This window comes from Haemaphysalis longicornis, unplaced genomic scaffold (assembly GCF_048455015.1).
Source record: "Haemaphysalis longicornis isolate Haplotype H1 unplaced genomic scaffold, Haemaphysalis longicornis Haplotype H1 scaffold_8, whole genome shotgun sequence".
NCBI classification, from domain to species: domain Eukaryota; kingdom Metazoa; phylum Arthropoda; class Arachnida; order Ixodida; family Ixodidae; genus Haemaphysalis; species Haemaphysalis longicornis.
This window is the reverse complement of record NW_027526445.1, coordinates 39344570-39488748: the sequence shown is the minus strand read 5'-3', so window position 1 is coordinate 39488748 and position 144179 is coordinate 39344570. Positions and strand designations below refer to the sequence as shown.

Below are 144179 nucleotides of genomic sequence, written 5' to 3'. Positions count from 1 at the left end.
TGACGTTGGCCCCGTGCACTGGCTTGGTTCGGCCGCTCCCCTCCGCGCAAAGCTAGGCTGGTGCCGATGAAGGCCGGCTTGCGTCCGCTTGCTGCCCTTGGCTGTGACCTGGTGATTTCTTCTGCGAAATCCTGCCGACTGCGCCAGTAAAGATTGATGATATTCGTTTCCATGAAGTCTGGTGTCAATCAGGAACCTAATCGCCTGGGCTCCAGGTAATTTGGCAGGAGCCTTACAGGGCGATGTTTTTCTAGGAGATGGTGACCGAATTGACGAAGTCGAGGCGTTTGTAGTTGATGACGGTAAACGAAGAGTTTGTATACAGCTATTTACGGTAGGATAACTGGGTGCATAAACGGAAAAACTTCAAACTCCAGCTATAAGCTAGCCCCAAGTGCGTACAAGTAACTCGAGCTTTCAACTCCGTCTAACTCTGCTATCCTCGGAGCGTACACAAACCGCTCGAGAAACGACGATCGGGACTTTGTTACCCGCGCTAGATCCGTCTGGTTGCCCGGTACACAGCTGTACCCTAAACTTCCGAGGCCATCCTGAAGTCTACCTCTCGCTTAGGGGGCTTAAAAATCCCAACCTAGCTTTATCGGTGGAGACTCCGTGTCTTGCAGCGAACCTGCCTAGCTGAGAGCTCCGACAAGAACGCTGTTTTACGGCCAAGTTCGGCCTTTTAACACCTCGGTATTACTCTCTCTCGGGCACGCCGCCCTAGCTTTCGTACACTCGTTAGAGAGAAAGCTGTTCACGTAGACAGCTATCACTCAGCCATCTACGGAATATTCAATAAGGCGCCACCACCTTCCGGTCAAAGGCCGGACCGCGGGCGAAAGGGCACGGGGCGGCTATAGGCCGTGCCGACTATGGCGCGTAATAATGGTGTCCCGTGGACCAGCCGCCGTTCCACGCGTTCAGAGTGCAGGGCCATCTGCATTCTTAAAAGGGGATTATCCCGGCGCGTTCCTCCGTCCAGACAAGCAGTCACCCGAACGCGCCACAGCAAATTGCGTCGACCACGGCGTAGTGTCGGCCGTGCTGTGCTACCAGACCGAGCGGAGGGGATGTTTCCTATCACACGCGTGGCCTGGGCGCCTGGGACCCCATCAGTTGAACTTCACACCAGCCAATCCAGGAGGCTCAAGTCCCAGCGTTGGCTGGTGCGCACGTACACGCTGCACGCAGTAACGTCACAGCCCGGCCCGAGCCGCAGCGCCAAATTCAGGCATTGGTGCACTCATGTCGTCATCCCCTTTGTATCCACCTTGGCGTGCTACACGCCGATCTACACATACATGCATGCACGAGACGTCACTGCGAGATGGGAGGGGTTGCCGCACACCACCGCCCATTATGCTGTGGGGAAGTGGTAGTCTGTGTAGCCTTTCAGCGGGTCCTCAGAGCGACCAGCCACCCATCCATACCTCTCCTGCAGAGCCACCACATCAGATTTGTAGTGTAGCAAGAACGGACTCAATTCCGCAGGATGGGAGCTGAGGTCATTGACGTTTTACTGCTGCACGGGGGACACCAGAGGCTGTGTACGGCAGCTCCTAGCCACGTTGTGGATCGTGATCCGGCCTTTCCTGTATGGCCAGGGCGCACAGAGGTCGGAGGCGGGGGTCGGCAGGCAGCAGCTCCCCCATGCTGCGAAGGACGAGTGCGAGATGCTCCTGCGGCTCTCGGAAATTCCATCGCCCTTCTTTTCGACATCCTGGAGCTGCGTCGCCGCTAGCCGATGCTTGGCGGCCACCTCTAGCTTCTGCTGCGCCCCGCGGGCCTGGCTGGTCTTGGTTCTCCCCGGGTACCTCTACATCGGTACGGGTGTGAAAAAAGGTGGTTGAGGCTGAGGAGTCGCTTGCAGGGCTGTTTGTACGATCCCGCGAGAGGCGGGTGCCTCGGCTCGCGCAAGGAAAACACACCTCGAGGAATGCATGCAAGCGGGTGGCTGAGTTTTCATGTTATCGCTAATTCTCACAATGAAGTCCCATTATTTCAGATCCCAGCGAGTTACCTCAACAGTATTATGAACCATACGGTCACAGTGAATAGCAGAATAGAATTATATCCTTCGTCCACTACTGTTACTTCAACTAAGACTTCTTATTTGTGTAAAAACAACTACATCTCAGCACATGAATTCGTAGGCGCTTGTAGCAAAATCAGGAAAGAATAGCCGCTGATTATTTTGCGTCATTCGTTAATGCAGTTCGAACTGTTAGTTTCTTACCCTGATTTTAAATTTTATCTAGCAGTTCTTCGACAGTGCCGTGAGACTATTCAAGTGAAAGCTTGCGCGTAGACATTTCCTTCCGATGCAGGAACAACTGAATATTTCTCCCAATATTGTCTATGCTTGAAGCCAATAAAAATCAAGCTCAATCCATCTCGTCACTCAAAATTAGGCTATATGAACTGCTCACGTTGAGGCCAGAAGTAGAAAACTGAAGGACGTCTTCCGTGGTTTTCAGGCGTCCTTCGGAGCATTGTCCAAAAAATACGGCTCTTAAGTGTCCGACGCGAAGGCGCGCGACGCTGGGGTGAATTCACTGAAAGAGCGTGTAGCCTTACTTAACGGCTGTGTATCATCGCAGCCTTCAATCATACAATGGCTGCAATCGGACCTCAATGACCCAGACCAGTACAGCAGGTCGTCGAATCTTGAAATACATGGCCTCCCCGCTCCCCCTGAGGAGAGCCTCAGCGTATTCCTGTCAGATACGAACCAACAACTCCATATTCCTTCATTTTCGCCGAATCAGGTATCCGGAATCTATATGCTTCTCAAGCGAAACAGGGGGCCTGCGCCAGTGCTGGTCAGGTTCAAAACCAAAGTTGGTGATGGCTGCTTCCTTTCTCGCTCTAAACTGCGTGCTTTGACACACAGCAACGAACTACCCCCTCTCTATTTCTCAGAAAACCTTACGAGATCAAACAGGCAGCTTTTCTAAAGCAAAGCAATTTTCCTTTGCCAGACGACAGTTCTTCGCGGCGTGTGGGACAATAAACTTCCAACGCGTTGGAAGCGGCAGCGGGAGTCGCGGTGAGGAGGGTTTCACTCACATATCACACTGTAGATTGCGCAGTGAATTTACACAGCGTTCCCCGCGCGGAATGGCTGGAGGCAGCCACTACCAGGACAAGCGAACAACGACAAAGAACACAAGAAGGTGAGCTATTCAAGCGCATTCTCGCGGAGCTCGTCGCAATCAGCCCTCGCGCCCCTTGCCCCATTTCCCGATATACTAAAGGAACTTGCTGCCATACGAGCAGAGATCATCCTACCCCCCAGGAAAAGGCCGCGTTTTGCACAGAAATTGCGTCTTTCCCCTCAATCAGTGCTCAATCAATAATCCCGCCCCCCTTCCGCCGAAACACAAGGCGACAACGGAAGACTCCTATTCCGCCCCTGGGATCCGTCGCCGATACGAACAAATAGATGCTCCATTTGAAGCTATCGAGGATTCTTGCAGGACGGCGTTGCTCGAGCAAAAAAATGACTATACCAATATCTGGCAAGCCCTCCAGACCAGTTTCTACACGCTGAATGGAAACATCCAAAAATGGTCACTGCAGTAAATAACTCAATTCCGTATGAACCCGTTGTCGCCTAGCAGTATGAAGAGACCTTTTATAACACAACATAGTCCCTAGCCGTTAGGCAGTAGAAATGGAAAGGCTATGAACAAATCTCAGCACCTTGCAAATGCATTCCCAAACGCCAGAGAAACCTCCGCACATCATAGCTTTCCAGGAAACTGGCACGAACATTAAACTACCTGGGTACAAAGCTTAGCTCGCATGACAACCAACTGGCAGTGCTAACTCAACAAAATACACCAGCCGGAAGGCTTGAATTCGATAGCGTTTGTATCGTTCGTGATTTTGTTGTTCTGTGCACCACTAAGCGCTCCGCAAACAGAGTCTACGTACTGAACGTATACAGCAGTCATAAGGTACACATCACACTTTTAATTTCTATTTTCCCTTGCTAATATAGAATCTCGAAGGCATATTTTCCCATGCTAATATAGAACCTCGAAGGTGGGTGTTGAAATCATGGGTGATTTCAACACCCACCCATACTGCATGGGGACACTCACACTGCACTTGGAAGGCCGCCCATTGTGGGATCAATTGCAAGCGCTTCGTCTTACTCTAAAAACGGATCCTTCGTCCCGACAGCGTAGGCAACATCGTCCACGATTCCACTCCTCACCTTACGTTCCCTTGTCACGTCACCAATGTTCATTGGCACTGCACCGACCGTTCACTTGGTAGTGACTATTATATCATTCAGATTGAGCTCACTCTAGCTCAGCTTATGAAGGCGAACCCCAAGGAGTCATTCATAACTGACTGGGATTAATTAGGGAGTATTCACCCGCAAGATGAGAATATCTCTCTTGAAGTAGATACTAATAACGCCCAAGACTGGGTACCAGTTACTGACGGACGCGCGTAACGTCAGCAAACAGGTGGATCCTGACGTTCCATCGGTCGCTGTGAACTCCCGTCTGCAACAATTGTGGGCAGCATAGAGAAGCATACAGCACCGGTGGAAAGCAAAAGAAGAACTATCGCAAATTTCGCCGCAGATTAGCAGAACTAGACAACAAAATCCACGATCATCATGACCGTGAACCCCGCAATCAGTGGGACAAGTATTTGAGCAAATGAGAGGGAACCTGGGCATGAAGAGAACATGGACCCTTTTTAAACACCTGCTTGAGCGCGGGCGTTCAAAAACAGAACATAATTGCCGCCTCTCCACGATCATCCACGTCTTCCCGGCATGAATGGAGAACTCCTGGACAAAATGCCTTCTCTATACGTATCTACAGGCCAAAAATAGCCCCTACCAGAATATAAAGGTCTCACCAATGAGAGTCTGGATATTACTTAGTCGGAGGTGCAGGGGGCTCTTCTCCAACTCAGACGCGGCTTGGCACCTGGGCCGTACTGTGTAACTAACGTAATGCTTCGCAACCTTGACGGTAGTTCCATTTCGGCTCTTACAGCATACTTTGTTTATTGCTGGAAGCAGGGAAACCGTGCCTCAAGATTGGAATCGCGCTAAAATCCCCGTCATCACCAAGCCCGGAAAGCCACTTTCCATCGAATATCTGCGGCCCGTTTCCCTACATCATGTTTGGGAAATGTCCTCGAACACGCCATCCTCACGTGTATCACAAAGACATGTAACAGACGTGCTTCCACATTCTATGATTGGCTTTTATCCCGGCTTATCCCCTCAGGATGTCCTCTTTCAGCTATCAATCGAAGTGATAACTCCCCCCAGTAGGTTCGATTCGGCGGCAATCTTGGCCTTGGAACTCACTAAAGCTTTTGATAGAGTTTCACGCAGTGCTATTCTGCCGGGACTAGAATGTGTAAACCCGGGACAACGCACATACAAATATGTTCGCAACTCTCTTACAGCACGCATGGCAATCCTCCAAATGAGGCACATCTTATCAGACACCTTGAAGTTGGCATCCATGGGTACGCCGCAAGGGGCTGTGTTATACCCCATGCTCTTTATTAGAGCCTTGCTAAATATCCCCACCGAATTACGGAAAGTTCCACGTCAGCGATTCAGTATGTGCGCCGATGACATCACCCTCTGGGTGACAGGTGGCAGTGATGTGAATATTGAAGAGACCCTGCAAAATGGTGCACATATTGTAGTGAAACAATCAGGAGTTAGCAGGCCTTACATGTTCCCAAAGCCAGTCCAAGCTTCTCGTCTTATCACCCAAAAGAGCAGCCCGTACAACGTCAGATATCTCCGTCGCAATTAGTGGTTATGCAGTCCCGGAAGTTCACACACTAAGAGTTGACGGGCTCCTCATACAAAAGCCTCGAACCAATACACGAAGTTAACTAAGCATTTCGCTCAAAGAATTGGTCTCATCAAAAGAATTGCCAATGTATGGTATGGGTTGTGTGAGAGTGAGAGATTGCGACTCATTCAGGCGTTCGTGATAAGCAGAATAAAATACACCCTCCCCTACTTTCATGCCAGTGCTGCTGAGTTACAGAAAATCAAATGCCTCATCAGAAATGCATGCAAAGCGGCACTTCAGATACCCCTGTACGTTTCCACTGCTAAATTAGACTGTCTGGGCATCCAGAATAATGCCGAGGAGCTTGTGAAGGCGCACCTGACAAGACAAATAACACGCTTATCCACTACCAAAACCGTTCTGCACATCTTACACCGAATCGGAATTCGTGCCCCTTTTTTACCCACTCATAAATCCCCCATTCATCGCGCTATTCACGCTCGACTTGTCCTCCGCCCTGTACCACGCAACATGCAGCCTATGTATCATGCGGATCACAAAATGCAACAAGCGTAGTCTTTTCAGCGACGACTGCCTATGAGACCGGATACCTTATACGTTTACGCGGCATAATGCCGCCAGCATGATCTTATGCTCTGGGCGTCGTGAATCGGGCAGATGACACCCCGTTATGCTCGCCTAACGTGCGCTTTGGCGGGGATGCTTCGGGGCCATTGATCCTGGGCAGACTAGCCTGCGTTCTGCTGTTACCTGCACATCCGGCTTTCAGTCGTTAACAGCAGCGCTGTCGCTCACCTCCGACAGCCTTCTAATGTGCCTTGCACCTATACGCTGTTCACCGTGACCTTTCGCAATGCGGCAAATCGCAGGGGGTCCTTAGTATCTGACCATGTACCACAGTATATTACAGGGTAAGGCTGGAATCAGGTACGTGGGCGTTGGCGTGGTTAGAAAGAAAACGTGGAGTGCGAATTTTCTTGTTTTGTTCACAGCGGATGTCGCTTAACTTTGCCAGTTTTTACACTCCCCGGTCAGTACGATTGCTAGTTAAACGACAGGAAGTTTTTACATTCCCCGGTCAGTACAATTGCTCGTCAAACGACAGCAACCAACACCATATAAGGCTTCGATATTTTCATATTTTGCGCCCCTCCCTACGCAAATTGTATCTCCTCGCATTGTGGTTTCGTCGGCGAAACACTTGCGATACCGCCTACGGGTGCAGGTCCTGAAGTACGTCTTGACTCACGTGAGTGTAACAAAATCGCTTTTCGAGGTAATCAACGTCGACAAGGTTCGGTAACGAGTATGACAGTTTCCATGTCTAAGAGGAAGATTTCCCTGTGGTAGTCATAACCTCTCCTGCACAGAGATGATGGTAATGGAAAAAAATACCGCTAAGCAGAAGCTGAATTTGTTGTCCTGAACTAAACCTTGCCAACATACAAATGAAATCCACTTACGTAGCTAAATCACACTGAAAACCGAAACGCCAATTGCTCCACATTCCGCTGTATTGTTCCCCGAAGGAAATGCAAAAGGGGAAATATTATCCGGAAACCTCGGACAAAAGTCGTGCACCCCTCGGTCTAACAACTTAGATGGTTGAACGCGAAGGTTTCTTGAGACGGATTTCTTAGGTGTTGTCTGAGTTTGAATTAGTTTAGATCATGTCGCACTGGAGCAATAGGATAGATGCCGGCTTCATAACACGAATAAACCAGGTTCGATTGCGGCCACTGAAGCGTTTTTTTTTATTTCACGTCCACAATATCATTCATGGTTATCGTCAGAGAATGTTGGTTTTCCTTCAGGGGGTTTTCGCGTTACAGACGCCATCAGTTAGAGATACAAATCTGCGCTTTGATATGTACAGAAATTTCACCTTTGCACTTACAAACAGATGTACGCGCTTGTCTGTAACCATTAACTTAATTGAGTTACTGCCGGCCAGCACTTACAATGCGAGTAGTGTATTTCCACGGGAAAGCAATTAGATGTTTCGGGAACACCCAGGTGCCGAAGTAGCTGTAAGCGAGAAAATTGCTTCAACCAAAGATGACACAGCTCCGCCATCAAACAGGCTTCACCGAGATTATGGCTATTCCTGTTTCTATTGCTGTCGTTCGAGGCGTGAGTGGCTAGCGCACAGCCCCGTGTATAGGACTTGTATTGTGGGAATACATGTATGGATAGATTACAAATTACAAAAATGTGCCGGATATAGCCGCTACATTTCTAAGTTTATAGAGACTCAATTCTCTGTTTTTGATGAGATGATATAGGCAGATATTGTAGACATGTAGGGCTGGTTGTTATGGTAGGTATATGCGCCAACGTTCATTTGGCATCTAGCTCATTGAGGCAATACTTTATTCCACTTTTCACCCTCTTTTCGTGTGTTTGCACGACCCCCCCCCACCCCCTTCACTCCCTGTGCATCCGTTGTTTTGCTACTGCAGGGTTTTGAGAAGACAGCTCGTAAAAAAATCTATGCGAAGCTCGTCAAACCATTCATATTCCTTGCCCTCCTCTATTTCCTCTTTTCCGTGCTGCTAGAGATACTTCACACCTTGATCGTTCACCCCTTTCCGTAAATTGGCAACAAGAAATCTCGCCGAAGATAAATGGGGTACTGTTCCAACAGGAAACGATGGAAAATCGTCGGGTGCTTCCCGTATGAGTAGAACTACGTTCTCCTAGTGACGAGTTTCGACTAACACAGGCGGTACACAGTTCGAGGTGTGAAGAAGGGGGAGGTTGGGCTATCCTACGCATTAAAACAATTTAATCAGTCTCCAAAGTTTGGCTTGAAGGACAGCTAAATGCTAGGTTCCTATCAGTTCCCCTTTATCTTTACACACACAGACACACAGACACACACACGAATATATATATATATATATATATATATATATATATATATATATATATATATATATATATATATATATATATATATATATATATATATATATATATAAAGCAAGTTCTCTTTGCTGAAACGTAGGCCACAATCGTGCTTTTACCTTGTTCGAAGTTTTTCTTCTCTTATATATATATATATATATATATATATATATAAGACAGAAATAATAATTGGCAGTCAAGAAGACCTCGGAAAGCAAAGGGGAGGATGTAGTAACTCAAGATAAAGAATTTGGTAAAATAAGAAAGTGGAGAAAAAATGCCCGCCACGTGGGATCCGAACCCGCGACCTCCAGAATACCGGTCTGGTGCGATAACCACTACGCTACCGGCGGGGCTACTTTAGCCTCCACTTTCTGGGGTATTTATGTTCAGGTGTTTATCTCTCCTGCGCTTGGGGGTGGTAGCCAGCGCCACTCGGACTACTCGGGGTGAAGGGGACCTTCTTTTTACCCCCGGGCCGTGACTCGAGCGTCTACGACATGTCGAGAGTGGTCGACCAGCGTTGAACCCTTTTAAGCTCCCTATGGCACCAAGACTGCCAGAACAGAGGCCCTCGCTCAGCATGTAGCGTATCAGAATAGGAAATGAGGGGCTCGTTGAAAATAAGACAGAAATAAAAATGGGCAGTCAAGAAGACCTCGGAAAGCAAAGGGGAGGATGTAGTAACTGAAGATAAAGAACTTGGAAAATAAGAAAGTGGAGAAAAAATGCCCGCCAGGTGGGATCCGAACCCACGACCTCCAGAATAACGGTCTGGTGCGATAACCACTACGCTTCCTGCGGGGCTACTTTAGCCTCCACTTTCTGGGGTATTTATGTTCAGGTGTTTTTCTTTCCTGCGCTTGGGGGTGGTAGCCAGCACCACTCGGACTACTCGGGGTGAAGGGGACCTTTTTTTTAACCCCCGGGCCGTGACTCGAGCGTCTACGACATGTCGAGAGTGGTCGACCAGCGTTGAACCCTCTTAAGCTCCCTATGACACCAAGACTGCAAGAACAGAGGCCCTCGCTAAGCATGTAGCGAATCAGAATAGGAAATGAGGGGTTCGTTGAAAATAAGATAGAAATAAGAATTCGCAGTCAAGAAGACCTCGGAAAGCAAAGGGGAGGATGTAGTAACTCAAGATAAAGAATTTGGAAAATAAGACAGTCGAGAAAAAATGCCCGCCAGGTGGGCATTTTTTCTCCACCGCCTTTTTTCTCCACGTCACATATATATATATATATATATATATATATATATATATATGTGACGTCCCGCAGATGGATGGTGCAGGGCAGTTGGCCGGAATGGGAGATTAGCCACCAAGAGAAGGTGCGGTGCGATAGTGGTGGACGAGGAAGAAGAAGTTGTTAATAAAGGTGTTGGTTCGACGGACGCCATGTCTCCTGCGTTACACTAGCCGACAGGATTTACCGTGCAACCCCGCATCATGACAACATCCAAGAAAGCCATCACCGTCCACAAGTACTCGGGAGCAAGCGACGATGTTCCCGTTGACAAGTGGCTCCGACTCTTAGAGGTGAAGACTGCGGCCGCTGCATGGACCGAGCGAGACAAGTTGTGCAATTTCTCCGATTACCTTGAAGGTGAGGCCTTCCGCTGGTACCTTACCGAGGTGTTTGACACTGGCACAGCTTTGGAGGACCTCGTTGCATGCATGACCGAACGTTTCGCAAGCGCCATTGCGGATCCATTCCGTCAGTTCATTCATTGCCGCCTGAAATCGGGCCGGAGCCTCAAGGAATATTACGATGAAAAAATGTGTCTGGGACGCCTTGCTGAACTAAAGGACGCGCACCTTATATCAGGGCTCATCGACGGCCTCCCTGCCGAAATCGAAATGGCTCTTGCTGGGCTTACTCCATCCACCCGAGCAGCGTGGCTTTCAGCTGCGCATAGAGTAGAGGCTGCTATGAACCGAGCTAAGTCGCACCGCGTTCCACCAGGTCGACACGGACAGATCAACGCACCGAGCGGCAATTCCCATCAGCGTCCGCCTAATACGCCGGGCTGAGCACCCATGTCCGAATGCAGGCATTGCGCCATGGCCGGCTTGCCACGACAGATGCACTGGCACAACGAATGCCCACGACACGCAAGCATTTCCGCCCTCGCTACCAACCAGGGAAACGAGGAGGGCGACCCAAAGCTATGTTAATTCACTTTGATGCACTATTAACGGGTACCCAGTCAGGGCTACTCTTGATACCGGAGCCACAATTACCTGTATCAGCGAAGCAGGGCTGACAACCCTTCGCCTGCAAATAATGAGAGATTCATGCATCACTGTAGATCAAGTAACATCATCTACCAAAACGTTGGGTCGCGTCAATCTAAAAGTACAAATCGGAAAAATCACCAAGGAAATAGAAGCGCACGTTCTGCAAGGAATGAAGAGCAATCTACTTCTTGGTTTGGACAGCGCCTGCCTCTTCAACTTGTTTCTAGACCTCGACACCCTGACCCTACGCCAAGGAAATATTGTCCTTCACTCTCAACGCCCACAAGTCCGTTACGCGGCTGACAAAAACGCTTGCGTACAGGAACCTCAAGCTTCCGATTTCGGCCACCTAAATGAAACTCAGAGGTCTGTACTTAAGCAGCTTCTCCGAAATACGAGGACATTTTTTCCAATTCACAAACTGACATTGGGTGTATCAGTAGCGAGATGCATCGCATTCCCGTCACAAACAACGTCCCCATCCGCAGGGCTCCCTATCGATGCTCAGAAGCCGATAGCGTCGAAATGGACAGACAAGTCAGCGACCTTCTCACGCAAGGCGTAATACGGCTGTCTACGTCTCCGTACGCTGCCCCGGCACTTCTGGCAGAGAAAAAGGGAGAAGGGCGCACACGTTTCTGCATAGATTACCGCAAGCTGAACGCAGTGACGGTGCCCGACTACCAACCCATCCCTCGCATTGACGACGTTCTAGACTCTCTCGGGAAATCGACGTACTTTTCAACATTACACATCAGATCGGATTACTGGCACGTCAAGATGCACCCGGAAGACATTCCGAAAACAGCCTTTGTGACACGTACCGGTCACTACGAATGCTTGTTATGCCTTTCGGTCTCCGGAACGCCCCAGTCACTTTTGAGCGGGCTGTCAAGTCCATCCTAGCAAAACACCGCCATGGACACCATCGAAGGTTTTGCGAACTACGGTTCTCCAAAAAGGTTCATTCACTTGGCCGTTGACCATGCCACTCGTTACGTGTGGGCTTTTGCGGACCGCAATGAGACCTGCGATGCGTACATTTCCTGCCTGAAGAGCATCTTCGTTGCTGGAAAGCCTCGGAAGTTCCTCTCCGACCGCGGAACAGGATTCACCGCAGGCAAAGTCAAGCAGTTCCTCAAACACAACAACATTCATCAGCTTTTCACAAGTTCTCAACGCCCGCAGTGTAATGGCCTAAACGAGCGCACTAATCAGTCCATAGTTACTCGCCTCCGCTGCAAAATCAACGACGAACCGCGAAAACCATGGACACGCCATCTTCCAGAGGTTGTCGATGAGTACAACAAGACACCTCATGAAGTCACCGGCTACCCACCATGTTTTCTCATGTATGGCACACCATCATACCCCTGCCTCCTCTCCAACCCTGCCGAAACCCTGCAAGAAGCTCGCGCAAACGCAGTCCGCAATTCCCTGGCGTATCACGAGAAGAATAAGCTCGTCTACGACAAGAAGTTTCTTCCGTCAGAGCTCCAGGTGGGAGACTGTGTGTTATACGAGACACCCTGGCATCCCAACCGCGCCAAACTCTGCGCGATAATGGAAGGGCCGTATACTGTCCTACGCAAGATCTCTGCGGTAAACTACGAGATCGACCGCAGCGTGGCTCCACTCGGTCGTCAGACTGACATTGTCCATGTGGGGACGCTAAAACGATATTATCCGCCCCTACACCGAACACACTCTCGGGGGGAGGGGGATGCGTGTGACGTCCCGCAGGTGGATGGTGCAGGGCGGTTGGCCGGAATGGGAGATTAGCCACCAAGAGAAGGTGCGGTACGATAGTGGTGGCCGAGGAAGAAGAAGTTGTTAATAAAGGTGTTGGTTCGACGGACGCCATGTCTCCGGCGTTACACACACATATATATATATATATGTACACATATATATATATATATATATATATATATATATATATATATATATATATATATAAATATATATATATATATATGTATATATATATGTGTATATATATTATATGTGTATATATATATATATATATATATATATATATATATATATATATATATATATATATATATATATACTTTTATAATGGTAGCGAATCTGAACAGGAAATGAGGGGCTGGTTGAATATATTGACTATAAATATATATTGTCCCGTACAACAAATACGCGTTTAGGGGTGTTTGTAAGCTTTACTAGAAGAAGCTAATAGAAGCAGCGGAGAAGAACGCCCTTGACCGCGAAGCACTCGAGCTGCAACAGTAAAAACACTGAGGATGATGCGTTCTGCCTAGCACCCGTTCGTCGTTGTCATCGCCATGGCTAGGATGTCACAAATTAAAGTGCGTTTACATGCTCGTGGGTCCGTGACAGTTTACCTCCATTCAAAAGAAAACATCACCCCCATGCTAAGGCGGAAAGGAGCGAAATTTTATTTGCTACGCGTCACGTCCTCGCAAAGAATGGCTTCATGCAGACTATGTGGACGACCTCGGGCCGATGACGATGGTGCATTGTGGAAACTCTGTCCGCCGGAGTAATTGCATATGTGACGTCGCTAAGTTGCTGTAGTAATCTGTTGGCCCGAAGTACCGCTTCATGAGCTTCTGGCATAGCCCTCTTCGTCTGATCGGGCTCCAAACCCACAGGTTGTCACCAGGGTGGAAAGCGGCCTGCCTGTGGCGTGCATTGTAAGCAGTAGCATCATGCCACTGTTGTTGCCTGATTTGATGTCTTGCGACCTGACGCGCCTCTTCGGCGCGCTGAGCGAACTCCTGCGCAGTCGGGTCCTCACCCCCACCGTTGTGTGGGAGCATGGGAACTAACATTGTGGTTGCCTCACTACCGTACACAAGAGCGAATCGCGTTATGCGCGTCGTTTCTTGCCTGGCTGTATTGTAGGCAAAAGTCTTCTATGGTGAATTTGGTCCCAACTCTTGTGTTGCTCATTGACGTACATGCTCAGCATGTCTGCAAGTGTTTTGTTTAACTTTTCGGTCAGTCCGTTTGTCTGCGGATGGTAAGTTGTCGATTTTCGGTGGGAAGTAGCGGTGAGGTTCATGACGTCGCGCACCAAATCTGTGTTGAATGCGGTACCCCAGCACTTAAACTGCATTTTGTTTGCATATCAAGATCACATGTATGAAGACCGACATGTTGACTCATAACCGAGCTTCCACATAATAGTTTAAAAAATACCACCGATTGCCTCCCGTCCCCTCCCTTGACTTGGTTTCGCGTGATAGATCTCTCTTCTTTCTTCTTTCTTTCTTCTTTTCCTCTCGCAAAAACACTCTTTGACTTCGGTCCAGTTTGTTTAGTTTTAATTGGCGTCACCCGTGATACGTATGTGGTACGGGTTGGGCTTTTATTTTATTTTATAGCCCTTTATTTTTTCTGTCTGTCTGTAATCACAATTGCCAGAGCTCCATGGCGAAAAACAATGTTTTTGATGAAAAAGTGGGCCACGTCGAGAGCTGTGCAACGCTGGAGGGCATTCGTTTCGGCGTATCATTGAAGATAGTCGGCGGCGACAAGTATCCACTTGTTGCCGGCTCGAGATGTAGGAAAGAGGCCGAAGAAGTCCACGCCGATTTGATGAAACGGTGTTTCTGGTATTTGGATAGGTTGACCTAACCCGCCTGGGTGTCCCGGTGGTGTTTTACGTCGCTGTCAGTCACGGCAGGTACGGATGTATTGCTTCATTCTGGACGGAAGTTTGGGTCAGTAGTTGCTCTCTTTATTTCGGGGCATCGTACGTGCATAACCGAAGTGACTAGTGGTTGGGTCATCATGACAGGCCTGTAGTATTTCTTGTCTAAGGGTCGCGGGAATAACGAGAAGAAAGTCTCTTCCATTCTGGGGGAAGGTTCGCTTGTAAAGGATGTTGTTTCTCAAGGAAAAGAACTGAAGTCCACGTATTAACAGCTTTGGCTGGTGCGTATTTCGCCCTTCTAGAAAATCTAAAAGTGGCTGCAACTCAACGTCTTCCCTTTGCTGATCGGACAAAGTTGTGGCGTCGATTGCACCAAAAAACGCCGTGTCATCATCATCTTCCGGTACAGGGCATTCAACTGGAGTTCGAGACATGCAGTCGGCGTCAGACTGTTGTTTCCCTGACTAAAGACAACCGTCATAATAAACTCCTGAAGTCGAAGGCTCCCGCGGCCTAGGAGACCAGTAGGGTTTTTCAAACCAGCCAACCAACAAAGGGAGTGGTGGTCGCTAACAACTCGAAATGGGCGACCGTAGAGGCACGGCCAGAATTTCAAGACCACCCACACAACAGCCAGGCATTCCTTCTCTGTAGCTGAATAGTTAGACTCCGTGCGGGACAGTGTCCGGCTTGCATAAGCCACAACTCTCTCCACGCCATCTTGACATTGAATTAGCACTGTTCCAAGGCCAACGTTGCTGGCATCGAAATGGATTGTGGTGGCCGCATCTTCTTTGAAATGGGCGAGCACAGGCGACACTTGTAAGCGACACTGACGGTTTTCGAAAGCAGCCTGGTGCTTAGTGGTGCAAACGAAGGCGACGTCATTGCTGGTGAGGCTTGTTAGCGGAGCCGCGATGTGGGAAAAGATTGGAATAATGCGCCGGTGATTGGAGCATAGGCTTAAAAATCCCCGTATGGCCTTTTTGTCGCCAGGCATCGAAAAGATAGACACGGCGGATACTTTGTCCGGATCGGGCTTGATGCCGGCACGGCTGACAACGTGGCAAAGAAGCGTTGTTCTTCGTACCCGAAATGACACTTTTCAGCTTTAAGTGTGAGGCCAGCTGCTCTTACGGCGCGAAGTATACAGGATAGTCGTTTCAGGTGTTCTGCAAAGGTGGACGAGAACACGATAACGTCGTCAAGGTATGCTAGGCACGTCTGCTACTTGAGACCGGAGAAAACAGTGTCCATCATTCGTAGGAATGTTGCCGCTGCCGAACACAAGTCGAAAGGTAGCACTTTAAATTCATAAAGTCCGTCTTGGCGTTATGTCTTAGCGTTCCCGTGATCGCGCTCATCCACCTCGAAATCCCAGTACCCGCTCTTTAGATCCTTCGACGACAAGTAACGGGCTAGGATGTAACAAATTAAAAGTTCGTTCACACGCGGGTGGGTATGTGACAATATATGTAACGCAGGAGACATGGCGTGCATCGGACCAACACTTTTATTGGCAACTTCTTCTCCCTCGTCCACGGCTATCGCCCCGCACCATAACCTGGTGGCTAAAGTCCTATTTCGGCCAACTCCACTGCACCTTCTATCTGTGGCACGTCACACTCTTCCTCCTCCACCCGAGAGAGTGTTCGGTATAGGGTCGGAAAATATCGTCTTAGCCTCTCCACACGAAGAATGTCTGTTTGACGACCGAGTGGAGCCACGATGCGGTCGATCTCACAGGTTATAGCCGAGATCTTGCGTAAAACAGTATGCGACCCTTCCAATATCGCAGAGAGATTTCCACGGTTGGGATGCCAGGGTGTCTCATATAAGACGACGACTCACACCTGGAGCTCTAATGGAAGAAACTTCTTGTCGTGAATTACCTTATTCTTCTCGTGATACCCCAGGGAAATGCGGACTGCATTTGCGCGAACGTCTTGCAGAGTTTCGGCAGTGTTGGAGAGGAGAAAGGGGTATGATGGCGTGCGACACATTAGAAAACATGGTGGGTAGCCCGTGACTTCACGAGGTGTCTTGTTGTACGCATCAACAACGTCAGGAAGAAGGGAGTCCATGGCTTTCGCGGTTCGTCATTGATTTAGCAGCGGATGCGAGTAACTATGGACTGATTAGTGTGCTCGTTTAGATGAGACCCGCCCTTCTTTACGGGACCAACGAGTGCGATGCAGAAGAGTGGCTTTCGACCTTCGAACGGGTGAGTGCCTACAATAATGGGATGAGACGATGAAGCTCAATAACGCCCGCTTCTATTTACGCTACTGACTGAGACTTGGTTTAAGAATAACGGATCTACCTTCCCTACTTGGCCAGACTTCATAGCTGAATTTACGAAAGTTTTCGAACTTCCGGCAGTTCACAAACTCCGGGCATAGCAACGGCTGCGCGCACGAGCGCAGCAGGCAGGTGAAACATTTTCCAGCTACATAGAGGACGTCGTCGACCTCTGCGGGTGTGCAAATCCAGCCATGACCGATAACGATAAGATCGAACACATTCTCAAGGGCATTGTAGACGATGCGTTTGAAATGCTGCTGAGCAAAAGTCCGCAGACTACTAGAGACGCCGTTAACTGGTGTCAGAGCTGTGACGAGCACCGCAAGCAGCTCATTTTCACCCGCTAACGGCCTTTGATAGAAGAACCGCAACATGGGTCGCTGTCGGCATTCGATGCTTCACCTGACCTCTCCCCTCTTCTACCTCACATGGAGCCGTTCGTGCGAGAAGAGATTTCGCGTCAGCTGTCCCTGCTTCCCTGCACTCCACAGCCCTCTTGCACTCCTCCTCAGGCTGTCCACGGGTGATCCGAGAGCATAGTGCCGAGACTATCCCTTGCGTACGCCAGCTGCCAGTTGTGCCTGCATCCATTCTTTCACAAGTGGCCGCCCCAGTCGCACCCCTACCGGGTCGCCTATTGAACCACATGTCGAAGCCCCGCTCACCAAAGTTTTTGTTGTCATAAAACCACTCCTAGCACCATTCCCATTTTTGTATGTCCCGCGGAGCAGCCAGCGGCGCCGTATCGTCGAACATCACCTCCGACCCGGTTTCCCTGGTGGACCCCCGAGAAAAGCCCAATCTGTTTCGCTTGTCGACTTCCTGGACTTATAGCACGTTTAACTCGCCGTCGACCCCAACCTCCCGTTGACGCCTACCAATTCCCAGACTATGGATTTCAACCACTTTTTGCTCCCACTACTTCTAGCGCAACCCGTCACTTCGTACTCAGCTGACCAGTCGACCTCGACGCCTTCAAGCCGCCGTTCGTTTTCTCCCCATCGCCGCTCAGTTTCCCCGAGGCGCCAATGTGTCAACCCCGAAGCTGTGGAAAGAAAGCGGCCGAAGTTACGGAGGCAAGAACTGCGCCCACGTCTAACTGCTGAAGTCCTCGGCTTTTGCCTGACAATGTGATTGACGTGGCCGTAGAAGGTGCTCCCGCATTCGCTCTTATCGATACTGGTGCCGCTGTGTCTGTAATACGCGAAAGTCTTTGTCGTTCCTTGAGAAAAGTCACTACTCCTCGCTGTGACCTCACTCTCCAGATCGCGCATTGTCAAAACGTAAACCATTGGCCAAGTCCACCGCCCAACTTACAATACAAGGAAACGTCTATATTATCCGGTTCATCGTTTTGCCTTCCTGTTCGCGCGATATCATCCTCGCTTGGGACTTTTTTCACGATATCACGCTATCATTCGGTCTGCTCGCGCTGAGGATTCACTTTTCCCATTTGACGACACCCCTATACCCGAACGTTCCGCCAAATTGACTCCTACCGATGATATCGAAATTCCGTCCAGAAACTCTGTGTTTGTTTCCGTGTCTTGTGACTGTCTGTCCGACGCCACCATTTTCTTTTCGCCATCGACACTCTTCAGCGCCCGCAAATATTTGCCTCTACCTTTTGCCGTCCTTGAAATTCGCTCTGATCTCGCTACAATACTTGTTTCAAACCCATTGTCATGCCGTGCCACATTAGTTCGCAGTGAATGTCTTGGCCACGTCAAGAGAGTTGAGCATCTTCTCATCGTCGACGTATCCGAGAATCCTGCATATCTGCACCTCGCCGCGCTTGGCCCTACTCTGAATTGTGACTCCGATGTGTTTTTACGTTCAATCGACGACTCTTTAGCTCCTGCGGCACGTGACCAGCTTCGGGCTCTTCTACAACGTTTCCAAGGTTCTTTTGGTGCCCAACGCGTCGATTTGGGCCGTACATCCAGTGTTTGGCACCATATTGTCACCTGTTCCCACGCACCCCTGAGACAGCTTCCATACGGTGTGTCGCCCACTGAGCGCCAAGTCATTGATGAGCACGTCGCGGACATACTCAACCGCGACGTCGTACTGCCTTCGAAGAGCCCCTGGGCCTTACCCGTAGAACGTGTGACGAAAACGACCGCTCAATTCGCTTCTGCGTGGACTACCGGGCCCTCAGCAAGACAGACGCAAATACGTATATCCGCTTCCTCGCATAGAAGACGCCCTCGATTGCTTGCAAGGAGCCGAGTTCTTCTCTTCATTGAATTTAAGGTCCGGCTTTTGGGAAGTCCCTATAAGAGAAGCGGATCGTCTAAAAACAGGCTCTGACACATCTGACGGGCTCTACGAATTCAACATCATGCCTTTTGGACTGTGCAATGCACCAGCGACCTTCGAAAGGATGATGGATAACATATCGCGCTGCCTAAAGTGAAAAACATGCTTGTGTTACTTAAATGACATAGTCGTGTTCTCCCTTGATTTTGCGACGCATGTTACCCCCCTCGAACAAGTGTTGAACTGCTTGCCACGGCGGGCCTGACGGTAAACTGCAAGAAATGCGGGTTTGCAGCTCCAAAACTTTATATTTTAGGCCACATGGTTTCAAAAGACGGTGTCCTTCCGGACCCAGCAAAACTTCGCGCCAAGGCGGAATTTCCAAAACCGACGACAATGAAATAACTTTGCAGCTTTTTCGGACTTTGCTCTTACTTCCGGCGCTTTGCTGCTGCAATTTCGCCACCATCATTGCCCCTTTGACGAAGCTCCTTGATGGTAACAACGAGATCGGCGATTGGTCGCCCGCCTGCGACAAAGACTTCGATATGTTTCGCCACCTTCTTATCTCGCCACCGGTACTACAACATTTTGATCCAAACGCTACCACGGAAATTCATACTGATTCCAGCGGTGCAAGCCTTTGCGCAGTACTTTCGAGGAGTTAGTTGTGGCTTAGGCCAGCCGTACCCTTACAAAAGCAGAAGTAAACTACTCCATGACCGAAAAGGAATGTTTAGCGATCGTTGGGCTATTATGATATTTCCCCCCTACCTCTACGGACGCCCATTCGACGTAGTGACGGACCACCACGCCTTTTGTTGGCTCTCTTCGCTAAAGAATTCCTCTGGCCGCCTCGTTCAGTGGGCTCTACGGCTGCAAGACCATGACATACGGGTTCTATACATGTCCGGCCGCAAGCACACAGACGCGGGCGCCCTTTCTCGGTCTCCTCTATCATCTGAAGCCGACGATTTATTTTCTGTGGAGGGCACTCTCGCCTTCTTGATATCACCGACACGGCCGGTGAACAGCACAAGGATCCGTTGATCGCTTCCAATTATATAATTTTTCTCACGACCGTCCCCAGTAGCCGCGCCCCGCTCTCTTCGCCGTCGAGCTGCCCATTTCGGTGTTCGTGATCAACTTCTCTAGCGCCGAAACTATTCGTCTGAAGGCCCAAAATGGCCCTTGTCATCGCTCGCCATTTACGCTTGCACATCTGCTCTTCCTTCCACGGTGACCCACACTGTGCCCACGGAAGTGTCCTGACGACATACCGAAGGCTTTGCCTTCGCTTTTACTGGCGAGGAATGTACTACTTCGACACGAATAATCTCCGTTCCTGTAACAACTGCCGGCGCCGTAAGTCTCCTCTGCAACCAACAACGAGCGAACTCCAGCCTCTGCCGTGCTGTGCGCGCCCCTTCGATAGGGTGGGCATCGACACGACCCCTACGGGCAGCTGCGGTGCAGTTCCAGAGAACACCGCTGGATTATCGTTGCGGTAGACCATCTCCGCGATACGCTGAGACAGCAGCCCCATCCGCCGCCACAGCGCGGGTAGTGGCATCCTTCCTTCTCCGTCGTTTCATCCTTCGACAAGGAGCGCCACGCAAGGTGCTGAGTGAAAGAGGGCGCGTCTTTTTATCTGAAGTTGTCAAAGCGCTCTTGGCCGAGTGCAACCTAGTTCATCGCACTATCACAGCGTACCACCCGCCAACCAACGGCCAACCGAACGCTTCAACCGCACTCTTAGAGACATGCTTTCTGTGTATATTTCATCAGGTCATTCGCACTGGGATAAGGTACTTCCGTTCATCATGTACGCGTACAATACCTCGACGCAGACGACTACCGAATTTTCACCTTTTTTTCTCCTCTACGGACGGCAGCCAACCAGCACGCTGAACACGGTACTTCCCTGACCCCTCCGAGTGCACACGAACATCCCATATTTGGCAGTTTGCTGAGGAATGCCGCCAGCTCGCTCGTTCATTTACTTTTAAACACCAGAAGCTACAGATATCTCGCCACTACGCGGCCAGTGCACCACGTGATTTCTCGCCGGGCTCCCTTGTTTGTCTTTGATTGCTATGTACCAGTCCAGGTCTCTCTCCTAAGCTTACGTCAAAATACCACGGTCCTTACCGTGTTATCAAAAGCCCTTCGCCAGTTAATTATGTCGTCGAGCCAGTTATGCCCTCATCGGATCTTTGACGCCGTGGCCGTGAGAATGCGCATGTGCAGCGACTCAAGCCTTATTATGATCCGCTGGTTCCGTCGTCACCATGAGTCGCCAGGATGGCTCTCTCTTCTCGCGGGGGGTGATTGTAGCGAAGAACATGGCCACAAAGAAGATGGACACTTTTCTACTGGCCATGTCCTAAGATAGCATAGCAGTTTGTTGACAGTCCTCCTAGAAGATTATGGTCTAAGCAGTGCTTTAGTGAGAAGGCGAAGTGTGTGCTCGCACAGCTCGGACCTCAGCCACGGTTTTGCTACGCTCCGTCGGACTTTGGTCTAGCTAGACGACGTGACGGTTGGCAAAAGCTGCGTTTCAATAAACTTCACCACAATATCACAATATATAAATATAAATATAAATATTGTAGTGCGAAAGACGAGCAAGTGGCGCGCAGCCACCATGCGAGCACTAACGAACAACTGATTTGCTACGCGGCCAACACAGTCAGCATTGTCCTTGTGATTGGCGTACGCCCGCTCAAGGGGATTGACCACCTGGTTTGTACAGACGACGACGAAGCAACAAGGTCAGCCACCGCAGCGGCATCGTCATCGGCATGAAGCTCGTGTAGTGCTCGAGACATTCTGCCGGCTGGGCCACCGATCCGTTTGCCCCTTCTGAGTGCACCTCGTTCCTTCCGGTGTCAAGGCAATAAACCCGCCTTACAATATCTATGTATCTATCTACGTATATATATATATATATATATATATATATATATATATATATATTGTAATGCAGAAGATTGGCAACGTTCACGGGAAGAATCAAGACCGTCACCAATCCCCTGCGGGAGATGTGCGCCACTTTATCGTCGTCGGTAGCAGAAGCCGAATATGGAAGCCGCACCGCCATCGCCTGGAGCGACGGGGTTCTCTCTCGCTCTGCTTCCTCCAAGCGTCGACTGTGCTCGGACTGTGCTCGGCCTGTGCCCTCCTTGTCTTTCACCTACACAGCAACCCTTGCCAATAAACCCGATTTCAAGTGGTGGAGGAGCCGGGGTCACGATCCAGTCCTGGAACTCCGGAGCCGAAAGCTGCCCGAAAGGATGACCAGCGAAGCCAACCAAACCGCTACGCCCTCGCCTCGGCCTGTGATGTGCTCTGTTGCTGTGCGTGAGCGAGACCCGCCAGACTTCAACGGCACTGACGAAAACGACGCGGAAGATTGGCTCGAAACCTTTGAGCGGGTGAGCGCGTACAACCGGTGGGACGATGTTTTCAAACTCACTTACGTGAGCTTCCCCCTGACCGGCGTCGCTGAGGTGTGGTTCAAGAATAACAAGAGCCGCCTTGAGACATGGGCTGAGTTTAAGGACGAATTCCTTGCGGTTTTCGGCCGTCCAGCTGTGCGCAAGCTTCAAGCAGAGCAGCGCTTGCGCTTACGAGCCCAGCAGGTCAGTGAAAACTTCACGAGTTACATTGAAGACGTCCTCGACCTGTGTCGGCGCGTCGACCCCTCTATGCAAGAAGCTGAAAAGATCAAGCACATCTTGAAAGGAATAGATGACGACGCCTTCCAAATGCTTTTGTCGAGGGACTTACGCACCGTGACCGAAGTCATTAACATGTGCCGAAGCTTCGATGAGTTACGGAGGCAACGGGCCCTCACTCGACGATCTCTTGTACAGAATGACTGTGTGTCAAGTTTGTCAGCGATGCACGCAGATCCTTCGTTGCTTTCGCAAATCAAAGACTTCGTGCGGGAGGAGGTGGCCCGTCAGTTGTCTCTTCTACCTGCCGCGGCAAAGCCTGTGTCGACGCTAGGACCTTCTCTCGAGCATGTGATCCGAGATCAAGTTGCCGAAGCACTTCCGCCTGGTCCGCACTACGTGCCGATTGCCGCGCCAGTCACATACGCCAACATCACCGCAAGACCATTGCCGCAGTCAACCCTGACGTACCAGCCGACGTTTCCGGTGCAACCTCGAGCTGTCCCAACTGTGCCTCCGCCTCCACGGTTTAATTCCCAGGCCGGTGGTCCATGGAGTACTCCGGATAATCGTCCTATTTGCTTTGCTTGTGGAGTACCTGGGCACGTCGCACGCTACTGCCGCCGCCGTCCGCCGTCATTATGGGACGCTACACATGCCGGTTTTCCGCCGTCGGCTCAAGCCCAGGTGCCACTTCGCTCCCCGACTGAACCTCGCTCTTCGGATCGCACCACATTTACTGACCGTCGTCCATCTTCCCCGCTCCGTCGCTCGCTTTCTCCGATGCGACGTCGTCCTGGTAACTAAGACACGGAAAACTAGTCGCCGCAGTTCCCGAGGCAAGAACTGCGCTGACGTCGAAAAGTACAAGGCCTCACCCTCGTTCGTCCCCTACTAATGTTATCGACGTTACCATAGAATATTTCGCACTGTCGCCCTGGTAGACACGGGAGCTGCTGTTTCCGTCATCAAAGCCGATGTATGCCGTTTATTGCACAAAGTCACGACGCCTCTTCAAGGACTGTCGCTCCGAACCGCAAGCGCGCACAACATTGAACCGATGGCCGTTTGCACGGCTAGAGTCGTTATTCAGGACGTGCTGTACTTCATTGAACTCATTGTGCTACCGGCGTGTTCCCACGACGTCATATTAGGGTGGGACTTCCTTTCGCGTCATAACGCAGTGATTGACTGTGCGCGCACAGAAGTTGAGTTTTCTTTCTGTGACGCACTATTTGATGACAGCAAAAGCGCCGCCACAACCAAACTTGTCATGGCAGCCGACACAGACGTCCGGCCCTATTCTTCTGTTTGTGTGCCCGTGCGCTGCGCATCCACGACTGACGCCACGGCGCTGGTTACGCCCTCTGACGTTTTTCTCCGCCGCAAATGTTTTCCCCTGCCGTCTGCCCTCCTTACTCTCAGCGCCGGAACGGGCAACATGTTTGTCACTAACGTGTCTTCGGCGCCGTGCGCCCTTCTGGAGGGTGAAACACTTGGCAGCTTGGAATACATAGATCCTGGTCGCGTGCTAGCCATTCCGGACCGCACTTCTCAGGTTCAGGTTGCCGGACTTGACCCATGTCCGCCTGGGGCGGAGCCTTCGACTGATGTTTTTCTTGCCTCTGTTGACGACGGTCTAGACCCTGCCCAGCAAGTCCAACTTTTGGCGCTGCTTCAACGATTTCAATCGTCATTCGACTTGGCCCAAAGCGAACTTGGCCGCACATCTACAGTCGAGCACTCCATCGACACTGGTACCCATGCCCCCCTCCGGCAGCGGCCTTATCGCGTTTCCCCAGCTGAGCGCCGCACCATCGAGCAGCATGTGGACGGCATGCTTCAGCGTGGAGTTGTTCGACCCTCAAGCAGCCCGTGGGCATCTCCTGTCGTGCTCGTCAAAAAAAAGGATGGATCCATTCGCTTCTGCGTGGACTACCGTCGCCTCAACAATATCACGCGCAAAGACGTCTATCCGCTTCCACGCGTTGATGACGCTCTGGACAGCTTGCAGGGGGCAGAGTTTTTCTCGTCTCTTGACTTGCGATCCGGATATTGGCAGGTACCTACGGCCGACGCTGATCGCTCGAAGACGGCATTTGTCACCCCTGATGGATTATATGAATTCAATGTTATGCCGTTCGGGCTGTGTAACGCCCCGGCAACATTCGAACGCATGATGGACAATATTCTGAGGGGACTCAAGTGGAAAATTTGCTTGTGCTACTTAGACGACATTGTCATTTTTTCTGCCGATTTTCCGACGCACCTTCAGCGCCTAGAACAGGTTTTAACCTGTTTTTCTCGAGCTGGACTCCAACTGAACCTAAAAAAGTGCCACTTCGCCGCGAGGAAGCTAACCATCTTGGGCCACGTCGTCACCAAGGACGGCGTTCTACCCGACCCAGCGAAGCTCCGTGCAGTGGCCGAGTTCCCGAAGCCCACTAATATAAAATCTCTTCGGAGCTTCATAGGCCTTTGCTCATACTTCCGACGTTTCATCCGCAACTTTGCCTCTATCATTGCGCCATTGACGAAACTCCTTGGTGGTGCCAGCGAGTTACCTGACTGGTCCCCAGCTTGCGACCACGCGTTTGAGACTCTGCGTTGTCTACTGACTTCTCCACCTGTACTCCGCCACTTCGATCCTACAGCGCCTACTGAAGTTCACACTGACGCCAGTGGAGTTGGCCTTGGGGCCGTGCTTTACCAACGAAGACCTGGTGTTGACGAATATGTCGTTGCCTATGCGAGCCGCACGTTGACGAAAGCTGAAGCGAATTATTCGGTAACCGAAAAGGAGTGCTTGGCCATCATCTGGGCGCTTGCTAAGTTTCGACCATATCTGTACGGCCGCCCATTTGATGTGGTCACTGACCACCACGCGCTTTGCTGGTTGGCGTCGTTAAAGGATCCGGCAGGTCGTCTTGCGCGATGGGCGCTTCGCCTACAAGAATACGACATCCGCGTCATATACAGGTCCGGTCAGAAGCATTCTGATGCCGACGCTCTGTCACGTTCACCAGTTTCTTCTGACCTTGCGAAGCCGTCCGGTGACCTGCTGGCCCTTTCGGTGACTGATATGGCAGCCGAGCAACGGAAGGATCCCTGGATCGCTTCCCTCATCAGCTGCCTATCCGATCCTTCCAGGGCCGCTACGACTCGGGCTCTGCGTAGGCAAGCATCACACTTTGCGGTACGCGATGGGCTGCTTTATCGCCGCAACTACCACGCCGACGGCCGCAAATGGTTACTTGTCATCCCTCAACATTTGCGATCCGATGTGTGCGCCTCTTTTCATTCCGATCCCACGTGCGGTCATGCCGGCCTGCTCAAAACCTATCAACGTTTGCGCATTCGTTACTTTTGGCGTGGGATGTACAGCTTTGTACTCAAATACGTTCGGTCCTGCCAAGACTGCCAACGACGAAAGGCGCCGGTGCCCCATCTGAGCGGTCCTTTGCAACCGCTGCCTTGCCCGGCCAAGCCTTTTGACCGTGTTGGCATTGACTTGTACGACCCATTACCTTGCACAGCCGCCGGAAACCGCTGGGCTATAGTGGCCATTGACCACTTAACACGGTATGCAGAGACCGCTGCTCTGCCAACTGCCACGGCACGTGACGTTGCCTCGTTTCTCTTGCATCGATTTATACTTCGTCACGGTGCCCCTAAAGAACTGCTCAGTGACCGGAGACGTGTCTTCCTGTCTGACGTCATTTCGGCGCTTCTTAAAGAATGCCATGTCATCCATCGCATGACCACAGCTTACCACCCGCAGACGAACGGTCTAACAGAGTGCTTTAACCGCACCCTTGGAGATATGTTGTCTAAGTACGTGGCGTCCGATCATAGAAATTGGGACCTGGTGCTTCCATACGTGACGTACGCCTATAACACCGCCACTCAAGCCACGACTGGGTTCTCTCCATTTTTCCTTTTATACGGGCGTGAGCCATCGTGTATGTTGGACACCATCCTGCCGTATCGTCCCGATCCATCTGAGTGTGCTCCGGTCTCGGAGGCCGCCAAGCGTGCAGAAGAATGCCGGCAACTTGCTCGTTCTTTTACCATGGAATAACAGGGCCGCCAAAAATCTCACACTGATGGCAAGCCCGTGCCAAGCTTCGTTCCTGATTCTCGTGTATGGCTCTGGGTACCCACTCGGACTCCTGGTCTCTCCTCGAAATTCCTCTCAAACTATCAAGGCCCTTACCGCGTCATCGAACAGACTTCCCCAGTCAATTATGTTGTCGAGCCCTTAACACCTTCCCAGTATCTCCGACGCCGTGGTCGGGAAACAGTGCATGTTGAACGTCTAAAACCCTATTACGATCCACCTGTTTCGCCAGCGCCTTGAGTCGTCAGGTTGGCTACCCTTTTCGCCCGGGGGTGATTGTAATGCAGAAGATTGGCAACGTTCACCGGAAGAATCAAGACCGTCACCAATCCCCTGCGGGAGATGTGCGCCACTTTATCGTCGTCGGTAGCAGAAGCCGAATATGGAAGCCGCACCGCCATCGCCTGGAGCGACGGGGTTCTCTCTCGCTCTGCTTCCTCCAAGCGTCGACTGTGCTCGGCCTGTGCCCTCCTTGTCTTTCGCCTACACAGCAACCCTTGCCAATAAACCCCATTTCAATATATATATATATATATATATATATATATATATATATATATATATATATATAGCGAGTCAGAATAGGAAATGAGGGGCTCGTTAAAAATAACACAGAAATAAGGGTTGGCAGTCAAGAAAACCTCGGAAAGCAAAGGTGAGGATGTGGTAGGTCATTGAAACAGATAAAAAATTCGGAAAGAAAGAAAAAAAGTGGAGAAAAAATGCCCGCCAGGTGGGATCAACGCTGATCGACCACTCTCGACATGTCGTAGACACTCGAGTCATGGCCCGGGTTTTATAAAGAAGGTCCCCTTTACCCCGAGTAGTCCGAGTGGCGCTGGCTACCACCCCCAAGCACAGAAAACAAAAATACCTAAACATAAATACCCCAGAAAGTGGAGGGGAAAATCGCCCCGCCGGTACCCTAGTGGTTATCGCACCAGACCGGTATTCTGGAGGTCGTTGGTTCCGATCCCACCTGGCGGGCATTTTTTCTCCACTTTCTTTCTTTCTTTCCAAATTCTTTATCTGTTTCAATGACCTACAACATCCTCCCCTTTGCTTTTGGAGGGTTTCTTGACTTCCAACTCTTATTTCTCTCCTATATATATAGTAATCCCTAGTTATAACGAAGTCAGCGGGATATTTAAAAATTTTGTAATAAGCGGTTTTTCAATATAAGCGTGCACTCGATAAAAGCTAAAGTAGTTGAGGTTTAATTGCGCGACAACTGCGAGGAAACAAAATACAATATATTTAGTGAAACAAAACTTTATTCGCGCGCAAAAAGGCAGTAGGCCTTGGCTGTTTCAAGTTCTAGCCATTCGCCAGCAACGCTTGCTCACACTGGCAGCAAGGTGGCGATTTGTTGACACCAAGGCGGGCGAGTGAAGTGACTGGAGTCTGAAAGCCTGGCAGACGAGAGAGAGATGAGGAGGAGAAGGCAGTGGCCATTTTTACACGGGAGGGGGGGGGCGAGCAGAATTGCAGGACGGTACCACTGGCCCGCTTCCTGCCGCTACCGCAGCCACCGTGGCACTGGACGGCCCATCAACGTCAAGCAACGGTGCGCTCCGGGGATGCTTTTTGTGTAGGCGCACCAGACACTCGTACAGGACTTGTTCAGCGCCACGTCCGCGTATGCGCTACAAAGGGACCCCCCCATCCCGTACCTGGGGTATGGGATTTCCACCGACGAGATAAAGCCGCTTCCTGAACGAATCGCCGCTGTGGTGAACTACCCCACGCCGTCCTGCCTAAAAGAAGTGCAATCATTTCTGTGAGTTGCCTCATACTACGGTAATTCATCCCTTGCTTTGCTTCTACCGCTTGCCCTCCTACGGACTCCGCGAGAAAAGATGCCAGATTTGTTAGGGGCGCTGCTCAAAAAGAGGCTTTCCAAGAGCTCAAAGAGCAGCTCACCCGTTGCCCAGTGCTAAGCCATTTTACGAAGACTGGTAGACTGAACTGCACGCCGATGCCAGCCTGGTTGGCCTCGGGGCTGTGCTCATGCAGCGGGATCCAACCGGCAAGGAGGACACCGTGGCGTTCGCTAGCCGTAAACTGTCCGACACCGAGCGGCAGTACCACTCGAATGATTTGGATTGTCTCGCCATTGTCTGGAGCGTCGATGACAAGTTCTTCATTACTTGTTCGGATGCGCGTTCACGATGGTGACAGACAATGCCGGAATGTGGTGGATGTTCAGCAAGCGCCATCTTGAGCACAAGTTCGCCGGATGTATTATTACTCTACAAGAGTACACGTACCACGTACGCCATCGCCCCGAGGCGCTGAAACAGTTTACTGACGCACTCTCACGTCACCCCACCGGTGAATGCACGCAGGCTCAACGTGAGGACAGTTGGGTCATATTTGCTCAGCAAGACGTTAGCAAAGCACAGCGTGACGATCCCGACCTAGCTGCCTTGATTGGCGCTTTGAGCAACTCATCAGGAAATCCCAACTTCGTTCTTTGCCACTGAACACTATATCACCGCGTGTTATCCAAAAATTGCAAACAGGAACACGACGTCATTGCAATCCCTGCGGCGTTGAGGGCTGATATTTTGCGCTCCGTAAACGACTCCCCCGTGGGCGGACGCATCCGGCAGCGCGCAACTCTCCGGAAAATACAAGAGAGCTTTTAGTGGCTGAGGGTGCAGCGCCAAATTCGCTCTTGTGTAGCCAGTTGCGAAGTTTGCCAGCGGTACGAGACAATCCCGGCAAGTCAGCAAGGCTTAGTCGGCCTTAATAATCCTCCTCAGGCAGTATTTGACACCGCTGGCATAAATTGTGAGGCCTTTGCCCACCACGGCTGACGGGAACCGCTATATCATTGTCGCCGTGGACTACCGTGGGAGTCAAGTGATCCCACTGAAATTGCATGTCGCCTCAAGTACAAACTTGTACCCTCTTTTGCTGCGCTGCAGAGGGCCCATCAGGTCACACGGCAGGACCTCCCAAGGCTTTCTGCTTACGATAGGCTGTAGCAAGACCGGCGCCTTACCGCATGGCGGTTTGCGCTCTTGGCAGACGTGGCATGTGCGTACGTACCTACATACTTGTGCCGTCATGCCGGACCAGGTTGCATACCGACAAACCTTCCGCCATGTTTTGGGGCCCTACCATGGCTGTGTGCGTCATAGTAGGGCAGAAACGCAGCACACCTGAGCTTCCGTGGGATAACGGCTTTAAAACAGTCAGTAATTTTAAATGCGGAGCATTTCTTAGGCTCGCCTGGTCCTCCGTCGTTGACAGCGGCGCCGTCCACACGCTCACTGCGCATGCGCAACTCTCCTCCTTACACCCACAGGTCCGCGATACTACACTATATAAAAAAGAAATAGTTAGCGGCGCCCGGTTTCGATCCCACGACTCTCTGGCCGCAACGGGAGGTACGTGGTGCTCTTCCCACTACGCTACAAACCCGGGACAGGAGCAAGTGCTACGAACGCGCCTTATGTCCTTGACTCATTCAAACTACGTCAAGAAGCTACTGATACAACGAAGCCACGCGAAGCTGAACGTCAACGGAAACGACGAACTGAAAACTTTAGAGGGGGATGCTGAATTTCCCGTGGGAAAGCTGTGGCGGGTAACGCCACGCGCCTTGCAGCTCACCCAGCCCCGTCCGAAGCGCCTCTGATGCTGATTGTGGCAGGATGCCCCTAGGGATTGGCCAACCAAAGAATCCATCACGAGATAGATTCGCGTTCAACCACCGTCGTCATCTTCCCGTAGGGGAACCGCCGAAGAAGAAGAAGAATGAGAAGACAAAGCTGCGAAGAGGAGGGCGTGTACATTGCTCTCAGCCGGTGCACCAATGTCAACAACCTTTATCTCACCAACGCTGACGGAGACTACCGATTCTACCACAGAGACAACATCGACCAACATCGACAAGAACATGATGAACGAGTTTCGGCGCCTCGAGAACCACCGCCTACTCACCGTAACACAACCGCACTTGCGTGCCTTTGCCACCGGTGTGGACCCGGACACGGAATTCCCTCGGGCCCAAGTAAAAACCAGATCACTCAACATAACGGCAACACAATGGAACCACACGGAACCGCCAGGATGCTTCGCATGCTCATCAGGTTTTCCCCACGGGAAGATGGTGTAATTTTTTGCCAGTCACGTATTTCAGCAGAGCTCCGACGGGGTCAAGCAGGTAACTCTCCAGCTCAATCGCAGCAATACCAGCTGCATTAGAGCTGGCGCCAGCCGCTAAACCCGCGGTTCACGGTGCCCGTCATTATCTGGGGTTCCATTTTCCTGAGGTTCCGTCTCTTCACTAAGACAGAGCATCACCTCCTAAGAAAACAGGTCCTACTGCTGAGCCTCGACTAGCTCTTCCGGACTGAACACAACCACCAGCGGAAGTCCTCCCCCGACGAGTTTCACGTGCGCTCAGCTTTCGAAACTTGGGTTTTCCCGCGTTGCGCGCTCTTCCCGCGACGAGAAGGGTCGCTGACCTTCAGCGTCCTCCGCGGCATCTCCGGCCGGTTGGAAGTAGTCCACCGGCGGCCGTGGCTGTGCGTCCGCAACGACATTCGTGGCACCTTTGCGGTAGCGAACTTCAATTTCGAAGCGTTTCAATGTCAAGGCCCATCGCGTGAGCCTCCCGCTGGGCTCAAGGAGCCGAGAGAGCCATGTAAGGGCCATGTGGTTGGTCTCGATTGTGAATTTGACCCCTCGACGTTCATCTCTAACCTTCGAAGTGAGTAAATTATGGCAAGACACTCCTTCTCGGTGACCGAGTGGTTTCACTCTGCCGGTGTCAGCGCACGCAAAAGCCACAAGTCGCCGTTGTTTTCCATTCACGTGGAGGAGCACTGCCCCTACGCCGAGATCACTCGGATCCGTTTGGATCAAGAACGGCCTGTTCAGATCCTGCAGTTTCAGCGATAAAGTATCTGCAACAGCTTTCGCTAGTTGGCGAAGGCTGCTTTCCTTTTCCTGTCCCTACTCCCAAGGGGCGGATTTCCTCAACAATGTTGTCAATGGTGCTTGCAGGCACACGGAAGCGGGGATAAACTGGCAGTAGTACCCTATCGTTCCTAGGAAGCGCGGAACTCCGGCGGCATCATTCGGCGTAGAAAACTCCAAAATCACCCGAAGTTTCTCGGGATCGGGGGACACCTGTCCGCGTTCGATCCGATAGCCAAGCAGGCTCACTTGAGCGCTGCATATTTGCACCTTGACAGGATTGATGGTTATGCAAGCCGCCCTGAGACTTCCCAGGACGCCTCGTAGGTGGCAGAGGTGCTCCTCGAAGGTATGGTAGAAGGCGACGATATCGTCCAAATAGGCGAGGACATTCTGTCACTTTGCCTCAACGAGCACCCGATCGATCAGGCGTTGCAATATGTTGGGATTTCCACACAAACCTAAGGGCATACGTACGAACTCGTACAGCCCCCGATTGCAAGTGAATGCTGTCTTGCATACATCGCCGGGACGCATTTCGACCTGAAGGTACCCCTTGCTGGTGTCCAAAACGGAGAACTATTTGGCGCCACCGAGATTTGCGACGATTTCGTCAGTGCTCGCGAATGGGTACGCATCATTTGTCGTGACCGCATTCAGCCGCCTATTGTCAACGCATAAATGCCAACTACCGTCAGTTAAACTTCAAAGAAGGTGGATTTGTCGCCCAATGTAGATGATCGCTGATCCGATGGAACGACGGCTCGCTGACTTGTTGGCCGACGGCACATCGCCGACGACGGCCTAGTCCAAGTAAACTCAAAATGTACAATATGTACACTTTATTTATATTACGCATTTACAACTCATGGCTCGTGATCGCAAACAAGAGGTCGGGCAAGGCCCGCGTCGAGCGGGAGCTCGCAGCTGTCCTCTCCTCTTTCTGTTCCCCAAAAACATCAAACACCTCGGTTTTACCAACAAAACCCCGCCCACACAAGAGACGTCAAAACTTGAGAGTGAGTATGGCTCATTATTAGCCAACACTAGGCCACTGATTGGCCACCGTGACAAACAAAGCTAGGTGGGTTCAAAATAGTCACGGGAACCACCTCTCTCACTCTCATACAGCAACCCAAAGGTAGTCCGCGAAACACAAATCCAGCAGAAATGAAAACCAACCAACTGAAAGCAGACCTAACTACGAAAATGGGCTCTCGGACGATACGTCTTAAACTATTGTCATACCCTGCACGCCTATATTTGTGCTCCGCGCCGCCAGAATTCATTTTCTTTCTTAACAAGTGGAGCGCCTAACAAAGCCTCGTCGTCGTCCCTATTGACGGATCCAGCCGGCAAGTCACCAGGCTCAGTCGTGTGACGAACGCAGCTTGGCCCAGTAACGTAGAGCAGTTCAACTGTCCCAGACTGAACTTCCGGTGACCTCTTCATATCCTTGACGCAACGTTTCACCCCTTGACTGCCCTTTAGCTCCCGTCCGTTTCGGGGATTCTCGTAAGCTAATCCTTCCTCGAAAGCTTACATCACTTTCAGACCGACGCGCTTGTATGCGTCGTCTCCGCGCCCGCTCGCTGGGTGGACACAAAAGCACGGGAAATAACAAAAACTTCCGTGGTTTCCCCCTTACGCCCCTCACGCCAAGTACGCTCGGCCGGCGTGACGCAAACACCATTCAGGTAAACAAGTTAGCCCCAGCGAGAGATAACTAGTTGCCCGGCGCTTTTAATTTTTGAGTGAGGCGCCTGAACTTAAAACCGTCTTTCTTTCGACCGAGAACCACTGGGAAGACCCAAGGGCTTGTCAAGCAACGGCTAATGCCTGCTTTCAGCAGTTCCTCCAGTACTTCGTCAGTTGCCTGCCTCTTGGCGGGGCTGACGGGCCGGGGATTGCATTTCCATGTTTGAGCATCGGCGGTGTCTATGCAGTGCTGCACCAACATGGTGTAACCCCCTTGCTCAGTGAATATCTCGCCGAAGTCACCTAACAACGACAAGACGTGGTCACGCTACGCTGCTGTCAGCTCGCTAGCGCTTGCTGGGAGCCCACGTAATTCCTCGCCCTGACTTCGGTTTGGAAAGTATTCAGCGCATGAGAAATCAACCCCTGCAGCAGCAACAATCGAGCTAGGAGGTTTCTGCGCGCGCCGGCTACCATCTGCGCCCGAAGCTTCTGGTTCCTGCGGCGAGGGGGGCGTTTCGGCGGCGCGCCCACACAGCGACCTCACTGCGGGCGGCGGCTCGGCGAACGGCTTTACGGTGTAAACGGGCCCTCCTGACAGCCTCCGTTGCCTCGACCATAAAATCACTGCACGTAAAATCTCTCCCCCGAATAACTCGCATCGTCAGTCCGGGCAAGTGAACGAAACGCATTCGCCGTATGCGCTGACTCCAACGCACGACGAGGCGTAGGTCACCGCCAGACGTAACTTCATCACACGCGAGCTAGAGCGGCAACTTCCGCACGCGCAGACAAACGGCTTTGCGCTCGAGATGGAAAATCACCTCGTCCCCTATCAGTGAAGTGTTTGCCAGGGTGGCCAGCAGTGCCTAAAAACTCCTCCCCGCAACTACGAGGTCGAGAAATGGCGCAGGCGCGCTGGTCGGAACTCCGACTCTGAATGCAGTGGGCGCGGGGATGTTTGCCTCTAGGCCGCGTTGATCAGCCGTCAGCGAATTCACCGGCGGCCCGCTGCGTTTCCCTACCCAGCTGGGCAGATTCGCATAATATGACCAACTCGGCCACATTTTAAACAGCGAACAGAATTCCGTGCCACTTTGTGCGCCGTTCGAGGCTTCTCCTGCACTCCACGGCCAGCTGGCCGCATCCGATTCTCCGGGGGCGAGTTTCTTTCGAGCGGGTGCAGACAACTGTGGTAGCACTGATCCCGTTTAGGGAAGCCCAATTGGGCACGCGTTCGCCGACCGATCACCTGACCGGTTTGTTTTGTGCTCTGCGCTCGGGGCTGGCATAACCTCCGGCCGTATCGCCTCCGCGTAGCGGAACCCATACGCGTAGGGGTCCAGCGCTCAGTCTCGGAGATTGGGCGAGCATTTCTCGCTGTCTGGGTATTAACCGAAAGACATCCTCGACTCGTCCGCTGCCCGTGACGCCGCGCCAAGCATAGCTTGTTTCTAGTGTGTCCACCGCAGATTGCGGTGGCCGATACATGCATGCGCAATTGCGGCTTGCACACGGCGAGCTTCGGCTGCCAGATCGTTCAGATCCCTGCACCTGCAGTTCCTGTAGTACAACACAAAGTTGGGGTGGCATCCTCTGACGACCCGATCGACTCGCTCCGAGTTCGGGGTATGTGGGTCGGCGTACTCGCAAAGCTCCTCATCGTACGGACATACTCGACCAGCAATTCGTCCAGGGCTTGGGTGCAAATTTCCAACTCTACGCATACGCAAAAGGTAGTCGACAGGTAGGACTTCTTCCCTAAACATGATTCGGAAGTAGTCAATCGTGCGCGCCGTATGGCCTATCATTCGATACCACCGGGCAGCATTGTGAACTGGGTTTGCGGACTGAACTGTCGGCGGCCCCACGTTCTCGCCGATGCGGGTCGCCTGCTCGTAACGGCTCAGAGCCAGCAGGAAAGCGTTGGTGCTCATTTGATCGCTGTAACTGCTATCCGTTGGCATCGGTAGTTGCACCCTGATAGCGGGTGAGCGCCTTGCCTGCAGCACTTGATGCATGGCGCTTGCGAGAGCGTTGGCGACGGAAGCTGCATGCACAGACATTCATTCGCTTACGGGCGCTTGTGTGCTAACTCGCACGAGAGGCACGCCGCAAGGGGTTTCGGCATCCGCGTAGGCCCGGCGCATGGAGGTTGAACGCGCGGCGTCATCTGGCGTAGGGTGCTCGCGGAATTCAGAACTTTCCGAAATTCTCGTTGCCACGCAAGCCGCACTAGCGGTTGCGTAGGGGCCGTGAGAAGGGGGACCCGAGCCCCTTCTGCGGCTGCGGAAAAAGCTGTGAATGCAGAGAATCGCGGGACTTCCCGGGCATGACCACTAATTTCGGCCAACAGGATCAAAGCCACCGACTCATAATCCTGTGCCATGTTCCTTCTCGGAGCTAGCGAAAGTAGAATTCTCTTGAAGACAAGTCCTACGTTCGGGTGCCTAAAATGTGGGGACCTTGGTTCTTACAGCTACCAAGCTCTACCCTCGAGACTCGAGCGCAAGGCTAGCTGAACTGAACGCCACCATGGACCGCCAACTTGGCGTAGCGGCAGTGAACCGCAAGGAACACACAAGGCACAGGAATCGCCAACTCCGACGTTTATTGCACTGCAATAAGGAACGTCGGGCACATCGCTCTACCACCGCCAAAACCACCTTGGTCAGGACGGGAGAGACAGGCGCGAGGGTGGACAAAGGAAGGGCAAAAAGGAGCAACACGTACGTACGGCCGCTCCCGATGATGGCTGGTGTCGAAAGAGGCCCTTCCTCCGTCGTTGGCCCCTGACCAGCCCGCCCGGAGCTTCCAGGCAAAACCGGTCCCGTCAGGAGGCGGCAGCGCCCCCACAGTCATCCTCCCGCGGCGGGGAAATGTGCGGTCGCAGGGAGAGAGAGAGAGGGAGCTTTTCTCTCTCGCCTCTGCGACGAGCCGAGAGGGATAGGAAAAATGGCGGACCTCCGTAATAATCACGCTCTCTTGCCGGAGTCCTGACGTTGGAGGGATGATTCGTAGCTCCGATTTGCTCGAGAAGCAAACCAAACGCGCGCCTTGTAGCTGTTCTAAGGCGTCCACGGCTATCTGCAGAGAGGATTCAATGTGCCCACAGCATCCACCCAGTACCCATAGCCTGATGTCGTACGCATAGATGGCGTGGCGGACCTCGCGTGTTGATTCAAGTCGTCTTACCACTCCACTCATGACCGGATTGAACAGCAGTGGTGATATCGCCGATCCTTGGGGGCACCCACACTTCCTAGTTTCCGCTCGTCTATGGTATGGTCTCCGGCTTGAATATGTGCTTTGCGCCCCAAGAGGATGTCGCGCACGTAGTTTTACGTACGCTCCCTCTTCAGCTGGGCGCTGATCTGGGAAAGGATGGCAGAGTGTTTCACCTTGTAAAATGAGCTCTGTAAGTCCAATCCCGCTATGGCTTGGTTGTCCCTTGTTCTGTTGTCAGTGACTACCGACTTGATCTGTAACATGGCGTCCTGTGTGGTTAATTTGCCTCTGAATCCGATCATCGAATGGGGGTACAGGTCGCCTCTTCCAAGTGCGCAGGCCATTAAGTGATAAGAACGCGCTAAAGCACCTTCCCCACGCACGGTGTTGGTAAATAGGTCACCGGTTCTCGATACGTGCGGGCTTGCCTGGTTTGGGTATCATTATCGTCTATGCTGTTTTCCAATTCTTGGTTACCTTGCCCTCCTTCCAGCACCTAGCTTCACTGCCCACTTCATGGAGCTACATGAATTCACGGAACGACAAGAAGAAGCGCGGCAACTAGCGTTCTTGCGAACGAGACGGCAACAGCTGTACGACTCCCACGCTACAACGTCCTCCGCCGAACTGCCGTTTACAAACTAGGCGACAGAGTCAGGGTATCGACTCGCGTCCGACGTCGACGACTCTGCGAAAAAATTCTTAAACAGGAATTTCGGACCATATCAAGTGCAATGTCACGTAACCGACGTAATGTTCGAAGCTGTCGACGATGGACTCGTGTCCCGGCGCTGCCGTATCTCCTTCCGTGACGTCGTTTATGTAGTGCGCATGCCTACTTCGATCGTATCGAACTCATTTTGGATGATGCCATAAGCGCATCTATTATTTTAGATAACACCGTGTGTGTCGGGACGATGCTGTTTTGAATGGGGGGGTGAAATGTCGCGTGGACTACGCGTTAAGCAGGGCAATCGCCTTTTTAAGGTGTGTACCGGTCAATGCGATTGGTACAATCTCTGAATCATGAGTACGTGCCATGTCTTCCGGACAACCGGGTAGCACGAAGGCGACAACGTGAGCGCGTGGCCAGGGGGCCGCGTGCTGGATTTTGTCAGTCATTTTCGCTGAGATCCGACAGGCTGTCCCGCCTCTCCGTTTTAGGCACCGCGCATGTTAAATCGGTGTAGCACCGTACAGGCGATTTTGCCTGCGTATACCGGGACGCAACAATACCTATACCACGAACAGGTTTGGTCTGGGTAACGCTATTTGGATGGAAGTATTGGTTCTTTCAACTTCGCAATTACAGTAGGCCGTGGTAAAATGTTTGAGCTAATACAATTTCATTAACACGAACTAATTAACAGCCAAACCTTTTCAAGTCTCCAGTGCTGATTCCACGTCTTTAGGTAAGAATGTTTCGCCGAAAAGCTAATTCGCGGTATGCCTAGTGCTTTGATTTTAAGTGCAACACTGGCCACTTTTTAAAACGCGATTACCAAAATTCCGTTTATGTGTTTGTAGTGCCTTAAGCCAACTTATGATGTATATAGTTGGAAATAATGAAATAAATTTCTGAATGAATATGCCGATTCTGAATGAAATTCTGAATGAATATGCCGTAACACCATAGAAGATTTATAGCGGTTGTTCGAGCTACGTGCCTCTTATTCTGTAGCGATAGCGTTTGCTTCTTCCTTTTTGTACCTGCTGCCCTTCGTTCGGGTTGCTCTAATGGCCCCATATTTGATTTCTTCTTGGTGGTTCATTTACCGTCACTTCGCGCTGCATTTGCAAGTGATTTTACTGTCTTTCCCTCACTCAGACGATACCACGTAGTGTCAGCGCCTCATTGCTGTCGTGAGTGACCACGTTTCAAAGCTCCTATTTTTGTAGATGGTTGGGAGCACACACCGCCGTATGCCTACCGGCTACTAAATTCGAAGAACCAATGTCGCGTGAAGGGCACGGTGATTATTCTATGTACTCTCGCGTTATAGTACCTGCAGTACCACAACCATCACATGGCTCTGAAGATGTGTGTCCTGTTGTACGACTGCTTCCTTTCATTATCTCCATATTTATTTTCCCTGTAAAACTTTTTCTTCTCTTCTTGATTCCCACCACTGAGGGGCAGAGCCAATCGTCCTTGCTAGCGCTATTGGCGTTATCCTGACTTGTCCCGGCGTACATCGCCAGTTATCAGGTCACAAAAGTGGTTAGATAGTATTCGACGACTTTCCTGTGTTCCTGTGGGTATACGTCAATACAAGTACCTTTCTTACGTTTTAGTGCGTTTTTGCTTTATCGCCCGCTCTCACTACCTCTCATCCTCAGTAATCATGAAAAGTTTGGAGGTACTTCTTGCTTCCACTTAATATTTTGGCGTTTTCTTTGCAAGCTTCATTGGTTGTGGTTGATGTTGCTTGTTTACAGGTATGGTTGCTTACAGAACCTCCAATGTTATTCTTCGGAGGAGTTGCTGAGCTTTAAATGCACTTTATTTTCTTGAAGCATTGCATGATGTTTACAGCTACAACATAGCCCATTAAGCACTGAAAACATGAACATAAAAAGAGGTATTATACTGTGTAAAGTAAACACCTACATTTTATTTCCGCATACTCTTTCTAGATTTTTGCGCGTCATCGGTGAAGAGCAAAGTGTGCGAAGGGCAAATAAGGAAACAGGTGTCATGGGCATGACTGCACCGGTCGTGCTCAGCCTCATTCTTGCAACAGTGGTGTGGTTGACTGTTCAATGTCTCAGAAGGCTGCTTTTCGGGCGTCCACTGCCGCCTGGAGCGCGCCTGCCACCGACGCCACCATCTAGTAGTTTCTGGGGACACAAAGAAGTCCAGTCCAACGACTTCTACAAAACCAAGGCCATGGAGTGGGCCAAAGAGTACGGGCCTGTATATAGGTACGTCGGACGGAATCACTATTTTCTGGTAAAGCAACCCGAGAAAGAGCAAACGCAATTTCAATAACAGTATTGTTGGGGTTCTTGAATTCTGTTGTGTCGTGAGCCGAAATGTGTGAGAAAAAGCTTCCAGACTATAAATGCTGTACACACTACTTAACAGTGGTGGAGGAACCAGCCTATTGCAGTTTGTTGTGGGATTGTGTGAACTGGATGGGGTACGGTTGAAAGGGCTAACACAAACCGCAGGTACTGCGACTAGTACGGTACATTCGCGCCCGCGTTCTTTGGGTTTCTGGAACCTCCTCTGGGTGGATAAATGTACGAACACTGCTACTTTCAAACAATGTATTCATTGAATAAATGTTTTCCGGTGATGACTAGCGTCATTTAGCACTTTGAAACATAGTTGATACCCAAATCAACGTTGCACATTCTTTTGCTGCAAAGGACTGATTTAAAACAAGAGCGTGTATAAAGAATGTAATGTCAAACATTGCGTACAATGCGACATTTGCGCCCTGAATGTCGGTATAAAACTGACAATCGGTTGACACACGAAATAACACCAGAAGGTGTAATACGCAGCCAAAGAAAACGTTACCTATTAGGACGATTTATTTATATGCTTACATTAGCTTTATGTCAAACCCAGTTATGTTTCTCAATACAACGTGAATGAAACCCTAATTAGATTGTGTAAAGCAGCTATTTCAATTTTTCCATGATTACATGTTCATTCCTATGTCGCCGTCTAAGCTAAACTACAAGAACATGTCCGTACAGCATCCACTGGTCTGAGCGGAAAGTAGTGTAAAACATCACTGTATAGAATTTTGTAGAAGTTGCACGTGGCATTCTGCGGTCAGTTAAACACCAGAGCTCACGTTTAGTGCATACTGGACAGTGACATTGGGAATACCTAAAAACGCAAGATAATTATGCAGTGAACCTTCTAAAGCATGCTCTCACTGAGTTATCAGTCCAGGTGTTTGTCGTCATTTAAAGATTTCCTCTGGAAAGCCCATGTAAAGAAGTTGTTTGTCTGTCCCTTTGTTGCTTTTTAGGCTGAAGTTAAACGGCTCGGATATAGTTGTTGTTAACGACTTCGAAAGCATCAGAAAGTTTCTAAACACGAAAGAATTTCTAGACCATGCCAGATGCCTTGGAACTGATCGTGATCATTTCATAGGTGAGTGCATTATATAAACCATTCCTTGCTGCACGGAGTGCACTAATAAAGGTGTAGCAGCTAATATGGATTACTACGACCCAGCGTGGGCGTAACAGAAAATTGAGTATGTTACCAAAAGTCAACAAGCAAAGTTGACACTGAGACAATTTGGAATTCACGAAATAATACTAGCCTTAATAAAAGCTACAGATGGATTAGATCTGAATGTTTCAGGAACTATAAAATATGTTAAGTGGGAATATGACAACAAAAGCTCCATGCGCACCGCTGTGAGTGGAAAATTATTTCCTCCTAATTGTTGAAGTAACCAGAGACAGAGAGAGAGAACAAACTTTATTTTCCGCAGGACCTAAGTACAGGTCCTAATTTCAAAGTTCAATTCACCGGATACACGTAGTACTCCAGAATGTCCGTGCGGATCCGGTCCTCGTGTTTGTAGAGAGCTTCCTGGGCAGCCTGGATGTTTACTGTCGGCGGGGGAGACAACCAGAGCTCCCAGGAGATGATGGAGGCGAGCGATGATTCAAGTGATGGCGGGGTGCAGTCCCAATAAGAATGAGGGATGGATGGGTAGGAAGAACAGGTAGGACAGGAACGATGACCAGGGCGCCGATAGATGCGGTGAAGAATGTGATGGGAGGGGAGTGAAGAGGTTTGAGCCTGCGGAATGAGGCACGCAGCCTCAGGAGTTAGACGGGAACTGGGGGGTGGGTACAGGGTACGTGATAGGCGTTGGGCGTGTAATTAGTAACGGGGGGAAGCGCGGTTTTGAGTACGAACCGTCGGCGGGTGGTACAAGGTTGGCCAGGACATGGGCGGACCCGGGAAAGGTACTCGGGTGAGCGCGTTTGCTAAGATGTTTCCGCACATGCCAGCGTGGCCAGGAACCCAAACCAGTGTCAAGCGGGGCCGAGTGTGTGGGTGAGTCTAATGGTGAGCGAAATTACGAAGGGCTGACTGACAGTCGGAGAAGATATATACTGGCGTGCTGGTAGGAACAGTAAGAGTAGCGTGCTCTATTGCAAGGGAAATGGCGTATTCTTCGAGAGAGGTCGAACCTGGTGGGGAAAGAAAGGAAAGCGTGGTAGTGTCTAAAGAAGGGAGTTGGAGAAATGAAGCCGTGCCCGTTGAGTTTGAGGGGATGTCGCTGGCGTGAGTAAAGTAAACGATGGAACCATGGGAGAGTAGAAAATTAATTCGTCTGGAGAGGGCCTGAACGCCCAGTGCACGACGAGCACGGTGTCGATCAGGGTTCATGTTGCGGGGCAAAGGCTCAACCCGTAAATTAGTGAAAGTCGCCCAAGGAGGGTGTTTCGGTGGTATGGGGGGTAGTTGCGAAGTGGGGTAGTTAAGTGTATTGAGAATAGCACGACCTTGGGCAGAAGTCTGCAGGCGTTCGAGTTGGGCATGGCGATTGCACGCAATGCGTTCTTCAAGAGTATTATATATCCCTAGTTCCAGAAGGGTGGCGCTGGGGGCGTAGGAGGGTACTCCCACAGCGATACGGTAAAGTGTGCGGAGGGAGGCCTCGAGGGACGAGAGCTGAGATGGCGATGGTTGCAAATACGGAATTGGTGTAGTATACGGGACATAACAAAAGCATCGATGATGCGGAGCAGGTGATGCTCGAGCAGTCCAGCTCTTCGGTTCGTGACCTGGCGGAGGAGACGGGATAGCTGAGTGATGTGATTGTGAAGTGTGTACAGAGTCGGTACAGAGCTGCCCGCATAATGTAAGGTGAGACCAAGAATCCGAAGGGTGTCAACATGCGGTATAAGGCTGCCAAAAATTTGTACCTGAGGAAGAAAGCGGTCCGGGGCTACTCCACGCTTGTTACTGACTAGGAGTAGAGCGCATTTTGAAGTCGAAATAGAGAGGCCGACAGACGGGACATAGCCTTGAATGACGACACACGCTTGCTTAAGAGTGTCCTCCAGTTGACCGGGACAGCCCTTGGTTGACCAGAGCGTGATGTCATCCGCGTATATAGAGTAGAAGAGAAGGGGGATGGCATCTAAGTGCAGGAAGCGAATCTAAAGCGATGTTAAAAAGGGTGGGTAACAAGATGGAGCCTTGGGGGGTACCAGCTGATAGATAGACCGGGGGGGGAAGTAGAGCCCGGGATAGAGAAAGAAGCGGTACGGTTAGAGAGGAACGAACGGATGTAGGTATACATGCGAAATCCGCAGTTAGTTTTGGCTAAGTTAGCGAGAATGGCAGTGTGCTGAACATTATCCAAGGCCTTATGAATGTCGAGAGCAAGGATGCCACGGAGCTGAGAGGAGCTACGAAAGCCGTAGACGTCATGGGAAATACGGAGGAGGGTATCCTGAGTGGATATGTAGTGGCGGAATCCAGTTTGGCTGAAAGAGAGGGCAGAGTTGTGAGAAAGGTGCCATTGAAGGCGCGTCGATGCCATACGCTCCAGCAATTTACCAACACAAGACGTAAGCGAGATAGGGCGAAGATTTGGAAGAGTGTGTGGTTTGCCTGGTTTCGGGATCAAAATAATTTTGGAATGTTTCCAATACGCCGGCAGTTCCCCACTGAGCCAGATGTGGTTAAAGAGAGCCAGGAGTTCTGAAAATGCGCTGTCGGGAAGGTTGCGGAGTAGTTTATAAGTTATTCTATCTTCCCCTGGCGTCGTATTGCGACGAAGGGTGTTGAGCGCCCGGTGCAGTTCTGTTACCGTAAAAGGCTGGTCAAGGGGGGACGGCGGGAAGTCTCGGCGTGGAAGCGCAGAAGCAGGAATGTGTGTACTAGTAGGGTACATGAGTAAGCGAAGGTCCTCTCCTAGTGTGTTAGGATGTTGCTTTGTCGAGAGGAGGATGCGGGGAACAGGGTGGACCGGTGAGGAAGGTTGAGTGAGCGAGCGGAGGAGGGACCAAGCCCGTTTGGTGTTCATGGCTGGATTGAGAGAGTCACAGAAATTCCACCAGTTCGAGCGAGCTAATTGGTCCGCGTAGGTCTGGGCTTCTTGTGTGAGGATGTTAATTCGGCGACGCAGGCGACGGTTGGCTTTGTTCCGGCGCCAGCGGCGAATGAGTGAGCGGCGCGCGTCCCAAAGGTGCACGAGGTGTGGGTCTATGAAAGGGGCATCGGCTGTCGGGGCAACATATTTCGTGTGCCGATCATGATTGCGCATGAGAGCACGAAGCCAAGCGTCGGGAGTAGATGGGTCAATGGTGGGGAGATCCGACAGGCGGAAACGATGCCAGTCGGTGAGAGCCACGCGTGATCCCGGAGGAGTTTGGGTCCGCATGAACGGTAAACGGATTTCAATAATGGAATGGTCGCTTCCGAGGCTTTCATGTAGGTGTGACCACGAAGGGCTGCCTGTGCCCTGGAAGAACGACAAGTCTGGGGAGGTGTCGCGTTCGACTGAGTTGCCGAGGCGGGTTGGGAAGGCGGGATCTTTCAGGAGACAAAAACGGCCCTGACTGATTGCAGTGGCGAAAGTTTGGCCCGTTGGGCTGGCCTTAGTGTACCCCCAAAGGGGGTGTGGGCAATTGAAGTCCCCCAACACCAGCGTAACCTGATCCTTGGGAGGGAAGCGGGCAAAATAGGGTGAAAGAGACGGTAGTGGCTTGTTTGGGCGATGATAGACGTTGAATATTTTGATGGTAAGAGCCGAATTTGCATCTGGTTTAATGAGGATGCCATGGGCATGGAAATGTGGGGTAGTGTAGGAAGTGAGGTCTACGGGGGTGTAGATGAGGCTTTTTGTAATAAGGGTGATGAGATTGAGGGTGGTGGGATTGTCAGCAACGCCTGTGTGATAGGTATCGTAGCCAGGAATTTGGGGGAGGTAGAAAGCTTCTTGAAAAAGAATCAAGTCCGGCTGAGGCATTTGTGATGAAAGGAGAGTTTTGAGAAAGGAGAGTTTGCGACGGAGACCTCGACAGTTTCACTGCCATATAATTGGAGGATGAGACAGCATTGTAATTGATCTTCGGTGTCCGAGGTGAAGGTAACGTCTCGGCAGCATGGTGGAGGGGGGCTGTTCTTGCTGGGTGTGGGGCGTTTTCGACGGGGCCGATGGTCAAGGGCCTCCTCGATGGTGGCGAGGCGGCGATCGAAATGCGAGAAAAGATTGACCATGAGGGCATAAAGCTCAGGGATTGTCTGGGGAGCGGTGGGTGGGAGCGGTAGGGTAGGAGAGGTGGAAGGACCAGGCGGGGCGAGAGCGTTACGATAGGTGAGGAATGATGTTATTGGCGTGGCAGGAGGATGTGCAGGGTCGGCAGATGCCCCGACGGAAGGCTGCTGGCTCACCTCCCCCTGTTGTGGTTGAGTATGACCTGGCAGGCGAAGTCGAACATGTTGGGATGTGGTGACGCGGCGATGAGATGATGGAGACCGGTTTTGGCAGTGGAACCGGGAGGCGTGTCGCTGCTGGGACTGGGGCCGTTTGCGATGTCGGGATTGGGAGCGTTGTCGTCTTCGGGACGAAGATCGGTGACGCCGGTCTTGAGGATCTGAGCTGGTCATGTCGAAGGCAGGTCTCTGGGAGCGGCGGTTAGCCAAGCGACGTTGGTAGGCGCGACGTTCCGATTGGGCGTCGGCATCCATGCGTGTAGGACACTTGGGCGACGTGCTGGCGTGAGCTCCCTGGCAGAGGTGGCACTTTGGAACGCAGTCGTGTTCCTGATCCGCTGCCAGGCCGGTGATATCCCGGGAGCAGGTTCGGCACAGCACGATTGATGGAGGCAAGGGACAGACGACCACTCGGTGGCCGATGTTGTGGCAGCGGGAGCAGAACTGGGCTTTTGGTTTTTGAGGGTAGCACCTGAATGAAGTGTGATGGTAAATCACGTATCGTGGGATGGTGGAGCCCGCGAATGTAATTAGGGCAGTTTCAGTGGTTGCCTTCTTTTCAATGACATGCTCTTCGGGATCGCTGAAACACTTGTGGTATTGTCAACTTCACCCATTGCAATCCCAGGGTAGATATTTTGGAGACATTTAAGGCAAAGTAGTAGTAGGTAAATTAGAAGACATTCTGCTTGTGTCTATGGTACTCCTAGTGCGTTGAAAGGTAAAATTCCTCCGTAACCATGCGTAGCTTGTGATATATATTTGTTGTATTTATTTTTATTTTTTCATGTTTAGAAAAATACAATGAATTCGCCTAAATGGCTTGTCTTTTGCAAAAAGGTAACGATCCTAAGAGAGGACTGTCTTGGTATAGCTGAACCGTGACTATAAAGGATATATAAAATACCGTGATCACCTATAACACTAGAATTTCAATGTTTTAACGATCTTGGCGGGAACTGTTTACAGTCCATGGACATACAAAATCTATTCATAAATGAATGAATGACTGAAGAAATGAATGAATTCAGAAGGAGAGGTCGAAAGCCTCGCGCGGAGAAAGACGAGTAAACGGAGGGGAATTAACGAGCGGGCGGAAGGGGTTCAGACAAAACGCGTGCCTGGTCCGCACACGAACCTCTTGACTTAAGTAATTTGCACTATACCGGAACGACAATCAAATGTGCATCGCGTCGTTAAAGTTTATTTCCCATCGCTCGAAGGCGCTATTCGTTCTTGAAGTTTCTTCATTTCAAGAAACTTGGAAATTAGAAAGACAGACTGGGAGGTAAGGGTTTTGACTTATCCAGGGATTCCATTATCAAAAAGCGCGAGATATTATCGGTCTTTGGAAGAGAGATGGAAGGCAAAGAAGGAAAGGATACTTCGGTGCGGCCCCTTTTGAGGGACCGATTAGGTTTGGGGGGAGTGGGGGGTCTAGAAAACGCCATATGATATAGTGGAAAGCAGGGAACGGGGGTACTTTCTTCGTCAGCCATACACTGATTGCTGAAGAGGTCCCGGAGCTCCCTGCCTGGTACACAGACAGGGAGCCCATCCGCCGGAGCTTGACCTGGGCTCCGACGGTGACCGTTTGTGGTTTCTAATACTCCACCTTAAAACACATCGCCACGGTTGGATCCAGCTTTTGTTTAGGGGCTCGGGGTCCGGGGTGTCACCAATACCGTCACCAAGATTGCTCAAAGTGGACCACAACAGCTCTTACCGCACAAGCATAATTAAAAGCTGTTTAAAGGAGCGGTGGTTCGAGGGAGTGGTCAGCAATATGCCGCACTCGCGCTACAGACTGAGGCGTTTTTGAGCACTCCTTCAGGTTGCAATAACCATAAAGCGGGAGAAACCACAGCAGCATTTATAGGTGCGCAGGAGTGAAACTGAGTGACATTAATAAAGGAAGTATCCAGGCCCGTGGCAATTAAAGTCACTCGTCCTAATAACAACGCGGAAAGCATCGTAGTAAATAATAACGCTGCGTGTTCGCCTAAACAACTCAGCGTCATTAGTGCCTGACAGCCCCTCCTCCTGCCTTACGATAGGTGTAGTATATCAAAAACATTGGGTGTCCAACTTAGCAACTTGGTGTCATTACTACCTGAAGGCAATTTCTCATGCCATACGAGAGGATCTTTCCACTCCACTACAACATCATTGCGCCTATTTTCATAAGATACGAAGCCGCAACACCTCAACACTAGAGTAATATTGGTATGCGATTTCCAAATAATGAAGCGCAAACACTCCATCTTGCATTCTGGTACGACGACCCTGTAATGAGAACAAGCTGAAATCGCCTTGTGTCTTGTATATCGGCTGATTAAGCATGCAGCGGGCACATATTTTGGAACTGATATTTTTACGGGGCGTGGTGGTCCATCCCCGTGGTTCAATGGCCCACCACCTACTGCGGAGAGAACACGGAAATATCTTGACGCGGGGTGCAGCCATCCATGGTTCACCTATGGCTGCATGTAAATAGCTCTTTGCGCATGTAAATATATCTCTTCTTCGCTACAAGATCGGTGTCATCTGCCGCCACGTTAAAATATATAACGCCAAAATACCGGAACTGTCTGCTCTATCGCGAGCCCCTGCCGACCATCCCTAGAAAGCAGTTTGACAACCGAAAATAAATTTACATCGACTGCGATCTACTTCCTCGTTCCTGGGCACCATTGTACCCTCCTGAATTCTTCTGTATATGTGGAATTATGCGAATATGAAATGCTTACCGTTGCTGTTACACCACTTGAATTAAAAATTCCCGTGTATATGCCCCTTTCGTTGCAAATTTCTACGCAAGACGATAGTCGACTGGCGCCCCTGGCAAGTTAATGGATCCCTTCTCTTTCCCGCTCACCTCTCATGGTGTTCCGCCCCCATGCTTAATGGCCAAAATGTTTCAGATTTTCGTGGTTAACAATACCCCTTCAGGTAACCTTTCGAGTGCAATTCAGAAAGCATTTTTGACATTTCTTATTAGTCTGAATAGCTGGGTTCAGGTCTGCTGAAAAGGAGGCGATGGCTGAAGACATGTGTAGTAACGGCAAGAGGGCATATGAGAGTTGAGGGGACGAGCGCGCGAAGGTCAATTTCGCGCTTGCGGCGGGCGCCGTAATGGCGTTGCACGGATCTGACATTCCGCCTACAACATCTCTGGATATTGCATCCTCGGTTAGATGACGAAACGTCATAACCACGGGTCCTCTGGCCGCATATCTGTGATGCCAGCACGCGCCACATTGTTGCTGTACATTACATCTGGAAGGTGCAACGCACATGCGGCCACAGATACCTTTGCGGGCTGTTAGAACATTCCTTGCCTGCGTGTGTCCTCTCTCCTGAGACCACCACATATGAGGGAGGAGTATAAACTGAAAAAGTCGGCGGGAGAATGGATGGCTTCACGATTGTTTTATTCGACAAGGGGGCTGCCCAATCATATCGCCTCGGTGGCGCCCATTTGTGGCAAAGTTATAAATTCAGGCGTACGACGGCCAGCAGCAGATGTGGGTGTAACCAGGGAGCCGCACTGCTCAGTGCATATAGAACATGTTGTGGTCTACGGCGTAAATGCGGAATGTAGATGTCCAAAGGGATAGTTCTTCGCTGCAACCAAAGTAAGTTAAACGATTAGACAGCATAGCTCTGTCTTCGTTTTATAAATGTATAACCTTTGTACGAATAAAGTAAACACAGTCTTTTCGTTGTCATGCCATCGTTGTCCTCTTCTCGTCTGGTCCTCTTCTTCTCATCACCGCCAACTTTAAGAGCGAGGACATGCTTCACAGAGGAAACAATCCCAATCATACTTGGCGACGATAACGTGTACGAAATAATCGGTGGCTGAAGGGTTTTCACTTCATTTTGATCCCTAATTTTACCCTGTATAACTTACTAAAAAGAAATTCTAGAGTGCATGTATAATATGTTGATCAACCCTATCACCTACTTTTGAGAAGGCAAGTAGACGAGGACGAGAAGTGGACAGGACACAGCGCAGAATAACAACAGGCGATTTGTGGCACGAAAATACTGAAATACATACTCCGTTGCACCAAAAGGAGAGGAAGGGGGTGGGGGAAGATACACATGGCGGAAAGGGGGTAGAGGAAAGATACACATCCATTTTTCGAGCCAACACGGCGCATCACGTTCACTAACCAGATAAAAAGGCGACTTCTGTGTCGGTTAGTATGACGGAAGGGCAGCTGACGCACACGTCTTTGTTGGAGAGGATTTCGTAGGCTTCAACTATCTCTCTCGTCAGTCGATTATTGCTTTTATGAATAATGGAGAATTTTTGCAGGTCAGGGTAGCAACCACATTCTTTACAGTGTGCGCCTAGATGTCCTTTATCTTCTTTCTTCACATTATTGCGATGCTCGCGTAATTTGTCATTTAGACATCGTACTGTTTGCCCTATTTACTTCTTCTTGCACTTATCTAATGGTATTGAATACACCACGCCTTCCTAGCGATCCACAAACTGCGTGCGATGCTTTGTGGTACAAGTATCGGTGAACACGGAGCACTCATTCACTTTTTTGAAAAGTTTTGATAGCTTTTTAGGGGCCGAGAAGAGCACGTTTACGTCAACGCGCTTCCCAATCTTTTTCAGATTATGTGAGATCGCGTGAAGGTAAGGGATAGTAGTGCATTTCTTTTTATCTGTATCTCTTGGAGCATCCTGCCTGCGTCGTTCATTCATCACCTGTTTCAAAACATTCCCGGCTACAGAAGTCTGTAAAAGCAACGGATATCCGGCGGCAGTAAGCCGAGCCGTCTGTCCTTCGAGGCTGGCTCCCATCAGGTGAACACACGATTTGTTAAGCGCATTTGACACACAGAGCTTTACGATTCCCCGCTTTACTAATTTAGAATGCTAAATTCTAAATTAGTTCTAAATTCTAAATTCTAAACAGAATGCTAAATTCTGAATTAGTAAAGCGGGGAATCGTAAAGCTCTGTGTGTCAAATGCGCTTAACAAATCATGTGTTCACCTGATGGGAGCAAGCCTCGAAGGACAGACGGCTCGGCTTACTGCCGCCGGATATCCGTTGTCTTTACAGACTTCTGTGGCCGAGAATGTTTTGAAACAGGTGATGAATGAACGACGCAGGCAGGATGCTCAAAGAGATACAGATAAAAGTAAATGCACCGCTATCCCTTACATTCACGCGATCTCACATAATCTGAAAAAGATTGGGAAGCGCGTTGACGTAAACGTGCTCTTCCCTGCCCCTAAAAGCTATCAAAACTTTGCAAAAAAGTGAATGAGTGCTCCGTGTTCACCAATACTTGCACCACAAAGTATCGCACGCAGTTTGTGGATTGCTCGGTAGGCGTGGTGTATTCAGTACCATTAGACAAGTGCAAGAAGAAGTAAATAGGGCAAACAGGACGATGTCTAAATGACAGATTACTCGAGCATCGCAATAATGTGAGGAAAGAAGATAAAGACATTTAGGCGCACACTGTAAAGAATGTGGTTGCTACCCTGACCTGCAAAAATGCTCCATAATTCAAAAAGAATCGTGCCAATCCACCCCGTGAATGTGGTTGGAAAGCAAAGCTGTAAACGGCACCCATAACGATTACAAATGCGACGTCACTTAAATTCACTCACATCGCTCTACAAATAGCAAAACCAGAGAGAAGCGAAATGCGCTTAACCACACCATTTATTACTTCAAAGAGATATTCTTGTTAAGGTTAAATCAATGCATGAAGCATGAGCGGTATTTGGTTGAGTTGTATTGGTGTAGCACAAGAGTGGAAACTTTTTTTCTAAAATTAAAGTAAGCTCCAACCCAGTGTTAGACGATCTGTCTTCTCCGTCTCTGCGCCGCGGACGGAGGCGACGAGATTTGCGGCAGAAAAGGAGGAGGAGGAAGAAATACATCTGTTCAGATTTCTGAACGGCCCAGAGTGCAGCCCTGGGGAGTGATTCCTTCTTCTGTGGGTCCCACATGCAGTCCGCGCGACCGGAGTTCTGTCCACCCGCTGAATCTGGGTAGCTAGAGATGGCCTGAACAGCAGGATCTCCCATTGCTCTTGTTGGGTAGTTGACGGAAAGAGAGGAGGGTGCTCAGGGCTAAAGTCGCACACATCGTTTACGGGGTGGAGTGTTCCTACTTTTAAACAAAATTTATTCAGCGTCGTGGCGATTCGGATACATTAAGTGAATTCGCGTAGGCTGTGGGAAGGAGCCCGGATTGTAGGAGCCGTAGGGTAGTTTATTGTTCTCTGGAAAGGTCAGGGTAAGGCGAAGGTACCGTCTGTCTCAGAAGGCGATAATGCTGGGTTATCTCCCTGAACGTGACAAGCGGGTGACTGTCCTCGTGCAGCTGCATAGCACAGGAGGTAAAAGCCCAGGCTTGTTGGGTGGGCGTATTTGTTGCCCTCCATTGAAGCGTGAGGGGTTTCCAGATGAGCTAAATGGAAGCGTTTGGGGAGTGGTTTGTTAGCACGCGCCGTGCAGGTCAGGACACCCAACCCTACTGGTAATTCCAGTAGGCTTGCTGGGAATCGATGACTACCCTCCGAACCCCTGGTTGAGCGAGAGCTAAGGTGATGGCTGCCTCTTCTGCTGCCGTCATTTCTTGGGTGCTAAGCGAGGTACACGCAAGGAGGTTGGTTCTGGAGGTAGCCACGATGATGGCGTATTGCTGCCCTCGATGTTTGGAGGCGTCTGTGTAGATAACTGCATGAGTGTAGATAACTAAAACACCACTGAGGGTGGTGTTTAGCGCTTGAGCTCGTGCTTTTCGGTGACCCTCGTCATGTGAGGGGTTCATATTTCTAAGCAAAGGGAGCATCTTTAGTTTTAGTCGACAAGTGTCTGGGAGTACGTCAAGCGGAGTGACATTCTGGCCTGCCCAGCCAATCTGATAAAGCATGTGGTTACCCATCGCAGTTCTGAGTCGGACCTTCTGGTTAGAAAGATGGCCTTCTATCAGCTCTTTCACCGTGTTGTGGAGCCCCGTGCTAAGCAGCCTCTGTGTGAACGCACTCATGAGAAGACCAATTGCGTGCTAGACCGCCTTTCTAATCATTATATAAAGCATCTCTATGTCTTCCTTGTCGAGAAGAAGCCAGGGGGTTGACGTAAGTAACTCTCGAGAGGATAAAAGCTTCAATTAATCGAAAGGTACCGGATTCCTTTAGGCCTCGCGTCTTGGTGGCAACTCGCCTGATCATGTGTATGATTTGATTAATGCTGTTTTTAGGCGCTGCAAGGAGACGTCACTATTCGTGTTAGCCTCGAGATGTAGGCCCAGGATCTTGATGCTGGGGCTTGTAGTGATAGCCTGGCCATCAAGGAGTATTTGAATGTATTCCTTGGTTTGGCGTGAGGGCGGACGACAAGGAGCTGTGATTGTTTACGTGAACACTGGAGGACACAGGCTTTAGCACATTGGCGTACTAGAGGTGAGATGCCATGCATTGGTGTGAGCTTCCTTTAATTTTTGTAACTCTTAGCACATGAGCAATGTGCGCACAGGGCCGCTAGACGGGCGTGAGTCGTCGCGTGACGCTTTCACGTGGCATTCAGCGAGAACGCGAGGGGTAAACCCATAGATGATCTTGGTGAGTACACCACCTGTCTTCCCAGTCTTCGCGTGCGGTCGCAGCTAAATCGGTAAGGCAACGGGCTCTCGCTTTGTTAGTCTATTAGTTCCAGGTTCGATTCCCGGCGGTGCCAGTAAATTCTTTTATTTGTTCACTGGAGTTTTCTGGTGACACCAACGGTCGCGAAAGAACCCTTGGGGGGTAGAGGTAAAAAGCTTTGCTTTAAAAGCAATAATTGACTGACGACAGAGATAGTTGAAGCCTACGAAATCCTCTCCATCAAAGACGTGTGCGTCAGCTGCCCTTCTGTCATGCTAACCGACAAAGAAACCGCCTTTTTATCTTGTTGTTGAACGTGATCCGCCGTGTTGGCTCGAAAAATGGATGTGTATCTTTCCTCAACCCCCTTTCCCCCATGTGTATCTTCCCCTACCCCCTTCCCCTCCTTTTGTTGCAACGGAGTATGTATTTAAGTAGTTTCGTGCAATAAATCGTCTGTTGTTAGTCTGCGCTGTGTCCTGTCCACTTCTCGTCCTCGTCTACTTGCGCTGCTCAAAAGAATGTCGTACCAACACGCCCAAGCTTAGTGATCTATAATATACCTTAGTGATCTATCATCTTATCTTAATTTCTTCGTTGAAAGCAACTTTTCAGCCTTTGTATGGACATGAATCATTCCCTTGCATCCGCCTATATATATCACAACCGCAATTTGTAGGGCCGCTTTACAAGGTATTCCTTCAACTTCAAGCTCTGCAGCTGTTAGCACCGAGTAAAATGCCCTTTTTATATTCCCCAACTGCTGTGTACAAGGGTATATTATATTCAACACATTTACTGGTACACTGGTAAGGTAATTGTTAAAATCTTTAATTCAAAAACCTTCCTCTAAACCGCTCTTCCTTCATATCTGTTCAATGACTAGAGGATCGCTTAGCGGGGAGAATGTAATTTTTTAAATGCCTCTATTTAGCAGGGAGTAACCTGAACGACTTGTTATTTACGGCTTCTAATTTTTTGCGTGTTATGCTCTCAGTTTTTGTTCTCACTGTGTGTTACCGATTCTAAGGAAATATTAGGATAACTTCACCATTAGTTTTACTACATTGTTTACAGCCGTAGAACAGGTCGGCTGTAGGTACGTTGTCACTTGTGTATACTTTTCGTAATCCCTTTGAGTGCAACTCGAATTTCATCTATAGGAAAACCTAACACCTACAACCATGGCGGAATTAAATGACAATGCCAATCACAATTGTTTATGCTTTAAAAAACTTATCCTTTTTCAAGTGATTCTTGATTTTTGCCCTCCTTTTTGGTAAGATGTCCCTTCCTTTGTTTGTCATTTTGGGGAACTCCACAAACTCCACTGGTTATTTGAAAATTGTTTACGCGATGCTGCTTTCTCTTCATATTTATTTTTTCGTTTGTTTGTCAGATTTTTACTACGACTACTGGCTACTTAATGCGTGCGTTAGGGAATTATCATACAGGAAAGCTATTTTTTCGTCGTCGTTCGCCAAGCCTGCCAATAAGTTCTCAATGTGCTCCACGGAGTGCTCAATGTGAGGTCGCAAATATTACAGCTATGATACTTCTGATTCAAGGCCTGATTTGTTCTTTCTGTAAGCGAAATGATTCGGTCTCAAAACGTTCTATCATCCTTCTTTTTTGTTTGTCGAATATATTCACTCTGAAACGGATACAAAGCGAGCCGGCACATCCCCGATGCTGTTTGGAAACTCTATTCGTTAATCATCGTACCGCACGCTCTCTTGTTAACTTTGCATTTTACCTCAAAACTGGGTGTGAGTTGTTGGATTTTCTCATTTGTAGTTAAAGAACCTCTGAAGGGCCCATATATTAAGCTCCATAGTTAACCGGGACACATGTATCTCCTGCAGGTTCTGCAGGTTTTTATGTAATGTATGACAGAGAAAAACGCTGATCGATGTTGTAAAGCAGGTTCGCATTTTCTGCACTTGGTCCTTACGAACGAGGCAGCTTGCCTCTAGTAAAGTTTGAAAAGTGCTCAGGAGAACGAGAAATACGCCCGGTGTAGTGAGCACAAGAAATCGCTCGTGATATACTCATTTCGTTCAAAGAAACCAAGCAAGCAAGAAGCCTCGTAGGCTGTAAACAATGTCGACTTTCTTCTTTTAAAGCTCTTTCGGAATATTTCACAAAAAATATCGTAGCCGTTGGAGCCTGCCGGTGCACGCTGCAGAAAAAGATACGTTGAAATGCAGGCACAAGAAAAGCAAAAATTTATTCAAGAACGCTGGACAGTTGCAGTTGTCCTAGATTGAAGGTAGAAAAACATGATCTAATCAAACGTGCTCCTATGCTACACACATTTTAAACCATTTAAATTCCTCGCGAAAACCGCACGGATAATGGAAGTACCACATGATAAATCATTCTCATGTTGAACGCAAATAACACATCGCTCATTGTAGCTGTGGTTGTATAGGCGTCCTGTCACGTTCACATATTTTTTAGGAAATGTACCAGTGCGTTCGAAGTGACCCGGGATAACGTGATACTGGGTTCTTGCCGTCAATTGTAAAAAGCTATATCCCCCTAATATTCTTAAGCCACATAGTGTCACAGAAGCAAACTTCACATCAAACGCGTTGTTTCGTTCCTGCTTTATAAACTTCATGCTTCTCACCACTCCTTTTTTTTTTTTTACAAAACGACTCCAAAAAAGTCCGCCTTCCCCATCCTACGGAACTGCACTCCAGTAGACCAAACATGTGTTATAATGTACAAGACGTTAACAAAGGCGCTTTTTATACTAATAAAAACTCAGCGACGCTGTAGTATTAACATGCAGATTCTTACGTTGCGTACCTAAGTGAGGACATCTATATTTTGCGTCACATTGTCGTTATTTTCAAAGGTACACGATTCTAAATCCGTGAACAATTTTGTCTCAGGTCTGGGAGGCCAAAATGGCAAACTATGGAGTGCCAACAAGAAGTTTTGCATGACCACGTTACGGAATTTGGGCTTTGCCAGGACTGCCACGGAAGATAAGATGATGGTGAGAATTGGCTTACCTGTGCATGGGACACTTTGGGAACACTGGTGATGGTTTCTGGAGAGGCCTAGAACCCTTAGCGCACATATTTCGGTTTTTTTCCAAACGGGTCGAGATGTTCAAGGTTGAAGGAATGGTGCAGCAGATGTTTCCAGAAGGTGGTTTGTTCAAGTGTGCACCGATAGCCTTCCCTTCAGTGTGTAAGGAAGATAGCTTTAGATCTTAAGATACATGGTTAAATCAGGAACCTCTATGCTACCTACATTGCCGTTAGTGTTTTACGATACTTCAAACAAAGTCTCCTGCTTAAAAACAGTTATGGTCCTCACGATGGGGGCTTAAAACCATTTCTAAATCACTCCTCTACATATGGTACCATACAAGGAGGCCGCGCAGCGCTATTTTATGACATATGCCTAATTATGAGTTGCAGAGTTCTAATAACTACTATACTTCCTCACTGGACAGTATCTGAACAAAACACGAACAAATTTTAAGAAAGTATATATGATCCAAAAGTACGTCGAGTAGGTGTTGCTGGCCAGAACCAAACATCAGGAGTAACGGGTATAGAGACCACTTGCAAGACTCGGCCTAAAAATGCGCCGAAACTAGGAAGCATCGGCAGCGTTGATACCACGGTCACACCACAGCGGGCAGTACATGATTCTGCAGTAACAACACAACCAGCTGCGGGAACGAAAGAGATGGCCATTGGCCACAGAAATTTGAAAATGTCGCAATGTAATCAGGCAAAGTACTAGCTTGGGAGGGGTGTACGCGGGTATATACTATGGCCCGACGTTATGCCTAAGGTCACACGTTGATGTTAAATCTGCAGCTTGACGTACCATTGCTACGTACGTACGTAGCATTGCTTGACGTACGTAGCATTGCTTGGCACGTTGTTAAGCTGTACAATAAGGCGGTCTGACTTGAGCCTGAACACAGGAAAAAGAAGAGCGACTGTGAGACGCTGTCGGCCATAAAAACAGAGGGAAGGAAAGAAGTGCGAAGGGAAAGACGGTAATAGTAAAAAGGTGGAAACATGGCATGGTAGGGTGTTGCATGTTTGGCCACATCATTCAGTTAGCAGCGCTAAACTCAACGGTAGAAAACGTAGCTACACTAAAGTGAGAGACACAACTCAGTGACATAACTCAAAAATCAGTGACGGTTACGCTTTCTCAAAACAAAAGAGAATCATAGGTGGTGCGCTGGTTTTTCAGCCATTTCTCTTTGCAGAAAATCTCGATTGATTGGTTTATTGATTGATTACCAGGGTTAAAGGGCGGGCGTTACAGATTCGATGAGGCGCGCCGTAGTGGAGGGCTCCGGATAAATTTTGACCATCTGGGGCTCTTGAACCTGCCCAATATCTCGAACATGCGGGCGTTTTCGCTTTTCGCCTCCATCAGAAAAGTGGTCGCCGTCGGCAGGAATCGAACCCGCGTCACTGCACGAGCCACCACCGTGCTGCGGCCATCGGGAGAGTTTGATAACGTGCATGTCTCTTTTTGCGGTTTTTAACGTTTCTCACAACGTAAGCGTTATATCGTATTCGTGAATAACTCGATAAAGCCTTCGCAAAGTATTTTCACTTTGAGGAATTACCGGAATGGTATTGAATTTCCCAGCATTTACAGGAAGTGGTAATGAAGCAGTTGTGGCATTTCGTGGAATTTAATGGAAGGCAATTGCACAAAAGTTGAATTGTTCGGAATGGAATGGGAATGAAATGTGGCTGCCCATCCAGCAACACAGTTTAACACGCGATTACAGGCTCATGCTCTTCTGATCACGCACATTCCTCGCATTCAATGGCTGGCTCTCGCCGGCTCCTAGTCTTGGGCATTTTCAATTTTTTTTTGACAGACTATTTTGTTTACATCAAAACACAAATGCTTAAAAAAGGGAGACGATGCTTTCGCTTTAAATCAAGCTACATCGATAACACAGGTCCCCGCTATGCGGCCCTGTAACCATCTCTCTAGGGCCACAAAAGAGCGGACTCGTATAATTACCCACCGCTTCTTCGGCGGGCCATTTTCTTTACATTTTTACGCGCTGCTGTATGCTACTGTGATCAGGCTTACAAAAGTCGGGTACACCAAACCAAATACGACGTTTGATGTTTAAATGAGTCTTTATTTTCACAACACTGCCCAATCATTCTGAACACCATGCAACGTAAATCGCGCTATGACTTACACCCTCATAAGTATTCACCTCTTTGAACGACATTTGGCTGGTACCAGGTTTGAAAGACGAGGTATGCATTAGGAGCACATCATTGTAAGGAATCTAGCAATATACTCACCTATATGCCTATAGTCGTTGCTTTGACGATACCATCGTCTGAATACTAATGAGCAGTGTAGGTCATGGTGAGCGCGGTAGTGCGTCTCTAATACACATTCCAACGAATAACGTACTGTGACGCTGCCCAAAAACACACACGTAAAATGACCTGGAATATGTTTTGAATCCATGACATTATGAAGCGGAGGTCGTGAGGGCTTCACTGCGACCTCATCGCTTGCCGTGAGCGGTGACTTGGAGCTAAACATTTTCTGCAGAGAGTGGTTGGCACGCAGTCGCGAGAACCCACACATTTTTTTTATTTATTTACTCTTGTACCCACAGCGCCTTTCAGGCATTACAAGGGGGGGGGGTTACAACACAGTTTTAACAGTGTGGTAGTCTGCAATAACAATGCATTGTAAGTACCGTAATGAAGAATACACCGTACACCGTACACTACACCGTACACTACAACAAACACCGGTATACATTCAAGAGCACTACGAAGCAAAAGTTGCGCATGTCAGTGTTAATGTATGGACCAACATAAATTCTTAGGTATCCAACACTGCACAAATATAATAGAACCATGTACAACGCGATTTCAAATGGCGGCTGCAAAAGCTTCGTTGTCTAATAGGCTAACTGTGGCAGCAGGCAGTCGATTCCACTCTGAAACTGTTTTGGGGAAAAAAGTGTTTTTAAAAAGATTAGTTCTGCAACTATATTCTCTAACCTTGAGTTAATGGTCTGTTCGTCTGGATATATAATGCGGCTGAAAAATGTACTGATTGCGGTCTAGTCCAGTGTGGCCATAAAATATATTGTGAAAGAACTTCAAGCGCAAACTTTGCCATCTTTTTCCTAAACTCCGGAGAATGACCCCACTTCATCGGTTATCATACTCCTACCATCCCGGATAACCGCAGTGGTGATGCACCTGGAAAAGCGACAGTATACATCGTTAGAAGTGTTCCTCAAACACCAATCAACCTTCAGAAATGGTGTAACCAACATCAGGAGGTGGTTGCGGTTTTGACACGCCCAGCCAAATGACCCCTCCTTCTTGTGTCCTTTTATGGAAGGCCAGGCAGAGCATGCCTTAACCTAGGTTGGCTCCACCACCTTAGGGCAACGTACCCAGGCACTCCCATACTCGTAGGAGGGGACTTTAACGCCCCACACACTGTGTCTGGATACGAGCACGACCCTAAAAGAGGAGTACAAGTTCACGACACATTCACGGACATGAACTTTTTCTGGCTTACCTCTACCGCACCTACCATCCCTTCAACTCGGTCTCATGCACCGGACCTTACGTGGTGGCTTGGCCCCGGGAACCCTTCCTGGAATCCGGAGCCAGATGCTTGGGGAAGCGACCATTCGCCAATTTTGGTTGGCCTGCACGCGAAAAAGTTGCAAAAGCTTCGTCGCCAGGTCAGAATTGTTCACTGGGACAAGGTCCGCTCTGATGAACGAGCTTTTTCGCTAACTGCGGAGAATCTCATTTCTACGCTGCAGTCCGTCCTCACAGACTGCACTATACATACAACAGTGAATGAGGATCAGCCGACGCCCGATATGCACCTCCTTAAACTCTGGGCAGAGCGCCGCCGAGCAGAGCTCCATGCTAATCGCCACCCGACGCAACTCTACGCTCGTGTCACGGCAAACCGTATCGCAGCACAAGCTCGACGCTACGAGAAGCAGGTGTCACGACGCCGGTGGAATGACTGGTGCGCTGGTCTTGGCTCTGGTACTGGAAACAAGGCCTTATGGCGGACCTTCCACGCCATGGAGCGGGGTGGCAGCGTGATGGATCCATCAGCTAGCATTCGCCTGGCTCTCAACATCAGCCCAGAGGAGTTTGCGGACAGAGCGGCCGTCAGTTTCTTTCCGAACTACCGACAACCTCCGGCCGCCCCTCCCTGTGTTGATGTATCGGACGTCTCGGGAATAACCGGCCCATTTACGATGGCCGAGCTCATCGCGGCCATTCAAGAATCCAAGGCGCGCTCTTCTCCAGGGTATGATGAAATCCCATATGAGCTGTTCAAGACCTTGGAGGGGGAGGCTTTGGAAGCACTACAATACTCATTGAATGATGTATGGACTAAAGGTGTCATTCCACCCGAGTGGAAACCCCAAGTGGAAATCCCAAAGCCAGGAAAACCTCCCACCGGTATTAGTGCACTTCGCCTGATTTCCTTCACACCTACAATATGCAAGATATTTGAACGAATAGTGGCCACTCGGTTATCCTGGTGGCTGGAGCACAATAGAAAATATCATCCCGCTCAGATCGGATTCAGACAGCACCTGGGTACCGAGGACGGCTTGTCTGTTCTGGCTGACGATATTTTGCATGTTTTACCTCACAGCCACCTTGTGCGAACTGTGGTGGCTACCGACATTGCCAAGGCTTATGACAACGTGAAACACGAAACAATACTTAGAAACATGGAGTTTTTGGGGGTTCGACTTCATGTCACCAAAGTGGTACACTCCTTCTTGGGCTCAAGGAAATTTTCAGTACGAGTGGACGGAACGCCTGTTGGCCTGTTCGAATCTAACCGTGGGGTACCGCAAGGTTCCGTGCTAGCGCCTCTACTGTTCAACATCGCGTTTGCACCATTGGCATGGAAGCTACAAGACATCCCTTGTGTGAAGTTTCTCACCTACGCTGACGATGTCACGCTGTGGTCTACAAACAAAGACCTCGGCTTGCAGTGTCGTCATCTGCAGCAAGCCCTGGATGTTTTCCATGCCTTTGCGCAATCAGCCGGCCTGGAAATTTCCGCTGAGAAGTCTGGCTATGTACAAGTGGCTCATAAGGCGGGGATGAAGTTAGCCTCGAAGGGTAACTGTCAACTTAAGATTGGTTCAGCCGCAATACCAGCCAAGGAAGAGCTGCGGGTGCTGGGACTTCAGATCCACCAGTCGGGTTCAGGTATCCATTGGCTCCGAAAGGCACGGAAAGACTCCTCGGCAACCTTGCACTTGATCCGCATGATTGCCACGCGGAGTTGAGGAGCCCGCACGGAGGTGGCTCGGCGACTTGTACGCGCTGTTTTACAGCCGCACTTACTCTACCAGGCGCAGTTTCACAGACTGACAGCACAACAATGGGCGAGGCTTGAGGGTATCAACAGAGAGGCCATGCGAACCATCACGGCACTTCCTCGTCTCACTCCGATTCCTATCTTACAGGAGCACGCTCAGCTCAATACAATCACGGAGCTTGTAAATCAGCGTGAAGAAGCAAGAAAGCTCAAGCGTTTTTACATACCTATGGTCGGAGCTCTCCGTTCGTATTTCTGTAAAGAGCCTCCCGTGACTTCAACCATAGACGACCTTCCACCATGGCGCTATACAGCAATAACAACCAAAAAGACAACGAAGCTTTGTCGCCGTGAACAGCCAGCGCGAACCTCACATACCACAGTTCCTGAAGGTTACTGTGTATTGTACACAGACGCAGCCCTTCTCCCGTACGGAGGACGGACCGCTTTCGTCAGTTCCACACACTCAACACTGAAAGGCTCGCGCTGTTATTCCCCCGACACGCCAGACCCGCTGCTACTGGAACTCCACGCTGTATATGACGCAATCAAAGCTGCAAGTGCCCTCCCTAACATTAAAGAGGCGCATATTTACACAGACTCGCTCAGTGCTGTGAAGCACCTAAAGCAAGTGAAAAAGACTCCCCTGATTTGCCAGCACATTCACAGCCTCCACATGACAGGACAGCTAATGGTACGCGTACTGGGTACAGGGGCACGGTAACAATTTTTTCAACCAATTAGCGGACAATCTTTCGCCCTCTCCGGCCCCACCTGAATCAGAATTCGCCCCTAGCCCTCTTCCTAGTGATCCACGCTCCCGCCTTTTAGCCATGAAATCTCTTCTGAGAAGGGACACACGTGCTCTAATTCCCCCGTGTGTCTGCTCCCTTCCCCCTAATCTTTCCCGGGTGGAGGAATTTTCTAAGGAGGCTTCGGGCTGGGGTGGCTCTCACACCTTCAGTCACCTGGACTTGGAGACCCGCCCCAGAAGACCCAGGAACATATCCCAAGTGTCCGGCTCCGGCGGCTGAAGCTGATGTCAATCATCTCTTGTGGACGTGCACAGGAACCAGAACAGCTCGGGACAGTGCGCTAAGAGTGGTTAGTCTTCGGTGGGATAAACCGGGGGACTTCAACCGGTGGGTGAACGAAGACCGCTACTGCCGGTCGCTGCTGAACTTTTTACATGAGACCGGACTCCATGCCTACCTTTAGACTTGTACAGGGTCATCAATTTACTGACTACCTGTGCTTTTGTACCCGGTATTTTTATTTTACCTAATGTCTTATCTTTTCTTTATATGCCGCATGGCAAAAATGCGAGTTAAAAAAAAAAGACTATTGTAGCCACTTATTAACAGCAGAGCTGTATAAGCCGTTACAAATGCGTCCATCGTAGACAGAAAACTCAGAGCGGACGTGAGGGCATACGTCACGGTGACTTCACGTGCACTATGTTCCCACAGTGGTTTTAGCAAAAACATGTCGAGTAGTCGTGACACCTTCCTCGCGGCTACTGCCCACCACTGTCTAGGCTTGTGCGTGGGCTTACGTCACATGAAGAGCTCCGCCATTGTCGTTTACGACGTGTAGCGACTGGCGTCCCAAGAGTCTGCCGCGCCGAAGACGGTGACGATGAAGCTTTGAGGCCATCCCTTCACAATCCACACGTGGACACGGTCACCGGACCAGTGGACGAAGGCGGGGAGGTATGCTTAGGCGAGGACGAGCTGCAAGCGGAATTTCGCTACGCGGCTGTGCCCTCGGAAGACGGCGATGAAAGGGATGACATCTTCTACTGAATAAATCACTGTACGCACTTTATTGGCCTTTGCATTAGAGTGCCTTTCAAAACAGCTTTGCGGCGCTGGGGTAGGGTTGATCCGTCTCTCTTGGGATGCGCTGTTTGTGCGGGGGGGAAACTAGGCTGCTGCTCCTCAGCTGAGTTAGGCCTAGCTGTGCTGTTTCTCAAGCCTGGCACAAATAGTGCAACCTGCACCAATTTTTTTCAATCACTAAGGGGCACCAAAACAGTGGTATGGTACCCGGAAATTTGCGTGTTATGGTGCGAGCGCAAACATTTCTCGATGTGATGAGTCCATTCGGGTGGCACCAGGTGTCCCGCATAGCTGAGTACCTTCATTGAGAAGCTGGCGATAACAGTATTTAGCAGTGTCTCGAAATGCTCTGGGGAATTCATGGAGAACGTGCGCTCGCACAGCCCTTGCGAACCACTTTCTCGGTAGCTGCATTTTTATTGCGCCAATTAGATCTGCACAACAGCTGACGGCCAGTTGCCAAACTTGAGGTGTTAGGCACCGTTTTATTTCTCGTCCATCGTGTCTACTTGGTTGGCGCTGTTGTATGCACTATCTTATTTTTTTTCTGATGGGAGAGGGCCAATTCACCATTGATCAATTCCCCACTTTGTTATTACACATGTTGCAAAGGCCACATACTTTCCGGGTTGAAAGGGTTGCGTTGATTCGGAAATATTCATTGAATCAGCTTTGGCAACGTTTTGCACAACCAAGGGTCCTTCTACGAATTCTCCCGTTAGTGAAAAATACCACGTTGACAAATTTCGTGGAGTGTGAGCGTTGTTTACTACTTTGCAGGTGGCGACCAGAGAGTGGCCTACGTATAGATTACTAGGACTTTGTCTTCATCTGTTCATTATCGCCAGCACTTTCTCATGCGCCTGCGCTTCCGCATCTTCACTTATGTACATAGTCACCGTCATGATGTGTGGGCATTTCTAGCGTTGGAATTTCTACAACAAACAGCGCACCCGACCTCTGTCTCTAAAGTTGTGGAAGGTGCGTCTTGGTGACGCCGTGTACCTCTCCGGTACCGCTCGTGCAGCTTCGTTCGGGTAGCCGTCTAGCGCCGCGCACCATGCCTACGAGGCTGGAGCCGGTCAACTCATCGGCAGGCGGAACGGCACATGTCGTGACGAGCTGCTAGGGCAATCTCCTGAATTTCACCAGCCTTAGCGGAGATGTCGAGGACCGGATGAATAGCTAGAGTGCCTTCAACCATTCGGATGACACTCAAAAGCTCCACAATGTCTCTTTTTCCCTCTCGGAAGTTCTCAAGACGTGGGTTTAAACAACCAAGCTTCAATCATTGACTGAGACTACTTCGACTTTGAGCTGTGCCAGATTTCCGTGTCTTCGGCAGCTCGTTGTAATTCTGCAAGAAAAAACTTGAGGGGAAAGCCATATACCTCATACATTGATGACGTTGCTGCTGTGTGCTCCGAGTGAACAAGGACATGTCGGAGGTAGATCACGTCCGTCACATCTTGACAGGGATCGGGCAGTTCGCGTTCACCGCCCTCGCCCTCCTAAACCTGACAACCGTTTTGTGGTGTGATGGCCACCTGTGAAAGATTGAACGACCTTCAGCCCTTTTTTCTTCAGCCGGTGATGCCCGCTCAGAATATTGGTGATGAAAACCTTCGCTCGCCTATAAAAACGGCATTTGATGAACAGGTTAACTACCACGGCGCTTCATGCGCACTGACCTGTTCCCAACTCACCAACACGTCCGGCATACGGTAAATTATAAAAAAAGAACGGGCGTCGATGACCGACCCGGGAACATCAGATCAAGCTGCTCCTTTGTCCGCCCCGTCGTACTTTGAAGCTGCTGAACGACCACCACCCGAGCCGCTGTACCGTTAACCTCTCGGTCCCAAACCGGGTATGTAGCCGCATACTATCGTTCTCTCGGGCCGCTCCTTTATACACAACATGGAAATCACCGCGTCCAGAGGGTCCGGCCAATCAACCGGTGTGTTTTTTTCGCGGAATGTGTGACCAAGTACTCTGGATTTGTCGTAGGCGCAAGCAGGGTGAACGTAGCAGTTATACCACTGGCTAACCTGGGTACCCTGAACGTTCCCGAAATCTCGAACACATGGGCGTTTTGGCGTTTCGCCTGTATCAGAAAACAGGCTGCCGCGGCCGCGAATCGCACCCGCGCCACTGCACGATGCCTCACCATGGTACTGCCATTGCACGAGTTTCACAACTAGTTTAACCACTTGACGACATCGGACCCCGTTAGAGCTATCGCCAGCGATCCTTTCAGTCTCCAACGCGTCGTCACCCCCAACTTCGGACAGATTCCGCTATTTTCTCCCGCAATTCTCTCGACCGACGCCGTTCGCCGGCCGCGTTTCGCCGTACACCCTCGCATCTCCGCCCTGTGCTGCACGGTACTAACTAAACCTTCGAAAACTAGGCCATGGAGCTTTTTTTGGGGGGAGGGGACTGCATCGATTGGTACTATAACAATTCTTTCAAAGCATCCACCACACCTGTTGCAGTATTGGTTGAGGGCATATCTGTTAAAACATTGGTGGACAATGGCGCCAGTATTGCGGTTATTAACGAATACCGTTGCACTCGAGTGCGCAAAGTTAAACCTCCGGACGACACGCTCCTTCTTTGCATGGCACCGAAAAGACCTCTATCCGGCCAATGGCACACTGTGAAATTCATGTTTCAATCGATGGACATGTAACCGCATTAAAAGTGTGTTGATGTCTCGGTGCCATTACATGCTTATTCTATGCTGGGATTTTGTCTCTTCTATGTCTGCTGCTGCATGCTGCCGCACGCCCGCAATCAGTCTAATGGACACTCGAAATTTGGTGCTTCCTGGATGTGAGGACCTTCCCCCAGTGGGTACCGAAGTAGCATTACCGAACACTACCGAACAGCAGGACCAGTTGTTGACGGAGACATGCTAGTTGTCCCTTCTCGCCGTCTTCTTTCCTGAGGGATCACCGTTCGTGGCTGCGTTGTCCGATTTTCTCAAGAACGTGCCCCAATCCCCGTACAGAACATCAGAGCTACATGTGTCCTTCGTCGGCAACGGTCTACTATTGCTCCTGGTTCGGTCACCGACATCACAATCCTCCCCACCAGCCCAGCTTCAGCCTCCACTTCACCTTCCCGAAAACAACCGCGCCTCGGTCTTCTTTCCAACTCACCATTACACCTGATCTTACATCTGCGCTGAGACTGGTGGTACTAGAAGTTTTAAACAAGAACCATGCTTCATTTGATACACATTACCAAATTTTCACTCAAACGACCGCTGCCACGCACCGTACTTGAACTGATGGTGATACCATTGTTCGCCGCCCGCCTGACACTGTCTTTTCTTCAGAAAGGAAAATCATCCAGGAAAATGCCGACATGTCAAAAGAACGTTAATCGGCCGTCTTCTCGTTCATGGTCTTTCCCAGTGGTATTTGTTGGGAAATAAAGGATGGCTCTATTCGCTTTTGCGTTGAATATTAGTCGCCTAACAAAATCACCCGTGTGGATGTATATCCGATGCCAGTTATCAATGACGCGCTCGACTGACTACAAGGAGCCAAAAATCCCTCCAGCCTAGACCCCTGTTCTGGGAATTGGCAGGTGTGAATGTGTGAGGCCTACCAAGCAAAGACAGCATTTGCGACTCCCTACGGCCTGTATTAATTCAGTGTTCTGCCGTGGGGGCTCTGCAACACTCCCGGAACTTTTGAGTGGATGATGGGCACTTTGCTCCCAGGACTCAAATAGAAAATTTGTTTCTATTACCTAGACGACCTTGTTGTCTTCTCGTTTACGCTTCATGAACACCTCGAGTGTCCTTATGAAGTCCTCAATTGTATGTGAAACGCTGGACTCAAGTTCAACTCGAAAAATGCCATTTCACGAGCAAAACAAGCAGTTGTAGGTCACATTGTTAACAAACATGGCATTCGGCCTGACCACGACACCATATCGGCTGTAGTCAACTTTCTACGGCCACTTCACGTGAAAAGTTTACGCAGGTTCCTTTCTCTCGAGTCGTACTTTAGGAGTTTTGTCCGAAATTTCGCTACAATTCCGCTTCCTCTCAACCAGCTCAACCAGCTCAACCGCTGAGAGACAGCATACCTTCTAAGCGCGGAAACTCCCCCTCCCGTCCTGCTTAGTTCTCGCCCTTTGTGACGAGACAAAGCCATCATTGTCCACACCGACGCAGGTGGGCATGGCTTTGGAGCCGTTCCACTTCAGAGAAATTCAGAGGGGAAAGAGGGCTGTTCCTTATGCAAGCGGTTCAATGACACCATCTGAGAGACATTACACGATCACTGAACAGGATTGCCTTGCTGTTCTTTGGGGAGTGCAGAAGTTTCCTCTATGCCAGCACGGCCGTCACTTAATGGTTGTAGCTGACCACCGTGCACTCTCCTGGTTTTTCTCTTTCAAATAGATGACCGGACGACTTAGACGTTGGATTTTGAGCTTCGAACCATTTTACTTTACAATAAAAAGTCAGGAAAGACTCCTATATACATATGCAGTGTGGCGATGCATGTTGACGTCTTCTTCGTTTCTAGCTGTTCCGAACCTCTCAACGACCACGCTTTCCGTGGCACCAGTCACCTTTTCTGACACCCTCCAAGTGCCAGATTTGCCATCGCTGCAACGGGCTGACACTTATTGTAGCCCTACCATTGACCATCTCACCGTACCTGTCTCGCCTCCAAACAGCCGCGCTCACCGTCAGCTACAAAATTTCCAGCTCTTGCAAGACGCACATTTCTGGCATACTTACCTGCCCACTGGCATCAAGCGGTTCCCGGTCATTCTACGTTCACTCTGCCGGTCTGTCCTTTATGCGCATCACGGTGCTGCAATCACTGGGCACCTTGGCTGGGAAAAGACATATGGCCGAATCCAGAGCCGCTACCCCTGGCCTGGCCTCCCGACGAGTGTTGCTGAATACGTTAGCTCCGGCTCGTCTTTCCAGCATCGCAAGCCCTCGACAACTCCACCTACCGGATTTCTGCAATCCGTTCCCTCTCCGCCTGCGTCCTTCGACAGCGATGCGATGGATTTTTAGGGTCCCTTGCCTTACAAACAAGAGGGCTAACGTTGGATTGTCACAGCCGCCGACCACTTGAATCGGTACGCAGGTACTGCGTAAATATTCTCCTGCACACCAATAGAAGTGATAGCCTTCTACCTGCATCACGTCATTTTCGATATGGGGTGTAACGCACCCTTTCTTACTGACCTTAAAGGGAGCTTCCTATCCAACGTCCTGGAAGAACGCCTGCAGGCTTCAGACGCTGTGCACAAAAAACGTCTTATGACCCTCACACGAAAGCTTCACCCGAAAGGTGTCATCGAACCCTCTCAACATAACCTCCATGTACATTGTACCTTGGAACCTTGGTAGATTGGCACCTAAGCCTGCCGTTTGTCACTTTCGAGTATAATACTGCAGTACAGCGCAGAACCGGATACTCATCGTTCTTCCTTATTTTTGGCTGCTCTCCATCCTGGACATTGGATTTACCTTTTTTCTCGGCCCTGTTTCGTATGGTGCTCTACCCCATGAACAGTACAGTTAAAGCCACAGACACTGCGAACAGATTGCACGTTCCCACACTGAAGATCACAAACAAGGCCGCAAAACCCGTTACGACTGCACCCATCGCCTCCTTCGTTTCAGTACAGTAGACCAAGTGCTCCTTTGGACTGTTATTCGTACTTTTGGTCTCTGGAAAACATTTCTTCATCGTTGTTTTTGGTCCATATGTAAATTCGAAGAAACTAGCCGGTAAGTTGAGGCGTCACTCTCGTGAATCCTCCCACTGTCCGCAGTCGGCGTGGCGTCGAAATGGTCGACGTGTCGGCACTAAAGCGCTTCAAGCGTAGTAACCCAGACTGATTTGCATCCACTAGGCCGCTTCTGCGTACAGCGAGAAATACGTGTAAGGGCTGTTTACTGTTTGCAAGTGGAGACGAGCGAATAGGCTATGAACAGGTTACTAGCGCTTCGTCTTCATCTGTACCTCTTACTCCTGCGTTTCCTCACCTTCACTACCGCAGATAACCATCACAATGGTGTATGGGCCATTCTAGCGTTATCGGACCGCTCTCTCAGGAGTGCCATTGGAGTGGTCCCTCTCTTGGGTCCCACATATCCGTAGCCTCAGTTGAAACCTGCACTTATTTATGCCCATTCTCCGGATATTGACACGCAAAACATGGGCTGCTCCCTGCCTACACTCTTGCGACTTTATAATGCACTTTTTCTCGGCCTTCTGCGGTGCGCCTCCCAGCCATGATCGGTTTGTTTAAGACAAATTCAGGGGTGCTAGAGAGTACCCAGGCTCAAGTTCTACGCATCTGCTTGGCCCTACTAAGGTGCACATCTGTGAATGGATCTTTAAGCGAAGCAAGGTTTACGCCAGCCGAGACATTCCAAGCTAAACAGTTCCTTCGCACCAGCCTCCATCGCGTAACCCAGTGCGGTCACCTTCACGAGGGAAAAGGTGACTTCCTATCATGTGCGGACTTACCGACCAATCTTAAACGCCTAAGCTAGGCTGTCTTTCTGCCATCCAAGTTTTCATCGTGGGATGTTTGCGTCATTATACCAGGTATACGCAAAAAGTATCTCTGCCTGAGCCAGCTTTGCTGTACTTCCAGCTGAAGCACATCAGTTCAGGTTATCTTCTCCGCGTTTAGGTTCATGCAGATGCCTCCGTGAAGTCTGAGTTGACAGCTATTAGAATGAGGATGCCGTCGGTGGGAGAAAAAGTAAAAGAGAAATTCAGCCACAAGACGTCATTTGCCATCACTGATTTAACTGCTAATAGGGCGGCACTTCTTCACATCAGCAACAGCCCCGCTCGACAGAGGGTTACCTTCATCGACTCCCGGCATCCCTTACAAGCAGTGATGATGCCATCACACTTCTGCAGCCAACTTGTGCGTGAACTAAACGTATTACACACTTGGACTACGAGACGGGCACCGCATCACGCTTCAGGGGCTGCCAGTTCATTCCGGTATCCTGGAGAACGTCGTCTCTGACACAGCTGCGAAAGAGGTGCACAATGTGCCGGTGTCTGTTGGAACCCTGTATGACAAAGAAGACGGACATACGGCACTTTCTGCACTGGGATCGAAGCTGCAGCTGCCGGCTTGACAAGACCTTCTTAGGATAGCCTTCCTTCTGCATGCGATTGACCCTCAGTGCAATTTCCAGTTTCCACGAGGTCTACCACACCAAAGTCAGGGTGTCCTTCATCGACTGCACGTGAACGTTGCCTTCACTCGTAGTTTTATTTTTAAGATAGGCTGCGGGGACTCGCCATTTTGCTCGGTGGGCTCAGGGAAAGAAGACATACGGCGTGTCTTGTGCGATTTCTTGTAGCATGCAATTCAACGAGAAACAATGAAAATAGCTCTTGTGCGACTGCTACGCGCAAATACTTCCTTGGTCTGCGGTAAAATCACGCTGACGCGCCGCAAGGGACAAAGTCTGATACAACTTTCTCGTCTGATTCGGGATTAGTCGTCATTCTGTAACCTCGAAATCCTCAGATGTTTTCTCCTAACGTCTAAATTATCCCTAGGTTCTGAATTGATTTCTTCTTCTCCCTCTTGCTCATTATTACTACGTGCTTTTCTCCCTTTCTTTTCTTTTTTCGACATACTATGTTCACTCGCATTTCAAGTAGCAAGCCCCGCCATTGTAGAGGCTAACCTCTTTAGTATACATTATAACTTTCTCTATTTCTCTCTCTCTCTTTGTCTCTCTTTCAATGTTGATAGAAACGCAGTGTACATTCAGTTGCTGCTACAATTGTAGGTGTTCTTGTTTTCTTGCGCGTTACAAGGACAAATAAAAAAGTCTGACCATTACGATACTCCCTAACACGAAATTTACACGCAGCGCGAACTGCAGTCCTCTCGGTCAAGGCGCATAGCTGCTGTCTCTCAGGAAGTTATCGCGTGATCAGCGAACGCACGACGGCTGGCGCTACTCTGACGTTATGTCGCAGCGCGTAGGCGCAAAAGATCATGGTTTGTAAATCGTGCTTGAACTTCCCGCGCCAATGTCGCCTGTTTCGGATGAGAAGGTCATCCAGGACGACAGCGAAGGTCGCGAAGGACCGACGAACATGCAGTTTTCGGATGGCACAGGACGCCGAGGGCGGTTTTCACACACTTGGTCGGCACGATCTCTTCAACTGCCCTTCCCTCATATATTTCGAGGAGCGTCTCGCGCCGCCTCGGCGAACGATTGCCCCCCAAACTATTTCTTGTCAGTTTCCTCCAGCATTTTCTTTCGTTCATCGGCGTTCCCACCGTTTGCTCGGATACAATGGTGAGGAGGCAAACACAGCCGCGAAATCAGAGCAGTGGCGGCCAAAGTGGTGCGCACTTTAATGTTCAGAGTTTCCTGGCGCATACTGGCGATCCGCGTGGCCAGAACGCTATGACCATCATCTGGCATTCACATGACCTTATGTGGTCATTTTATATCTTTAATTCTAGCCTTGTATGGGCCTCCTTGACCCCTTATTCACGATATTCCATTTAATACAGAAAGGCGGGAAATTCTTTACAGCATTCATAAATTGTTTGAGCTCTTTCTGGGGAAAAACCGATACGGCAATGCACGCCACTAAATTTTCGCGTGCAGGTACCCTGGTGTACCTGTTTCGCTTTAACACAACGCCTTTGTAACCAACGAATATATCATTAGCTCCACTGAAACTGTTGCAGTGTTGTTTTGTTTAAAAGCAACAAACATCACGAGCCATTCATATTCTGAAGTTATGCTACAGCAAATCTGAGGTGACACCAAATTTTAAAGAAAGGTACGAATTCTTCCCTAAGCTACGGCTGCGACTCTACGTGTGTGGATGTTTGTAGATTGCCAGGCATCAGGGTTGGGGTGGTGGTGGGTTCACATGTGTTGGTTTGTGGTAGAGGCTCGCGGGACGGCACCTATAAACAGGCCATGATTAAAAATGCGAAATCGGTTTATAATAGTTCTGTTTTATCCCCACAACAAAGACACCAACTTTGTCGCGAAATTCACAAAATAGTGGGGACATAAGGGAATCAAGTGAAGCGGCTGCGATCCCCAAAATCTTTCCGGTTAAGTCGTTATGGCACCACAAAATCTTTTTTTGCGATTGGCAGCCTCCCATAACAGCTATGGCAAAAACATAACTGGAACTTTACATGTATTTGATCGTATCAATACAGTGTCAATTTGCGCTCGAGTCTTGTAACTGTGTTTCTACTTCTGCCCTCTCATGCATATCTTCTGCGGAATTCATCAAACTGGAGAGTGAAATTTGAAAGTGTTTCTATATTATGTGCGGTTTATTTGATATAGAACGTTACCTGCGACATTAATGCAGCTTACTCGGTGAACAATGGCTGCTTCTTTCACATGGAACCGTATTTCTTTTTCTCTCCATTGCCTCTTTTAGCAGAAATATCACGCATCCGGAACTTTTTAACGATGTCTGCGTCCATGGAATCAAGTTAGCCTTAGGCATATGCGTCCTCCCTATTACTACGAGGCAGAAGCATTCAAATTCAGAATAGATGACGGAATTTTTCCGGTTTTCAGACGTGTGCTTGGAGGACAGAGTTATAGTTTCTGCAACGGCGGACACCTGCCTCTGCAACAGCTACTTGTTAGTAAGATCATCGCAAAACAAATAATGAAACAAACTGCATAGCACCCCTTAAACAAACAAAGAAACCAACATCAGCGCCTTGCGCTATGGAACGCATCGACCTTTGAAGAAAAGCGAATTATTTTGGCTTTGCTGCAAGGCATCTTTTAGAAGGCTGTACAGAAATGATAGGGACCCGTAGCCATGAACATATTCGCTGTAAAAAAGCACAGCGCATTTGAACAGGTGTGTGAAATGGTGAGCAGATCACGCTGTTCCTCAATTGGCATGAGAAAGCATCCATTTTGCACTGCTTTTACTTATGAACGAACGCTTGTAAGCCTGTAGCGGCACCCCTACAGGGTAATTTTGATCAATAGTTTTGTAGATTTTTCTTCGCCTTTAAAGTGTTCTTATTTGTCGGTATTTCGGTTTTAATAAACACTTCTAACAGTAAACAACTATTTCACCTTGCTTAAATCCATCGCCATTTTTTGACGGGAATGAGCGATGACGAAATATTTTAAAAGGAACTGGACAGACTTGAGGCAGAGCTTCAAAGGGGGCTATAGAGTAGGCCTGTCTGAAATTTATGGCCGTCAAAAGGATTCCGTTACATCGTCCCAAAACTAGCGAAGAGTGCCAGCTCGATCACCCGGGTTTCGTTTCCACTTCACAGTGCCAGGTGTTGAGTTCAAATAACAAAATCCACGTTGAACTCTTTTTTCACCCCAGAAGCTGAGGCTACAGCTCGAATACAGTAGTAAGAAAACTACGCCATGAATACACAAACAAATGTTGTACCGCAAAACGACTTATCTTTCACGTTCAAAATTATTCAATAATGTACTCGCGAGATGCCTTCGTGGATGACTTTGCTTGATGGTTAATATTCTCAAAACAGGAGGAAATCTGCTACCTTGAAGAGAAAATTGGAAAAACGAACGGGGCAGCCATCAACATCCCAGAGTACATCCAGCCGTGCGCCTCTAACAACATCACTTCCTTCTTCTACGGACGTCGTTTGCCACCGGACCACCCGAGCCGCCAAGAACTCCTAAGGCTCATTACCAAGTTGTTTCTCACCGTGCAAGGTGGACCCCTGTACCAGTTTATGCCTCGGCTTGTGCGTCGTATTTTGGAGCGCGTGCCATTTACCAGACTTGCTCGGATCAGCGCTTGCATGACCGCCTTAGAGAAATTCACAGAGTAAGAACCTTTTCTTGTCACGAACTCTTGTGACCCCGTAAACATTGAGCTCTCAAAAAAACGCGTTTCAAAAGTCCCGAAGTGACGCTTTCTTTTTCGTAGAGGACGGGGGTGTTTATTGGAAAAGCAATAATATGCAGTTAAATACAACGGCTTCACAAAAATGATAGTACTTCTAGTAGAGCAACGAAGGCTCACATTTCTTTGAAGCCGGTCTATTACCACCAAAGTGGTCAGCGCACTAAGGCAACCAATATAAAATATACACTAAGTGGTATCGTTGCAGTAGCCTTGAGGTATTTTTGCTGAATAAGTCATTCGAAATCATATATATTAGGACTTTCTTCAGGTACCCTAATTCTTATGTAATAAATGCCCCGATCCAATCTTCCTTACATTCGAATCTGAAATACAGTTAGACCGGGAAGCGTATGGAAAGCATTTGTATGTGCTTGTTTCCTTCGAAAAAAAAAACACTATCACATTGCACAGGTAGGCGTAACTAAATGTCCAAACATCAACCTTCCTTATTACAGCTGTATGCCCAAATTTTTTGTCTTTAATGGGAGGTGGGCACAAATATTGGGCCCGTATTAAGGAATTAAAATTATTGAGTGCAGATATTTTTTTTGTATTGTGCACAGGGAAATCGTATACATTTATTAACAACAATTGGTTAACTTAGTTTGGGAAAACTGAAGAGATTTGAACATGCCAGCACGCGAGTTTAGTCCAGTTTAATGCGGCGAAAGTATTCGAGAGCCTAAACGCTTGCGTACCGGCCAAGCGGAAAGGGTCTAGCTTCAGGAAACCGCGCATCTTGATCCCCGTGATAGTTATTGCGGAAACACAACTATACAAGTAGAAGTAGACGCGCAGCCGACACCGGATTATTGTTATCGCGGTCGTCCTGAAGCAACGGATCTCAAAATTTCTTTACACCAGTTTTTTCACGAAGACTAGTCATTTTGCATTTATAGGTTTTAAGATATACATTTTTGGGTTCGTAGGTTTGAAATTTCTGTCCCCCCAGTTTGAAAATGGCATTTAATTTTTGAATGACATCTATGTTCGTTGTACTGCGCCTATGGCAAGGGCACCTTGAATATTGGTCAGGGCTTCGCTCTGAAAATAACTACTTGTTTAGCACATTGGACCATCTGGCTTTGTACACTGGGCTTGAACTGAATTGGGTTCATTAGAGGAATAAATTTCGCTATCTTAATTTCACCTAATCAATTTAGAGACAAATGGCAGCCACTCCGAACGCTATTTTAAGCTCCTAGCAATACTCACTTCATCAGAAACAATTCCTTACCAGATAACTATTTTCAGGAGTAGGCTTTCTCCTAGTGATTGTATAATGGTTCTTTGATTAAAATCAACCACGCGGGCTTCTACAGTAGAAACAAACATCTTTCCCGGAGACAACTTAAATTGCTTTGAATACATTATCGCGGTATATAACCAACGTCAACATACCTTTTTTGCAGGAAGCAGATATTAGATTACAAAGCCGACAAAACTAACGACAAGAGCAGCGATTTTATACACCAGTATCTCAGCAAGGTCGAAGAAGAAAAAGATAAACCCCATCCACTGTTTACTGGTAAGCATTTCAGGCTGAAGCTCATATTCCGAGTATATATGCCTTTAGTTCCCTTTTGTTTTCTTTATCGCTTTCGGTTTTGGTTTGCGTTATCCCTGTAATCATGCACGATCACCTCGCATAGCATTTGCAGCTTGAAGCGTGGTGAACTTGGTGGACATATGCACACTTTAAATGCCTGCAGCTAAATCATCGAAAACATCGAAAATTTTGATATTTTAAATCGAAGCTTTTTTGGAGTCACTAGCGGTGTAGTAACCAAAACCCACTGCATGAAACACAACATTACAGATTGGGAGGCCTCGTGATGATGATGATGACGACCACAAGAAATGCTTCCCGTAATGAAATCGAACCTGGGTTCCTCGCGTTTCGCCATTCCGACATGGTTGAATCAGTGCGTTGAGATGGCATACATAATTCGGGTTTCTACAATTATACACCCAGGTTGCATTGCGATAGTTGTGCCAATAAATTATAAGGCAAACAGAGGGGCGGGAAAAAGCAATAAAACACACGACCTTGACACAACACGTGTCCGTATTCATTCAAACAACACAACACACTACAGTTTTAGAGGATTCTTGCTTTAAACAAAGTTCATGTGCTCTCCGGCTAACGACGTCAATCGGTGGGTGGCGGCTGACTCAGTGTTATCCTGAGGGACTCGAATTCTGTCGTCTGAGTTTGTTCTTTTACTGGCACGCTGTTTGAACTTTGATCGGTGACGCTTTGAATTTGATTGCGACGGATTTCACTTTGGAACCTCGATGCCATGAGGGGAGCTGTACGCACAGATTCAGACCGCAGACGGCGAACTGCGTAGCGTTCGGGGACCTCAGGGAATTCAACTCTCAATGTAGCGCTCGCGCCAGTTATATTTTTGATACAACGAAGTGTTTAATGGCTAGTAGTAGTCTTGCAATGTCATTTTTCGGTGTTAAGAGAAACACAACTACTTCCAATGGTTTGCGTGTCAATAAATTGCGGGGATCATTTGTTCCTGTAACCAAAACGTGAAGCTAGTTGTCTGCCTGGGAGAAGACACACGGGGTTCTCTGTTGCTTGTGAGGACGAGGCTTTCCATAGCACAAGGTGCTCGTGGTGGGCGCTGTTTGCTTGTATGTTTCTGCTTGTTTGTGTGCTTGCGTACTAGGCGGCAACTGCAGAAAAAGGCGCATGCCGGGGGCGGAAGTTTTATTCCGCCGGCGAGTTCGGGAGAAAGGGGCCGCCCAGTTGGCGTGGCCAGCACACCTAAAGGAAGCATCAGTAGTATGGTGTGGTTGGCCCCAAGATCGTTCCACAACTTCACCACCCATAGCAAGGAAAACATCGATTTTCTTCTCTACTTACAATGTTTTCTTTAAAATTCTGTTTCACCGTCATCTCTGCCTCATAGTTGGCCACCTTTAAAAAGAAGCAAATGAAAAATACCGCAATGGAAGCTTGCTACAAATAATATAGCAGCAAGAATAGTTCACTTCCGCTATGTGATGTTTTTCTTTGCGGCATGTGTGATACGGAACTGGTTGGGTGGTTGGCTATGCTAAAGAAGTGGTCAGCTTAATCTCAACAGACTCAATGTACTCAATTCTTAGATATCATATGGGAACGAAGCCCCGAACTAATGTCCAACTACAGACACGCATTCGCAGGCCCATATGGGGTCAAACATATTTGAGATGAAGGAATTTAGAAGTCTTGCGCAGTTCAAAAAAAAAAAAGAAGGAAGCTCACTCCAAAAAGTACGACGTGACGGTAGTGATGCTGTGCGCAACCTTCGCGACCATCACGAAAGTTAATGTCGACGATTGCAGAAGATTTACTTTTTTGCTGCCCGAGTAACCTTTACATGATAATTATTGCCATGGTGCGCGCTTGTTTTAATTTGAAAGCGATAAGCATTGAAAGTGAACTTGGACAGGCGTACGCCATAACGTCCCTCTCTCGGTCTTAGCAAGTATTGCCAATATTACGGGAGCCACTAAAGTCATTCACGTTCGGAGCAATTGTTGCTTTCAATTTTTAATTCTTTTTTTAATCTTCATTTTCCTTGTTTACCACTAGTTTACCTCATTGACGTAAAAACACCCCACTTCTAACTTAAATAAAAGTAAGCAAATGCTGCCGCGACTATGTCAAACGCCAGAGTTCTCGTTATTTGGCCAACGTTGCGCAATCTTCGTTAGTGGGTATACTTGGATTGACATACATGCGTCTAGGACGCGCCTGAGGCACGCTCATGCGTGCGTTCTGCATTTCCTTGGTTTTTACTGCCGGGCGGTAGCCTCAATCATGGTCAATCTCCTTAAGTGTGAGTGCTTGGGTTGGGAAACGTGCGGAGGTGAAGCTGGGCGGTCGTCGCGAGACATGCACACAAGAGCGCCCAGCATCTTCTTTGTTATGTTAGCTGACAGGCCGCCGCCGTAAGGTTCGCACTCACGTGCGGGTCGCTGAGCATTTTGTTCGTATGTTTAACTGCGGTTACAAAAAAATCGCAGTATCTAGAGTGCCGTCCGACGGCACTCTAGGTGATCGCTGCAGGCATGGCTAGAGTGCCGTCCGAAGACATTGGGATATTTAAAATATTCGAATGTCGTCATGCAATCAACCTGAAACCATTCATCATTGTTTTGTTTTGTGCCGGGATGCGGTGTTTTTCTGGGATGGGTTGCAACGAACTCTTAAAAAGGACATGGACATTACCCCTTATACAATTCGGTTCTTGCCTTTTAGAGATGTTACTGGAGTGCCCTATGATATGTTTGTTGTGATCGGATTGTATAGCTTGTGGAAGTGCTGCATGACGGACAGGCACGCGGAACCCCCTCGCCCAACGAAGTCCATTTTTCGGGAGCAAACTGCGTTGGTGCGGAGCATTTATGCGGCGCAAAGTTACCCACCAGAATGGCTGCATCTGTTGGACGCGTGCGTCTGCTTGCCAGAGTTTTACCGGACGGCTTATTTTAGCTGCAGTGATGTGCATCTTCTTGGATGACTCCTAACTTTCGTAGGCTGTATTAAGGGAAGTTTTTCATGCAGTAAAAAAAAATGTCGTTGTAGTGTAGAGGATCCGTCTAAGCTTCTTAATCCCAAGGTCGGTGGTTCGAGACCGGGTCTTGCCTCGGTTTTTATTTTTTTCATCTCAAATTAGAGCTATAATTTTTAGGCCTTAGAATAGTTTTGGTGTTTTAAATTATTTCTTTGTGTGGGTTCGGTTTTGTTATGTTATGTTTAGGTTAGGTTGCCTAGGTTTACGTTATCAAGAGCGATGTAGTGCCAGATGGGGCAATTTTGTCACAAAACGTCAGTGGATGTCGAAATAGTGGAGTGCTTATAATACCATAGGACGGCACTCTAGACACAGGCCCAAAAATTACCATTTGTTTACCGGCTTTGCTGCATACAATTATAAAATCGCATCCACTTTATTGCCACATAGCTAGCAATTTAAAAGGCTGTATATGTGTGCCTGAGTTTTTTCGGCTACCTGGGAACCACTAGAGCAAGATGTGCCAATTTTTTTCTTGCTGTTGTTTTCTGGCAACGCTATACGGCGGAACTAAAAGCTTAACCAGCCCATGGGTTAAAAGTAACCAGCAGGAATAATTTATTCACAGAGTCTTCCAAATTGAGAGGAGGTTTCGAGGCTCTCGAATGTTCTACTCTTCTTGCATTGATGAAAAATTCCGCCTTTTATTCAAAATTCCAACAAGATAGAATGATTGCAACTAAAGAATGCCTTTCCGACTCGGTTTTAGAGTATCTTGTAAAAAAAGTTGCGCAGCTCGCACTACTGGTGCAAGGCAGGGGATATAATAGATAAAAAACGGATAACCGACTATTAAATATCTATGCATGGACGCCGACGTGTTCGTACACTGCTATATGCCGTACAGTCCTCAACAGAGCACCTTTCTTTTGATAAAACGTGTACAGAATTATTCTTCTTTAGATTAGGGTTGCAAAAGTGGTTACCATATACCTGTAAGGGATATGCGTAACAGTTATTACATATGTTGGAATAAATTTCTGAAATTGTTGCCGGGCAAAATGGCTGGCAGATGGCACGCAAAATAAATGATGGCTCAGGGAAACAAAGGCCCGAGTATTGCCGGAATGGTACCGGATTTGCATGCGAAGCTCTTGTAAAAAAGTAGCAAAGTTAGTTTATTAGACCTTACTATTAATTTTCCTTTGGTAATATTTGAACCAGGGCGCTCAGACTGCTAGAAGACCATGGAAGGGCTTCAACAAAGAGCTCTATGATGCTAACTGCACGAGAAGAATGAATAAAAAAGGGTTGCGGACTTAGACTTGGAAACCTGTGTTAGAAACATATACTGATTACAACAGCACGAATGTGATCATGGCGTTTGTCGAAACACCAATATGGTGAATTACCATGCAAGTTCAAGGTAACGGTACATAACAAGGGCGACTGGCTAAGCCTTGAGTTTATTGTAACAAAAAGCGGAACAAAACATCGCTAAAAGAGTAGGAATATGGTGATGATTATGATGAAGCTGCAGACGAGAGCATATATACGCATTCTTGGACACCTGTCATTCAAGGCACAATGGCAATAACGTGGATAGCTTACACGCGCTGCTATGGCGCGGAACTTCTTTTAGCAATTTATTTGATGGACGGCATGCTGCGATGGTGAGAACCATCAAGAACTACAGCACCTGAGAAGCCTGACACCATGCGGCACGCCATAACAGCATGCCTTTACCCTACCTAACAGTAATGCTCGTACATTCAGATTATCGTAAGGTGTGCTTGCGTGCCCGAGATGTCTTTGATTTTAAAGACAAATTTACTCTTTGAACAGGAAAGCCATTTTCCATAATATTTTAGGTATCAGGCATTCGTGACGTGGCGTTTGCGTGGCGCCTTGGTGAGCAACCTTTGACTCCCCAGGTCACCTGTAGTCCATTCCCTTAGTTTTGCAAAGGCAAGGACACTGAAGGAATGCACTGAACTTTTACCTGAAGAGGGACGTCATTTGCTCTGTGCTAACCCTGCTACGAAAAGAAGGTTCCTCTTAAGCTTTCACTGCGTGCTGCTAATATCATTACTGGTTTCATACCGGACATCGGCACTGAATCCGTGCAATATCAATGACTGATGGGTACAAAGAATTGTCATGGCTACTTCGTTAAAAAGTTGTCATTTTTAAAGCCGTTGTTATTGCATTTGAGAAGAAATTACCTAAAATTCAACCATTGTTCCTATTGCATGTTGAGGCAGATCTTAAAAAGGTCTACCCAAATTCAGACAGCAATGAAATCTTGGCCCTGAAATATTTGTGGTCATCAAAATGTGATCAAATGGTAAATACTTTATGCAGTTCCCTTAGCTCTTTGTGTATCTGTAAAGTTGTGCCTGTGTATTCTTTGGGCAAAGTTTTAACATTCATTGGAATGTTCTTTTCACCAATAAGGTGATTATTTAGATGGAAATGTGTGACGTTTGTTCTGATATCGTGATATGTGTCGTAATTAAAAAGGACAACCTGTTCAAATAATGGGCCTGTATACGGTATTCATTGTATTTATCTATGGCCTGCCATCTAGACCGCTACCTGGTGGGTAACGTGAATGTGTTCATCATGGGTGGCACTGCTAGCACGACAAACACAACCTGGTGGCTGTTGCTGCTGTTTGCAAAACACCCCGACACTATCCAAGCCAAAATTCAGCGAGAGATTGATGACGTTGTTGGGCCCGAACGAAAACCAACATGGGAAGATCGAAAGAAAATGCCATATACACACGCATGTACCTTGGAGGTGGAACGGTGGAAAACGTCTGCGCCACTTGGAGTACCAAGAGTGTGAGTGAAATCGTTTTTTTTTTACTTTAAGGTGGTGCACTACCTTCGCGTCTCCGGTAAAACAAACGTACAGGAATATAAGCTTCGAAAAAGTTCCCACCGGATGAGTTTGGGCAGAAAATAATTTTTATAGTTTCAGGTCTTCTTGATTGATTGTAGATATTATTTGACCTGGTAAGGTTTTCGGTAAAATATTATGATTCAACGCATGATATCTCAGCAGATGGCGTTGTCAGCCGCAGTATAAAGCTTCAATATTTTAATTTTTATAAACAGCTGCTTCAGTAAAGGAATTCAAGTTTGATGCACAAGTGTGTTTGAATGGAGTATTCTACATGCAAGCTAAGTTCGGCTATAATTTTAGAAGCATACCAAATGATTTCAATGCGAAAGCAATAATATTACTTGTCGGCGGAAAGTTTCCAATTTTAGGTGAAGAGTTGTCACTTAAGATTGCCGATAACTCAAACACAAAAGAGAGTGTAACCGGGTGTATAGCAAAATGGGGCAATTAGGGGTATATTTGTTGGATGGGGGTGGCTAGATTGACAAACAAGTACGGCACCCGCACATCGTTATAGCTGGGGTTACCGGCGGAATAGAAGTAATCCTAGCAATTTTTTCTGTCCATAGACCCCGAAACGTGTGTTGCGGAGGTGTACGAAAGCGTAGAGTAGAGTTTTTCCCATGCCAATAACACAAATAGCCCTACACGAGTCACAAAATACGCACCCGTTAAAAGTGCCTCCAACAGAGCGGTAGCATAGCAAGACCAAAACACAAAAAAGAGAAAGGGTACATGAAGGCATTCAGAAGGAGGCAATTTTGCTTTCGTCCATAACACGTGAGAGAGAGGGAGAGGGCGAAAGATAAAGCTTTAATGAATACTGAAGAGGGAACACCACAAATGGATTGGCTTGCTACTTCAGATGGGGTGAAGAGAGTGACGGGGATGAAGAAAAACAAAGGGAAAAAGTAGGGAATTACAGCGAATAATGTGTGGAAGAAAATTAAATCAATAGGGAACGTGAAAACGTTTTGCAGCATAGGGTGAGAAAGTGAGGATCTGAACTTTATAGAATAACGACCAGTCCCGAGTCAAATACAAAATAATACAAGAGCATTTGTCTGTAGCGCCGCATCAGCGTAATTCTGTCACGGTCAAACAAAGTGATTGTGTTCTAGAGTTTAGTGCGACTGAAGCAATATTCGGTGCACGACTCCTAGTCTAAAAGTATAGAATGCGTTTAACTCCCACACAAGGTTGTTCCACCGTATGATGGGTTGGGCAGTGCTCGTCGCGGAGGGCACGAGTCGAGAATGGTTACCCATTTCCGAGCGGGTATATTTGCGATATAAATAGTGCCCATCTAGTGGCAATCCACTCAGTGACGGAGAACAACGTCTTCTGGCTGAGATTCTCTCTTACAGCTAGTTCCACTGACGGAAGGTAAAATCCAATAGATGACAAATCAGACTTCATGGAGCCCTCTGTATACACCTGAACGGGGCCAAGATAACGTGAGCTGATGTGATACGGCGTGAAATATCGCAGAGCTGGCGGACGTACAGTAGGGAGATACACTGAAATGCTCATTAGTATTGATACAGTATGATTCCTTAAGTAGCAATTAGGGGAGTAGAAGGGGAATGCGTGATATAACGTTCTTTGTTTTTCAACTGCAATGCAAGCTGGTACCCTCTCATTTCTATTGATGCATGTTAACACAACGTTATTCTCGAAGCGTAACAAACCCATCAGGTCTGGTGGCCTTCGTCGTAGTTTCCTCACATTGTATGCGGGGAAGCTCTGCAAAGAATTTGTACACAGTCCTGTATCAGCATACGTAAATAATGAAGTGTTTTCGCCTACCATGTTTGTTTGCCACCCGCACTAAACTATTCAAGCGTACTACAGCTCAGAAGAGAAATCAAAGTCGCCATAACCAAATATCTCTAAAGGTGCATCCTCGCAATAGGTAACAATGGCCCATTTAACATTTATCCCAACCTGCAATCATAGCGAAATTTGACCAGAAGTGCGAACACATGGGTGTTACGATGTTTGAACATTACATACGAATCAAATTACGGCATTGGTATATGCTCAGCATGCTCCACATCTCATAAACCAAGCAAAAGGCACTCCCCATGAAGCAGTCATATGCAGCGTTGGCCGATGGCGAAATGTGGCACCACATTTCTGAATTCTGGTGACATATTGTCGCTTCTAATGTTGATCTCCCGAAATTGCTACACCAGATGATACCTGGTGAAAACTGGTGAAAGTTTTCTGACTTGTCACCGACATTTTTCAAATTTACGCCGCTTTGTTATGTTTTTGTTTGCATCCGATAGGTGCCGCTACATTCTCGCTCACATCCGCAATCGATCGCACTAGGAAGTGACCATCGAGGGGGGGGGATACCTGTAGGCATACGCTGCACACACACATGAGTCAAAGGAATGCGAGCGAGAAAACTACCGAGAGATGGCACTCCCAATGAAGCAGTCATATTACTAATTTTATCCCACAATGCTGCGAAGGTCTTAACACCAAAACCCAACTGCAACAAACACCCCAACAATTTTGTGCCGACATAAAACTTTATGAATGCCTACTGGCTGTATAGTAAAACAGCAACATGACTGTCAACGTGCTGTAGTCTATAGCAGTCTCTATCACAAAACAAAAGCCTTCCTATGGATCCCTCAAATGTCTGCGTTGCTAGCGCTTCACATTACGTGTACCAGGACAATAGCCCTCAGCATACGCGCATCAACATTGGCCTTCCCTAACCGATATGTTTTCAGAGGCCTCCCCTGCAATTTAAGGTAGCAGAATTACAAAGAAGGGAGCACGACTTACAATGCTACAACTCTGAGTAATACTCTACCCAATTCATCCACCAATCGAGTCTTCAAACGGTGATGTGACATTAAGGAACACATGGTTCGGCTTTTGAAAGCCTTGCTGTTTAACGTCTACAGGTATGCAACCGCACAACTGGAACCTATAGATACTGAATAGACCGCCCTTAACTCATGATCCGTCAATCCTAAAAGCAGCTTCAGTTTCAATATCCACCACACAGAGAGGTAACATGGTTTCCTGACTATTCCACATAATGTAGGAAGAGCTGTCAGATGCTCCCACCTAAGCAGAACTGTGAGAAAGACAGGTGCTACACGCCTTTGGTTATCGTCCAATTGTGATGAAAGATCACAAAAAACGAATCTGGCTCCCCTTCCGAAAGATCATTTCCGTAGCACCTTCTCAGAGGAAAACAGACAGTGCACAAAAGGGACACAGAAAACGCTAAAGAACAAGTACACTTTTATTGAAGCAACATAAAATATATGGCTAGAGTGCCTACAAAATAGCAACGTTTAACATTATCAAGCCTGCTGCACACGCTCTAGGTCTTACATAGCACGCTCAACAAGGTATGTAACTTTTGCACCCAGAAATTTACAGAGATGGTGCGCTAATACACGAGTCAGCCAGTTTCTGTTTGTGGTAAGGCTCTACCACCTTCCTAAAACCTTGATTACAATCTAGAATCTAGATTGTGCCTTCAATAACGGCTGGAGCGCAGGCGTATTTCACGCAAAGCATCAATAGATGACTGCAATCTGCCTGTTTGAGCAACCTGCAATGCACTCTTAAGCGAAAATTATACACCGACTAGTTCAGTTGATATAAGTGTGAGCACACATGTGAGTATTCTGAAGGAAAGGAAGCCACAAACTTGTTTGCATGTATCACACCGCAGCTGTTTCTGTCGCCGTGTGTTAGAGACACTGCTTTTGATTTTGGTACAAACGGGGTTCAGATGGTATTTTTCCGAAAAACAAGCGGGTACCTATTTTCCAAACGTGCGATAGAGTGTGCGAATATGACATAAGAACAACCATTTCTTTTTTTTTTGCTTCCACTTTGTCACATGTCGGAGACGAAGCTTTTTCCAAAAATTGCAAAATTTTTTGACAGAATGAAGCTATGACTCAGTCACTCTTGCCAGCAAACTCAATCAAACTTAACGTTTTCATTTTCAATCAAACTTACAATAGCATAATCATATACATCAGACGCTCCCACCTGCCAATTGTACACTAGGCGTAATAAAACATAACCTAAAGCAGGCACCATCACACGTTAAAAAACTAGAATACCTCACTCTTATCCGCCCTAAAATAGAAAATGTATCTGCCATTTGGGATCCATGTCAAGAATACATAAAATGCGATATTGAATCCTTACAAAACAGCGCTTTTCGTTTCATTTTAAATGCAGAGCATTTCAGTAACTCACGATGTCACCCGCGTTGACGTCCGTAGTCCGCATCGCTCCCCCTACACTATATAAAAAAATAATAGTTACCGGCGCCAGGTTTCGATCCTACGACTCTGCGGGCGAAACGCAAGTACCTCACTCTTATCCGCCCTAAAATAGAAAATGTATCTGCCATTTGGGATTCATGTCAAGAATACATAAAACGCGATATTGAATCTTTACAAAACAGCGCTTTTCGTTTCATTTTAAATGCAGAGCATCTCAGTAACTTACGATGTCACCCGCGTTGACGTCCGTAGTACGCATCGCTACCCCTACACTATATAACAAAATAACACTTACCGGCGCCAGGTTTCGATCCCACGACTCTGCGGCCGGAACGCAAGGTACATGGTGCTCTACCCACTGCGCCACAAAGCCGACACAGAATTGAAGCTTACGAACGCGCCTTATATCCTTGACTCATTCAACCGTCGGCCACAGGTGCGCCCTCTCCCCCGCGTCCTCCTCGCCTTCTCTCCGCTCGCAACACCCTCTCTCGCCGCGTTCGGTTCGGGCGCACAACAGGTGGGGACGTGCGCAACACGCTCTCTCTCCGCGTTGGGTTCGCGCTGAGCAACAGTCCGTTCTCGCGCAAGAACAGGTGGGGGCGCTCGCATCGCGCTCTCTCGCCGCGGTCGGTTCGCGCTTAAACCATATGTGTCGTTCGCGCGTGCTCAGGTCGTTAACTTCTGTGGCGTGATCGTGACGTCAACATCACGCGTTCGTGTGGTGGCGCGATGTCGGCGCTATAACACTCTCTCGCGAGGGGCATTGGATTGGATTCGATTGAATTGGCTTGGATTGGCTTGGCTTGGCTTGGATTGGTTTGATTTGGATTGGATTGGATTCAAGTGGATTGTTTTGGATTGTGTTGCATCATAGCCGCGCCACGTTGCGTAATAGCCGCTCCACGTTGCGTCATAGCCGCGGCAGGCGGTTCACGGCACGTTTCACGTTTCACCATCGACTTCATCGTCAATGTCTACGCTCGAACACAACAATTACAACAACAACCAATACGTAATCCATACGACTTGCAGGCGCGCCCCTCGCGGAAATGCTCTGCATTTGATCGTGCCCCTCGCGAGGGGGATGTTTCGGTACCGTACCCTTAGTGAGTTCTAATGCATCAAAACGCGATTGAAGAGCTGACATAACTGATTTTTCTTATTATTTTCTGATTATTCCCCATACGCAAGCGCCACTGCCCTAAAGAACCCGGCCGAGTTGGTATCATTATCGCTTCGCCGCCAACATGCTCGCGTAACACGTTTTCATAAATTGTATCACCATGAGCGCCTTCACGACGACTTCATTCAATCACCCTCTGTTACATTTCCACGGCGCGATCATTTTTGAAAAGCTGACCGATTCACTTGCCATTCATTTGCGTTCTCACAGTCATTCATTGCACGCACAATAGTAGAATGAAATAACCAACCACACCACATCGTCACTGAAGCTAACATGACAAAATTTCAACACTTGCTAAGGAATGAAGCGACATAATCATCTTTTTGCTTGCGTTCATATGCTCTCCGTTTTCTTTTTTGTAGCAATGTGATTTTGTAGTTATGTGTTTGTGAAGTTCTTATTGTTTGTGTTTTTCTATATTAATAATTTGTGATTTTGTTAGCACCCAATCATGATTTGTTTGTTTGTTGTATGCGAATGCCCCTCGCCCCCCCCCCCCCCGATTTAATACCCTCCTACGGAGGTTCTTTAGGGGTACCTGAGTAAATAAATAAAATAAATGTGTGGGTTCGCATAATTATATTCCAACAGTAGGTTCAACTTGGCGAGAATACAATTTCACGATGGCCGACCAGAGACAGTGGACAACGATTCCTTACTTAACAATATAGGGTGGGGAAAATCAAGAGTTCTGCAAAGGCTCCCTAAATCGCGGTCAAAAGAGCCAACAACTTATTAGCCCCAAACGTATCGACAAATTCAAACCTGAATTGTACTCTCCTTTAGTAACTCAAACATAATTGTCTGGACGAGAGGCAGCAGTTGAAAAGCTGTAAAAACACGACCATTTTTTGTAGGACTGTAGTCTGTAGGATACCGGCGGATCTCGCACTTAGGTGGAGAACAACGTAACGGAAAGGATTCCTCGCCGCATACCCGGGCTAACAGGAATTGGTGTGAGACATTTCTTTTCGTTATTGCGCTGGTCATAGTCCCTGTTTTTCCCGAACAGGAGTCCGGGGGGAGGGTGTCGAGAAATAGGATATGTAAGGACAAACGTTCCATGTTTATTTCTTCCTAGAGAAGACGCCACCAACTCGAAGCCTAGAAAAGGCGGTACGGGCATGAACCAGGGCTTCCTTAAACGCCCACCCCCCCTCGTTAACACCTAGTCAGGTCCCCCCAACTGGCGCCTTCCAAGGACAACAGCGTAATCGTCAGTAACTTCACAGGGCATTCCACCATCCCCGAGTAGCTTTAGAAATCGTGTTGTTGCCAGACACGAAGGCAAGCTGCTTTCGTTATCTTGGAAAACATAACCCCTGGTGTTCCAGGCCGCCAAGCGTAAGCAGCAGCCCCATGGACACCGATGAAAAGGGCTACAAACATTTCTCTAAAAAGCGGGTATATGTCGATATCTTTTTATGTTATCAGTGTCAAAGCATCCAAATCACGTTTCAATTCACCGTCAACAAGTACAAGAAAATGGCACGCAGCAAGGGGAGAAACGATAAAACCTATATAGATTACATGCTGCCCCGCATTACCAGGGGCACACGAACCTGCAATTGTCGTTTGAAAAGAAAACCCCTAAAACTCCATAAGGCTGTACAAATATTTTACAACTCTTTATAAATTTAGCCTCTTCATTTTGAACCGTACTCCCCTTCTAACAACACTTCCTGATGAAAGAGACTGCCCGACTACACCGCGGAAGTCCGAAGAACCACGATTGAACGGGTAGAGGTGGCTCGGGCAACTATCCCGGGAACTATGCACTGGAGTCTCCTTGTGAAAATAAAGTTACGTTACTTTCATTGACAGATGTCATAAACTGTTCATAGGAAAGGGGGTAGAAGAGCCTCCCAATATCGCTTGTGAACGGGGAACATCGACTAAGATTACTTTCCTCCAATAATTTACCCATGTGCACAGAAATCACTATAACAAAGGTATTTTCACCCTTCAAATTCTACAGGTGCCTTTGCAAATACTCTGATACATTGTTCTTCCAAGTTGTGCGTTCACTGACACGTCCACATAAAGATGACTTCAACGGACCGCTGCCGAAAGAGGACACACCTCTGCGAACTCCTTTCCCTAAAGTGAAGAGGACTCTAGGGGCCCGGATGGTGGTGGTAGATGATCCGCTGTCACGCTATCTCGCCACCGCAGTCAATCGGCGTAACAGACCCAAGCAGATTCGCGCGTCATCACGCACACTGAGGCTTCGTAAAGATGGCCGCCTGTCCATGGAATCATCATACCGGCCAGAAGTTTGGAGGAAACTTGATCAAAAGGTTTATATAGGCAGAACCTATTCCAACTCCTGGATGCGCTTGATCTAGTCGTACATGTCCCCATTCTTTACCGCAAAGAAAACTGCAGTTACATTTCAGGCTAAATCTATGTATTTAATCGTCAGTCCTCGCTTCCATTTGGTTAGAAATGCTGATTGGGTAGGTTTTTACGATACTAAGAGAAGACGTGTGCCCGCCAAACAATAAACGACGCGTTTGAATTAGCGCAGAAAGGCCAGACACAGCGCGTGCGAAATGAAAACAAGCACATACAGAACAGAACTCCCGCTCCTGCTCTTCCAGACCGAACAATGAACGAAAGATAAAGAGAAGGATGTGAGCTGTCTCATGCGAAAGCGCACAAGCGCAGCGAATGCGGGAAAATTGACTTGCGTTGAACAAATCTCTGTTTATTTCAAGGCGAAAAGAGGGAGACCGGGAAGGGATCAGCGTGAGCGGCGGTAGCAAAGAGCGAAGAACGGCACCACAGCCCCTATGGCGTTTCACTCCTCTGCACTTCCGACAGGTTTTAGGCTATGCGGGACTGGTCTAACTTTTTTCTCGCCGTTTTTACAGCCCCATAACGCGCGTAGCTCAACGCACAGTAACCAATATACCACAAATTATTGTTTTCAACCACCCGACGATATCAACCCAGCTTTGGTTTATATTGGGTAAATATTTTTTGCTTAAATACGGCAAGCAATTTACAAAAATATACGTTTAAAAAAAGCACGTTTTTTCTACTCGTCTGGTTGTTTTGAACACAACCACAACAACTACGTAATTCCGAACATAACAATTTTCAAATCATCAAAATCCGCCCATAAATAACAATTTAAAACAACTTTTTGTCAAAAGCATGCCTAAACCGCTTACCCTAAAATAAACTTTACGTTATACCTTCCGAAGAAACTAACGCAGAAAGAATCGAAGTACATCACTGCAATCCGCACACGAACACGCACCTAACTACAGCAAGTGAGCATACGCCAAATGAGTTTTTTATTCAGAATACCTGAGGTAAAGTGTGGAAAAACGCGACTATTACACGTGGTAGGCTGAAATCTAACCTGCAATCCTCAGCCCCGTAAAACTTAAGAAATCACATTCCTCGTCATCTAGCCCTAATGTAGACCACTGAAGCATCAAAATTGGGAACGAAATTCCAGTGCCCATTTTTCACCGGAATTTGAAATTTCGGAATTGCACGTTTGGCAACCAAATTGTAATGAACCCATCTAGGGATGCTAACACGGCCCTGCAACAACTCCGCTCAAAAAGGGAAGCGTTGCAATAACCGCGAGACCATCCCGAACACACAGACACACTAACCGCCAAAATCACGCTGCAAAGAAGAAAATCACACATTTTTTGCAAGTAATTTCAACTTTTGGGCAGACGATTTCAGCCCGCAATTTGTCATGAAAATATTCTTGGGCAGAAAGGAAGGGCTAGGAACTCATCCAATTCACTCTAAGCCAACACAAACATCCCTTTCGTGCACCACAGCCGCTACATAGGGCCCCTTTCTCTCACGACTCCACCTCACACCACCGGTCTGTCCACATTTGCCAGACAGCAACCCCTAAAACTTGACCTTCGCGGTACCCCAGCCATAACGCTAGCACTTTGGCAAGCTGCGTTTCAAGCCACATTGCCACTACATGATCAAACCGAATGCGCAGAAGAAATGACATCGGAGCAAACACCCCCAAACATCCTCCCCACAACCTTTTGACCAAGCCCTTCCCCCCGGAACCTCCCTTTTCAACCATGACAACCAAGGAACACGTACCAAGGTCTTGCTCGAAGTGCGCAATACCAGCTACATCTAAGTTGAGCACTCAACGAACACCCAGAGAACAGTTGAGGTCCTCCGTCTATGGCCAGTGCGTGATTCAGAGCCCTAGTACCGTACCTGAAACCTTGCATGGGGATGTCGAACCCGACCAGACGTGCCTTAACATCATCTCCTCGTCCCCATACTCAACTGAGACAGACCCCGAAGAACAATTTGATAATCTCTGTCATCATCTGATCAAAGTGCCTCCATTCACCAGCCCACACACCCTTCTGCAGACAACCCAACTTCCTCTGGCACTCTCTACCAAGAAGCTAAAAACTGTCGTTCCAGGTCAGGAACCGCTGCACCGTCGTCCCTTCCACCTCCGCTCATTCAGGAAAGCCAAACATGCCCCATTCCATTTTCGGCTCATGTACAAACAAATCTTTCCCTTAAAACCTCCCACACCAATATCCCAGCCAACCGCAGGCATGCAAAAAACACGTGGTGCTGTCCTAGACTCCGCCATCTACTAGAACGCGGAATTCACGAGTGCAGTGATTGCGGCTGAGCGGAATGGCCTCACAGAACAGATAAGTAAACGCCTGTCGGGTGCGTTCCAACAAACAGAGTGCATTCTGTTGGGTCTCGCCCGAAGAATCGCTGAAACGCGAACGCTTAACACTGCTTAGCGAAGACGACCTACTACTTGTTCCTCCGCCAACCCCTGGTAAACCGCTTTTGGCCCAACCGCCGAGTCCTAAACCCTATCTCGCGCACCCCTTAACCACGTCTCTTTCAAATGCTCCCAGCACCCTTCTCTACCTCTCCGTTACCTTCTGCAACCCTGTCTTCAAACTGTCCACCGAACACAGCCCCTACACCCCATTCTGGCCATGCAAACTTGAAATCCCCAGAACCACCTACTCCACCCAATCTGCTTGCCGAATCCCCTCAATGACTCCCAAACAACCCCCTCCCAACCTCTTGGTCTTTGAGCCACCACCACACGTCCCAACCTTTGCTATTTTCCACCCTAACGTTCCGAACCCCTTGTACCGCAATAACCTGAAAACCCTCAACCCAGCCCGCCTATCCCCACACCTACGAAAACAAACTCAGAAATCATATGCAGTCCCAAAAGCAACAGACGCCCAGACCAAGGACAGCATTGGCTATCAACAAAAACAACCACGGAGATGTAATTACAACCACAAGAGCGAAGTTAGTGACCACAAACATCAACCCGCAAAAGCTAGGGTTAGTAGCCGTAGGCGTTACAGTTCCTAACAGCACGGTGGCGGTTTCGTCCTCAATCAGGGAGGGAATTTCCCGCCCATAACAATAAATCTAGCAAGACTACAGGCTACGGCTTGTACATGATTTGCAAGCAAGAAACCAATATTTGGAATCGTTCGCATTCGGTTCGGCTCCCCAGAGCCGACATCACTTACTCCATTCTCACACAGAACACTGGCCTCTAAGAAACACCCCCCAACATTACCATCACCTCGGAATACAGAAACATAAAATGAATAAGAGCCATCACAACAGCCGCCTCCAGCCCACCCAAAAGAGCACATAAAAATCTCACAAACCTGAACGTAAGCTTCGTTTCGTGCACACTTTTAAAACACGACTACATCTCCGCATACAAGCAGTGCGGTGCCACAAGGCACGTTGAATAGCACTGCCGCAAACTGTTTACGAGCTGCGGGTACTGCGCTAGGCCACATACAGTGGACCAGTGCCCCTACCAGGGGACCACTGAGCCCCCTCTGTGCCCGTCCTGCTGGTCAGCTGGTATCGAAGCGCTACACGATGATTACGGTTACGCACAACGTAAGCACAAGCAGCTTGGCAGCACTGGGTGATGATCGGTGATTTACAGCTGATGTTGAGAAACGCTCCTTTGGGTGCAAAAAACCGCTCAAACTTTCTCCTCCCTCTTAGAGGAGACCGTAAAATGACGCAAATCACCGCTCACACTTATTCTCCCTCCGAATGGAGAAAGGCAGCTAGGTGAACCCCATGACTTAACTCGGCGAACAAAGGGTTTTCAACAGGAAAAGGGGACAATTAAAGTGCCGTGGCAATGGCGGTCACTGGTCGCACAGTTAGGCCTAATACGATAGTTTACAGTCGATGTTTCTTCCAGGACAGTGTAACGGCCCATGACACGATGAAGGAACTAAAAACAAAACGAAGAAGTAACGATGAAGGAGGAGAGGGTGGAAGAAATGATGAAGCCACCGAACGGGAGTCCTTCTTCTTCACCAGGGCGAAAGCGAAACTCGTGGTGGGAAGCTTCATAGCGTTCTTTGCGTTCTTGTTGTGAAGCTTGAGTGCTCCAATGAGCTCAGCGAGGGCAGGGGTCCACGTGGGTGGTGAACTCTTCGGACTACGAGCTTGAAGCAGGTGGGGACGCAAGGAGGAAGTTTGTGTGAAGGATGAGCAATGGTTGGCGTCTGAATGCTAGCAAAAATGCAGAGTCACCGGTAGTACTTCCCTTGGCAGTATCGCAAGCAAACGTAACGAACGGCAGAATGGTGTCCCAGTTGCTGTGGCCAGATCGAATGTACATGGAAAGCATGTTAGACAGGGTTCAGTGGAAGCGCTTGGGTAGGGCGTTTGTTTGCGGGTATTAACTTAAGGGAGTATTGTGCTCTTTACTCTGGCTCATCGGACGTCAGCTACAATGCACGACAGAAATTATTTACCAAGATCTCTAAAATGACCCGATTGGCGCAAGGCCGCAAGGGGACCACTCCTAAAAAGGACTGAGTGATCTCTGAAGCACAACGAGTACGCACAGGAGATGTTTGCAAATATCGCGTTAGATGATCGACTGCGGTGACAATCCACCGATGTCAACTGGGTGTATGAGGTAGTCGTGCGTTGAAATCAATGACCACGGTTCCAAGAGGCTCACCAGGGCACGGAAGTGGCAGTGGTGGACCAACAGAGCGTAAAATGGTGCGTTTCGCTGCTGACAGGCAGCGCCAAATACGTTACTCTTCTGCAGCTCGCTCTGACGGCGCAAAGAAGAAGCTGGAGAGCCTCACGCACCAATCACACAAAACGTACACCTCAAATATTCCTTGCTTTCTGCCGCCGTGTTCACCATGACATGCAGACCGGGTACATCAGAGTAGCAGGGAATCGGTCACTTTGCCTTCAGAACTTTTGCCCATCAAAACCCACCAGACGTGGGTGATGTGACCACAATATGCCAGAGACTAAATTAGCTCAGTCCATTCGCCTCCAGGAGAAACTTGTTAGACCGCAGTATCTCGAAGACGATAGCCTCCGACCGCCGATACATGCCGTATTACGCGAAGAGATCCGAGGTCATGGTTCTGCTTGCGTGTCCGGTACCTTGCACCTTCACCACTTCAAAGAAAGGGATTCGGAACAGCCGTTTCCTTAGGCGGACTAGCCGCAGAAAAAAAACCCACACCCGATGATGATGGTTGTGTACAAAACAAGCAGAAGCAGCTGGGCGCCTTTGTGTGATGGTGGGGGATTGATTCATAGGGAATGTTTAGAAACGTTCTCTTGGGTGCAAATCACCGCTTGCACTTATTCCGGCCTCCGAGAGGAGACAGCCACCTGATCCAAATAACCGCTTACAAGATAAATTGTTCATAGATGCGTTAGTGAACAAAAATCGTCACATGGGTTGCTTCTTCGTTTGCGATTTGCGTGTTTGAAGGTGTGACGATCGATTAGAACACTTTATATGAAAGGTGGCATCACGTTTGCCTTTCGCGCTTCTCTCCACTTTCTGTAGTAGGGATGAGGAACGTTTCGTCGTTCACAGTGAAGTTAAATCTTGCTTTTCAGGTGTATCTTGGCTTGTCGGAACCACAGTGAAAACGCAAGCATTTATATTGTCTTTATTTCTTTTCTATTCTGTCTGGTGTGGTCCTTCATATGCATATTTTCTGACATTAACTACTAGACTTGTACTCTTGTCTAGTCTCGTAGTGTAAAAGTTACAAAGCAGATTTTCTGCGTTTAATTCGCAAACTGAATGTTGGCTCTTTCGTGTTTCTAATTATTCGCCCTTTCAGGTGCTCTGATGATGTGGTGATTGACGGGTACTTCATTCAAAAAGGTGCAATAATGGTGTCAAATGTTTGGGCTGTTCACTACAACCCTACTGTTTGGCCCGACCCTTACAAGTTCAATCCATATCGCTTTTTGGAGGCTGATGAAAATACCATTTCACACACCTCCCACCACCTGATGCCATTCGGAATAGGTGAGAAGCGCTACAAACACTTCTGTAACGCATGTTCCTACTAAGGAAGATAGGAATTCACCAACCGTGCTACTACATATTGAGTACGCTCCTTCAAGAACGTTATTGCGAACGGTATAAGAGTACTCAAAGAACGTTAGGGCAATTGTGTCAGGATGTTTAAACCGAAAGCTGGCTTAGTGGGACGGATGGCGTCCTGTCAGAAAAGTAATTTTTTCCTCACACTGTTGTCCCGTCATGCCGATTCAAAATGTAATCAAAAATGCTTTGTATTAATCGACCAGACGTAGGGGAAGTCCCCAAGGTGGAGTAAGTTTCTGCCAAGGAAAGTTTGACATCAATCTGAATGCAGCCAAACGGCTACAATAGAGAGCTATACAGCTTTCTCAGAAACTTCGCAGTTGAACAATAATTCGTCCTGGTCTAGAATTCGAACCAGGGACCACCACTTAAGCGGACCCCGCTCGGGGCCCCTTGAATAATCTTGGTGGTGGCATTGGCTACAACGTGGACCCCGAACCCCCAAACATAAGCTCGAACCAACCTTGACGATGTGTTGTAAAGTGAAGGGTAGAAACCACAAACGGTGGCTGTCAGAGCCCAAGTTAAGCTCCGGTGGATAGGCTCCCTGTGTGTTTACCAGGCAGGGAGCTCCGGGACCTCTTTCGGTATCAGCGTAATCAGAGCGAAGGAAGTTCCCCCGTTCCCCGCATTTACACTATAGCATATGGTATTTTCAAATCCCTTCTCAACGTGATCAGTGCATAAAAAGGGGCCGCACCGATCTTTTTTTTCCTCCATTCCCTTCAATCTCTCTCCCAAAGCCTGAGAATTTCTTGCCCTTTTTGATAATGGAATCCCTTGATAAGTCAAAACCCATCACTTCCAAGTCTGTCTTGCTGATTTCCAATTTTCTCGAAAGCCTTATCAGAAAGTCATACAGAGTAAGAAACTTACAATGGGAGAAGTTCTGATAAAAGTAGAAAACAAACAACAATCCTCTAACCTCCCCAAGCAAACGCGCACGATCGATGGTGACGTCAAGATCACGCCCCATCGAAGCCTCAATAGCTGCCAGGGCGTCATCTCTCATCCGTATATAATACATGAGACTGAAGCAGATCTGCTCGAGCGCTTCCGAGATCAGGGCATGACAGCGGCGAGGCGAATCATCATACGCCTAATTGATCAAATAATTTCAACCAAGCACATAACCTTGACGTTTGACCGCTCAACACTTCCTGAGTCGGTCAACGCAGGTTTCACAACATGTCCCCTCCAACCATACGTGCCCAACCCACGACGCTGCTTTAAGTGTCAGCGTATGGGAACGGAACATCCTCTGGCCATGGTAAACTGACGTGCACAAAACGTACAGCACATGATCACTTAACTGACAATTGTACATCCGAGAGCTTCACGTGTACGAAATGCCAGGGACCGCACGCTGCCTATTTTAGGATCTGTGAGAAATGCAAGCAGGAAAAACGAATCATTGCCTTAAAAGTCAACGAGAACATTACCTTCTCAGAAGCGCGAAAGAGGCTCGACTCTTTCTCCCTGTGGAGGTACGCCGACGCAGCTCGCCGGGGGGCAGAGCGGCGTCTCGTTTTGGGCGGGAACCCAGTACAGCGAGTCAAACCTGGTCCCGCCGCCGCCCGCCTCTCCCTCCCCCCTCCCTGGATTGCCTCAGGCAGCCCAACCCGCCTCTGCACCGCTCGCTGAGCCAGCAGCGGCTGTGGGGGCAACAGCCATCATTGGGACCGATGCCACTCCGGCAGCTGCTTCCTCACCCTTCCTGCTTCCACCGGAACAAGTGGAGGAGATGGACATCGGGGGTCCCGCATCGGCTCCCACCTCTGCCGCACCACCCGTGCCACCTGTGGTGCTGCCGACACCTTCGGTGGTAGGGGCTCAGAAAAAAAAAGGCACCCAAACGGGTGCCAAGTCCAAGGGGCCTGGTCCTTCGTGCCCACCTAGAACATCCGAGGATGAGATGTACGTGGGACTGTTCCTCTCTTTGTCTCAGCAGATAGAACGGGTCCCTGCATCCAAACGTGTAGAGAGGCCGAAAAAGCCCCCTCCGAGAGTCCAAGCCCCAAAAGACGATACATAAACAACTAATTCCAGTAGCTTCAGACACTTCATAATGGCCAGAGAAAACATAATGCAATGAAACTGGCGAGGTTTTTTATAAAACTCTTGGCAATGTATACGAAATACCGCATGCTAATCTTCCAAGTGTATTGTGTGTACAGGAAACACATTTGAATTCTAATCAGACGAATTTCTTGAATAGTTACATGGTATACAGAAAGGACAGCGATGGCTGCGCACACTCTTTTGGTGTTGCGGCCATATTCGCCCGGAAATCCTCAGCGTGCCACCCTGTCCCTTTGAACACTTTCATTGAGGCTGTAGCAATTCGCACAATAATATTAATTAGGTTGACAACGGTATGCTCGATATACATTCCTCCTGATCTTGCACTTTCGAGCTCTAATTTCGAGGCGCTGGTTGACCAGCTGCCCGAACCATTCATCCTTACAGGCGACCTTAATGCACACAATTCTCTCTGGGGCTCTTCTCGGGCAGACGCCCCAGGTCGTCTAATAGAGAAGTTTTTTACGTCCTCTGGAGCATACCTTTTCAACAAGAAACAGCCTACATAGCATAACGTAGGACTCAATACGTACTCAAATCTTGACTTGGCTATTGGTTCTGCAATTCTCTTTCCATGTCTGGAGTGGGGTGAGGGCACGGTCCCATGTGGTAGTGACCACTTCCCCTCCTCACTAACACATATATGTAAAGGCCCACGCAGTCTATCTTCCTAAATTAGGTTCAAAGAAGCACGAGCTAACTGGACTACATTTAGAGAAACATCCAAACTACACTACACAACGATAAGACCCCTACACTTGGGTGAAGCCGGTGAACTCGTCGCGGCGCACATTCTCGCCGCCGCCGAAAACTCCATTCTCCACGCCTCTGGTTCCCTGCGCCATTAGAGGAGGCCGTGGTGGAATGACGGCAGTCGGCGGGCGCGAGAGGCCTAGAAGAAGGTGTGGGGTATCCTTCGTCGGTACCCCACGTCAGGTAACCTCCTGTTGTTCAAACGTGCAAGAGCATTTGTAAAATGGGTGCGCCGTGAGGCAAAACAAAATAATTGGCGCTCATTCATAACATCAATAAATTCATACACTGACACACGCAAGGTATGGTCACGAACACCAACTCAAAGGACAAGAAACACATAGCCTGCCTCTGGTGAGCACAAGATAGTACACACTCGAAGACCAGGCTGACACACTAGCACAACACTTCCAACACGTGTCCAGTTCAGCACACTACACAAACACTTTCATGAAACACAAATTCGTGGCTTAAAAGAACCGTTTACATGAAAATGACGGATCAGCCACTTCTTATAACTGTGAGTTCACACTTCAGGAGCTGAGGGGGGCTCTGAGTACCTGTAAACCCTCTGCTACAGGTCTAGACAACATCACATATACAATGATGCCGCACTTACACACAAACACTCTTGTTACACTCCTTTACCCTCACAACAAGATATGGCTTTCGGGGCACATTCCAAAGTCTTTGAGAGAGGCCATAGTTGTACCACTCTTGAAATACGGGAAGGACTGTTCAACTCCCGCAAGCTATCGACCCATCGCCCTCACAAGCTCCCTGTGCAAGCTTCTCGAGGTGATCAACAGAAGACTCGTGTACTTCTTCGAGTACAATAGCATTCGCGAGAGCTGCCAGGCAGGCTTCAGTTTGGGGCGATCTACATACGACTAACTCGTGGCACTTGAATCATATATAAAGGATGCCTTCGTTCACAAACCGTTCTGTGTTACCGTGTTTTTCGACATCGAGAAGGACTATGATACCGCTTGGCGTTACGGCATGGCTAGTGAACTCTAGCAATTCGGTGTTTTGGGTAACATGCTTAACACCATTATTTGTTACTTGTCTAAGAGAACGTTTCTAGTGAGAGTCTATAGTGCACTCTCAAAGGTTCAAGTTCAACAAAATGGCGTGCCGCAGGTTGGCGTGTTCAGTTGCACTTTTTTCATAATTAAGATGAACTCCCTTGTAAAGGGATTGTCACGTACAATCTGCTATTCCATGTATGTAGATGACGTCCAGATATCCTATAAATTATGTGATATGTCAATCTGCGAACGTCTAGACGAGCTTGGTGTCATGAAACTTGCCGGCTGGGCAGACAAGGATGGTTTTAAATTGAATCCTGCAGAAAGCTCGTGCGTTGCGTTCTCCAGGAAGCCCAGGGTTCACCCGGACCCAGACATTACTCTTAATGACGTGTCGCGTCCTGTGAATAAGGAGCGCACGTTTTTAGGTGTTGTGTTTGACCACAAACTCATATTCATTCCCCACATCAAGGAACTTAAGAATAAATGTCTCAAAACAATGAATATGCTTAAGGTATCTCACATTAATCCTTATGTTCTGACAAAGACGTCCTGCTACGCTTGTATACTGCATTGGTTGGGTCTCGTTCTGACTATGGCAGTGTAGTCTATGGGTCGGTGACTAAAACAGCGTTGCGAATGCTTGACACCGTCCTATACTTGGCGCTTCGTCTTGCATCGGGTGTTTTTCGCACTAGCCCGGTCGAAAATTTATATGTCGAGTGCAACACGTGGTGCCTTTAGAACCAACCGACATACATTGACTCTCTTTATGCTTTCAAAATTTCATCGCTCAATAACCATCCTTTTTATCCTGGTTTTAACAATACATCCACATCCCTGCTGTTTTTAAACGCTCATCCGTTTCCCTGCCCTTTTCACTTGGAGTGAGAAAGCGAGTCTCGGATCTCAGCGCTTCGTTTTTTAGGTATGTACAGATCATTGTTTGCAGACATTTTACCGCCTTGACAAGCTCGCCCTCGGTCCTTTACCTTTTTTTTATGAAACTTGAGAAAAATCGGGTACCACGAGCTGCAATACTGCAGCACTTTCTGTCTTTCAACTATAAATGCCCATGTGCAGAATCTTACAGTGACGCTTCTGAAACCTCCACTATGGTGTCCTGCGATGCTCATGGTCCGAATTTCAATGCTGTCAGAAACATGAGCTTACACAACCCTTTTTCCAACAGAAGCGTATGGAATTTTACTTATTGTACGACATAATCTGGAACATCAAATTCCCAATTCCATCATCTATACAGATTCCTTGAGTGTTATTCGTGCACTATCATCGCACAAGCCCCACAAAAATTACATAGTTAACCTTGTGTTCAGCAGCATCATGTCGGTCTATGCGCAAAAGCATGACCTGCTCCTCTTCTGTGTCCCAAGACACGCTGGGATCGCTGGCAACGAGTTGGCAGATGAGAGGACCGCTCCTGCTGCACTAGGGAACACTGTAGACTTAACAACGGTACCATATACAGACCTCAAGCCACACATAAGACAACACTTGCGCAGAATATGGCAAACACACTTGAACGAACAGACAGACAACAAACTAAATGTAGTAAAGCCACACTTGGGACGGTACACAGCTGACTCCCACAACACACACATGGAAGTCGCCTTGGCTAGGCTACGGATAGGGCACACTTATGCAACGCACTCGTATCTGCTCACGGGATCTTCAAGACCCCAGTGCAGCAGGTGTGGAGACGCCCTATCCATAGTTCACATGCTCATTCAATGCAAGGCACTTGACAGTACATGACGCAAACCCTTCCCACAACTGCACTGAGAACACATCCCGTTTCACCCACCATACTTTTTAGGAGACGAGCCCATGTTTTCCATCAAGTGTGTTTTTAAGCTTCTCACTGATGTCAAGTTTTTATGTCTCATTTCTTACCATGCATCACGACAACCTAGCCCTTTACATCAGGTATCTTCATTACCTTGAGCTATACTTCATTTCTTTTTACTGAAATGGTTTACTTCTAAATTGATATCATCAAAATGAACTAACTATCCTTTGACGCTCTTTGCCCCCAGTCGGCCTTGCGCCATAAATATCCAGAAGTCAACACCGTCAACTGCTTAACAGGAGTGGTCCCTCTACAAACTTAGTTAACTAGGAGGCTAGTCGTTTGTAGCGCGAGAGTGAATTTTTCGACAACTCGAAGTAAAGGACAGATGTTAATCTACCAGATTTAGGGAAAATTCCCTAAATGCAAGCAAAAACATGCAAGCATAAGGGTACTTCCCTAATCAGGCACGTTTCTTTTGTGCATATCTTGCGTACGCAAATAATGAGCAAACAATGCAATTAGTTACAGGCTAGAGATACAAATATAATGTCAAACTATACGCATCTATATACAACAACGTGTGCGAGAACGTGCATTTAAACTATTAACGAATGGTTTATATTGATTTCTACTTGGGACTGGAAAATGCCGTTCTCAAATTCCGAAACAGTTCGGGATTGGACGACCGATTCTCTTAATGCTTTCCAGGGACGCGTCCCCATCCCATTTCCCTGTAGACAGGATGCACGACAAAAAAGCTCTGCTAAGATCCCTGGGCTCACAGCGCGTGCATGACGCCAGGTTTCCATTTTCAAAAATGTTACTTAAAATTGGTGAAAAAGGAACCTTTATAGATACGACAATACATACATCGATCATGCAGACCGATTAGAATAGAATGCACGTGAAGAAAAAGACGCGTCCGGAGTGGGGACCGATCGAGGGCCTTCTGATTAGACCTCGGACGCTGTACAAATTCTACCGACTATGGTCTCGGTCGCTTTCTGGGGTATTCATATTTAGCAAAGCTGTGTCAGGCTGATAAGGGTGGCGTCCGGCGGTACTGTGATAAATTGGGGTGAGAGGACCTTGGTTAAGAGTACCCAAGCTGGTGTAAGACATCCGAAATGTAATCGGAAGGCGTGGATTCGACTCCCACTCTGGACGCGTTTTAGGGCGCAGCCATTTAGAACACGGTGCCTGGGTTTCGGTAGCGGTGAAGAACTTTCACTCGCGCGGTGGCTCATTGGCGTTGTGCTGCTGAGTACGACGATGCGGGTTCGATTCCAGGCCGCGGTGGCTGCTTTTCTAAGGGAGGTAAAAAGTAAACACTCCGGTGAGTACGAAATTTCGGCGCACGTGAAAGATACCGAGTGGTCAAAATTAATCCAGCGCCATCCTCTACACCGCGCCTCATCACCTGCGCTGTGTTGGCGCGTTATCCTTAGAATTCATCGAGCTTCTGTCACCATCCGTGTAAGTCAGTGAGCGACCGAAGGTATGGCGGCTAGGGCGTGTCTCGGGTATGCCTCCCCTCACACTTTCGTTATGCGTCGCCGCCAAGGAACAAGGCCATCTACAGGGAGCGACCTCCCCCTCGCACTTTTCCGAGACGCTGCTCCATTCGACACTCATCCGAACCATCTGGCATTTGCGCGGGAAGTTCAAACACGATTTGCAACAACCTGCTCGCTGCTTCTCTGGGCGTGGCTCATACGAACCATGCGACATGTTCGCGGGAGATAAGAGCAGAGTTGCGCGCGCCGCCCTGAGCTCGCTGACCACGCGATCACTTCCTGTGACACAGAAGATATGCCCCGAGGCTCAAAAGAGAGCAGGTCGGGATGCGCACAAATTTCCCGGTAGGGAGTGCAGTAATCCTCAGTGCATTTTTTGTTCACTATCTTTTCTACATATACTTTTATTGTTAACTTCAGTAATCGTATTAAAAAAAGCATATATATTCCCCTATCGCTTTCTTAGCGTCGTAAACTGCAGGCTTTCCTTTCTGTAATTCATGAACAAGCCCTTACCTCTACTCATACTATTCTGCAAAGCATAGCGAGGGCCTCGGTTCCGTCTGCCTTGATGTCGAAAGGTAGCATAAGAGGGTTTCCCTTCAGGAGACTACTCGTGAAAGGCTGGGGACGCTCTAGTCATGGGCCGGGGGTTTTAAAAGAAGCTCCCTTTCCCCGCGTGTAGTCAGATTAGTCCTCGCCACCACCGCCAAGCGTCAGCTGTAGTCGTGCTAATTATGAATGCCCCAGAAAGTGAAATAGAACACAGGCACCCAGAAAGCTGAAATGATAAGGGATCTATTATCCTAAATAAAAAGCCTGGATTTGGTACACACTCTTGACGCGTCCTTCCTTTGTCGCTTCCTTGCCTACATAAACCCAAAATCTTCAATTCATCAATTACAGTAAAAAGCCTAAATATCCCCTTTTGTATCTATTGGCAATGCAAGCTGCCAGCATTCCTTTCTCTATATTTCATGGTGTGGAACTGGAAGCGAAGCGAACCGAAAACCGTGACCGAAGCGGTACTTTTGGCGGAACTGGACCAAACCCGAACCGTCATTTCTTTAGCACGCTGAACCCGGAGGGGAACTGAACAGAAAAAATAAATAATGGTTACCGGTTCACGACGGTAATGCACTTGGTAATGCGCGGTCAATACCATTCGGGGTTTTTGTCTTTCACTCACCGTCAACTTCGCAACTTCTCACGGACTATCCCCTTCAGATCACTCAGAACACTATCAACGCTCTCTTCGTCGTCACATGAGGGAAAATGCGCATCCACGTTGCAAAGGTATGCCACTACTGCCACCGCAAGTGTAGTGCAAGGCTGGGCAAACGAAATTTCAAAATCGGCTATCTGCAGGTTATATGAAACATCGACTTCGCCCTTCCACCGCTGCGGCTGTGTAATGACCATCGGGTCGTATGACACCTGCACTTCGAAGACAGCTGCACACGCGAAATGTTTCTACTTTTAGCATTTCATGCTTTTGAAAAAAGGTCTTACACTTGGAGGGTGCAAATATTTGAGAGGAGGCGAACAAACCTTTTACTGAGCTTTTAAAGGCACCCTAGGGAGGTGTGGTGGCTTGCGTACCTGTGACCGCAGCAGCCCTTGCCACGACCATCAGTTGGGTAGCCAGGCCAGAGCAGCCACGCGCCTCAGCCCGGTACCCACCGTCTGGTAAGGGGGGATACGGGATGTGGGGACAGCCGCAAAGCAGATGGTCGAAGGTTTCCACTGCTCCGCGTGCCGGTAAATTGGGGGAGGTGTAGGCGGAAGGAGAGATACGGTGCAGGCGGTAGCAAGACGGGAAGTTGTGGGTTAGTAACATTCGCCATAGCTGTTTTCAGGGTTGGATAAATCTGGGTGAGCGGGAGGGGAAGGGAGGGGGGGGGGCGGAAGGTGGCGTCTTGAGAGGCGGTGAGGTTAAGAGGCTGTCCCGGGCTTACACGGCTCTGAGAAAGGGTTCGGGGCTAGGGCCTGCTCGAATGGTGAGCTCTCGAGCGGCTCAGTCTGCTGACTCATTTACCCCGCACCCGTTTGGGCCGGAGTCTAGGTCAGCTATGAGTACAAGAGGAGGGCTTGTGAGGACAATTGCGAATGGCAGGGGCGAGATCGCGCCACTGGTGTAATTTCAAATGGCCGTTTACGAATCCAAGATAATAGTGGTAGCGGGCGGCATCTGTGTAAGGGCTAAAGGGATTGCTGCCTCTTCCGCATCAGCAGGTCGGTTGGTCCGAACTGTTAAGAGAGTTTAAAGGAGGGGTGTTAGGGTGCTTAATTAGTGCAACAGCGTATGCGTCCTGCCGTCGATAGGAACCCGCGTCCTTGAAAAAGGGGGGATCAAGTGGGTATGGTTGAAGACTTTACCTAATTTGTAGACTGTCGTTGGGAGCAGCCTTCACAAAAGTCTACTCCCTCCTCATCGGGATTACCAGCAGTGCCCACTGCGCGCCTACGAGGTTGAAAAGACAATCGAACATGTGCTTTGTAGTTGCCCGCTTTGTAGTTCATATGGAGGACGTGTTTTGGCCGCCGAGCTCAACTGATTGGACAATCAACCGTTCACAGTTGAGATTATTCTAGGACACAGTACCTTACAATCGACTTCGCAGAAGGCAACAGAAGCCCTTCCGCGTTTTATGAAGGACAGAGGCTTAGCTGGAAGACTATAGTGTCCACAAAGGTACTAAATTGTGTGCGCGGCCCTGCGCTTTTCCCCTCTTTTTTGCCTGCCCTCTCTTTCATTCCCGCCACACCACTTCCCCAGTGTCGAGTAGATATCCAGGCTCGAAGCCTGAATAGCTTCTCGGCCTCTCCTTTGGCTTTTCTCTCTCTCTCTCTGTCTCTCTCTATTCTTTTGCTTAGGTCCGCATTGCCATTCACAACTACGAATGTGCCCTAAAATCTATTGTCACCAAGAAAGCCGAAAAATTTCACATCATAAACTCCGCTCTCATGAATCCCAGCAAATAGCAAAATACAAACAAGAGTGTCAGCTGAAATAAATGCGAATAGGCGCAAGAAGGTTTCGAGAGATAAAATTGTTGCACATCTTGCGCCCCTTAACATACATGCCGCCGCGCTACCTCCGAGCTCAAATATTATCCCATCGATGGACGACGTACTGCCATCTGGTAATTTAGTGAACTTGTCTTCTCAAAGACAAGTTCCAAAGCAGTGACTGTGTCGTCGGCTAGAGGGTTCCGTAAAAATAATTATCGATTAGGCAACCAGCATAGGGGGTTTCTATTTCTTATGTTATTAATAGGTGCTGCATGAACTGTTCGCTCCTATACAGGGTGTCCCAGCTATCATGCACCAAGATTTAAAAAAAGAGTAAAGGCGTAACTCAAAAGAACCAAGGTGCATAATGTTTGCAGTACAGTGAAGAAGCGGACAGTATTTTTTTATTTAATGAGACTTAATTAACTAATTGTAATTAATTATCTAACTCGAGAAATACTGTCCTAATCACTAAAGTGTCAATGAGGCACTTGTAGGTAACCACGAGGGGCATCTAACTGCGGTATTTTCAGAGATGAACTAATTGCGTACACATTTATTCTGACTGAAAAGGAAACCCGCGAAATATGAAAAATACCACGTGATGGCACCTCCGCGCTCACCGTAAAGCAACGCCCTCAAACAGGCTGCCCCTGAGTTAGCCAGAATGAAATAGACAAAAGAAAGAAAGAAGAAATCGCGACCGAGTTTGTTCCTTATCTGCACACGGGTCGCACGAATCTTGCTGCTGCTGCTCCTTCCATGCATGCTATTATCAAGGTGATGCGCTGTCTCTTTGGGCGGGTAACACGCGAAGCAGTTGCTTTCAATCAGCTTTGTTTGGGGACGCTGCTTTACCATGCGCGCGTAAGCGTCGTCACGTGGTATTTATCATATTTCGCGGGTTTCCTTTATCAGTCAGAATAAATGAGTACGCAATTAGTTCGTCGCTGAAAATAGCCCCTCGTGGTTACCTACAAGTGCCTAATTGACACTTTAGTGATTAGGACAGTATTTCTCGAGTTAGATAATTAATTACAATAAATTAATGAAGTCTCATTAACGGAAAAATTACTCTCCGCTTCTTCACAGTACTGCAAACATTGTGCACTAAGTTTTCTTCGAGTTACGCAATTTCTCTTTTTTAAATCTTGGTGCATGATAGCTCGGACACCCTGTATACGAAACCATTATGCCGAAGATTAAGCGGCGTTTTATAAACAATCTACCAGCGAAAAGCACGTACGTGTGCTGTGCGCGAAAAATAGCGTTCATGCGCTGTAAACGTATATGCAAGACATATGTTGCCGGTACGCGCATAAACCAACAAGCGGACTCTGCTTCCGAATTTCTTTTGTTCGTTGTCGCCCACCCCGGCTCCGTTACTCATCCTCATACAGAAACCCACACGGGCGCGCGCGCGCGCGCGCGTCATTTGGGCAGCGGCGCTAAGGCGCCTCCGCAATCGCTAGCTGCACTTCGATGAGTGGCGTCTTACTGCTGCACATGCATTTTTTCTGAAAACACTGTAGCAGACTGGTGCCTCCGTAGCATTACCGGCTCTAGTAGGGCTTGATTTTTGCGAGCGCGTTGCGCATTCTGCTACAATGTTATGGCCCCCTGATTATAATTAACCGACCAGTCGGACAAGGCAGTTACGTTGTAGTTACGTTACGTTAGGTAACAATCACCAAATGTTTGTGATAACGAATCGTTGGCCTGCTTCAGCCTTTCTAGATTTAGGCATTTACTGCGCTAGTCGGACAAAGGCCGTACATAATTACTCTTCGCTCCTAATTTTTTTACCCTCGTCGTAGTATATATCAACGACTATTATTGGCGCACATTTGAGGTTCAAAGGCGACAAGTGCTTGCCAGGTTATATTATGCAGGCACACGGAATCTTGGGCAAAGAATTAGGCCCCCGCAGTCAACACAAATTATAGCACGGTGTTGGTTCGGAGCAGTGTTTTTTCACTCCAGACAAATATTACCTTATCGTGGCATGTATACTTGCAAAATAAGTAATGTGGTGGTCTTGGTTCTGTTACTTTGTAGGAATACATTTTACCTCTTAACCTGGAGAGAACGTTTATCAGAATTGGCCTTTTGTTTTAGTTTCGCCAGAAATTGGGTTTTTGAACACTGTTGTAAGCCCATAGGGAAAGAAAACCGACGCGTTTAACGAAACAAGTATTTCCTGAACAAATGTGACTTTGTTTCTGGAACGGAACTAAACACCCCCGGTCAAAGTACAGCGGTATTCCCCATCCTTCCTAAATCTAGAATCTAATCTGAACATCCACGTCCGTCTCATCAAAAAAAAATGCATTGGAGCGTTTTACGAAGTATCTAACGTAGTGTAGTATATTCTCTGTGATCAAGCACAGCTATCTCGGTCGTCGCTTCCGTATGTTATCAAACATCCCGGCGTGCATTATCCTGCTAGGAATACGGCATGGTAACGTATGCCTCGTTTGTCATTCATGCATACTTTTTGAACACGAAATTGCACATATAAGTGCTATCAACCCCAACCACGACAAGTATCATTCACAAGGAAACACGGCGAAAAGAGCATCGCAGGGGCGGCTGATCCGGCCGGAGGCCAGGTATGACGTTTTTCAGCCGGCTTTCGCCTGCGCTCTTCGGTCTTCCGGCATTGCGCGGCGAGATGGGGGCGGGGCACCGGGCCACTTCTGTTTGCGCATGGCGCCGCTTCTATTCGATGTATTGCGAAAATATTTCGTACACGGGAACTATTCAATGTGTACTTGCTGCTAGTCAACTTTTCTTTTGTTTCTAAAACCGCTTCACCTCCCCTTTAAGACGAAGGCTCACTTTTGTCGCTAGGCCTCGATGTGTGTTGAGCGTCAGGTCGTTACACCAAATTTGGCCTCATAAAGGACTCCGATAATTCCTCAGTGATTTTAGATTGCGTGAATATTTTGTTGAAGAAGATAGTGCTGAATTTATTACTGAAATTTTTCTATCCAACAAACATTGGACCCCCTATTCGATGATACAAATGCCTGGACCTATATATCACCGCCGTTCAACGGGGCGTTCCAGATATTTATCGCAAACGAGCCCAGTTTAAAAAAACCTTTCACCGAAAGAAATGTAGGAAATATAGCTCCTAAAATCTCTTTACGATAATATAGTCACGCCAGACCATGAAGATGGCGCAGTTGTACTACTTAACGAAGCCCGTTGTGAAAGCTAAGTTTCAAGGCAACTTTGTGATACCTCGTTTTCCAGGCGGCTTGATATAGATACCACCGTGGATTTTAAATTTCGTATTGCGTGTTCACTAAAAGAACTGATTGGAAAACGAGAAATGCCGCCTTGCGTTCAGCATTCATTCATTTCACTGAGCCCAGTCGCTGGTCGTTTTTACTTACTTCCCAAAATCAATAAGGCAGGAAACCCCGGTCGGCGGATTGTTTCGGCATCAGAACTGTTACAGAACTAAATTCAGTATTTGTGGATGCAGTTATTCACGCAATTCCGAATTCTTGCGACCTATACTAAAGATACTAACCAATTCCTGTTTAATATTGTCGTACTTTCTGTTCCCTGTGATTCACAACTGGTTACGTTATATGTGGCATTCATTTACGCAATTATCCCGCACGCAGCTGGTATACGGGCAACACACCGGGCGTAAAACAAGTAGGTCTGCGAAAAAGTTAGTTACAGCTCCGTTTTGCAGGCCCTGTGAAAGTTAATCCAAGAATATAATAACTTCAAATTAACCGGCTGCCATTACCTTCAAATAAATGGAAAATAAATAAGCCGACCCATCGGCCCTAATTGTGCGACTATTTTCGTGGGTGCACTCGAAAACGAATTTGTGACTAGCTGTTAGCTGAAATCACTGTACTACAGGAAGTTCATTCACATCTTCACGATTTGGCAGCACTAACCCGCCGCGGTGGCTCAGTGGCTAAGGCGTTGCGCTGCTGAGCACGAGGTCGCGGGTTCGATTCCCGGCCGCGGCGGCCGCTTTTCTGATGGAGGCGAAAAGCAAAAACGCCCGTGTGTACGAGATTTCGGCGCACGTTAAAGATCCCCAGGTGGTCGAAATCAATCCGGAGCCCTCCACTACGGCGCGCCTCATCGCCTGCGTTGCGTCGGCGCGTTAAACCCCACAATCAATCGATTTGGCAGCACTAGGAAGCTCAGCTGTGATATTTTATTTACGATCTTCATATCGCTGATCCATCTATTCGTTTTTCCCGTGCCTACTCACACCAAATTACCTGAGCGTTCTGAATTTTCTGAACGTAACCTTGACGGTGCGTAAACGCCACCGGAAAGTTCATACGAAGCCAACTGACTGCCAACAATACCTCCTTTTAAATCGTTATCATGTAACGCACCGCAACACTGGCATATCCTATAGTCCGTCCGGCGCTTCGCTTTAGAAGAATATGTTCCCGAACAGACTGGTTCTAATTTAACTTTTGCCCAACTTCGAAGCACATTTTTTACACGGATATACCCTTCCAACATTTTCGAAGACGGAATGAAGCATGCCGACAATCATGACTGAAAGCATTTTTGTCAGCAAAACAATAGAGCCGGTTTACTCCTATTGGAACCTGACTATCACCTTTCACGCCACTCCGCAAAATACAACTGCCGTTCTAAAAATGCACCACAACATATTGTTACAGAGCGAGCGATTGAAAGCAATGTTCCGAGAACCAACGCGCGTAGCCGAAAGAAGAACGCAAAATTTACGTGACCTGCTTACACAATCCAATAACAAACCTAAACTGCCTACTGGCTGGCGGCCTTGCAACAAACCGCGCTGCTAGGTGTGCAATCATATGAATACATTCACAAGCGCGAGCAGCACGGAATCTAATTTTAGAGGAAACATATATGGGAACTAAACTTTCGACACGAGCAGCATGGTTTATAGTCGCAGTTGCCATATTAAGTAGATAGAATTTTCGTAAATGTACGTACGAACGAACAGTAATAATATAAAGAAGCGTATTCACGTACAACCGCATTGTACCTATATTTATATACATATACGCATACGTGTAGATATATACATAGATATAAAGAGAGGGCGAAACACATTTTTTATTGTTGTTTGTAATTGGTCTGCTTATACTGTAGAAACGTTACTACAAATATGGCTTAAGTCTACACAAAGTAGTGTACAGGCTACTAACGCTCTCTTGTGTTATATGCCAAGGACCCCGAACCTGCCCTGGAGAAGTGTTCGCCTCGATGGAGATGTTTCTCATGGTGGCTTTTCTTCTGCAAAAGTACCGTGTTGTTCCTGAACAGCCCATTGAACTGGATTTAGACAATCCCGATCTTCGTCACCCCCACGAGGTGCATGTGAAGCTCCGATTTCTGCCTCGTCAGTTTTAGAAAGCTTGACGTAATGTTATCCTTTTTACCGGTTTGCGTATTGTTACCTGCCAACAACGTGACAGAAATAAACGCACTGATGCACAACGATGCAAACAAATTTTGGCGGTTTAGTGGGATCTTTGTGGAAGCAGGTGCAAGAAGAAATAAAGGTTAGTGTTTTGTTATTGTCTAAAATTGTGGTATTCTCGCACGGCAAAGAGTATTAGCACTTATTATTCCTTCCTAGAAAACACGGTATAGATCAGGAATGGCGACGCGTATGGCGACCTGCTCCACGGTGCTGCAGCACTTATATCCCGTACAATAAACTGGGTTTTATAGCCTATAAAAAGAATCTATAACAAAGGGCACAAGACCGTCGCATGGCGACCGAGTCTAAACATCACACTTAGCCGTCACGGCAGGTGCGGTTTCAAAGGAACTACTAAAGAAGATCGGCAGTTTTAACATTGTGTCTTTGAAGAAGATTTCTTTTTATTCCTCTGCTAATTGCGTAGTCTTCAACCCCCGAATTTCCACGGGTTTAGTTTTCAAGTGGAGTGAATTTCCCGTAGGAAAGTTCTTCTTTATTACTGAACCCATTTTATAACTAACACTGGCTTGGTTGGATGCAAATTGTTTTAACACACATTGATACAACGGGAGAGAAAGAAGAAAAACAGAACACCCACACACAAACGCAACAGAGTCTAATCTTTACGCAGAAAAACACGCACACGGAACTGGACCCCAATCGGCTTCACACGTCGCGTGGTTTAGATTGCTGGGTGTAAATTGCTTTCAGGGTAGACGAGGATTGGAAACACGTCTAACACCTCCGACTTTCCTGAGCGCGCACCTAAACTGCTGAAAAGGTCTCCACAAAATTCCGTGCGCCTTGATTCCACTCAAGTACTGCAACATCCCCCCCCCCTAGAATTACTCTTGTTGACCATCTATTAATATTTACCTTTACATGGCGCTAATGCTGATGCTGAGCATATGCCAAGCCACTGCAATTATTGTACGTGAGGCTCGGGGTACTGAACGCTGAAAGTACTGCGTTAGGCCTATCCTGAAGCTGGCAGATCCCAGAATCAATCGGTCTACGATCCAGCGAAAGATTGTTGTAGAACAATAGGTGGGTATGAAACGTAGAGGTCAGGAGAATGGCCCTTGGAATACCCAGTCCGGGGCTCCAGTGGCGATGTCGTCTGCCTTGGCGCTCTCGATCACGTTTACAGTCTATTCTGTAGGAACTTGTAGCGATTCGTGTTACGATTCATTAGAGGTGTGCGGGGTAATGGAGGAGTGGTTGGATGCTTTCCCATATTCGGGGACAAGCCCAGGTTGATTGGGACGATGATGTTTTTATCTGCAGAGCTTGAAGTGTTCTTTCCAAATAGGGTTCTTGTAGTTGTAAAAATGTAAACACCTGCACTCAGTAGTTAAAAAAAGTTTGTTTGAATGTTTTTTCTAGTGTTGAACTTTTTCCACTGAGGTATTTGTTTTACTGAGGAAATCATGTTTTAGCTAGTCCCGCTGCTGAGAGGAGCTGGTGAAAAACGGTCTCGGTGCAGGTGCATCACCTGCAATCCTCTGCTGCGTCATTTGCAAGCTTACACGTCCCTACGTCAGCTGCCTCATTTCATTCTACTTCATGACGCCTTGGGTCCAAAGCATGTTGCATGTGTTTCCAAGGTGTATTGAGAGGAGTGCCTTTATGTTTCCAGGGATTTGATGGGCAGGACATGACGGCCTCTTGGGCGTCCATGTCCAGACTTCTTTTTTGGTATTCTCGCGCACGGATGGCTCACAGAATTGCTTTCACCTCTGCATGTTTGAATGTCCGTAATTCTGGTCGAGGACGCCGCCGTCTGATATCTTCCGCTTTAGGGTTCACCGCAGCCCCTACTGCCGAGTATCATAGTGTGGGAATCAATGTCTATTTGTGGTTTAGAAATGGAAAGGTAGCACGCGCTATCCTTCAGTCCTGGCGGGTCAGATGGGTCATGTTATTTGGAATAGGTAGGGGACCTTTATGAATATCAAAAGTGACCAGACGTCACAATATAGGCGGCACACGTCCCGATTTTGCCGCTGTAGTCCCGCTGTCCCGCAGCGTGCTTGTGGGACATTGTTCTGTCGGGCCTTTGTCCAGAAATACGGAAAACGGGTATCAAGCCCGGTTGTCATTATTAAAAAGCTGGAGGAATGACTGGAGGAACGAAAGAGCCAAAAGAAACCGTTTGAGAAACTTCAAGAAAAGGGCGCACACGACAGGAGTAAGCAAGAAACTGTTTTGTGTTTCTCGCTTAGTCTTAAAGGGACACTGAAGTGATATGTAAACATTGCGGGATTACTAGCGCAAATTGTAGTCCGGAGTCCCCAGGCCATGTTTCGACCACTCTAGGCGCGTTTACGCGATTTTATTTAGTAGAAAAACTCATTCGAAAACGCTGTCCTCCTCTCTTTACGCTCGCCCATTTTCTGTGGCGTTTTCGTGTGACGTCAGGAGGGGATGAGCTGGCAATTGGCTGCGCCACGGCTGCGCTACTGCACGGCTCCCCTGCCGACAGAGTCAGTCGGCCCAGCGTTTCGTCCGCCGGCCGCCGGCGGGTCGTCGCAATCAAGGAGGTTAAAAAAAATTGCTTGGTCGCAATTCGTTCGCTTAGTTGAAACGAAGCCAGGACACGTTTGTGAATGGAAGAATGTGCCTTTCTTTACTTGGTTTGTTTGTACACTGTATCTAGCTCCAAGTCAAGGTCGCTTCACACAAGCGCTGCACATGCGACGCTTCGCTGACTGGTACGCCAGTAGGAAAATATAAGGCATCTTGAAGGCGGGAGAAGAGTCAGCGAAGTCAATATAGGTACTAAGCAAATAAAATCAACTGATATTTTTACCGTACAGCGTAAAACTAGGGCACGGGAAGCACTTTTTTGCGCTGGGCGAACAAGCACAGCGGTCAGCAGCACGACTACGCATCTGCGAACGCTTTTCCGTCTACGAAATGCAATTGCTAGACGTGAGCTACTGTGGAAACTCGGGCGACGCTTACTGCACGATCGCAGTACAACAAATAGTCACCTAAGCGGCTTGAAATGCCAAAACTAAATAAAAGTGTAAACCGGTTGTACAATATATACCCTATATTAGCAAAGCATTCGCGTCCCGCTCCGTGGCCTAGCAGTCTGGGGCGCTAGGAATTCACCGCAAATGTTTTGCGAGTCACGAGTTCGAATCCTCGCGGGTACGTGCTTTTTTTTTTTTTTTGTAAGTTAACTTTTTTGTTTTCTGCCGCTGTTTTCTATATTGAGTTCACCTTTTTTGGGGCCGCAACGTTCATGGCTACACAAACTAGTTCACAAAACGCGCGCAGGCTGGCACTGGCGCGCTAGCGAGTTCTCGTTGGCGTACTGTTGCCATAAGCACCGACTGCTTGCAGGCAGTGGGCACAGGCCAGAATGAACAGACCCTTGGCCTGGTGCGAGCACGCTTTTTACGATACAGGCATGAGTGCGGCAAGCTCCAAATATGGGGGAAAAGCGCATGGCATTTGAGCGTCTGCGGGGACGCGGAGGGCGTTCATGCACTGCGTAGGCCTCGGGTAGTGAATGCTACGATTCCAAGCCGTCCTGGGAGGCTTATCTTACGCATTTTACAGCCGACAGCATTGCAGAAGCGCGGTACGATGATTACTGAGATATTGAGAATGCCCATCCAACAAAGCCATTGGTTATGTTTTACAGAACCGAAACCGAAACTTGTGTGATTGCTAACCTTGGGCATCGTCCAATCACGGCGCCACTCCTCTCAACGTCACAGCCTTAGTTGGTGCGGCCGCCGCAAACCGCGCATGGTAGTTTTTCTTCTTTCGCGCTTTGTAAAATAATTACCGATTTGTCAACCGGATAAACGATGAAAAGTGTGCTAATTTGAGCCAGTCTACGCAGTGCAAGCAAAAACGGGAGCTTGACAAATTCACTTCAGTGTCCCTTTAATGTCTGAGCTGTTTTCCTGAAGTTACAATGTAACAAGCAACCGTTCGGTACGCCCTTCTGCGTTTGACGAACGGTGTGTGGACGCGCTTCACTACTTATTCACTTATTCAGCATATAACGCATAGTTGCTCGTCGAACAAAGGCAGAGAGAACTACGAAAGGAATGATATTTCAGTTAAAACAAAATTGCATTGAGCTTCAGTTTCCCTTCACGTTATGTGCCCCACGTTCTTCCTTACCCTTCCCTCCCACCACCCACCCGCGCGCTTTGGGGCCCGAAGAATATGGTCACTTTATGCATATTCGTCGTTCTCGAATGAGGTACCGCTGTTGCAATTTTTTTCTTTGGCGGGACACCCATTTATGAAGTTCGGAGCCTTATGTATTCGTTATTTCGAATCGGTCTTCTTGTGATGTCAGGTTGGGGGTGCGCAGTTTATGAAGGATCCCCATGCTAACTAAGGAGTCCCAGCCTTGCGAGGTTTTTTGGTTGGCGGTGAGTCTGCAGAGATTTCGCGCAGGTTTGCACGGTGATTGGTCAAGGGTATGACTTGTGTCTTATCCGATAGGCATGCTGTACACTATGCGTGTCATAATTAAATCTTGCACGAAGGGGTATTCTGCTTTCTCCGTGATGGAACAGCGCCTTTCGTGGATGCGTGATGCGAACTAGCGAATTCTGCAGTGGTCCGTATGGTATATCTGCATTCACGGCACTGTTTTCAACCAATGAAGGGTAACTTGTTTTTACACTTTGGGGTCCCTTTCATATAACACATTATTTAGCAGACTTAAACACGGTTACAACGGTTCAGTCCTCTACTACCCACAGCTGTGACGAAAACGGTGGGGTTTCATCGACGAGCTTTTACGGAACGTCCTATACAGATAACGGCATACAATATTCGTTAGGAACATAGCGAAATCCAGCGAGCAAGTAGCCTCACTAGGATTCCGAACACCCGTATGGACAAGGCCGCCTAAGAAAGTTTGGTTGGGCCCTCAGTAAGCTTCCCGATGCCCCAATATAGCGGCCCTACGCCAAAGCTATAGTTGTTTTAACGTAGTAAGAGTTTTGAATGTTACACGCAACCAACGTAAAATGTCGTCTGTAAAAGTTATGTCGTAATCATAAGTGTGAACACCTCCAAGACATTGCGGCAGTGTGAAGGTTTAGTTTGTGCCGGCTTTGCCCAATGTGCGGCTGGAATACAATGTAACTTCTTCAGATCTAGAAATCTGCATGAGCACTGCATCGAGGGCTAGCCAGATAGCGTCAGGGTGAAAGCTGGGTAAGTCCGTTAGGTCTACGTGTCTCAAAACAGAACTTAAGGTTACTACAAACTTCCGCGTGAAAAATAATACAATCAATGCGTGGTGCCTGAGTGTGCCGCTATAATAAGAAAATCGAATATTTCAGAAGCAGCCTTCAAAAACTTGGGAAAAATTAGAAATATAGCAATACACGCCAAGGAATCTTTGCAGGTCTTTCTCGGCGTGGTGAGCACACATCGGGAAAGCCGTTCATCTTGTGCCGACCAGTCCGGATTATGTTTATCCTCGGCGTCCCCTCCAGCAGTCCCCTTTCTTTACTTCCAATCTAACTTTCATATAACTATAGGGAAAGGGTGAGAGGCTCAACGTCAATCGGTACCAGGCCATTTTTGAGAAACTATCACAAGCAAGCCGTCGCCTTTATTCTTAGCATTGTCCGCAGCGTGTTCAAAATGGTGTACAGCAGAATGACAATGCGGCGTTTCTCATCCGGCTGCCCCCTGTGTTTATTTGCAGTTTTCCTTTCACGTAACAATACAGTAACGGTTATAGGCTCAACTTTAATCTGAGCTGAACCGTTTTTAGGAATTTGTTCAAGTAATACTGCAGCTTTTGCTGTAGTTTGCAGTGGAACGAGTGTGCCCGCAGTTATTGCTGGCAACAACTACCATCTGGTAAATATTTATTATACGTGCGATTTACGCAGCTCTCATACTGTCAGCTCGACTGCTCCGCTATGCAACTCTCGGGCGTGCTCTACCTGCCCTGTCGTATTGATTAATATTGCATTCAAATTACCATGCATCTAAAAACGATTCCACCGCTGTGTCCACAGTTTTTCTTGGAAAAATGCGAAGCCACCCCTACACCAGCAGTAAGACGCACCGTCTGCGATTTTAACTGGCTGAGCAGAACAGGATTTAGTATAATGGTTCGTGGACCACGCTGTCTATTTGCAGGCTCCCCGAACATCTTCGGGTATGACGTGCAGTCTGGTGTGGAAGTAGACGTGATTTGGAATACCTACGCAGCTACACTAGAAAGGCGCAACCAGGCTAGAAAGGCTTCTTGGGTTGAAACAGCACTGGCCCACCACAGAAGTATCTGGCTACTTCGGAGAAGTAGTTGGAGCATACCTCCAATTATTGTACAACCTAACTCTGGTCCCTCACTTCTCAGCCGCTGTAGAGTACCTCACCACGGCGGCTGTCATGCCAGCAATACAGCACAGGGAGCTAAAATCTCTAGGTTGGCAGAGGCCGCCTCCGGAACTTCAACGTTGCAATGTTCAACATGGGAACTCTGTCTAGCGGGATAAGCTTAACTACAATTAAAGGTGCTCTCGGATGTGAAGGGGCATACCATAGGCTAAGCGGGGTTAGATGACCAAGGGAAGGCCTACTGAACTTGAGAATCGGGTATATTCCGTGCTATCGAGGACCCAAAGAAGGGAAAGGGCGCTCAGTGCGATTCTTGATCCGTGGACATATGGCTAAAACATGTAGGAATTCTTCAGCCTTAAGAAAGGTGTCACAAATGTTGTGATCAAGCTCAACAGGAGATACAGGTTAAAAATAGCCAAGCCTACGCATCAATGGTCAACTACGATGATGAGGCCGTAGACAGTTTCTAGCAGGACATAGAATTATCAATGAAGAAGGGAACGACACAGCTCACGACTGTTATGGGAGATTCGAACGAAAAATTCGGCGAGAAACAGGTAAGAGAAATGTCACTGGAGAACTTTGCAATAGACAGGATCAACAGTGGTGAATTTCCCGAGAAACATTTACTAAGTTTAATGAACACTTTCTTTTTTATTAAACATATGGGAAATAGACATAGAAAAGTTGCTACGATAGGACAAAAACAACACCGATTTCATTCGAAGTGACAGACCAAGTATTAAACAGGATGTGAAGATACTAGGATGGATTCAGAGGAGCGATCACTTTCGCTAGAGGCAAAGAAAGCTGGGTCTCAAAATGGAAAGAGAGAAAGTAGCGAAAAGTATGAAACCTAACATAGAGTAAGTTAGAGAGAGGAGCCTGCAGTTTAAAAGAACCCTTCAGATTTACTTCACGCTTTCACCCGGTAAGGACAATAGTACGGACATGGACAATAGCAGGTACAGGTCAAAGGACATCCTAACAACGGTAATAACATAGCCGGAAGCAGCTTTGAGAGAACCTTCACGTAGCGAAGGAACAGCAAACTACCACAGAAAACAAAGGAATATATTACTAAACGTTAGATGATAAAGTTGTTGAGTACGTAGGTCAACTTGCATTGGTGAGGCTCTCGAAGTTGATTAACCGAAGTAAAACGAACGACAATTGTGCGTGCCATATGGCAGTGAAGGAGGAAACGCATAATTGTGGTGAAAGCCTAAAATGAACTCCTAAGAAGCTAGCTCTTAGAAAAAACTGACGATACTGTGATTGTACCGGTGGGAGGACCTCAGAATTCGCATCACAGCAGCGATATCGACGCTTGAGACGCTCGTAAAGGACGGGGACGAACATTTACCTGGACGAGACTAGTTAAAAATCGGAATCCACTGTTACAAACAGAATGCTATAATAGCCTCTTTCCAGGGACACAAAGTTTCCAAAATCAGGAAAAGATAACCAGTCTAAGTTCAGTTCAAAAACTAACTGGTAACAAAAACGTCTGACGTGCTCTGGCGCACTTGATGAGCAGCCGATCCAATGTCCTCGATGCAGCGGCTGTTGGTAGCCAATCACGGCAACTCCACGCCGCACAATCGATGCAGGCGATTTAATGCACGGCCGGCGAAAAGGCAGTAGATATGCTTGCGCGGGAGCCTGGCTCGGGAACACCACGTCGCTCCGGCCGTGCACTACGTCGACAGGAGGGAATCCAGATATACAAGATCTATGGCAATTCAGCAACAACGACGTATAAGGACGCGGCTTCTTATCCGGGTAGGTCCGCAACGGTATCCACTATAGCCGTCAAAAACAAGCACCTTTGGAGCCTCTCTCTTGCGGGAGATAATACTACACAAGCGGAGGAAGTGGCCATCGCCCTCGCCGTCATACAAACTAATGCAGCGGTTATTGTCACTGCCTCGCAGCCGGCCCGTCGGCATTTCGCCAGGGGACGCCAGCTAACAAAAACGCTATGCATAATCCAGCAGCAGGCCCCTAAGAGGCTAATCAGGATTGTATGGGCTTCAGCACATTAGGGCATCCCTGGAAACGAACCAGCCGACGCCATCGCTCAGAATTGACCAACCGAGCGTGTGCCGAAGGCAGCGTTGACGTAACCGATCGCATCCATCTCTTGACCTCTTATGCAGGGATCACGCAGCACTACAAGCTGTCGCGTAAGACACTCGCTCCCCTCCCCCCCAAACCTCTACCCCGAGAGCACAAACGTCATTTACGTGCTCTCTAGACGAATACTTTCCCCCATCCTATCCGGCTCCACCTTTTTAATCGCAAGAACTCGCCGCTTTGCGGAATTTCGAAAAACCCGGAACACTACGCCATAGGGTCGACGGGTGCGACCAATCCCCACTGATTCCCCCCAACCTGCAACTTTCTACTGCCCAGCTGTTTGAGAGCGCCTCGGCGAGCAGCGGCCTGGACGTTTAGCTTCGGCTGCCTCAAAGAGCTGTCGATGCTACCCGCGCCAAGGCATCTTGGCCTGAGGACGCCTCCTTCGAGCTTCAGTACAATCCCCCCTGTTGATTCTCTCTCTTTCTCTCTCTTTCTCTCTCTCTCTCTCTCTCTCTCTCTCTCCCTCTCCGTCTATGCAGCGATTCACTGCGCTACGGTCGAGCAGCAGGTAGATGGTTCTGGCTCCACACTGTGGCTAGTTTTCCGGGCGTCCTCCACGACGGCCTCGGCGGCCTGTGGCTCCGACGTCTTGTGGGTAGCCCTCATAACCCATAGGTACTTGATATAGGAATTGCGAAAGTACCCATAGGCGCCATGTATCAAAAAGTGGCCCTACGACTGGTCCACTGCTTTGGATCTTGTTTTACAGTGGCGCCACCATTTGGTGACAAAATAAACTATCCAACTTGCTTCGCCGCTCGACGACCTGGGCGAAAAATGGTATTTGAGCGCTTACGTAATTTTGTTGTGCCAAAGGAGCCCAATGCATTGAACTATGCAAGTGTTGTATATTGATATGGATCCAAAGTAGTAAAAAGAAAAGCGACCATGGGGTCAACCGTCGCTTACGCACTGTCGTCTGCTGCGCGTCCTCTTCGGTCTTCCGGAGGGAAAAAAATAAATAGGTCGCTTCAACGGGTTTATTCCAGCTGAAACTGATTATTTAGAGCCGCTTGATCGGCTACTAGATTATTTTTGGCAAACAATGAGCTGTAGGCCAAATGATAACTCCAAATCTGGTACTTCAGTTCGGACCTATGTCGTGCCGGAGTGCCCGCACAAGCGCCACTTGATGGATAAGCGCCCTTACAGTTTTGATATAACAACTGTCGTCTTCACCTCTTTACGTTGGAGCTCCGGAGTCGCACACTTGGCCAGAGACTATTACTCCATGAAGACTCCGAAGTAGCGACATCCGCAATACTTGTCCTCTGCCCGACAGCATTCCGGTGGTGCGACACGTCCATCTTTTCACGCAATTATGAACACGACGTGAAGGGCTGGCGTATTTGGTACCACAAGTTCCCAACCACAGCAACTGTGATCACCGGATAAAGCTCAATAACGTTATTTTCTTCTTGGTTAGTGTTGAAACTTTTGGCGTGGCAACCATACAGCCGGTCTGAGGACTTGGTCGCAGTTCACTGCAAGCTTCATTGAAGATTTTGGACGTCCTGAGGTACGAAGACTCCTCGCGAAGTATTGATTGGGATTGGGTGAGTTGGTTCGTGATCGCTGAAAACCTTCAGCTGGAATGTACAGAAATGAAGGATGGTCAAGAGAAACCCTGACAGAATGCTTGTGAAGCCACTCTTAGCGAAAAGTAATACGTCTGAAATACGTACGAGTACGCTTGAAGTGCACATCAAATATGCTTTGTATTTGTAAATCTATTTTAAGTGCATTAAAAATTGCATTTTCTCAATTTTTAGTAATTATTGGAAATACTTTATTAAAAATGCGGGAAAAATACAGTGCTTTTAAGTACCCTCCAAATAGATTAAAAATGCCCTGAACCTCACAAATGTGCGCTTAAGGCATTCAGAATATATTGAAAATGCATTTCCTCCCGCCAAACGATCATGGTGTAAATGCACTGTAAATATTATAAAAATACACTTACCTAACTACATTTTGAGCAGAAATCTGAGTATACTTTAAAAGTGTGCTGAAGCATGGAAATATACTCCGAATATATTCGAAATACATTTCAAATGCCTTTTACGTTGGTTGAACGAACATGGTAGAAATACACTCTCAATGCATCAAAAATACTTATTGAAAATACATTTTCAATGTATTTATAAAGCTTTGCCGAAATACATTTCGAGTACACTACAGGCGCTGCTTCAGTTGCTGAATTGTAAGATTCACGTAAAGCATATCTGAAGTGCCGGAAAAAATACATCTCAAATGAATAAACGTACTGAGAATTTCTCTTCGATGTTTACTTATAATAAAAGAAACTGAGGGAGATACTTTCCCTTACTGCGCTCTAAAGCAGACATAACTCTGCGTATTAGAGAGAAACTCGGCGTAGAAATATGTAAGAGGCGGTGTTTCAACGCAATCAGCAAAGCAAAAACATCGAATTCAACGAGTATATATATGTACGAAAATACTTGCAATTTGCCAGCGTTGTTACGACGGTATCGCTGTGGAGGCTTCGGAAATTTTCTTTTTCTGAAAAATATTGGCATTAGATGCACAACCCTGGCTATGCTTCCGACGGCGAGCAGCTCGGCGCCTCTCACTGCCGCTCACTGCCTCCTCTGTGCCCGGCACCTGCGGCGCGAGTTGAGCGGCGCACCCCTCCTTCACGTTTTGTTTGCCTTCGCTGCGTTTCTTTTGCCTGTCCTGTGGTGTTATAAGTTTTCGGACTCCTCAACGCGCGGTCATCGGGTGGACGCAGTCTCTGCTTGGACGGCGCGTTGCAGCGGCATTGGCCGTCTAGCCAAGGTAAGCACGATATACCGGCTGTTTGCGCGTACGGTGTCGCACTACAATTAATGGACGTATGTTTGCCTTGCAATCGAAGAGCGCTAATGCCCTTCATGAAATCCGCACGTGGTTGTCAAGCTTACCTCCACCTGCGAGCAAGATTTCCTACCGTAACTACGCCGTGCAAGGGAATGTACTCACAAATCAACGACAGCAAGAAGACGTAAAAAAAGGATTTTAGTGCTTTCGTTTTTGCGCCTAATTTTGCCATACTTTGCTGCTACCTCGCAGTGCGCCGCTGCCGCAGCCGTTCGTGTTGCAAATCTTGTTTGTACCTCCCGTGCAAATGTCACGTGGTTCGAAGTAGCCTCGCACAATTGAGAAGCGAGTATGTTGTTGCCTATCGTGTTTGAACCTCCCGCGCAAACCTTGGGTTACGATTAGCGGAGAATGGAACAGCGTGTGGGGAGAGGGCCAGGGGGAGGGCGCTCCTTGGTGCAGACGCATGAGACGTGTGAGGGAAAGGCAGTGAGAGAGATGTCGCCGTAGCCACACGTGTCGTACTCGACTTCACCCATCGCTAGACGCTCCTCTTCGTTTTCTTTCTTTCGCTGCTGCGGCGTTCGCTCACTCGGTTACTCGGACATAAACAGACGGCACTCTGGCGAAGTCAAGGTAACAGCTGCCAAAGGACTGCCCTCAAAAAGACCGAAACCAGCCGCCGCCATTTCCACTCAAAATCAGTTCGCCAAGTAGCTGCGAATCTCTTCCGTTAGAAGAGAAACTTCCCCAGTTTGAGCACCGGTTTGAGCCCTTATAGCTTTTTAGGCTTGGAAGGCCTTCCGAGCGACATTTTTGCCGGTGTCTTTCACGACTAAGTATGGGCCATCACCGGTTGACGGTTTATGTGTGCATAGTGGGAGGGTAGAAAATGGGGGGCGTGGTCGTACAGCTAGGCGTCTTGCCGCTTCCGATGAAATGTCGGTTGTGCTGGTGGGAGATTTAGATTTTGAAATTACATGGGTCAATGTGGTTAGTAGGCTGTTCTCCTTAATGGAGTGGTTAGGGTGTGGGTTTTTGCGTTACTCAGACACCTTACACACACGGTAAGATGCACACGAGGATGAAGAAAAACGGACAGCCACATGTTTGTACGCGAGAATACAGCTCAAGGGCTTCGAGGTTTTAAGTTGCTTTGGAACGGATGCATGCCATTCGTTTGGAGGAAAAAGAGCAAGAATTGAAGGGTTGGCCAGAACACAACGCGAATGGGCACAAAAAGAACGGGAAGCTGGTGGCACCGCTGTTACCGCCTCAAGTTCAGCTCATCGAGTAGCGGCGAATCCACCCCGGATGAACAGCAACTTGCCTGCTTGGAACGCGGGCGTGAGCCAATATCAGTTCTTCTTAGGGCTTTCTGGGGTATTCTCGACGGCGTCTGTCACTTCTAAGCCCGCGCATATCACCGGGTGCCGGTTTATGCGTGCGGGGGTTTGTAGTGGAGAATAGTGGGAGGGAGGAAGGGGACGGGCCCGCGCAGCTATAGGTTTCATGCCCGTACTGATGGATGGCATGTCCGTGGGGCTGGTGCGAGGTTTAAACGCAGATTTTCGGGGCCCAATGGGACCTGTCCGGAGACCTTAGTGGAAGAGCGGATTGGGTTTGCGTGTTAGGCTATGTTTACTACCGACGCAAAACCCTCTTGTGTTCTATGGACGTAAGAAATGGCATGCCACGCAGTTCGGTTGGCTGAGACATGAAAAGACGTCATTCTTTAAATTTATTACGACAGTTGCAGGGCAGCAGTCTGAATCCGGACTTGCACTAGCGTGAGATGCTCACCACCCGAGAGGGACACAGGCAGTTCCATGTTTATCTGCAAGCACAAAGCTTAGATCCTTCAGAGGTTCATTCAGCTAATTGGCTAGGAAGTACGCGCCATCGCAATTTACCATAAACGCCTTTTGTTTCGTGCACTGCGTGGACTGCATCGAGCTTTGCAGGTCATCTTTCTTCACAGAGTGGAAGGGCACTAATTTTTTTCTTGCTCTTTTTTCTGTGATCGATAATGCGCGTACGAATGTAGTCTTTTCAAAACTGCCTCGGAGAAGCCGAAGGTTTGAAGGCCACTAAAACGTCAAAGTTAGAGCTCAAGTAGCGAGCGAGGATGAAACTTTTAAGGCGGGAAGCTAAGAAAACACCGGTCTTTTTACATCTATAATGTATTTTGTCTTTGTAATTTCAATTTGAAAGTTATTCCTTGAGTTCTTTCAGGTCAAGAAGGGTTAAGATTGAAGTACAAAGTTTAGCAAAGGGTGCACGTACATCGTACCTGGCTTCTAGACATGCTTTATTGAATAATAATTTTCACAACACACGCTATTACTCACGAAGGAATTACACGCTTCTGGTTTGCCAATTCGGACCACTGTAGTGCTTACTATTGCTTGTCTCAAAGCTGGCAAGTCCATTCCCTTTTATTGGCCCAAATTGTAATCCCGACTACGTAACACAAAACAAAAACAAAAGACCCGTTAGTAGGCAGCCAATGGTTTGTTACATGAAGGTTTTGCATTTTAGAGCACTTAGTTATATCACTTTACTGGAGCAAACATAGCGAACATCCTACGGTTTATTTCGAGTATACCCAAAATTATATTCCATTTCAAGTGCCATAGGCAATATGAAAAAACTGGAAAACAAAGAGAAAAGACAGGACAATGATTAAGCTGTACAGTTGGGGGAGGGAAAATAGTTCTAGTTTTTGGGGTTCGTCTCACGAGCAAAGAGTTGCACATCTTATGCGAGAGATAACCCATAAAGATAAACAGTTGTAGACTACAGGTTGAGCATTAACTTAGATAAAACTATGGAGCAGAATATATTGAAGTACATTTCGCCTACTACCGTATTTATTTTAGAGTGTGAAAATGTGTTTTTTACGTATGCGCTGTCTGGAGCAGCAGTGTTCATTAGGGCTGTTTGGGGGTAACAATACCGCTTTTAAATTATAGGAATATTTGTTGAGTCTTTTAAATGTGTAATAAAGTTTAAATGTCGCGACACTGACACTGTTTAAAAACCGCACAATTAAAATATATTCGGCAGCTTGCAAAACATATTATGTTTGCCGTACCAATTTTGCCGAAGTTGCTCAACTGATCTTAGTTACTGAATTGTATCGCATGAGTCGCCATGCATACGTTGTAAATGACGCTTATTTCTAATGCTTAGGGCTTCGAAGAAACAGTCATATATTAAGACGATTGGGAGTTACAGACTGTTTTAACCAGTAACCCCAAGCACTATTCTTGCGTATGTTGTCTGCTTCTTAAACAGGAATCAATAAGCAATACGCCACCAGGGATGTATGTTTTATTCCCATTAGATGCATTCTTTATCTACCGCGTAACCACTAGGTTTGCGTAATCGAAGTTGGCATAATTTACAATCTGATGTGTTCACGCGAATCTGAGCTCTCTTTGGGCCATCTGAAAATTCCACCCGAAGTTCAACAGCTTTCATCATGAGGTCGATACCACCAATTTTGTGTTTTTTGCTGAGAGGCTTCATTTGATACATTTTTATCTATAATTTGTCATCAATTCTTTTGGAATTCGTCAAAACACTTATCGCGCCCAACCGATGCCTGCTCAAGGCTCATTGGCGAATAAGCAACTGCCAAGTTTAAAGTAGGCGTATCGAGATTTTGTGTGCCGCTGCAATTTTTAGAGCGGCGTTGAAGTACAGTTGCATTTGGGGTTGCAACTGAAATGCAAATGAAAATTTCAGCTGTGTAATTCAAGATCCCCTAGCGATTGAAAGATATTGCAACTATTTTCTTAGTGTTATTTAAATCTTACTCACCTTTCTCAATTGGCATTGATGCTTCTGATTTGGATCCTAATTGCATTTGATTCGACTGTGTATAACTTTCCCGCTGCGTTTAAAACTTACATCATCCTCCGTACCAGACAACGTGCCAAATGCATTACTCCGGCGATATGCTGAAATATTGGTAAGTTACCATGTCATGATCTTCCGAGCCTCAATAAGTTCAGCAACTTTACCCATCCATTGGAACTTGGTCAGGGACCTTCCCTTTGTGAAACAAGGGACCCGCAGTGTATACTAAACTACCGACATTCTATCTGTCCTCCGCGTCTTGAAAGGGGCTAGAACACACTACTTCCCCCCGTATCAAGAGCTTTTTAGATGATAACCACATTTTATTTTCGTTTGGGCATTGCTTTAGCAAATAGTTTTTGACAGTCACCGCGGTGGTTTTTGTAGTTTATCTTATTGCTTCTGTTTTCGACTAAGCTGGTCAGGTGGACGTACTGTTCTTATATTTCAGCAAAGCGTTCGAACGCATTGCCCCAAAACAAGCTTATCGACAAATTACGGACTATTCGCCCCGAGCGCGAACACAGTCGGCCCCTGGCGGCGGCGGGACGAACCATCTCCTAGTGTGGATGGCGCTCCCGCGTCGTCTGCTTTTTCACTTTGCGTGCGGCGCAAGACGCGTTCTGCACACGACAAAACAACCAATATGTGTGCTCGTTTGGCAGTAAGCAATGACATAGTAACCTCTGCGTGCTCGTTTCCTCTAGAAACGCAATAATCAGCGGCCGTTGCGGGTTAATGCGCTGGTTTAATTCCACTAAACATCTTCGCTGTCGTCACCGCTTGAGTGTGAAACGTGTTATAAACATTGCTTCCACACATTGAACTTTTCTTATTGTTGAGTGCAGTCATCTGCCGTTTCGGGAACGTCGAAGGGTGCTTTTTGAAGGTGACGTGGCGATATTTAAAGGATAAGAGTTTAGTACGCGAAACGGGTAAGAAGCGACAAGACCTGTGCATACGCGTGCAAATTCCACACCCTTGTAAAATTGCGCTGTGTCCTTATAGAAAGAAGAAACAAACAAAAACATTTACACTGCATACGACCCGTGCGCTATCGCCCATACATTACCGGACACGTATTTTACACCCGCTAGCGCCTGTGTGATCGTGTCCTTCCCGTACCTTTTCTAAAATAGATACCATTTTTGGACAGTCGTTGGTTATACTCAGGAGGAAGAATAAACATTTATTCAACTGTATCGAGTTGCTAAATTTACGTATTATTTAAAATACGTTTCTATGGATGCGCAAGAGTATTCATGGGGAATGTTTCGGTAAAATTAAGCAGTTGTGAGTTTGCGTCAGTCATGTGGCTTTTTGTGTGTCATTTTCATATATATCATTTTTAAATCCGATATGAATTTCCTTGTCCAGAAACGTGTCTCACTCAGCATAACTAAATGCCTCATTTGGTCACGTCTTAACCTCTTAAGGTGGACCTAAGTTTAAAGAAAGAGGAGAAAACGCGTAATATATAATGCACGTTGTTGCCCACATGTGTGTGGTGGGTGTGCCATGACTCGCTGTTTTTTTTTTTAATTTTTTCACACAATGCTTGCTTTCAATACAATTTTGAAAAACGCGTCCCACAATTCCTTGACAATCATTTTGGAAAATACGTGTACTGCTTTTTCACCGCTACAGAACACGACGCCTAGTGTAGTTTCGATTGTAAATAATACTGATAACCATAGTTTGGCTGTTCGCGCGCGTTACATGCGTTCTCTTCTCGCTGCTCTTGCAACGTTGGCAGGACTCCCCAAACCCACCCCCCCTTCCCCCTTCCCGAAAAAAAAATGAAATGCGCAGAATTTCATTTTTTAACCAAACCTCAAGAATTAAATCCCAAGACAAAGGCGATATTCAATTTAGAAATCAAAGTAGTTACCGGGAACCCGTTACGCTGATTTGCAACGAGAAATAAGAAGGAAATGTTTTACTACATCTGCAACAGCGCAACTTCATTTATTGCCGTCTTTAGGGTTCGTAAGCGACCTTATACGCAAGAATGCAAACACATCTCGCTGTTGCAGGCACCTGCTAGATTTTAAAAGGAACGCAAATCGTCAACAGAGCAGCCGTCACGGAAAATTTGTGCTCACTGTGAGGTCCCAGAAGCTTGGTTTGCACACTGTAAACCTGCGTGTCACTTTGCGAAAACCTAGATAAACATGAGATGTTGATTGTACTGCGTGCGTTGACAATTCAATTCGCAAGTTCACTTGCGACGAAAGCCGTAAATAAGTGATCCGAAACCGAATTCCTCCAGAGTCGCTAAAATTTCATTTAAAAGACCCGTTAGAGCGGTTACATTTATATCTCTGCGCTGATCAAAATTCCGTAATTTTATGTTGCCTTTTGAACGCAAAAAAATATCGTAAGCTTTTACAAGGAATTTCACGGCAGTTAAGTAGTGTTACCATTTCAGAGCATCCCACAAATGCAAGAATGCGTCATGCTACCAGTGAAAGCGATTGAGATTGCCGTTGTAAACTGAATTTGAGAGATCGAGGCTTCCTGATTTGTTTCTATTTATGCTTTTATTGAAGGCTCAAAGCCATACCCTGGAAAGATCGAGCTTGCTACGAGCCACAGCGTACAAGTTCATTGTCACAATTACGGCCATTCTGAAATTCCCGATGAGTCGTCGCGTTTTTTGGCGTAATAATGAAAACTAACTGCCGCTTCCATGCTATACATTGAAAGTTGAGTAACCGAACTACAGCATACCACTCTTGTTTGCACCTGTCGTGCGCACATACGGCGAGAAAAAGGCACGAAGCGCGCCCACAGTGTGCATTCTTACGGGCCGCTCAGCGGAGCATCCACACTAGCAGCGCGACGCTGTCGCCACCTACATGTCGAGCTCGCGGCGAATAGGGATTCCAAGCTACCGAGTGTCCTGCGTGTCTGCTTACCTCAACGGTTGTAAACAGTGAGTCGGTGACTGTAGACAGACATTACTTTATATCCCAGATGATTCCGAAGTACCGCAAAGTAGTGTTCTAGGATCGCTCCTGTTGTTAATTTATTGCAATGACATTCTAATGGTAATACTGATCCCATTAAAATACTACTTTGTGCAGACAACTCTGTAATTTTCACTGATGCACACTCGCCATATGAACCAATCGCTCTCAAGAGTGCCCTCAACAATATTCTGTTGTGGTGAGACAAAAAGGTCATCGTGCTAAATTTTTATAAATCTGTTTCCCTCCGGACTTTTAACAAAAAAATCACCTTCAGTTTTCCTATTCCTCCATTAGCCATCCCTTAAAAGAAAGCTGTCAGTATGACTACCTTGGTGTAACATAACGAATAAGATGTTTTGAAGTGCACACATTGCCGATGTTTCGTCCTCGGCTTTTCATAAACTGTGTCTTTAAAGGCACAAACTCAGAGACGCCCCCTCGCAAGTGAAACTACCAGCATAGAATACTTTATACGCCCAAAGGAAGAATACACTTGTATTGTTCGGGATCTGCATAATACATCTAACACATATTCCCTTGAAAAGATTCAAAGGCGAGCACTTCGCTTTATTTACTCGAACTATGGTCGGGGTGCATAAGTTACAAAGCTAATGTGTGATAATGAATTCCAAACAATTCCGCCGCAAGCTAATCCGTCTAGACTTCTTGAACTCACTAACAACTGACTTCCACTAGACCCACCATATTACGTTACCATAACTTTGACCAGGCAAACTCGTCATTCTTATGTCCTATCTTACTCTTTGAAATTTCGGCGGACAATTTTTTTTTCTTTTTCGCGAGAACTGTCGGAGCATGGAACATCTTCCCCTGTCTTTACCTCTAAACCTTAGATTCTGACAAGCGAAAAGACTTGGCAGCAGCGAAAGCAGCCTGAGCAGCGCTAACGCGCCTGTCTTCACTGATTGCAGTTGCCTGGTGGATCACCGTATTTCCGTTGCTGTCACACCTCGTGCAAAAGACCTTCCCGGGGCCACGCTGTTATCGCCTACCGGCGACGACGGACCGGCTTTGACTAATCAGGAAGAAGCAGCAAGTGACTACTCGCCGCTACCAGGGGAAAGCCACTGCTATAAAGCGGGATGTTCCGGTGATCGTCGACCACTTGGCAGCAGCGAAAGCAGCCTGAACAGCGCTAACACGCCTGTCTGCACTGATTGCAGGTTAGCACGCTTGTGGCTACTACTGCTGTCACCCCCCCCCCTTTTTTTCCCCTGCTGCTGCCCATTACCTTGTGTAGTGATTTCCTTTGTGCACAACATGTCTGATTTTGATGAATTTCACAAGATGTGCGCGAATTCAAGGCAAAATCGAACGTGACCTTCGAAAGGAGCTGAGGGAGCTGAAAGCTAGCTTCGAATCTTTGAATGCTGTGTTTGAACAATTGAAAAGTAAGAACGCCGAACTTGTGACTGAGAACGAGGAGCTAAAAGCTACCTTTCAATTTTTTAATGCTGAGTTTGAAGAAATGAAAAGTAAGAACGCCGACCTTGTGACTGAGAACGAGCCTGTGAAGAAGTCTAACGCAGGTTTAATGACAGACTGCGAAAACTTGAAGAGCCAAGCTTTGGAACATGAGCAAAGGATTACGGCATCCGAGCAGTATTCCAGGCTGGCTAACCTCGAGGTGAAGGGCATTCCAGTAGTAGTGGGGGAGAGCCTCCCTGGCACTCTTCACAGGACCGGTGAACTTGTAGATGAGCCTATTGTTGAGGATGTCATTGAAGTGTGCCATCGGGTTCCGACAAAGAAACCAGACAGCGTCCAAAACATTGTCATAAAATTCAAAAGCAGCCCTAAGCGGAACACAGTGGTCAATAAAGCTAGGAAGACTAGAATTTCTGCTCCAGATCTTGGCCATTCCTGCAAAATGCCCGTCTACATAAACGAACACCTGTGTCCTGTCTTGAAGCGGCTACTTGGAATGGCTGTAACAAAAAAGAAGGTGGCGAACTGGAATTTCGTTTGGACGAAATCTGGAAAGATTCTTGCTCGGAAAGCTGAATCCGCCCCGATTGTCCACATTCGTAACGCGCATGACATTGACAAGATCGCGTAAGAACAGCAACCGCTGCGCCATTGCTGACGTTTGTTACAATGGCGATAACATCCACCGACGTTAATAACCTCGTAAAAGTTTTCCCAATGATAGGCTATGCTGTTTCCATTTAAACATTCGGTCAGCTCGCCATAAAGAAGACGATTTGTCGATTTTTCTAGACAAATTTTCTTTTTCTTTTGACATTATTATGTTGGCAGAAACTTGGTACACGCCTCAATGCGACGTGTAGAAACGCCCTGGCTATCAAACCTTTTTCCTAAATCGAAACAGCAAAAAAGGAGGCGGTCTTGTCCTTTTAACAAAGAGCCACTTAGATTGCTGCATTGTCCCTGCGTTCTCTTTTATTTCTACTGACATTGAATTTTTGACTGTGACAGGCAATGACTGTGTTTATTCGGTTATGTACCGACCTCCGCACTCCTCTGCAAACAATGTTTCACCACTTCTTGACAGGCTACTGAAATACGTGAATGACAATATTCTAAAATTATTTCTTGGTGGTGACTTTAATATCGACCTTCTAAAGCAATCGCCACTTCAAACTTCGCTTGTTTCGACCATTGAATCAAACGGCCATGCTATTGTAACAGAATCAGCCACACGCGTGACACCGAACTCGGCAACGCTCATGTATGTTTGTTACAAATAAAAATTTAAACAGAGTAGCAGCTGATGTATTGGGCAATGACATCAGCGACAACACACTAATTTATGTTCTTGTTGATTTCGCTGTCAAAAGACTGAGTGACACAGCAACTGTAACACGGCATAATGTCACGCCACTAACACTGAGTGCTTTCTATTCCAGCATCTCGAACATAAAGTGGAATGACGTATATACTTCTGAGACGGCTGACGAAGCCTACGACACATTTAAGGCTATACTCAAACGCGTGTATTTCGATAATTTCAGGAAAATCATTCTTAAAAAAGACCGCAATGCACGCAAGCCTTGGATAATCTAAGATTGCATAAAAATGATAAAAAAAAACAATGTAACAGGTTTCTAAAGACTAAAAATCCATCAGATTTCGCTGCTTTCAAGCGGTATTGTGATCAATTAAACTCTTTTCCTAAATCTGAAAAACAATGATATCTGCACAATGAATTTCGGCGTGATTGCTGCCCGGGAAGTGCTCAGGTTTGGAAAAAGCTTAACTTTTTACTAAATAGAGGGTATAGTGCACATGACACTAAAGAAATGAACATCGAAGGGCTCGTGAATAAAGGCTTAGAACTTGCCCAGAAATTTAACCAATTCTTTAAAGAAACTGTACAGACTTCACTCAATCCAAATTATACGGGACAATCGTTACCCTCAAACCCTCATAATATATTCCTACAGCCTACGGATGAACATGAAGTTTGCTTAATTTTTTCAGCTCTTAAAAACACCACTGTACGCGATGTAGACAACATTTAAAAAACCTATCAAAAATGTTATTGGCATCATAGCTCCTGTGCTGGCATACATATCTAACTTATCCTTTTCAACCGGATGCTTTCCAAAAATGATGCAACAGCCTATAGTGAAAGTATTGTACAAAAATGGGAATAGGAACGATATGAACAATTACAGGCCCATTTCAATATTGCCCGCATTTTTCAAATGCTTAGAAAAAATAATCTATCAGCGAAGCGTGAATTTTTGCCCAAATATTGTTTAATCTCCTCATCGCAGTATGGTTTCCTTCAAGGTAGACCCACGGAGACAGCACTGATCGCTCAAAAAGAAATATTTCTGAAGTGCTTTGAAAAAAAAAACTTGTGTATTGGCGTCTTTGTGGATTTCTCAAAAGCGTTTGATCGCCTCAGTCACAACACGCTTTTTAAGAAACTTGATCTATATGGAATTCGTGGCACCCCACGTCTTCTTATGAAATCATATTTCCGGTATTGTAAACAGTGCGTAAAAGTAGATAACTGTATTTCTTCATTTCAGTCAATCACTACTGGGGTCCCACAAGTTAGCATTTTAGGGCCATTGTTATTTATCTTGTACATAAACGACATCACAATTATTAATTATAAAACCCATTTACATTATGTATGCTGATGACACATGCATAGTTTTTACTGGTAGTAACCTGCAGAGCTTAATTCCACTTGTGAACAAAACACTACAGGGCCTTCAGGCGGGGAGTGAAATGAACTCCCTTCTTATTAATACTAATAAGACAAATGCGATTGTGTTTCATACGCGAAAACTTCCTATTTCTCGTGACTGCCTGCTATACTTGGGTAACACAGCTATTGCGCTTGCGGATTCTGTAAAAACCCTTGGTGTGTAGTTTCACAAGAATATGTCATGGGATGTTCACGTAGATTCTGTTGTAAGCAATCTGGGTAAATGTGTTGGTGTTCTTGCCAAAATGCGTTCCTTCCTTCCAGTGGCAATCAAACTACTAATTTACAACACACTGTTCTTGCCTCATTTGAATTATTGTTTTTTGGTGTGGGGATCGACCACAAATACCAACCTCATTAAACTTTACAAGCTTCAGAAAAAAGAGATTAGGTACATTGCTAGCGTAGAATACTGTGTGCCTACAGATAAACTGTTTAGCCGTTTTAAAATAGTACCAGTGTACAAACTTTTTTATAGTTACTTGTCCCTTCGTTACAAAGGAGCTGCATATAATAACAATGAAATCTTTTTCAGTCTATTTCATCTGAAAAGAACTCTTTCGGTTTATACAACTCGGAACCAACATTACTGGTACACTCCTTTCTGTAGAATCGATTTTGGTCGGCAAATGCTTCGTTATACTGTCCCTCATGTACTTAACAAACTACTTGAGAATAAAATTAGCGTAGAACGCTGTAGTATCCATGCGATTCGGCAAGCCCTGTTGTAGTTGCAATTGTTTCTTTTTTTCCGAGTGAAATTTGGAAAGTGAAAGCTGTATGCTGTCTCCAATAAACTTTATTATTGTTTTTTATGTTTTGTCTTTTTATTTATGAATTTTTTTCAGAGCTATGACATGTGTCCTTTTGTTATACAATATGCATTCATGCAGCGCACTTCTAGATATGGCTAAGTTTCAATGAAGGCATTGTGATGTTTATTATTACTTCTACTTTTTTTTATTCTCCTGCAGTGTTTCGTTTTGAGTGTGTGTGCGTGTGTGTGTGTCTTTAATACTGTATGCGATGTACCAAAGTTTGTGTTCAAGATCTCGCTGTCTGCCATGTAAAAGGGGGGCTCGGGTCTCCTCAAGCGACCAAGTCGCTTTTTTCCCGGGCCTACCCTTATCTATGTGATGAAAAGAAATAAACTGAAACTGAAACTGAAATTTTATTTCTATTAATCTTGAAACGTATGATGAATTATTTTGAATACTTTGATTTGATTCTTTTATTCTACTCGGTGTGTTCTTACTCAGATGTATTTAGCCAAGCTGTGTCGCTCATGCACTGATGTGGTAACGGTATTTGTGCCACCGTAGCTGGGGCCTTTATGGCTAGACGTTTTCCACAAATAAAAAAATGGTCCCAATCCACCCTGTGAAGGTGGCTGGAAAGAGAAGCTGTAAACGACACTCACAACTATTACCCATGCGACGAGACCTGAAATCACACACGTGGCTCTACAAAGCGTGGGACCGGAGACAAGTGAAATTTACTTAGCCACATCCTTCTTTACTTCAGAGATATTCGTTGCTAAGGGTAAATCAATGTATGTTTCTTGAATGGTGGTTGGTTGAGTTGTACTGGTCAAGCACAGGAGTGGAAACTGTTTTCTTATAAAATTAGAGCAAGCTCAAGCCCCGTGTTAGACGATCTCACTTTTTCTCCGTCTCTACCGCAGCCGACGGAGGCGACGAGATCGGCGGCCGAGATGGAGAAGTGCGGTGCCATGCGTTGGTGTGAGATTCCTTTAATTTTTGCTAACTCCTAGCGGTCGTCCGCCACACGTGCCGTGGGCTGAGCACAAAGTGGGACGTGAGGTGGTGTGACGCTATCACTTGGCATTCAGAGACAACGCACGCGTAGGTACACAGCTGTGCTCGGTGAGTGCCCCGTCTCTCGCCCCCGCCTCGGCGTGGGCTGATAACTCAATTGGTAAGGCAACGGTATCTCGCTACGTTTTTCTATTCATTCCAGGTTCGAATCCTGTCGGTGCCAGTAACTTTTATTGGTTCGCGGGAGTTTTTGGTTCACACCAACGGTCGCGCCACAACCCTGCGGGCTTAGAAAGCTTCGGTTTAAAACAAACAAATAAATACCGGTAGGCAGATACGCAAGCGTGGATCACGTTAAGATATTGCAGCATGACTTCTGCGATGAAAACCACTCCGCAAAAAAGATTAATTAGGGCTATGCTCAATATCTATCACGGACGTGAGCTACTTCATTAATGCGTTCGTGCCGAAGTTTTCATCAAAGCGGTAATTCCCGATAAACCGTGAGGTACCGAAATAATAGCAATGAGAAATCAGAAACGGCCCTTTAGGACAAGAATGCTGTTCGCCCATCAGAATGGTGCATATGATTCACCACGGTTTGCTTCAGTAGGCAGGGATGTTGCTTTGAGTTCCTGCCATTTCTAAGTTTGTTTAAAATGAAGCAGCATTTTTTAACTTGCTTCTAAGAGGAGTGATTAAATTGAAGCAATGAACCCATTTAGCGGCATTCAGTACACGCGCGTAAACGGCGCCGTCAGTCGCCAGCAATAAAGAGCAAAATTCGCGGAAAACGTGCGGAAACTGAAGGGCCACAAATAACTATGCCAAACAATTTCTACGGCGAAATAAAGTGACCTCTGGTGCGGATGTGGCCCTCTATGCCGGATGATGTCTGCGTACCACGTTAATTGTGGAGTGACGTAAATATAACTGAATCTGATTCATATATGCGTGCAGTTGTGTGCAGTAGGAGTTTACATCTTCCGAGCTGCTTCCTATGTCGACTGCGTCCGGTATGCCTTCTGTGGGATTCCTACAGGTGTACTGAAATGGTTCCCGGTTGTTGCATGGAAAATATGAAACCTACCATTTACTTTGGCACAAAAGGAAATTATAGGATACTTCAAAGCGCCAGTGAACGTAGATATTGACGATGTTCAGGGGCGCGATGGGTAAAATAGTGACCTTGATTCCATAAAGTGTTATTCCAACTTTCAGGTGTTCATCCTGGTCGTTTGCATTTATGTTAGCCGTTATAATGATACTTTAGCATCCCACGCCTCGTCACATTAAATCCAGCATATGTAGTCGCTGATGCCTTTATGTGTATGCGTTGTTTATGTGCGGCCGTGTCGCAATTTCACCAAAAAAGCAACTAGGTTCAGCCTGCGCAGCCACGAGCTGTTATGCATTTTCTGTATTCAAATGCATTATATCGGTGCTTGTTAGTCGACCTATGTAGCAGCCACGTTCCAACACTTATAGCTCCATCGCTTCAACGCAGAATTGAATCCCACTAACCCAAGGTTATTTTTTTAGAACTAATAATACTCTTCAATGTCGAGTCAAGAAAGACCGCAATCTCGCTTTGTCTCGCTCTTTTCTCTAATATAATATGACTTTTTTATTCTGTGCACTGAGTGCCAGCTCTTAATGTATTGCATGTCTACACCATTTTTTTTATTTGTAGGGAAATTGTCCATTGGGTATGCTGCTGTGATGCCTGGAGGGAAAAAACACAACGTCTCTTTGAGGAATGATGCGTGCGCTATTGCGCCTTGGCACAGCATGCAGTACGGGAATTAGATATAACTTGAGCAGGCAAATGAGATTGTACAAAAAGAGCAGGTGTCAAATCTCGACTTTAAAATGAAAAGTGGTACCATACAAAACGGGGGATGTTGAAGGCGTGCCAGAGTCATCTAATTACTCGGACGAAGTGAAAAGCTGTGTATACTAAATATACTGTCTTTGTCGGTACGCATATTCCTTTGCTGCTCTAAGATATGTGTCTGTTACTTGCTGTATTGTTCTGTTGTGACATTGCAGCGGCAGGAGTGTGACGTGCGTTTATTCATAATCATCAATCAACTCGCCCAACACGTTGACTGAGGTAAAAGTGCTGAGCCAACGCTCAATACTTGGCATGTTGAAAAAAATTCACGCCATACCCACGGAATGAATGATGATAAGTGGGGCAAAGCTCGAGAGGGGTAGATCATCGGTAACCGTAACTCTCCCGTGAAAGTTCGCCCATTACATTATTAAGAAAGACGTAAGACTGTGTGCGTACATTGTACAAGTCAACTTTTATTTTGTTCTTTTATTTTGTTCTTGTTCGTTTGTTGTTGTTGTTGTAGGGTTCGTGAGGCTGCAAGCAAGCGCTCGTATCGGCAGGCAAACCCCGATGCAGTGAGAGCTCGCGAGGCGGCTGCAAAACGCATCAAGCGAGCTCAGCCCGAAGCTGCCGACGCACGGTTTAAGCGCGACTTTCTAGACGAGATGCTTCGGCCTCTCTTTCGCGCACGGCGGGATCCTGTCGGCGAGCGCGCGCTGCCGCCGCCCTGCGCGCCCTCCGCTCCGCAGCCTTGTCAACAACCACCTCCTCCATCCGGTGACTCGTTGCGAAAGAGGAAGCGCGTCAACAGCGATTGCCTTTTATAGCGTCAGTCACGTGCGAGTGACGTCATCATGACGTCACTCACACCAGCGCCACCTGCGAGTGAGTCATCGAACTAGGCGGTCACGTAGCGCCACCTGCGAGTGAGTCATCTAACTAGGCGGTCACGTACCACGAGACACAAGGGATGGACATACCCACGGCTTTAGGAGCTTCGCCACTAAAAGTCACTATAAAAGTGTTAAGCGCAGGGTGAAGCACTAATACGGCAGTGCAACGTATTTTCAAAGAGTACACCTTGTTGGAATTACACATTTTCAGGGGCAGTCAGTCTTCACCACTGCAAGAGTCTTCTGATGCACGATATCTGAATTCTGAGTTTACGGCATAATTTCAGCTCTGTGTTTGTGAACACATCGTCATACTCAATATTTTGAAGTCACATAAAACCCTCAAGAAATCGTAAAATACCAGCAATAAAAGATACCATTCAGCGAGCAGGGCATTATCGCCAACTGGTTGTCATTTCTTCTTACTACATGGCCAACCAAGGTCATTTTATTTTTCTCTAATTATAATATCTACTCCATTTTGTTCCACGCTCTAGGAAGCTTGCTCCACGTCCACAAGTGTTTCTCCTGTTTTCTCCCTTCCACTGCCAGATTAGCCTATTTAGGTTTGCCATCCGGTTATAAAAGACGACAGTCTTTCTTGGGCTACTTAAACATTCAAATTTTGGCCTGTCTGTATATCTGTTCGTCTGTCTGTCCGTGACTCGATTTAGCCAGCCGGCAACAGTGAAACGAAGTCTGCGCAATGGTTTTATATGCTCACAGCCAAATCAATACTTCTAAGTTCCGTTTATATGTTCATATTTGTCAACATTCTTTAACGAGAACAAGACATCACGCAAATATAAGAGAGGAAATTATTGCACAAGGAATATTTACAGTGTTCCTTTATAAAAAAATTCAGAGATGCTTGATTTTTGCGAAATGAAATAATACATACCCTGCCGAAAAAAAAATCACACTGTCGCGTGCGGTCGCCGGCGCCACGTTAGCGTCTGGTGGCATATTCGCAAATCAAGCGGCAACAGTTACGAAAGGTTCCACAAGATAGGTTTTACGTTCTGCTTGGAACGCACGTGGACAATAGCAACGCAGTTCTATAACTGTTGAAGTAGGGTGCCTCGATTCACGCCCGTGTCCGCCGCACGGGAGCGCTGGCATCGAGGCACCCGTCCTGGAGCAGTGGAATCCGGTAATTTTAAATTGGCTTGAGCAAACCTTTATCGTGTGTACCCTGGGAGGAGCGCGACGGGAGAAGAACAGAATGAGGGATGAATGGAAAGCGAAGAGAGGTATTTACTTGGCAATTGTCTACAAAGAATATCGTCTTTTGTGGACATTTGCAACGGAAGGTGCAGACACGCGGGCAATTTTCTCACTGTAGTACTCAGCCCAATAACATCCCCAACTTGCTCCCACCTCGACCGGTACGGCCGTCTAAGACCGGTGTGGGGAATGTCTCTGTGGCCTACCACCGACCGACACCGAATAGAAGTGGACGTGCATCCAGTTTGGACGCTCTTATGGTCAGCTTGTAGATTACGTTGATACACCGGTCATCGTCCTTAACAACGCATCGTGCTTCCTCTTGATAAACAGCTTGGTAGCGACTAATTGAGACAAGGAGTCATAAAATATAACAAGACCGTGTACGTGATTATATTATGCGGGTGCGTCGAGCCTGCTGTGATTCGGCGTGGCCTGAAGATGGGGGGGGGGAACAGCCCCATGCTTAAAGCTGGTAGTAGGATAGACAAAAGTAAACATGGGACGATTCCGATTATACCCTTTTTAACCATTGTAATGGTGAAGCTCGTCCAGAAAAGCATGATGTCGTTCTGTGGCAGATTTTGTATTACAGTCGAAGTCAATACAGCTTAATGAGTATAAGTAGTACAATTGATATGACAATATTATGTGGTGACTATATAAACAAGCATATAAACCCAGACAAGATACCACTTAGGATTTTCGGGGCGAAGCGCCTTAGGCACTCGGGCTGTAAGCGTCTCAAGTCGTCGTCGTATCATGTTATCGTGGTATAATGCCATCGCCGTCTCATGTCGTTGTATTCTCATTATCTCACGGTATTACAACACCGGGGCACTCGTTTCCCAACGCCTCGCGCAAGATAGTAACGCTTACTTAAAGAACTCACGAAGACACTCCTTTTCGTACGCCTTGCGCTACTGGTGAGAATACTACTTGGCTTAACTGTGGAGTGTGACATGAAGACAAATGGCTGCGGTGTTTTTTCTAATTTGGTATCTTAAATCTTCTTCAACGGAAGAGAGGCCGCCACCACCTCAGCAAGCGCGGGATTGCTGCTTTTACCGGCTCTTCTCCGGTGCCCAATTAACGCGCGCCAGGCGGAAAGACAGAGACCCATTGTCTCTGAATATACTGATATACTGCATGCTTCGCAACCTCTTCACGTTTCACTTCAGTGGACACGGCCACCAATTTCTCAGGGAGGAAGCCCTTGAGGGGCTGGGATTGTCGGCCTCTCCTGTCGTCGTCATCATCTCATCTAGTCACTCTATAATGACACCGGGACACACGTTGTCAATCACCTCGCCCTAGAACATAACGAGCACTAAAAGTGTATATTTTAAACACAAGTTTCAAATTACCTAATGTGAAATAAAGAGTTGTGGGACGCTCCTTGTCCGCTTTAGCAATCTTCAAGCGCAAGCAGAAACTGCTTTCTTACGGGTTATAATTTGTGTTACACTCAAATACCCACGTTCTCTACACGCAAGGCCACCTCTGCTCGGGTGGTCCGACGCTCACCGTCTGTAGATGCTTCGGCTGTCGGCGATTCTCCAGCTGGTTCTGACCAACCACGTGATCGCGTCGGGTGGTCGGTCACAAGCAAGAAAAGGCATGTCGAGCCTTATTGGTCACCGAGGACGAGCAACACGGGCGAGGCGCGGGCATTGCACTGCACTCGCGTTGCCTCCTACCACTACCCAAACTGCGACAGATGGCGCATGCAAATTCCTAAATCCGCTTCAACACAACAGACGGTGCCACGGCCTCTGCAAGCACGCGATTGCTCCTCGCACCGGCGCTTCTCCGCCGCCAAATCAGCGCGCGTGGTGTGGCAAGAGAAAGAATTACAATCTTTGAATAAACTTATACACTGCATTCTTCACCCGTCACACGTTTCAGATTAGTGGAGAAGGAAAGGGAGTTTTTTAAATATGATTAACGCTTTGACAACATCCACCAAACGTAATGCTGCCCTAACAGGAGAATACAGTTTGCGTATTCAAGTTGTTTGAGTATTCAACTTTCAATAGGGTTTGTGTATTCAAATGTGTTTTCAGTTTGTCCTGCAGCTGAAATAATACATTGTTTTTTCGGACATCATATGCTTTTCTTGCTCTCCTCTACCCTTTGATTTTCTTATCACAAACGCAATCGTTTTTTTCTGCAAAGGTAAAAAAACATTGCAACTACCATAGTCCCACCGAACACGTTAACATTGTCAAATTCAGAACACGGCGTTTTGACCGCAGAGGGACCGACGCAAAAATAGCTGTGTGATTGGTCAGCAAATAAAAGAGGGATGTCACAGCGTCAGCGAACACTTTGTAGAAATGTTAGCCCATATGCTTTGCCATTGGCAGTGCTCGGTTTACAACAGATAAAACGGAGCTTTATACGTTCTCTTAAGAACCAGGAGTAGTTCAACTTGCGAAAGTGTTTACTTAGCTTCCAACATAAACACCACTGTTGCTCGTAGGAGGTGGACGAATTGGCAGTGACTGCCGATACACTTATCTACCTCATCTGTCGTTTCAAGTTCCTTCGAGAAATTATATTTTGACAAATGAGGATATCAATTAAAATTAATCAGCCAAACTTAGGAAACTGTGCCCTTCTCTTGTCTTTATTAATATCTCATCACGTGTGTTTAAAAGAAAATATGAATTTTGCCAAGGTATCCTCACATTCACACGCAAGACGCGAACAATGCCACAGCCTTTTCTTGGACTGCATCAGAGACACTTCCGAGATAAGCATCTGAAGATACCTAATTGGATCGGAAGCAGACTAACACGTGACCATAAAAATTGATATTTCACTGCATAATTTCAGCTTGACTGTAAAAAACTCACGAAGGACACTCGAGAAAGCAGGAACACAACGCCAACTATCGACTTTGCAGTGATCACGAACGAGCGCCCCATACCATGCGAATCAATAATTTATCCGAAACTCTTCCCGGCAAACCTCATTTGAAACGATGCCTGCTTTTACGACTGTGTACAGAGACGATGCACCAATAGAACAATTCCAAGAGCGCTAGCGCTTTTTTTTCCCTTTGACACAAGCAAGTTATGTGTAGGGATTGCCGTAGTAACACGGGGGCTCTACGTTTCATGCGACGCCGGAAATTTTTCTCTAAGAACTATTCGGTGCTATATACGGTTTTGTGATGAGCAAAGTTTGTCTCCACACATTTATTATTCTCTTCAATGCCAAGCAAAGGCGTAGGGACGAAGGAAAAAGCTAATGGGGTGTCAGACCCCCCCCACCTCCACCCATACCAACAATTTTGTCACGGGGCCATGAAATGCGACCGAGGCAACCACCGGCGCCGAAAACCATCGTAGGAGTTGTTCTAGAACGCCAGAAATGCTGTCCGGAAGGGGCAGCTCACTCCCTTGGTGGTTCCTTTTCATACTGGAACGCCAAACCCTTCTCCAACGCATTCATTCGCGGGGGTGTTTGGCGAGCCCGCCCTCGGCGAGGCGACCGAGTCAGTACTCAGAAAAGCTAGGGGAGAGATTCTCTGGCGAAACCATAGTCCCGGCTGCTTCAGTACCTCCATATAACTACTGCCGCCACCGGAAAGCATTGCACTAACAACTTGGTACTTCTGCTCATCCCCCCTCTATATGCTGCAAATTTGCGTGCGAATTTACTGCTGCGGCGTTGTTCGGGCGGAAACAAGGTCTGTTGCCACCGCTTCCCCGCAACAGGCTTTCATCACACCACCAGGAGTGCAGACAAGCAAGGGCCACGGCACTACACAAGCAGTACCACTCTAATAAAGAAGTCTGCTGCGTAGTCACGACAAGCTACCTTGGCCGAAGCGTGGTAATGGCAGTGGTGGTTGACCAACAAAGTAATGCTGTATCCTTGTGTTCAGTCAACACATCCCACCCACGTACGTGAGAAGAAGTGGCTATCGATCTCGCAATCACGGGTAAACGGGCCAGCATCATCATATTAGATTCTAAGACCACTCTGCGCAACTACGCAAGACAGAGAGAGAAACAGGAAGACAAGTCCGTCTTGTTTGGACATCAGCACACTCGTGCCTCCCAGGGAACGGGGATGGCACATGAGGCAGCCCGATGATTCTGCAACCAGGCTGACCCCGAGTCCGAAGAGGTGCCGTCTGATACTGGGGATGGGGATAGTCTGTGGACATATCAGGAAAGTACAGAGCACTATAGGCTGAGTCGTCTTAAACTTCCTGCAGCTCACAGATCCCTCACAAGAGGACAATCAGTTGTGTGGCGTAGGCTGTAGACATACAGTTCCCCCACCCCGCCCTATGCCATCCGCAGTACACAGAGAGGTACTAGGACACACACAAATAGTGTGGACTGTCAGCTACTTCACCCACACACATTGGTTGGGCCTGCCATCTTAAACGACCGTCCGCGAACCGCGGATTCCACAGCAGTAATTTCGAGTATTGGAGGCCGCGCTGCTCAGGTGCATTCTGTAATCACAAGTTGCGGTCGTCCAGTTGGCGGAAGACGACGCCAACGGCAATTAGCTCCTGGCCGTCGTCTGACGAAGCGCCAACCTGGCACCGCCCTGTCGGGTGGTTGCGCTCAGCAAAGATGACGAATGAAGTTTTATCTCTCTGTCTCTATTCAAAAATAGGTCGTTTCGCAGCACGATCAGCGCCGCAGCAACACATTTTCACGTGAATTCGCACCGTGTAGAAGGGGGTTTCTGTTTCAATGTACATATTGTGGAAAGGGAGACTTTCGTTAACCGGATAAAAATAAAATTTCGCATTTTCCACAATATCTGTATATTTCGACATATTTTTATGTGATTCATTTTGGTGCAAGTACCGCAGTACGCGACAGTTGACGCACCGTGGTGGGGCCTCTCAAGCAGCCGAACTCAAGTTTTAGTGCTGGTCCACACATGCCCCTGCATAAGCACGTGAGCATCAGCTGCCTGGGCCACCGTGGACGAAA

General features: G+C 47.7%; 1 protein-coding gene across 1 annotated transcript; it reads left to right on the top strand.

Annotated features, from left to right (window-relative positions):
• Positions 1 to 39493: 39493 nt before the first annotated feature.
• LOC144148685 (cytochrome P450 2C28-like) lies at positions 39494 to 111173 on the top strand. The gene is made up of 8 exons (XM_077680201.1): positions 39494 to 39775; positions 40843 to 40967; positions 55824 to 55930; positions 73695 to 73999; positions 75493 to 75608; positions 81191 to 81449; positions 95145 to 95335; positions 110846 to 111173. Exons 1-8 carry the CDS (start codon positions 39549 to 39551, stop codon positions 111025 to 111027), a joined length of 1512 nt encoding a protein of 503 aa, XP_077536327.1. The 5' UTR covers positions 39494 to 39548; the 3' UTR covers positions 111028 to 111173.
• The last annotated feature ends 33006 nt before the right edge of the window (positions 111174 to 144179 follow it).

Bases quoted from the DNA above. Each gene is read 5' to 3' on its own strand.
- LOC144148685 (XM_077680201.1), top strand. From the start codon at position 39,549: ATGGGCATGACTGCACCGGTCGTGCTCAGCCTCATTCTTGCAACAGTG. The intron at 40,968-55,823 runs GTGAGTGCATTA...ATTTTGTCTCAG, and splicing joins TGATCGTGATCATTTCATAG to GTCTGGGAGGCCAAAATGGC. The intron at 95,336-110,845 runs GTGAGAAGCGCT...TTATATGCCAAG, and splicing joins CCTGATGCCATTCGGAATAG to GACCCCGAACCTGCCCTGGA.